The sequence below is a fragment of the Ixodes scapularis genome, unplaced genomic scaffold (genome assembly GCF_016920785.2).
Source record: "Ixodes scapularis isolate PalLabHiFi unplaced genomic scaffold, ASM1692078v2 PGA_scaffold0__279_contigs__length_252992795, whole genome shotgun sequence".
NCBI classification, from domain to species: Eukaryota; Metazoa; Arthropoda; class Arachnida; order Ixodida; family Ixodidae; genus Ixodes; species Ixodes scapularis.
Genome location: NW_024609835.1, coordinates 173514770 through 173658948, shown reverse-complemented (window position 1 = coordinate 173658948; position 144179 = coordinate 173514770). Strand labels below are relative to the sequence as shown.

Genomic DNA, 144179 nt, shown 5'->3' with positions numbered 1-144179 from the left:
TGTTGGTTGGCTGGTTGTGTTCCAGCAGTCCTCGTTCGCATGCTGTAGTTTTATTGGTTTAAATCGAAAATGCCGAACCTAAAAACTGACCTTTTTCGATTAAAACCGAATTTCTGATAATGAATTCGGCGCACTTTTATCGGTTTAAACCAAAAATATCCCAACCCTAGTCATCGGCCAACTGATAATAGGCCGTTTCGTCACAGCGGAACATTCGTCGTAGGGGAATTTGTCACTAGGAAGGTTTGTCACTGTGCGAACCGGATATTCGAATTCGCCCAACTTATATTCACTTGGCTTTGCGTGCAATAAATATTAGTACGTTATATTTCATTTTTATTAAAGAGAGGGAGCATCCAAACAATTGTCATCGTTGCACTAAGAAAACAACATGTTTATTGAGCGAAATAAAAACAAATTAAACAACGATAATCCGAGCTGCAGACCTCAAGGTTTCAAGACGATTGCGACTATCGTACCGGCTCACAATGATCTGAAGACGCCGGTTGCAGTCGTCGTGCTTCTTGGACACCCTCGAAGATGTCGTGCCGCCCTCTGCTTGAGCCAGCTTCATCTCTGTCAAGGACTGCTCTCTGATGATGCAGCCCAGGGAACGTCTAGATATTGGGAGAACTGCAGCCCACGTTGCTCTGGCATATAAAAAAAAGGACACCCACACTCGTGGAGAAAGTTTTTTGAGTGGGGACTGTACTGAAATTTTGAGCCACAAATGCAAAAATGTACCACGGAAAAGTTATCAAAGAATTAGTTCAGTTCTTACCTGCAGTCCCCGGTGCCACGCTTCGATGTTGTTGTTCGTCCTTGGCATTTCTAATAGTGTTTATTCTCTGGCTGACGAAACCAGAGGAGGGAAAGTGGCCGACGACAAGCGGTTTCGACGGGGTCTCCCGATATACACGTCCTCGAAGTAGTTCGCCACGAGTGAGGCATCGGTGGGGATGATGGTAATGCTTCCAATGCTGGAAGCATTATCATCTGAAAATCCACAAGTAATATACTAACCATTTTAGACAAAACCCCCAGCTGCTGGGGAAGGGGAGGACAACAAAGTAACCAATTGACTTAACTGAAGACAACACTAAGGCATACAAATAGAATGCCGCATACCAGAAGGGAAAAGTCTTCATCTGAATGGTAGCGACTCTGGTGACCACTGGAGCACACCTTCCTGTACACTGACTGGGATAAGTGAAAAAGGCGTCCCTGTATCCTAGCGCCGGAAATCACGACGTGTGTCGCGTTGATGGCCGCTATCTCGACGTCCGTGTAAGCCACCTCTAGGCAGTTGGCCCCCATGTGACTCAGCACGACGTCGAAAAACCTTAAAAACAACGACCCTATTTTGAAGTGTTTCGACACATATCCAATAATAGGACCACTGAGCGTTTCGTTTTATATGTTTATCAGAGCTCTAGTGCTTACCTTCTGGAAGTAGCTTCAGATTTATTAGGCAGCAAGCCGTAAACCATTAGCATTACCACGCCATTGATTGTGGCATGCTACGTGTACAGTTGGCAAAACTGTGCCGGGGTGACTTTAAAGGTCCCGTCCGCGAAGCACGCAGTCGCTTGAGCCACACAACTCAAGTTGCGCTCGGTAGCAAAGATTAGGATTCTTTCGCTGTCGCCCTCTCCGCTGTCGTGGAGGAAAAAGGAATCTCCTTTGGCTTTGGTCTGCAAGCACGTAAAACAGTCATTATTATCATAATATGTCGCGCACTACGATTTTGCGCTGCAATACACTTTACCTTGAACTCTGTGGGCATTCGTATGTCGGTTCTGCAAGATGGTACGCTGTACTCGAATTTCGCCCACTGCCTTTGCTTGCGGATTGTGCGCCGAAGCGTTGACGATGCGGGAGTCTGCAATACAGTGTCGTCACTGACACAGGCAGCCGCATCCAGAAGTGTTAGATGCGGTGCTAGACGGCCTTCCACTAGAATAAAGGAGATTAGTGGAGATAGAAATCACAGAGAAGATGCAAGCGAGCTGGTGAACTTAAGATTGTAAAACCCGAGACTTAGGACAAAAAAAGAAAAAAGGGACAACACAGACCCAGGTCTCAATTGAGACCTGTGTCTGTGTTTTCCCCTTTTTTCTCCTTCTTTCAAGAGCAGGAACAGATTTTGGTATATACCAGCCTTTTCCTTCATCTGATGACGAACCCGAAGTACGTTTATCTCCGTCAAATGCATGCGTAAGGTCACTGGAATAAAAGATTACACGAGCCTTGGCGTGATCGGTGACTATTTTAGATCTACAAACTCCTCTTCGGCGGCAGGCCCAATACAACGCAGTTTCGTTATCCTTAATACAAGTGCAGGAATGTCCTTCGCGAAGAAGCATATCGCCCACCTCTCTTAGTAGTAAGTTAACTACCTTTATTTAGAAATCGAGAGTGAGATGGGAAGCAAAATAGATCCGCCTTTTATAATCTGGGAGCAACCGACGTAATAAACCCTGAAGCGGGACACAAAAAAAAAACGAAAAAAAAAAAACGAGTTTAGTCGTTTTTTTTTATTGTAAACTTTATGTTCTCGAAGTTCTTTTGTTAGTAAGGTGACCCAGATAAAACAACATGCAGATTTAAAGGCTGCATGTTGCCTAATCTTGGGGTCATTGGAACAGTAGCCGGGTCAGCAGTGAATCAGTCACTTGGGTCAATAGTGACTCGTGAGGTTGACTACTGTACTAAGTATAGTAATCAACCTCACTGACCTTGTACGCATTTGGTTAGTTGACCCCCTTTCGTAACTTTCCTACGGATACAGAATAGAAAAAAACAGTTTAACGATCTTGGGGTCATTTTGTGACAAACTGCCAACGTGACGAATCATCATATGACGAATGTTCCGCTGTGACGAACGGCCTGTTACCAGTTGCCCTATGACGACTCAGCATGTGACCAATGGGCCGTATCCCGACCGAACACGTGTTCCTCGAGTGCTGGGATGGGATCTTCTTCTGGGACGTGCTCCAACGCACCTTGAAGAAGCGCCTCCCCCTAGACCCGCACGGAATATGTTTTCTTTCGGTTAAACACGAGGAGGGCTTTCCGTTTGACTTAGCCCCGCAGGGGGCACCTGTGAAAGCAGGTGTTTGGAGAGGTCTCCACGAACCCCGAGCCCCGCAGGGGGCAACTGCACCTTAGGTGCTAGGTGCTTGGTCAGTAGCGTCACCACGAACCCCAGCCACGTGGGCCACCACACCCGCACGCAGGGGGCAGCTACTTTAGTAGGTGCTTGGTGAGTGGCGTCACTACGAACCCCGAGCCATGTGGGTTCGCCCACCCACGTTTGGCTGTGCGTGGCTTAACCCGTGTCCGGGGAAAGGGGACCCTGGTGGTTGAGCTGAGCCCGGGGTATGTTTAGACACTTCGGGGCCCCCAGGCTACGTAATACACCGCTTCGGCCTCTGCTTCTCGTAGACGGGTGTCCTGGCTTAATTGGCCCGACTAGAGTGCCTTCATGTGCGCACATGAAGGCTCCCTAGGCCCGACCAGGATGATTCAGTCAGTCGCCTCTTCTACCCTCCTCTTATTTCTTTTACTTTTCCTCTCACCTCTTTCCCTTTTCTTCTACACTCCCTTCCTTTTTCACCTCCTTCGGCGGCGAGGGCCAACCTTGAGTGGAAACAGGTCCTGTCTCTGCAACCACACTAGAGTATAGTGCCCGGGCAGCACTGGTAGAGTAATTTTGTCAGCCAAGCGTTTCTTGCTACGGCACATTACCTACCCCCTTGTTGGGCTCCGTGGTGGGCGGTGCACCCGGGCACTGAACTTTCCTTCCCATGTTATGGGGTCCCGTGTTAAAACCTTCCTCGATCGGCCCCGAAAAGGATCCGCACCGAAGTTCCAACGACAGTCAACACGCCATCTACTCCTGCGAGGTTTCCAAAGTTTTTGGTCCTGCATTCTGAAACTGAAAAACAACTACCAAATTTTTCTCCCTTTCTTGTAGCCAAGGTACTTGAATCTAACATCGGAAAGAAATTAAAGACCAAGAAAATGCCTTCTGGCGACCTGCTTGCTGAAATAGAATCAAGCTGGGTCATTCCACATGAAACGTCCCAGACGTTTTGACTGTTACGTTAGATCACATCACCGACTAAAATAGGCGCGAATGTAAGCCGTGGGACGCGGCCAGCTGAAATGCCCGATCGGAGGTCTGGCGTACTTTTCTCATTTTGTTAGAACACCTGAGCCTGGGTAAGAAAATCTTCAGGAAACCAAAAGTTGAAGACAGGGAAAGAAGTGGTCAGACGGCGTTTCAAACTCAGCTAATGTTTTCTCGCGCGATTGAAACGCCACTTCCGTAAGTTAGTTTCGACGACATCTGACTACGTGACAATCCTTGCTTTTTAACACTCATGCGCTTTTTCTACTTCAACCGTGAACTAGCATAACCCTCCTCTCCCGCAAGTTCTTTTTAATGATGTCGAGTAAGAAAGCATGCGTAAACGAGCCCCGATTTTGATATGAGCTACGCAGGATCGTACTACCGCTTTATTATCAGTCAATATGAAGGTGCTGCCCATTTGCTTTTGTTTCTTTATATAACAGAAAGCTGACCTGTCCTTTTGTTTATTTATATTATAGCGAGCCACCCATACACGCCGCTTCGCGGGAACAGTCTGCGGCGGCTCATCACAGAAAATGTTAATCCGAGCTGTCGATGTAACGATTAAACGGCCTGGCGATGGCACTGTATGTCGACGAAACGTCGTGCCATGAACTCATTGTCTGCGAGATCGCATACCGCGTTCTCGCGGATACCTTGTACGACAAGCAGTGCTCACCCCTTCGCGGGTTAATCGAGACCTTTTTGGTGGGTGGCAAAAGACTGTTAGAGATCGTTATTTCCCGCGGCTTCTACCTGGAAAAAAGAGAGAACACGTTGTACTGGCTTGTAACAATATTGACCGCGCATAAACGATCACCAACGTTTGTCTGTCACAGATCACCACGCTCCATCACTCGCTTAGCAGCGACGGTCCATCGTTGCTTCCACGGTTTGTTTCACGGGAACTGGAACACCTTATGCCCTCTATGGCTAGCGTTAGAACGTACCGCGGAGCTGTAAACCATTTTCACCGCGAATACAGCTTGGCTCTTTTGCAGAAACAACGGTTCGAGAGTAACTGGTTCCAGTACCCTCTCTCTCTTCCTTCTGGCCGAGCAGAGAGGGAAGATGGTTTCGTTGTGTCATAGCCTCCTGGTTGTGTCGACTTCGGAGCGGAAGATTGCGCACGATGGGGACAAAGGCGGGTTTGGGGGAGCCGTATCTAGGTCACAGCGTCTCAATGGGTGAACAGGATGTAGCTGACGTTTTGGGAGTGCAACGGGTGGGAGAGGCCTCGCGCGCGCGTTGTTTTCTCGCCACTTAGCCTCGACCCCAGTCGCGTGTCTAGGTGGCAGCACATATTCGCCAAGAGGTCCATTAGAAGGGCTCTCGATGCAGCTGGACGAACCACGACCGGCACCGGACGAACCGGAAGCGTGACGTCACGCGGTGCCTCACTTCGGATGACGAAACTTCCGGCTCAAACGCCGGTCACCTATAGACCGTTTTATCGTGGGTAGCGCCATTTTGAGAGCGAGAGAGAAAAGGGGAAAGGGGACCGGCGCTTTCCCCCTTTCTGATTGTGTAGAAAGAGTGAAAGTCCCGGATGAGAGTCTTGGCCGGTGTTGGGCGTCTGCAGTGCCTCAACTTCGTTCGCGCTTTCTTCTACGTTTCAAGCTCCCAAACTTAATTAGAGCCACGGTCTTCGATGGCGACAGTCCCCCGGTCATTGGGACACCATTGCTGGGTGATAGGGTGCACGAATAACGACAGGAAGCGTCGAATACTGTCCGAGGACCTATGTAGCTTGCATGGAATCCGGCAAGGCAAGTACGGCTGGAAGGTTTTTAAGCTCCATTGCTTTCCGCATGACTGGAAATGATGAACCATCTATACATTTTTGCTTGCAATGGGCCTATTTCAACGTAGCCGCTTTTAGTCGTGATCAAGAAGCGATACACGAAACGGGAACCTCAATTAACTTTGTAAACGCCCGGAGCTGCTACATATCGTATTGCTGTGCTGTTTTTATCTTCGTGTCCCTGTTCTTATATATCCTTGTGAATGAACGACGAAGACGCTCTAGATGTACCTTTATCGAACCGGAGAAAGCCTCGAAATAGCCACGAATTATATGACTATTTGATGCATTATTTTGAGTACTCACCTCCAATTTCTATCGCTGGAACGTTGGATGCCGCTGTTCCCCCCGTCGCCACACTGGCGGATGCCATGACTCAAACAAAGAAACGTGCACACTGGGCTCAAAAACGCAGATCGCAACACACGAGACGTTCCTGCAGCGACTATCAAGCGCCTCAAAGCGCCTTAGTCAAGGGAAACAACCCACCAGCGGCACTTCAAGGAGCGCTTTTGCCGGCTCTCTGGTATCGCGCAGGAGATCGCGATTAAAAAACAAACAAACAAACAATAGAACTACGTTTCCAACAATTTCCTGCCTCACCCGGCGGCGGAAATGAGCCTTCAGCTAAGTGTTGTAGATGATAAAATCGAGTCAGTCAGCACTGCAAATTATGACTATTAAAATAAATTCAGTTACGAAATTTTACAAGCTGAAACAGCAGTTATCATGAGAAAACTCGCACGCACATTGCGAGCGTACCCCATGTTCATCGGCGGTACAGCGTTCGGTGCGCGCTCCATTCACGAAATGTTCCGAGCGAAGTCGAGAGGATGGCGTTGAGGAAACGACTTTTCGGTTTACGGACGCAATCCACTGCCCCCGGAGACAGGGGTCATGTGGAAAGCGATGGAGCTCAAAGACATTGCAGCCGCTCTCGCCTTGCCGGGTTCCTTGCAAGCTACATATGTCCTCGGACAGTATTCTATGCTTTCTGCTTTTATTCCTGCACCCTATGACCGAGCAATGGTGTCCCAATGACCGGGGAACTGTTGCCATCGAAGCCCGTTACTCTCATTAAGTTTGCGAGTTCAAAACAGAAAAGAAAGCGCGAACGAAGTTGGGGCACAGCAGACACCCAACACCGGCCAAGCCTCTCATCCGGGACTTTCACTCTTTCTACACAATCAGAAAGGGGGAAAGCGCCGGTAGCCCTTTCCCCTTTTCTCTCTCGCCCTCTTTCAGTAAAACGGTCTATTGGCGCCCAGCCCTAGATGAAGCTGCGTTTGGTGAGATGACGTACGACATAACAGCGTTTGACGTAACGGTCCTCGGTGAAACTGTGTTCGATGAAATGGCGTTTGATAAAATATCCGGACGTGGTCATGGGTTTACCTATCACATTGGTTTGATGCGAACGACTAATCGCTTGCTTCTAAAAAATACTGTAGAAGAACGCGTTGAGTTACGTAGTCTTGAGTGGGAGTGTAGGCGCGTGTCCTGTTGACGAGTAAATGCCACTGCAAGGCAGGTCGTATCTCGTGTGGACGAAGTTTCACAGTTTTTCACCTCGCCGATGTTTTGTGGAACAGCGACAACGATGGACCCGTGCCGTGCGACGCGAGAAATTTGGTCTCCCGGTCATGTCTGCCACTCTGTCGGCGCGGCTGACATATCCTACACTGCCGCTTTGCGCTCTGCGTTTGTTTTCGTACCAGTGACGCCTACATGTCTCAGCTCGAACTGAAATTCCATCCCACACTCGCGGGTATGCAGTGCGAATTTCGTTCAAGAAATGCCCTCGAAAGAAATTTTGTCCCCATCGTACGTGTCGATGATCTTTCCGGACCAGTATGGCACGCGGTCTGTACTCCATGGAGAAAGATTCGGACGGTACAAAGATTGACAAATATGAATTTAAGGAAAACTACAATGAAACTTGGAATCACTGGACAATTGATGTTTGAGTATGGAAGTTTATGTGGTGTGCTTTCTTTTTTGATCAGCCTCCTTTTGGATGTGGAAACGCTGACACCCCGAGTCTTGTAGAAAACATTTTTTTTTTCTCGGCTTTAGAGCCATTTATCGCAAAGTTATTCGAACTAGAAGGACCGTCCCCTGGTCCCTTCCGGCCAGGGCTTAAAGTCTGGGGGGTTTCAGGGGGTCTCGACCCTTCCACTTATTTCAACGGATGGTCTGAGACTCTCCTCCTCAGCCCCTGCATTAGTGAAATCAAAATCATACCTTCCAATAAGATAGCTTGTTTTCAGGGACATTTGGGGTTGAGGGTTGCAGGTACAGCGTGGACAAAGTCAGCAGTGGGGTTTATTTTATGTGCATCTATTACATCTCATCAAAAATCCCCCCCCCCCCCCCTTTCCCCTACCTTCTTGTAGGGATCCCGCTTAATTTACGTGGACTTTAAGCACTGTTCCTACCTGTAAAGTGTGCACCTCCCGGCCATGATGAGAGGTATTTTCTTGACAGCCTTTGACGGCCAAACCGGTTCCCATTTAGTTACGCCGCCCAAAAATATCTCCACCTGGTTAAACTATGCCACCTCTTTTAGGTATAACAAGTGTTTTGTCAAGTTACGGTTGTCAAAGTACCTGTTTGCCGAAAATCAGCACCTCGCACAACCAGATTACTACACAACAGCTGACCGCAAAAGCCTTTGACGGTCAAACCGTGTGTTGGCCGGCAACTTGGTTTTCTCGGCTTTGAAGCAACCTTCGGTAAAGTTGGTTCAATTGGAAGTACAGTGCACTAGTCCCTTTTTACCTGTAAAGTCTCCATCTCCTCCGACGCGTGGTATTCTCTTGGCAGCCCTTTCACGGTTAAAACAGTTTCCCATTCAGTTACGCCGCCCAAACCAAATTTCCACCTGGTTTCCCTAGGCCACCTAATTTGGGTATTATAACTGTTGTGTCAAGTTACGGTTATGTCCAAGAACCTGTGTGTCCAAATCCGCACTTCGCACAGCCCGGTTATAACACAACATTTTGGGTCCAATATTGGATATTCCTGACAGCTTTATTCCTTTGAACCATAACTTTCACACCTGCTGTCTTACTAAAACTAGGCCCACTTAGTGCACAAACTTAGTGAACATCTCACTCGCCTCCAAATATCATCGTCCCAGCAGTCCTACGTTTACCTCGACGAGCGAAACAAATTTCCCACTGAGAGCAATTATGGTGGCGGCCATCTTGCTTTTCGGAAAAATGCTCAAACAACTTTTTCGACCGCAACTAAAGAAATTGCCCCTAATAACGACTCAAACTCAATTTATAAGAAACGGAGAGCAGCTAAATGCCCTTCTTAAATCTCCCCCAGCACTCATGCAACGTCACCCTCAACTTATCGGCTCAAAAATCAAAAGTTCCGTCCGTGCGCGCTTCCGGCGCCACAGCTTCGCACGCGAAAAGGCGCCGCAGGCTGCTGAGCGCGCCTCACAGTCGAACGCCAGCTCCTCCACCAGCGGCGCTACGCGCGTTTTTCAAAGCGCCCCCTATAGTTCCCGCACGGAGTGTATAGGGGACGCTGCTAAAATCAAAGGTGTCAGTCGGGAGGGGGATCGGTTCGCCGTGGGCATCACGAAATCGACGTGTTTTGCGACTTATAATACTGTGCAATCGACTTCAGTATTTCATTGGTCCGTTTTTGTTTTTAGATGAACGGGCAGCTAGTCAAACATTGGAAGACATCTTGTAGCTGCAGGATACGCGACCCAAGGATGAAAAATGTCGGCACCGGCACGACCAAAAGGGTGATCGTTCATGGGCACTGTGTTTCGGCAAGTCCAGTCTTAAAGGGCAGCTCCGCCGTCAATTTGAGCGTTTTTATCAGAACATATTTTCGGAAAGGGTACTAAAAATTTAACTTATAGCAGCGGTTAAATCATGAAAAAACTGTTTACATAATTTATAATCGTTAAAATACGCTGAAACCGATACCGAAACTAACTTGCCACTCAACTGGTCCGCCATTTTGACGTGACGTCACATATGGTATAAACACTCGCACGTGTGCAGTTTGAGCCTGGCCAGCCTGGCAGCAGGTCACTGTTTTGTGTTCATACCGCGGATAAAAATGGACTGATCAGGCTCGTCTGAATCGAGCAGCGATGAGGATATGCTGCTAGATGTTGAGGACGATGACGATAACCCGTTCTCATACGATCCGCTGGCATCGCCTCCGAGAAAACCGCCAGCGGCGGCTGCATTCGTGATCCGCCGCCATGTGAACCCAGATGCCGCTTCCGAAGCGGAATGGTAAGGCAGCTTTTTCTTGCTGGCACAAAAAAAAAAAAAAAAAAAAAAAAACTGATCGACGTTAGGCCTTTTAATTGGAGGCACTTTTTGTTATATCTTAGGGTCTGACAATAGACGGTTTTAGTCGACCGTGTTTTCAAGCGACGCTTCCACACACAACACCAATTTCCTCCAGTCGCCATTATACGCGCTCTTACATAACTGTATAAACCGATAACATAAGCAGAAAGCAGACAGTCGCAAACACCAACTAGCTAAAAAGCAAGCACCCTGACCAACATGTGACGTCACGGCAACGTCAGCGCCATCATGGCAGCCTCCGTGTGCCGCTCTTGCTCAGTGTTGCCAGTAGGGCTGCAGCAAGTGATTTGGGTGTGTACATGTAAATTTCAAAATTCATTTTCTTCTAAAAAAATTAATATTTTTCCGAGATATTTTGTACACATGCTCAGGAAGGGCATCCAAATACATGGTGAAATTTTATAGAAATCGGTGACCATCAAAGTTACGGCGGAGATTTCTGAAGGGTTGGGCAGTCGATTTTTGTTATATGACACCTGGGTAGCCAGAACATTTGATGACACCCACCGCTGATGGTCGCGCAACGTAATCATGAAAAAGTGAGCGCCGCCACCACTTTTATACGCCGCTATTCAGCAGTACGTCTCATGGCTACTAAACGAACGCCGCCGCGTTAAAAGCGATTTATGTTATGCCACGATTTGTATTATGTGTTAAGCGTTGATCCCCAACAAGCAGTACAGTACAGTAGACGACAAGCGGTCCGAGACATCGCGCGAGACGGGCGAACGAACCTTGATTAATGTCCCTTTTGGGTATGAGCACCAAAAACGTTCGGAAACAACGAACCAGACAAGCGGTCTAAGATCATTTCAATTTCGTGAATATCATTTAATTCTTTGGTTTACGCGCTACAATGCGATAGACCGAAATTTTCGCTACATTGTCACTCCACAGAAGCTCCGAGAATCCTTCGCGTATATTTTGCTCGAGACCACAAACAGTGCGTGCACTTCGCATGGCCAAATATTGCACTCATGTGCAGTCATTTTACACTGATCCAAATATAAACAGGAATCACTTTCTGAAAAATTCGAGCCGCCAAAGGGTTCGTTACGCTAGGCTCGGAATCGAGCTAACTCAAGATGCAGTCGCGATAGCAATTCGACTACGTAATACGTTTGGGCACTCATCATATGCAATAAAAAAAAAAGTGAAAGCCGTTTACGACTCCCTGTAACGCCGAATTAGAGCGCAGCTCTCGAGGAGGAGTAGGGAAGGGTACTGAGGGGGGGGGGGGGGGGGGGGGGGGGGGGTCACGTGACCTCGGGGGGAGGTGTAACGTGACCCCCCAGAGAAAATTTTCCGCTAGATTTAGCGGGGAAATTTTTCTGCTAGATTTAGCGGGGACATTTTTTTGCTAAATTTAGTGGGGAAATTTTCCGCTAGATTTAGCGGGGAAATTTTTCCGCTAAGTTTAGCGGGCAAATTTACTCGTAATGCACCGCGCGGTTACGCCGACGGCAACGGTGACGCCGCTCAAGCCAAAAACGGGCGCCTTAGAGCTGCGCTCTAAAATAATAAAAAAAGAACAATGTCAGTCGCGAAATGCATTCGAATAAACACACCAGGGTCGCTAAACTCGTCAAGCACAACTTTGTGTCCGAAAGTTGCGGAACGCGCTAATTGGACTCTCGCGACGCTGACGTCGCGCCGAGCGAGGTGTCAATCATTCGAAGCAAAGTTCATCGAGGCGCGCGTGCGGCGCGTGAGGGGCGCTAGGAGCCCGCTGATTGAACGGCTTCGCCGATGACGTAGCGCCCCTTTGTCCCTACATCCCTACGCCGAGCTAAAATTAATGCTTTGCAGATTGTCCCTAGGCGACCTGCTGACGCTCAAAATCCCTCCGAAGTTTGTGGTAAAAAGAAACCTCGTTTGTCAAAGTTGTCGCTGACGTCAAAGTGGCGTTTCCGAACTTCGCGAGAGCCGTGGTTCGAGCTCGAGATCTTCGCTTCGGATTGAGGCGAAGTTAAACTTTGTCAACATGGCGGTGCCGTACGCTGCGGCCGAGCTTATCTTCCGCCACCGTCGGCGTCGCTACCGAGACCCCTGGGGACGCCTTTCAACTCCCCGACGACGACTTTCGGCGACAGTTCCGGCTATCGAAAGCCGTTGTGCGTTGACTCTGCGACGAGCTTCGTTCGCCGCCTCGGACCGTGGAACAACAAGTTCTCTGCGCGCTCCGGTTCTTCGGAACCGGTAGCTTTCAAGGCATGGTGGCGACTGACGAGCACCTTCAGTCTCCCACATGACTGTGAACCGGGCTGTCAGAGTTTTTGCGGCTGCCGTCGCTTTTTTTTTATTTTATTTTTTCTGTAATATCCGAAGAGGTACTAATAAGCTGGTATACAATTCAGAATGTTGGAAAACAAACAAGAACCGGGGTAATTCTTGGGTAGGGTCGAGTCTCCTGGCCGCCGGCAGAATTATTTCCCCGAAATTCTACTGGCAGTCGTCACTCATTGGCGGTCAAATCAGTTCATCGAACGACGTGTCATTGACAGATCGTTTCATCGGCACGCGATGTAATCACATGAAAGAGATTGTCTTCCGTTAGAGGTATATACACATTAAGCATTTTCCCACCTTTAAACATGTAAGTGGGGTGTCCCATAACTAACACCCTAATAAGTGTAGCGATGGACCTTATAAAAAAAATGTAAACCTCACACCGTTAAAAATGTGTGATTTTTTAAACACGTTTCTTAAAACGTATGATAATGCCTACACCTTTTTATAAAGATGTAAAACTACAATACCCCTTCTCGTTAGGCACGTAGCCAAGGGGAGGGGGGGGGGGGGGCATAAGGCCTGGCTTTCCCGCCCCCCCCCCCCCCCCCCCCCCCCGAAATTTTCTATTTTGCTGGGGGCCTCCTCTCCTCCCTCCCCCTCATAGAGCACTTTGTCATCGGCGCCCCCCCCCCCCCTTCCCCCCCCCCGCCCTTAAACGAAAATCTGGCTACGTGCCTGCTTCTTTTCAAGGTGTAATTACCACAGTACATTTCTTTTTTTGGGGTGTACACAGTGGCCCGGGACCCATTAATATGACTGAACAAATAAATTACACAAACGAGTCGCCGAAATAGCACGTTGCTTCTTGGCGAGTGTCGAGGCAATATCGTCCGAAAACCGGCTTCAATATTGGCCGGATGTACGGTTTTGCGCCTCGTCCCTGCATCCGGCAGGTATGAGAGTACCGATGCAAATAAACGATTTATGTCTAATAGCACTGGCACCACTGATTTCTTAGGAGGCTAGATCGTGGATAGAGGGCTGTATTGCTGGGGTCGAGCGGCACCACCGGCAGTCATCGCTTGACACAAGTCAATTTTATTACGTTAGTAAATTGTTCTCTACCATGAAACTTCTATCATGTTTCTGCAAATAACAGTTAATATTGTGGGCAGGAATATTAAACGCGTTAGAATACCAATCTTGTTTAACTAAATGTTGTGTGGTTGAGGGTCCAGGGCTACTTCGTTGGGCGTTAACTGTTATGTGTTTAATGAGACAAGGGCTACCGAGAGTTATTGTGGAGTCATCCGTGATTTCGGAGTCATCAAAGCTCAGCAAACGATAAGTTAGAATGCCTTTACTGGGAATTTTCGCATCGTTTTGACCGCTTGTACATAGTGCTTCATGGTGAAAGCTTTTTCTTTGAACTCCTGTGAGGGCTTCCGTGACAAACTGGAATTCGGAGCGTGCCGTTCAGTCGCTCGACGTGCCATTTATTTAGCAACCGAAGCAAGCGACGTCGGTAAAGTCAATCGTGCTCCGGCCAATTTTTTTTTTTTCAATCGATGTTCAAACGCTTGACGAATGTCTATTTGATCTCCAAGAACCCGACATAATCATCGCAGCACGTCATAAAATGCTCGCCCTCGAGCACCGCGTACAAGCTTCCAATTTTTGCATGTTTCTTCCTTAGACTTGCGTGTATTGCCTCATGGTGTAATAGGCCAAAAGAACAAGGACGAAAACGAAGGGAGAACTAGACAGGACGCGGCATATTGCTTGTCGTCAAGCAATGGCCGTCGGTGAGGCCAGTGACGGGCTCCCCATTCGCGATACAGACTTGCACTGTGAGAGTTCTAATGCATTACACCCGCCGAGTGCTGCACAGAGAACAGGCCCCGAACGAACTTGCCGAATGCACCCAGTGCAGACTGATGCTGTCGCCATAGATGTTGTAGAAAATTACCGACCTCAAACCGAAACTAGCGCCTTTTTGTTCGACGTGATGGGTGGGAATGCGAGAGTGCAGTCGCTGCCATTGTTTAAACGTTGGTTGCTGCAACGTGGAACTTACATTTGCGATGACTTCCACTTAAGCAACTCGGCAGTCAGAGATATCTACAGACGGCGTAAGTTTCCAAAACCAGTTGACTACAAAACAGCATACGCTTGAGGAAATTGATGGCACTGTACGCGCAAGAGCTTGCTTCATTTTAAGCATAATATTATGAGTGAATACCTGAAAGGATACGGCTTAAATCTAGTTCTTTGGAACAGCTAGCAATACGTTTCGTAAGACTTTTTATTTCCCTGGCATTGAGAACGAGAGCTTTCTCAAAACAAAATATGACGGGGCGAGATAGCTGCCGTTCAAATATGACTTTGCTTGAGTCTCGGGCAACGTCTCCATGTTTAGCCTTCCCGGACGCTGAGTGAATCCGTCGCAGGGTTCTGCTGTGGGAGCTTTGTCGAAAAGTGTTGCACTTTTCACCCATACACAAATGATGCTAGATCTCGCTGCCCCTGTGGTTGTCCTAGGCCTTTCATTACACACTGGTAGGTTTCAGCGTCTGTACGGCTACAAAACGACTCAAATTTCGCAAATAAAAGACGGGCCGTCGATTCCTCCCTTCGTGAAATATCAGACGCTTACAATTCAAGCTCGCGTTTGAGATTGTGGCCCGCGGGACGCGATTTCGAGCAGAAAACCAATTTTTTCTTTCAGTTCCGCTGTGCGAATGCCTCATCGTAGCAGACGAACTCTCGTCGTCTGCTCTCGCTCCTCGCCTGGGCGAGGCATGACGGGATTGTCGGCGCTAGAGAGCCCAAAGACTACGTACAGCGAGCGGCGTGAACGCTCGCCTCCCCGCGCTGTCTCGTGCTCTCGTGCACCGCCTAGGGATCGCGGGGGATTTTTCGTCAAAAGTTGCGAAGTTGCGCGCGCGCAGGGAGGAGGAAACTTTGCGGCGTTCTTTTAGTCACTCCCCCCGCTACGTCAAAAAGCGAAGAATGTTTTGCTCCACGAGTTTAGCTACCCAGCTGCAAAGGTAACTGTGCTAAGCTTTCGGACAAAAGCTCCATCGCTTTTGTCCGAAAGCTTCATAGCTTTTGTATATAACTTTGTTATATACAAAAAAATATCATCGTTTAACCTACCTTTGTTGCAAAAATTAATCTTCAGAACCTACACGGGAGCACGTGTTGACCATCCGTCGACTGTGGCAACTTTCGTTTAGTGCTATCTCGGCAAGCGGGGAGCCGACGATGATCACATCGACTTTTACACTTTTACGGCCACATTCACGCCCGAAGGCAGATCCGTGAGAATAATCCATCCACTGTACAGACACAGACAGTGAATAAGACTCGTTTAGTATCAAGTAGGAGCAAAGTTTCTTGGAGGGGAAGCCCATATGCCATTGGGCCGAACAATTCCCATCAAGCGGTGGTTCGGGTGGCGACCGGACGCAGGCCGTGTTTTCTTCGACGTGCTAGCTGTTGCCGCGTGGGGTTTAGCAGTGCATGACGCCGTCCGTTTATCGTATTATCGCCTCGTAATATTAGTTCTGGCGGTGTTTGTGAGCCTCAGTCACCTACCTTGCGAGCCTAGAGAGCAAAACCATGCTTCTCCTTTCTGTTTCTGAGGATGGCCGCGAGGGCGGCGCACCGTAGCTGGAATTATAGTCTGTTACAAGTCAAGAAGGTAGGAGAAGCTCCTCCCATAAGCGGTGATGCGCCCGTTTCAAATCTCTCCGCAGTCGAAAGAAGAGTTCACTGGAAACGCTCCTTGTTCCGCTTCAATGGATTCCCACTTGTCTTTGATCCCACTTTTTAAGAAAGCGACCTTTGTATTCATTGAAGGGGGAAGCGAGCCCCTGAAAGCAGCCTTTGTATCCATCGGGGGGAAGCTAATCCCCGAACGTCGTATTTGTTTCCGTCGGTGGGGGAAAACTCTAATCTCCCTCTCGTGGCTTCCACAATGCTAAGTCAAAGTCGAAAGATAAAACAAATATGTAAAGAAAGGCAAGACCCTCCTCGCGCGTTGGCCGCGACGTCACGGAAACGGCGGGACGCTATTGGATGCGGAGGTGGCGGAGGGATATCTGATTCCCTTTGAGGGGCATTTGCCGCTACCTTCTTAACCTGTAACTGACTATAGCGAATTGAATGCCTGCGCCGCGGTGCCATTTTTGGCTCGTGGCGTACCCCACATCCAGACGCGCACGCCATCGGGGGAATCAAGTTTGGTGTGACACGTTGCGTCATCAAGCTCTAAATATTAGCAACACTGGGAAGGCCCTTTCGCCAGCTTGCTTGCTCGTGGGGTCGTTCACGCATCACTTTGAAGGCGTCTTTGGTCTTTTATTTTTAACACTGCAATCGGATGTCGCAGGAAACGAAACGTCGAGGCACTGCCGCGTACCGGACCGTCGCAACCCCGGAAGCTTAGCAGGCGTGAAGCTCCTCAGGTTCTCCACGAGGCCGTGGAAAAGACAACGCCGTCGGAGATAAATAAATGCCGCAAAACACGTAAAATATGCATTCCGTTTACATTGCATGACTTGAGATGGATTTCTAAATGTACTATTTGACTCGATATTTGAAATTAATACACTCGAAGCCCTGCGTTGTCTTTGGATTCGATGCGATGACTCTAGTCAGATCAGTTCTTTGGCACTCTCACTGCTCTCTGCTCCGCGGACAGATCTTGATAGAACGACGTTTTGTGGACGTTTGAGCGTAGTTACCGGAGTGTTTTCTCCGCTCCGCTGGTGGCAGAGCGGACTATCGTTTGCGCCTTTAGTTTGATCATGTGGCTGCCCAAAATGGTTGCTCTATTTCGACCCGTGTCTATCCGGTTCTAACATCATCCCGCTGCAAGAAAACAGTCTGCTAAAGAAAAAAAAAAAAAAGTGGTTACCCCACGAGAAAAGGTTATTCATGCGGCGTTTATTTGTGTTACAGGCAAAAGTGAGCAGCATATTCAATAAACGAGAACAAGTATCAGCTTCCAACGAGTAACTGCGTACGACACCGTTCAAAACTACAGCCAGCGCGCAAGAAAAACACCTTCCTCGGACACCATAATCGTCTTCAACACGACGACAAAGGACTAAAAGAGAGCTGATTACCAAAATGAGGTCAGCTATTCACGCGGAAAAAGTTCACTTCGAAGGAAAAAAAAAAAAAAAAAAAAGTGAGCGACAGGATTTCCTTTTCTCTCACTCACCCCCTTTTTTTTTTTCGAAGGGTGGTGCTTTTGGTTCCGCTTTTGTAAAGAATAGAGTGCCTACATGTTTCCGCAAGACGTAGGCACCCTAGTAAAGAAGGGAAGCTCCAACGAAGTCTTCGCTTTTATAATTTTGAGGCGCGCGCAAACAACGTAAAAAAAAAAGGAAGAAAACTATCTTTGTCTATTTGCTTTCACTTATATTTGGCCGTAATATCAGGACGTTCAATTTCGTTCTGCTAGTTCCTGTTTTGGGCTGTCTCTATCTATCGAGGAAGGCACCTACTAATGGCGAATTCGGGCGGTCAGTCGCCGGCAACTTATTTTGCCGGAAAACCGGCAATAGTGTTCGCGTGGTCAGTTTCCGGCCGGCGCGCACCGTTCGGGTGGTGGTTCTCCGGCAAGCACCGGCAACTTTCCGGCGCTTTTTTTCGCCCGAGCTCCAAACGGCCGGCCGAGCAGGCGCCAGACTGTATCCGGTGTCGCGAAACACATGTATGACGAAACCTTCCGATCCGACGTGCGGACTGCCGGAATGACCTTGGGGGGGGAGAGGGTTTTCGTAGCATCGGAGAGCGTTGATAACCCTCGCCTCCGACCGTCGTATTGCGCGGTCGGACGTCGGATCGGACGGTTTCGTCGTACATGTGTTTCGCGCCTTACTTCCGAAATGGGACAGAAGGTCAGTGAGAAAAAATAAAGGTAAGAACGAAACTGATCTGAAGTCACTTCTGCAGCCACTACTCGAGTCAATCCAAGGCGTTGGGACATGGGTGGGTGGCGACCTCGCTAGCGCTGTCGCGCGTGCAAGAGGCGAAGTAAAGCCTAGCCCACATGGCGCGTTTTTTAGTGCGTCTAGACGCGCGTCTCGGCTTGGCGCGCGCGCTAAGCAGGACGCGTGCGCCCAGTCAAACCACACGCAGCGCTACCGGCCAGCGCTTCGCGTCTGCGTTTCCGAAGCGTCTGCCCAACGTAGCCAGACGCGCTTAAGCAACAAAATCAAATTTTAAATAGAAATCGCGCGGTAAGTGATGGCTACATGCCGTAATAGGCAGCCGTAATATTTAGTTTTAGTAATAGTAAGCACTCATTTTTATTACAGCAATTGCAATGAAGCTCAATTTAACTAATTTTTATCCTTTTTAGTGCGTACGCTTCATCCACGTTTCGATACGCCATTGGCATCACCATCGCTCGCGCCAAAACATTCACAGCTGGCCGCTGGCCGCTACAGAGGTTACGTTTAGGGGTGTCGCGAACTTTTGTCGAACCAGATTTTTAGGTCGAACTTTCGGGGTTCGACGAACCTTCGAACTTTTCCCCAGATTCGACCGGTTCGACTAAGTGGACATTGTGGCCAGACCTTGATACAAGCATGTCTAGGTTTGGCGAATTTTCTTTTTAATGCAAAGGGTTATTTTATTTTATGAACAGTTGAAAATAAAAGAAACCAATTCTAATCACTGAGCAAGTTAATAACTTAATTTTCTTGTACTGCATTAACTGAAATAACCAATCAGCGCTGCCCTTAATTCTTCTCTTAGCCATCACCATCCAATCCAAAGCCAACTGGCCAGCCGGTCGCGCATGCGCACACGAGTCGAACCTATGTTCGTCGAATTTTTCACTAAAGGTTCGAAAACGTCGGACCTGGTTGAACTCGAACGTCGGCCGGTTCGCGACACCCCTAGTTACATTGTTACGGTGGTTGCCGGTAGGATTAATTTTGTACCTTTGTCTCTCGGTGTCCTTGTATTCTTTACATTTGACCTGCCAGAGTGCAGGACGCTTTTGTACTTCGCTAGGTCCTCTCTGTTCCGCTGAAGCAGCGTCAGCCTCTCCCGCGGAGCAGGGAGGATTCCCTGGACTTGTGTAAGGTATGGTAAACTGATATCAGCGGGCGGAAGGACGTAACTACCCATGTTCGCCCTGCTGCTAGCGTTTGGGGGTGCTTAAAAGCCGTTTTTATTTAAGGCCGCGAGCGTAAAAATTTCGTAAACTCCGCGCGCGCGTGTGTGCGTGTGTGCGTGCGCGCGTGCGCTCTGCCTTGGAATGGCACAGGGCTGTTACCCATTTTTGTATGTGTATCTTCCTGTTTTGAGCGTTTTTATTTATTTTCCTCTCCCGTATTCCTTTCCCTATACTTGGCGGCGTGCTAGCAGGCCCACCTGCGTAAGGGTCTCAACCTTTCTGCCTAGCTTCGCACGCTGCCGAGGGGGTATCGCAATATGTGCAAATAAAAAGTATTATTATTATTATTATTATTAGCGCCTTTGTCGCGAGGTCCGTGGCGAAGATAGTGGAGACAATTCAAACGCTCCTTGCAACTAGTGGACACGGCCGTTCATTGGTTGTTGCCTTCTGGACGCAGCGCGAGACGCGACGCCTGGACGCAAAATATCTGGCTCCTCCAGATACGCCGGAATGCGCCTAAAAACGCTGCGTTTTGTCCCGGCGCCGGAAGTGACGTCAAAGCGCGGGCGCAAACGCGACGCAGACGCGGAGAAAAACGCGCCATGTGGGCTAGCCTTAAACCGCCACCATCTGGCGTTTGGCGTTTGGCGACACAACCACACACGCATGCACATTTATATATTTAACGTGTGATGCATTTTTGAAACAGTCGGCAGTGTAGTACGCGCAAACACAACGCTCAGAGTTGGTAATCACGTAGTCTCGAGAGGGTGCGCGGGCGGCGCTGCCGATTTTAGCCGTCCCAGTGTTGCTTAGTTTGGCCACGATGGCGCTGATGATGAACCGACGGGAGCGCTCTTTGGAGCCCTGCCCAGCTCGCAAACGGCGGTGACGCGCCGCCGTTTGTGAGCATGTTCCTCTTGGTCTGCAGTAGATGTCGGCCGCCGCACGCGACGTTGGGCGCGTTTAGTGGAGACTCCAAGACTTCGACTCCAGTCACTGTCACAGTCTCCACTAAACGGGCGTTTAGAGCACCTTCGGATGCAGTCCGCGCCCTCTGAAATTTCCGGTTGTTTTCTTTTGTCTTGCTTCTCTTGAGGAACATTGCAAGATGGCGGGCACGCCGACAAAGCAGAACACAGAAGACACTAATCTGACGCTGCAGCTGCTCAAGCGTAAGCTTGTGTCGTTGTTTGCTTTTTTATAACGCGTGAAAATGGTATTGAAGGGAATGTAACTTCTCATAAGCACACCGGAATTCAAATGACTGTATGTGGTCAATAAAAGTAACGTTATGAGCTTTATTTTGCCTATTCGTCATTTCGAAAAAAAAAAACAAAAAAAAAACGTGAACAAAGTTGGAATATGAAGTTTTGCACGTAGCGCGCATTCTGCCGGAAACTGTAGCTGTGCTGCTTTTTTAAGCTAAGCGGCTGGAACCATTTAGTGAAACGGCCTCAGCAACAAGGAGCGAACGCAATGTATGATGCATGCAGGAACCGCTGCGTTCTCAAGGTTGCGCTTGCCATAAACTCTCAACACAAATGAGATTGAAAGAACACAAGAAAGATCTTATAGACTGGGTCCGGACATTTCGTCGAACGCCGTTTCATCGAACGTCGTTTCATCGAAGCCATTTCATCAAATACCGTTTCATTGAACGCCGTTTCATCGAACGCCGTTTCATCGAACGCCGTTTCATCGAACGACGTTACAGCCTGCAATATTTTTGCAATTTATTTTAATTTTTATACACAACGTCATCTAATTCTTTTTTTTTTTAAATCACAGTATGCAGTGACAAGATAAATTCCATCGTGAACATATCCTGCTTCGAAAAGAAAGTCTCTATGAAACAATGACCCCTCTCCTTGTCACATGAAACAATTAAAAATCAGACAAAAAAAAAAAAAAAACAGAAAGCAGGGGGTAGTGTTTTATTGTCTGACAGCGTGTACCTGTAACCTTGGGTTATGTGAGGATCCGAAAGGTTCCTGTCTTCCTGGGTGACAGAGTACACCCAGGGCTTTACTATTGTCTGGTGCGGGTTGGCCTTCCTAAGAAAGCGTCCTGAAGATGATTCATAGGCAAAAGGGTCGGTGATAAAGTTGACCGTAAAGGGGAGGTGGTTTCTGTCCTGGTGTAGCCCGAAACCATTTGGCTGACAATTTGTGCAGCTTTTGTCTCTGTAAAGTTTGAAAACTAAAAAAAAAAAATAAAAAAGCAGAAACGTTCAATCTGAGCATAAAGCTGATAATCAGAGTATCGTTATATTTTATTTCGTGTGCTCCCCTGGCAGAGTATCGTTTTATTATAAGCGTGCTGCTCTGGCAGTTAAATGCTTTTCGTGAATAAACCTTCGACTAAGCGTAGGTGTGCAAACGAGCTGGTGTGAATTGCACATTACCAAAACCCCCAGACAGCCGGTAAAAAAAAAAAAACACGACACAGACATTCAAGAGTGTTTTAAGTGGCGGTCCTTTACCTCCAGTGTCATGTTTACTGACATGTACAGGAGTAAACCTTTTCAGTAAGTCGCATACCCATTTGTTTTTATACCAATGGTTTTTATTTCCATTAATTTGACTCCACCCTAAAAACAGTTTCACAAGTGACTACCTTAGTCTTAACAAATGTAAGGTAAAACATCTATAAAGCACTGTTATGCCCCAAAACTTGATACAGAGAAATTCGATGAAACGGCCCTTAGCGATTCGATGAAATGGCGTTCGATGAAATGTCCATTCATTCGATGAAACGGCGTTCGATGAAATGTCCGCTACCCGACACCAGGAAGGGGAAGTAGCAAACATCGTTTCTAAAGCTGTACGTGCTTACGCGGAGCAACTGCAATGAAAAGTTCGGCATAAGGAAGCAGGTGACTAATTTAACGCGTAACACTAGACTCCCAACAGGGTACCACTTCTTCACAAGGCCGGACGATGATAGGAATCACATTTCTTTGCTTCCTCGATGATACATCCATTGTGAAGTTTGTCGGTTAATTAGATACCTTTGCCAGACGAACCAACAGTAGCGAAATGGCTACCAAACAAGCTCGAGGCGCCCGCGATCGGCGTCCGCTCTCGGCGGGACCAGGCGGGACTGCGTCACCCTTCCGGAAGTAAAACTATTTTACTCCGTGAGCACCGAGTATTAGGACCGAGTTCCGGAGTTTGACTTTCAAGTCACGAGCTAAGGAAGTGCTTGTGGCCCGTTGAGTGGAAGGAGTGACTCCAGTCATGACTCCGAGTTGGCGGGGACGCTCCGCCATTTTCGGCTACAGTGTGTCTCAGCATGCACCAGCTTCGGTGTATTTTGTTAATAAAATCCATCAGCCGACGCTTTAGGTGATCCCGATGGAAATCCCGTGATATTTAGTTGGTGGCAAATTTGGCTCCACACTTTATGGCTATCTTATTCCGGCAAAGCTAACATGAATCACAAGTAAAATTATAATAAAAAAAACGCCTCTTCGGGCGCACAGTGCAGAGCACGCACCACATCAGCGTGCGCCTCCGAATCGAGCTGGAACTGAAGAGCGCAGTCGACATTACGAGCCAATAGGACCAACCGAGCAGTGCCAAAAGCGCTACATCACGGAGTGCGTTGTCTTTTTTCCCCCGTGTGCTGCCACCGCCTACAGGCGGAGGGATTCACCGTGAGTCATCACCCTGCGAATTTTGTCTGCGCTATTGTGTTCCTTAAAACTCTAGCCTTTGTCAACGCTCGGACTTATATTGAAATAAAGTACAGTTGTCACCTTTCCAACGCTTATCATTCAGGAAAAAAAGAAAAGCCGACTCATCGGGCTACGAACGCGTGCGCGCCGTCTGGTGTTCCGCGAAAGGTGGCTACAGCGCGAGCTCAGAAAGTGTTCCACTCTCCAGGAGACAAAGATGGCCGGTCACACTGGGGTCGGGCGGGCGTGCCCTGAGCTCGCCTTCAGCCGGCCCGGCATCAGCGCCATTCCGTCCGCGGAGTGGGCGCACTTTCACCTGGCCGAATAAGGACGCTGCAGCGCTCGATTCCCGGCCGGGCCAACCGGGGAGATTCTTCAGGAGGCAAAGCCACAATCGGGCCACCCCTTCTTTCAGCGCTTTCCTTCTGCGAGCCCCACCGCGCGCGGAGCAGAGAGAATCGTGGCCCACTTTCCAAGAGCAGCACTCGCTCGCGAACGGAGTCGCGGAGAAGGGCTGCTAGCTTCTTGCACGGTGTCTCGCTGAACCACGCGGGCCGCTCGCGGCTTTGCTGGCTTCGCGCACCTTCTTCAGCTTCTGCCGCTCCCACAGCGGCGTCGGTGGAAGCAGCCGTCCAAGGCCGTCTCGGATTTCTGCTCGGAGCGTCCGCTGCCAAAGCGGCTCGTCCATGGCCTCTGGGAGCCGGGTGCTGTGCCAGAGGCTCCGACCCCGGAGGTGTCGTTCCGTGGATGCGGTCATGACGGTGTCGCGCGTGAAAGCGTCTTCTTTCGCGTCGTCGTCGTCGTCGTCGTCGGCGGCGGTGCCAGCGCCCAGCGCACTGCGCCTCAACAAGGCCATCCAGGACGCGGAAAAGCTGACCGGCCACAACACGAGCCGGATGTCCGAAAAACTTATGAGGATCGGCGAACTGCACACTTTCCTTAGCACGGTGGGCAAGATGATGGGCAGTCAGCATCCCATTGTGGACTCGGTCAAGTAAGTGTCTTTGCTCGGCCTCTGTCGTTTTCGGAGGCAACGCAATGGCGACTAGGCTTCTGTACTCCGTTTTATATTAAGTCCGGCCAACGCTACGATTCGACGAAGCCAAAGCCAAAAGTTCGTCGCCGCGGCGGTCGTCGTCTTTGTGCGTTTGCTGTATCACCGCGGCTCGACTAATCATGCACAGTGAATACGCCGTGATCCCGCGCTTCTTTCAGTGCCCGATTGCTTTAGCCGGCGGTAGCAAACGCACGAAGACGACAAACACGGACGACGAATGCTGTGACGACGAACGCTGTCACGACGAACGCTGTGACGACGAACGCCGTGTTGGCAAACTTTTGGCGCTGCTTGATTGGTTTCGCCGAATCAGCGTTGGCTTCGGTCGGACTCACTGGAAAACGGAGTACAGGCTGCCATCGGGATGGTCCATCAACACACTTCTGCCCACGAAGAAAGACCGAGTTCTTGTTTATTTGATGGATGTTCCCAAATTAAAACTTCTGAAAGGTCAAAAACAACCAGAGTGTTGTGTCGACCACGGATGTCTACATTTGTTTGGTCCCGGACACGGTCCTGGGGAAACTAGCCCCTTAACAGCCCCGTTGTAAAGAACAAAAAAACGCAGCTTAGGTTTGCATTCAACCCAAGATAGAAAATAGTAGAACGTTTTGGTAGAACGTTCCGATGAATCGGATAACAATGCCCGATATTCCGCCGCAGCCTTTGCGCATGCGTCGTAGCGTTATCGGGGGTATTGGAAGTAGGGAAACGATCTACTAAAACTCTCTAATATAGCACTTCACGCTCGACTCGCGGGTCTCGAGGTTGCACCCAGCAAGTCTCTTCATACGGACGCGATCGAAACGGTCTTCAGTGACTGTTTTATGTATTGAGCCCCTTTTTATTTATGGCGTGCCTCATGGCGCATCTGGAGAAAAATCCGGCTCGGCCAGCTCAAAGCTACATCCGGCGTGGTTCTTTAGCCTCCGTCGAGCGGTCCTGAAGTCAGTGCAGAGAAATATGTGCCCCCCTCCCCTTTACTTTCGGTGAAGAACGTAACTTTCCGAACTGGCGTGGTTGTGAAATCTAGCTGACAAATCAAAACAATGATGTAAGTTGATTGATGCAAAGTTTTTCGGTAAACAATATAATAACAAATAACATGCGAGGCAGAACGTTAGTGCCCTCCAGCTAATCCGCGAGGCCGTGTCGGTAGAAGCAAAGAGGTTTTAATTCGCCTGCTTATCGCAGAGGACACGATCATTCCCAACAACTCTACTCGTTTGCGCGTCTATTAATCTTTGGGTAGCTTTCCTCATTCCCCCGTAACACGGTGTCGGCGGCTTCTTCGCCTTTGAAGTTTGTTTTTGCAGAAAGAAAAAGTCTTGACACAGCAGCCGGAACGGGTCGTGTTCTCCTTTCGAGACCCGCTAACCCGTTCTGCCAAAAAAAAAAAAAAGCGTGTTGGCCGCGCACTTGGGGAAAACAAATACTATTATGACGTAACGAAGATTTTTGTTTAGTTTCGCGTTTCGAAAAAAAAAAAATCGCTTGTAATTTAACCATTTAACTTCCGTCTCATTTACCTTATACCAAAGCATACGTATACCCTCTTCATCAATCGCAGTGATCTTCTTTTTTTTCTCCGTTAACACGTGAATCATAATGCCGACAATTCAAGCATATCATCACATAAGTAGTTGATGAATATTGAACGAGAAAGCGTGTCGTTGAGGAGGAAATATGTTGGGTGTTAGTGCAACAAAACATAAGGTTTTGTGCATCAAACGCTTAATGATTACGCTACCACTTTGTGGTCGAGAAGATGATACGAACAAAAAGTGAATCGGACTGGCTTAAATGCAATATATGAATGAGATTTCTCGATTCGAGGTTGCAAAGATTGTTCTTGCTGCCTCACCTTCAAGAAAAGAAAATTTGTGGGCTGATAGTAAACTCCTTCCAATCTCGGATTCGAGCATATTGGTGAAAGTTGCGTTTTTTGCGGTTAACTTAGTCTTCATAAATACTGGATCATCATAGAAGATTAGCTGGCTCAACGTTTCAAAGAGATATAGTCACTCATAATCTTTTTACGAAAAAGTTTATTCCTGCTTGGCTGCTGCTTAACGTCTCCGAGTTGTAGAATTTGCTCACTCGCTTCGTTCCGGACCCCATCCTAGCAACTCGAGTTGCAGCGTGAAAATCTGGGCAACAAGTCCCGAAACCCCAACATTGCTGTGGAAACTGCCCCACCTTAAAGGGGTAGAGAAACAAAATTCCAGCGCTCATTTTTTAGCTTTAATGTGTTCCATGTTGCAGCACAACCACCAAAATACCAGTTTTTCGTTGAAAGGCACAAGAAAACTAATCTTAAGGCTACTTAAACGAGCTTTCAATGTGCACCTGGTGGATGTATGTGGAGCCTATTTGGGTGGTAATCTACAGTCGGTTACAGGTCAAGAAGGTAGCGGCAAATGCCCCTCAAAGGGAATCAGATATCCATCCGCCACCTCCGCATCCAATAGCGTTCCACCGTTTCCGTGACGTCGCGGCCAACGCGCGAGGAAAGGCTTGCCTTTCTGTACATATTTGCTTTATCTTTCGACTTTTACTTAGCATTGTGGAAGCCACGAGAGGGAGATTAGAGTTCTCCCCCACCGATGGAAACAATTACGACTTTCGGGGATTAGCTTCCCCCCCGATGGAAACAAAGGCTGCTTTCAGGGGCTCGGTTCCCTCTCTGATAAATACAAAGGTCGCTTTCTTAAAAAGTGGGATCGGAGACAAGTTGGAATCCACTGAAGCGGAACAAGGAGGGTTTCCAGTGAAATCTTCTTTCGACTGCGGAGAGATTTGAAACGGGCGCATCACGCTTGTGGGTGGAGCTTCTCCTGCCTTCTTGACTTGTAACCGACTATTAGCCCCGAGAAGTTCGCGTGGCGCCCCCTTAGGGCGAACCGGGGTGACGTCACGGCGAGGAGAGAAGTTTTCCCCGACTCGGCCCGCTCGCCCTGTGGAGGCTGTGACGACGGTAGCTGACGGCGCGCTCGTTTCTATTTAACTTTTTTTTGGCGTGTTTTTCGTTGAAGTGTACATTTTTTTTTTTACGTGCCTTTATTGAGGTATGGCCTGTAGCTACAGGCGAAACTTCAACCAACATTTTAAGCATGGTTGACAGGGCACGCAACGCATGAATCGCAGCTGGTATATGAAAATAAAGAAATATGGCCACAATTGCAGGAGCATCACTATAGATTTACATTTTGCACAATAAATGCTGCTGATGGTCTGAATGAATTGGCAGGTTATGTATATTATATATATATATATATTTTTTTTTTTTTAATCTCTTTTTTAAACAAGATCGCCGAAGCAGAAGAGCTGCATGCTGTTCGAGCAACATGTTGAATACAGCCTGGGCCATGAAGAGAGAATTACAAGTAAGACAGCCCAAGCGCAGGGTCAAAGTAAAAAACAAAAAACAAGGAACATTTATTATATACATTGCTCGCATTTGACCTTTGCTGGATTCGGATAGTATTTCAATGGACTACACGGGTGGTATCTGTGGACTTGTTTATATCAACCCTCAAGTAATGCATAACAAACGTAAGCGAAGGTGTCTAGCTCGTTATTAGCCCCTTAAGCCCTAAAATTGAAATTTTACTTAAATCGAATTGTCCTGAAGCTAAAATACCTGAAGCTTTTCTCCCGCAGACTGTCGCCCTTCACAGGTTCCACATTTTCTGCTGATAGTGCTGCATCTAACACTGGACAGACGTTCGAATGCTTGCTTTTACTCCTGTTTTCCTCTGATGTTAGAGAGTCCAGCTGCAGGGAGTTTGGAGGCTGAGGAAGCTTTTGGGGACCTGCAGCAGTGTTTCTTTTAATTGGAAATGACAATTCAGACCAAACGGTGTATTTTCGGAATACCCAAGGCTGGAATAAAGAACGTCAGGAAAAAGTATAAACATTCCATATTACGGCACTATTGCCGTGCATAGTTTGGCCAATACATATACAGACAATTGGGGGCAATTCGGCCGTTTTCGCTGCTACCATACAAACTAATTTCCAGTAATTGTGCAGCTTCTAAGAAATATGCCTGCATGCATGTGTAAACCATATAATTAATTCACGAAGAAGCTACATTTATTTAAAACAACCCTGTTCCACGAGCACTTTCAAGATCATCAGACGCAGGGCCTTTAAAACATTTGCGAGCCAGCGCATGCAGAGTGGCAGCGCAGAGTCAGGGTCGCGAGCTAATTTGCCGACCACCCAAAGGCCCATAATATAAATGCCACTTCAAATGCCTTGAAAGCGGGATGTAATACACTCGCGCCACCGCTTCACCGACCCCTCGCAAAATTGCCTTGTGTCGTGTGGACGGACGGGGAGGTTCATCGGCGGAATTGCCTCCGCCGACAGCTTTCGGGATTTTTAACCCAATTTTAAAGCTAAACGGGACAAGCAGGCTTATAAAATGTACGGAAGCGCGTCAATATCGGCCTAACTAAACGTCATGTACATCGAGTAAACGAAGTCCAGCTCCTCGAAGGGCTTGCGGCACACCGCCAAACCAGGAAACTGGTGCTGGGAAGCGAGCCGATGCGAGATCGCGGAGCGGAGTACTCCCCCTGACGTCACGGTACACCTCACCCAATCAGGGCGCGGCGACCGCAGCGACGCTTGTGTTCGCTCTCGGGGCTAATAGACCTTTTCCACAAGAGCGCCGCCATCTTGAATTGTCGTCACTTCCAGTATGGGCGAAAACATTACTTTGCCGTTGCCACGCCAATAGAAGACATTTAGGATATAAGCCTAACCGTCACACATTCTCGTTTTGGCTCCACTCTATTTTTTTACTGGTTACAGGTTGAAACGTTTTACTTTTTTTTTGTCGCCCATACTGGAAGTGACGACAATTCAAGATGGCGGCGTCCCTGTGGAAAATGTCTATAGCAACGTTGGAGAACTTGCTAAGTAGTGATGATGTAGCAAGTTCCATCGGAGCAGCGCCGCTCTTTGGCATTTCAACTTTCTCCTTCTTGGCTTTCCTAATCAACTCACAAATCGCGCATTGTACCAAACAGTCCAAGAAGACGGGAATGAGGGACTCCCCTCTTTCTCGGACCCTCGCTTGTGCACCCGGATACAGACATTCTCCCTCCTGTCGTTCGAAACTTGGACAAAAGTTGCTTTCCCTACCCCGTTCAGCCCTAAGCTGACAGTGTTGTGGAGGCTGCGTGCGCATTAAGCCAGCCACGCGCTCGTCACCCCACGGGCACTTCGAAAGGCTCGGTTCTAATGCGTTGACGCTCGAGCTCCCTAGTCGACGCTATTAGCGAGTTTTAGTATTAGCCCCGAGAAGTTCGCGTGGCGCCCCCTTACGGCGAACCGGGGTGACGTCACGGCGAGGAGAGAATTTTTCCCCGGCTCGCCCCGCTCGCCCTGTGGAGGCTGTGACGACGCCAGCTGTCGGCGCGCTCGTTTCTATTTAATTCTTTTTGGCGTGTTTTTCGTAGGAAGTGTAAATTTTTTTTTATGTGCCTTTATTGAGGTATGGTTTGTAGCTACATGCGAAACTTCAACCAACGTTTTAAGCATGGTTGACAGGGCAGGCAACGCATGAATCGCATATGAAAATAAAGAAATATGACCACAATTGCAGGAGCATCACTATAGATTTACATCTCGCACAATAAATGCTGCTGATGGTCTGAATGAATTGGCAGGTTATGTATACTATTTTTTTGTTTTGTATCTTCGTTTTTAAACAAGATCGCCGAAGCAGAAAAGCTGCATGCTGCTCGGGCAACATGCTAAATACAGTCTGGGCCATGGGGAGAGAATCACAAGTAAGACAGCTCAAGTGCAGGGGCAAAGTAAAAAAACAAAACAAGGAACATTATATTATATACATTGCTCGCATTTGACCTTTGCTGGATTCGGATAGTATTTCAACGGACTACATGGGTGATATCTGTAGACTTGTTTATATCAACCCTCAAGTAATGTATAACAAACGTAAGCGAAGGTGTCTAGCTCGTTATTAGTCCGTTAAGCCCTAAAATTGAGATTTTGCTTAAATTGAATTGTCGTGAAGCTAAAAGTTTCTCAAGTAGACTGTCGCCCTTCACAGGTTCCACATTTTGTGCTACTAGTGCTGCAACTACCACTGGACAGACGTTCGAATGATTGCTTTTACTCCTGTTTTCCTCTGTTGTCAGAGAGTCCAGCTGTAGGGAGTTTGGAGGCTGAGGAAGCTTTTGGGGACCTGCAGCAGTGTCTCTTTTAATTGGAAATGACAATTCAGACTAAACGGTGTTTTTTTTCGAATACCCAAGGCTGGAATAAAAATGTCAGGAAAAACTATAAACATTCCGAATTACGGCACTATTGCTGTGCATATTTTGGGCAGTTTAATACATATCATACAGGCAACTGGGGGCCATTCGGCCGTTTTTGGCTGCTACCATACAAACTAATTTCCAGTAATTGTGCATAATTAATATGCCTGCGTACGTGTATAAACTATATACTGTAAACGACTACATTTTCGCGGAGGCCTAATTTTCGCGAATTTCGCGAATGAACTACAAACGCGAGAAATACGTCCCTTGAACAATTCGGCCAATATGTGAACGCCACGGAAGCTACGCTCGATTCGCGAAAATTAGAACCTGCGAATAATTTCAGATTTTTAGCTTTGGCCCGATTCGCGAAAATTTGAGCCCGCGAAAATTAATTCGTTTACAGTGATTAATTTACGAAGAAGCTCCATTTATGTAAAACAACCCTGTTCCATGAGCACTTCAAAGATAATCAGACACAGGGCCTTTAAAATATCTGTGAACCAGCACATGCAGAGTGGCAGCGCAAAGGCGGAGTCCCGAGCGAATTTGCCGACCACCCAAAGGCCCATGATATAAATGCCACTTCAAATGCCTTAAAGCGGGATGTAATATCGTACTAAATTATGAACATGCAAGGAACAGAAATCCAGCGTCTGAAACACTTGCGCCATCGCTTCACCGATCCCTCGCAAAATTGCCTTGTGTCGTGTGGACGGGCGGGGAGGTTCATCGGCGGAATTGCTTCCGCCCATGGCTTTCGGGATTTGTAACCCAATTTTAAAGGTAAAGGGGACAAGCAGGCTTATAAAATGTACGGAAGCACTTCAATATCGGCCTAACTCAACGTCTTGTACACCGGGTAAACGAAGTCCAGCTCCTCGAAGAGCTTGCGGCACACAATGCCAAACCAGGAAACCGGTGCTGGGAAGCGAGCCGATGCGAGATCGCGGAGCGGAGTCCCCTCCCTGACGTCACGGTTCGCCTCACCCAATCAGGGCGTGGCGACCGCAGCGACGCTTGTGTTCGCTCTCGGGGCTAATACCGTGTTTCTTGTCCGCTCAGCCCCTCCGCTACCCGGAACTCTACGGCCAAGGCCATCGGCGCGCAGGCGCAGTGGCGGTTTCTTCGTAGCGGAGGGCTAGCGGAGGGGGAAATACGGTCTACTAAAACTCCCTAATGGCACCACCACAGCGCTGACAACGCCACCAAGGGTAAAGCTCATAACCACGCAAGCCTTGCTAGGTTAAGAATGCGGAAAATCTTTCTGTTTTTTTTGGTTTTTTTTGCGCTTGATATTTTTTGACGCGTCGCTCTCTCCGCTCGCTTCTCTTCGAGCGCTTGTTCAAGTGCACCGTTTGCAACGAAAAATATGGCTAGTCGTTCAAAATACAAACGTGCGATTATCGTTTACAGTCATTATCCGTCATGCTTGACTTATTTCCGAACGAAATTTGAATAATTCAATTTTTTGTTCCTTTAAGCTAACCTCATAACTAAAACACAATTTTTTTAATACGCCAGATCGCATCAAGGCACAGCGAGTTCGTTACAACTCAAGTGTACAAAAATGCTGCTTAAAGGAATGCTGAACCGAAATCTGGATTCCACAGAACACGCGGCAAAAGCGTGCAACGGGATGCTACAAACACCAAAGCATCGCTCATACAGTGATACTTCGAACGGATGACTGTATTTTTCAAGAAAAGGAGGCACATCTGGCAGAAATGTTCACATCATGTTTCTCCGAGAAGGAGAGGGAACGGCCTCGCGTCTTCTTTGCCTCGCCGCCTTTAGGGAGCGAAGCGACGAGGGGAGGAAACTAGGTATCTTCACGGTTACGCGCCTCGTCGGCCGGGTTCAATCTCGAACTCTTTTTCCCAAAATACTGCCGTCCATTCGAGATGTCGCCTTACGAGTAATGTTGCAGGGATTGTAGCGTCCCGCCACATCTCCTGCATTATTTTTTTTTTTAAATCTAAATTTCGGTTGACCATCTCTTTAAGAAGATGAGGTGGTGCCGGAATGCGAAGAATAATGGTGCTACCTGGTGAAAATCTTGAGGGTCTATGCCCTCACGACCACGGTGTCTGAGCGGCACCGCCTCGCCATGGTACAAGGGTGGTAAAAGTTCGTTCGGATTTCTGGCAAACGCCGTGACGTGCGTAACATTAGGGAGTTTTCGTAGATCGTTTCCGCTGTCCCGCAACGCACTCCGCAACCAGCTACGCTAGCCAGCACTCTACAGTCAAAGTTCGGGAGCCTTCATCTGTGCTTTGCTAGGGTGATGCCACCCTTTGTAATACCACTCGCCGACAAACCAGCAGCCATTTTGGTTCTCGGCGATAATCCGTGAAGCTTATAACCCTCCCGGAAACAAGCACCTCCTCTCGCAAGTTCGGAGCAGCGTTGTGGAACCCACGGAGGGAGGATTAGCATTTTTCCCCTCGGATGGGAGGACCGATGGACACAAAGGCCACTTTCCGGCGCACGGGGAAACAATGAGAGAAACAAAATGGCGGTGGAAGAGGGTGTGGGAAAGGGAAACAGGCAGTTGGCATCACTCTATGCGAAGCGCACATGAAGGCACCCTAGTCAAAGCCATTGGCGCGCCGGTGCAGTAGCCGCTTCTTCGTTGCGGAGCAGACTTGTACACGTTACTGAAAAAAAGTAACTGATTACAATTACAATTACTACAGTCAAAAAAGTAACCGATTACCGTTACTGATTACTGCCTCCCAGAAGTAATTGAACAATTACTGCAAAGTAATTGATTACTTTTCAAGTTACTTTCACGTTACTTCTTATTGCGATGACAGAAATACACAAATACACAGTAAAATATTGCGTACACAATTTTGTTCGGTTATTGTTCCCTTTTTTGTTTTCAGACCCGGAGCTTGTCGTGTAGCTGACGCGTCGACCTAAGGAACAAAGCCCACTAAAAAGTCAATAGCGAGTTCCCGCTTCCCGTCGACTTTATCAGCAATCTGCAACGAGATCCGGAACTCCCCAGCCAAGGCTGGTGGCGCGCTTGTAGAAGAGCGTGGCGCAAAAGAAAAAAGGATTTGCCGACTAATCCTAGTTTTTTTTTTTTTTTTTTTTAGATGTTAAAAAAATGTCAATCATTTTTGCTCCATGGCTGAGTGACTATGCTGATTTTTGTGAGAAAAAAGAATTGTGGGATGAAAAATGTAATTGGTAATTGTGTAATTGATTTTGTAATTGATTACAGAAAAAAGTAATTGAATTACTCCGAGCGTTACAGCTTGACAAATGTAATTGAAGCGTTACAAAATTACACTTAACTGTAATTGATTACAAGTAATCAATTACTTGTAACGCGTTACGTACAAGTCTGTTGCGGAGGGAATAGCGGAGGGCATAGCGGAGGGGGAAACGCGGTCTACGAAAACTCCCTATTACTACGGGCTCGAGAAACCGTCCTTCCAGGTTTCAAGGCTGCCTGTCGCGCTCCCGCACCTGCGAGAAGGCACTAAAGCGCAAAACACATGTACGACGAAACCGTCCGATCCGACGTCCGACCACGCAATACAACGGTCGGAGGCGAGGGTTTTCAACGCTCTCCGATGCTACGAAAACCCTCGCCTCCCAAGGTCATTCCAGCAGTCCGCACGTCGGATCGGAAGGTTTCGTCGTGCACGTATTTCGCGCTGTAAGGCGAAAGAGCCCTGCAGGGAGACGCGCGAAGCCCGAGCGAAATTCGACCCTCTCGGCTTTTGACAAAGATGAGAGAGAGTGCAAAAATATTCCAAAAGCCGGGAATCATAATGATAAAAAAAACTGCTCCGACTTTACTCAACAAGATTGACAATTTAAACAAACGTTTCGTCTCCCATGCAGGAAACATCGTCAGTGAAACCTACAAGCAGGAATGAGGGAAAAAACTTCAACAGTCCTATTGGACTGTTGAAGTTCTTTCCCTCACTCCTGCTGTTGAAGTTCTTTCCCTCATTCCTGCTTGTAGGTTTCACTGCAGTTTTTTTTTATCACGATGAGAGAGAGGGAGAGAGAGAAACAAGGGAGGGGTGTCTGAACGAGGTCCTCTTTCTGGCCTTGTTCAGACACCCCTCACTTCATCCACCGTGCTCAAGACCGTGTCAGAATTCCTCTTTATCAGAGCGACACAAAAGTGCCTGGGGGGGGGGGGGGGGGGGGGGGGGGGGGGGGGGGGGGCTGCAGCCCGGTAATAACAGCTTTATTATAATTTGAACAAATAAGACAGCCGAGAAGAAATCAATACGAGTGAACAAATGATCGTACTATCAGGATGATAACCCATCGCCTTCCAAAGCCATGTCTGTAAAAAAAGAAGCCATAAAAATCAAAACACAATCATCCCCCCAAAAAAGAGGTCATCTCAGAATTTTCTTAACGGTCAACTCCGGACAATATTTTTGAATTTGAAATTACGACTGTTTTCAGCTGAGGCATAATTACAAGGTATAATTTGTTTCTTCAATACTTTGCGTAGTTTTATAAATATCAAGGCTCAAAGTTTGGTTTCGGGCGTCCACGTTAAAACCCAAACCATCTGCTAGAGTGATGCCAATACGTCAGTCGTACGGCCGCAACGTGACGTCATCGTGGTGCTGCGTTACGCGGTACAACCAATCAACCGCAGCTCCACCATCAAGTGATGTCATAAGGGTGCTGCGCCAGTGTTCCTTGACTAGAAGCTAACCCGCTTGGGTCGCATCGTTAAAATATGTTTTAGCGAAGTACGCGGCTTCACTTTCACAGAATATTTCGACTGTGATCATATTTCATGTCACTAAAGCGATACCAGTCAATTATTTAGGTTTTGTTTTCGACCGGAGTTGCCCTTTAACCGCAGTTCCATTGACATCGTGAGCGCATCACGAACGTCACATTATGTAAACGCTTAAGAACCAACTTGTGTATTCTCTCATATTCGAAGTTTCAAAAGTAGTAGTTGCTCCCGGCGCCGTCATTCGTACAGCACAAAATGTCGCACAAAAGGTACGAATGCAAAAACACTGTTTGTACACCGAAAAGTTAAAGGGGCACTGACACTCCAAAGGTCGTATTTCTTTTTATTGTTAAAAACGATGCATGTTGTAGTCATAGACACGCAACCAAAAATTAAAAACGCAAAAAAAAAAAAAAAAAATCTTGTGCGCGTGTTTTTTATTTTTTTTATTTATGGCTCTATTCTCTCCCGCTCCTCACCTCCTCGCTTCTTTTTGTTAGTTCGATTTTTCAAATATGAAATCGCTTATAAAATTTAGAAGCTTTGTTAGCGATATTTACTTAATATTTAATAACGGCATTCGTGAAACATGTTTCTTAATGGAACGTCGAACGCCTTACGGCCCTTCTTTTTGAAATTCCGAAAATAGGAGTCCGGAGTGATGTCGCCTACTGGCTTTTATCCTCCCAAACAAAACATGGCGGCTTTCGAAGCATGTTGCACTAAGAATGATCGGAGAGTCGGGGAATCGGACGAAGTTCTTTTTTTAAGGTGTCCGATGACCTCTCAGACTTCGAAAAGGAATTCGTCAAACGGTCGAAATTACTGGGTTTGGTTTGGTGTCTGTGTGCCGTAGTTTTGCTTGTGAGTCCGCCGTGGCAGCCTTGAACGGCGGAAAGATTAAGCGCGATCCAAACCAACGCTTCTTTTTGCGCCTGTAGGTCGTGCGGCTGCGGATGTGACGTATTTTCGTGACGTCGCGCCACTTCTTCGCTCCTTCCGGGCGCGCACAAGAAAGTTGGATAATTTCAACTTCTTCTCAACGCGCACAAAAACGCGCGGTGACGTAGTAGGGCGCTCCTGTGTCCCGGCCAATCGGTGGAGGGCAAGCTAGTTCCGGCTCCGCGTTTCTCGCCGTCTGGCTGCCCTCTCCTCCCTCCCTTTTATTCTCTCCCAACACGACAACGCGATCTCTCTCTCTCTCTTTCTCTCGCCGTCTGGCCGGCCAGTCTGTCGCAGTTGCACTTTGCTTATGCGCGCTCGCCCGAAGTTTCGCCCGTCCAAACCAAAGCGCACGGTTCTGAGGCCAGATTCTCAAAGCGAACTTACGACGAAAAAAATGCGCACGACAAATTTGAGAGAAAATCCGTATTCTCGAAACGAAATTGTCGTAACTTTTGCGCAGGTTACGACAAAATCCTACGACAGCTCCGAAGCTGTCTTACGCACTTTCTACGATCAAATAAACATGGCCGACAACGTCGCTCAGTTGCTCGGTCGCGACGACCCAACGGACATTTATTTTTCTGCCTGCTCTTCTTGCGCGTCCCGACTTCAAGCAGCAAGAAAAAAATGAAGAAGTACTTGAAACCGACCACGACGAACATGAACGCTGGATCCAGACACCCGGAAAAGGCAACAAAGGCGACGATCCCACCGACCAAGCGAGCTCGACAGAATATATGGGCCTAGCAGGCACTCCGACCCGTTCCGGCGCAGCATTGCTCAGACGGTCCTTGGCCAAGACCGTCTGCCCACGACCGGCTGGCTTGCTGAATGGAATATGCCCGCGCGACCCTTGTGGACCCTCCCCGTATGAATAGTTTGATAGCTGAACTAAATTTCAGAAGTCAACCGATTCCCTTATCATCTCGATCACCTTGTTTTCCGAGGCAGCGGTGACGAAAGCTGTCGTCGAAAATTGACTCCTCGATTCTATCTCCTTGTTTTGTGTGATATAGAGCTCAAATAAACGCCGTATGGATTACCTTCGCAACACGGTATGTACACTTTGTTATCAGTATGCCATTTTTAACTGTCGAGCTGTATCAGTTTGTGGGAGCTACGCGATGCCGGTCCAACCTTTCTTTGCCGAGTGTCACGTCAGTATCGAGTTGCAATCGTAGAAGATCGGTCCCGAAGCGCTTACCGAAACGCAGTCTGAATCCAGCACTTCGATCAAACGCACGCGTCCGCTCCGAGTGTGAACAGGTATTTGCGTGACTCTTGCTGACACTCTCGTAGTTCAAACGTATCTTTTTTAACGTCGGCTCACTCCTGCATTTCCGAGCACGCGAGAAACGCCGCGGCGGTTTGTTTCCTTCTACGTCGCTTTGCAAACGACTGGCACGGGGCTTTTACCAACGATGACAGTCGTGTTGACTTCGTAGCGATCGAGTTTGTAGCAGTCAACGAAGCGTTTAGACACGAACCCCAGACAAGCGGTGGTGGAAAGGTCGCCCGCGTTTATGAGAATCAGCTTGAACACTACACATTTACACACAGACAGGACAGGACATACACGGAGCTGTCTATCAACGAGTGGTTAGCCTGTGTTTGTTATTAAAGATCCACGTGCTCCGAACTATGCCTAGCTCTCTAATTGGTTGTTCGTTTTGCAGAAGACGCCGTTGCCATAGCAACAGCACCGGAAGTCATCGTTTCTCCGTAGGAGGTCGTAACTTTCCTCCTCTCACTTAAGAACGCGTTTGTGAATACCGTTTTCGCCTCATCTTACGATGATCGTAACTTTACGAACTTCGTAGCTAAGTTGTCGTAGGTAAGAGGTTCTTTATGAATCTGGCCTCAGACTCAGAAAGCGCGCCCGGAAACAGCAAAAACGCCACGAAATGCGTCACATCCGCAGCCGCACGACCTACAGGCGCAAAAAGAAGCGTTGGTTTGGATCGCGCTTTACGTGACCTCGCTCGGCTCTAAGCTGCAGCATAGCGCCCGCTAATGTACGCAGAGAGAGGGAGGGGAAGCGTCCTCCGAGATAGCACACGGGAAGCTACACAGCACTCCGAATGACGTCACTGGGAGTGCGACCAGGTGTGACCCTGAAGGCTGGGAGTGAGTTGAGGGGTGCCCGAAACACCAATCTTTATCTTTTTTTTACGCAAAAACTAGGACACGTAGGCGAAATCGGTTTTCTGTTCTTTACTTCAGAAGTGTCAGGGGGCAACTTCCAAAAATCTTTGACCGAAGTCCGAAAATCGTTGCACCGCCACTTTAAGTAGATGCAACCCCCTCCTCCCCACCCCCCCCCCCCCCCCTGCTAGATTTTTTTCACCGCAGAAATAATCTACGCATCGCCGTACCCTCATTCTTTTTCCAAAGATGAAGTTAGCGTTACGAAGCAGATGCTAAAATTTCAGAACTATCCGCTATGCCATTCGAAAGGTATGCGATTTTATGATAAATTTCAATTGGAAAGATGGGACCCGCTTTCGCTAAATGATACTATTCTGTTTCATGTATTTCGAGAACTCCATCGGCCGCCAAAAAATTCGAGACAATCACAACTTTTGAATGAAGTAACAGTTAATAGTTCTTAAAGGGGCGGTGCAACGATTTTATGATTAAAAAAATTTGCATCTCGTCCCTTTTACGTTGTTTATCGTGTCCCAGAGGATAGAGAAAACACCTCCTTCATTAAAAATGTCGCGATTCCGCTGCATAATCGCAAAGCAAAAGTCGAGCTTTTTCCCCCACCTGCAGCCCCAAGTGGCAGCCGAAGGAACTACGGCGGAAAGATTACGTGACCTCGCTCGGCTCTAAGCTGCAGCATAGCGCCCGCTAATGTACGCAGAGAGATGGAGGGGAAGCGTCCTCCGAGATAGCTCACGGAAAGCTACATGGCACTCCGAATGACGTCACTGGGAGTGCGATAGGTGTGACCCTGAAGACTGGGAGTGAGTTGAGGGGTGCCCGAAATGCCAATCTTTATCTTTTTTTTACGCAACAACTAAGACACGCAGCCGAAATCGGCTTTCTGTTCTTTACTTCAGAAGTGGCAGGGGGCAACTTCCAGAAGTCTTTGACTGAAGTCCGAAAATCGTTGCACCGGCCCTTTAAATTTTGGCGTCTCGTTCGGGGACGCTAAAGATACATTTGTGCGGAAAATGGGTGATCGGCGACGCGTAGTTTATTTTAAAAATAAAAAAAAAAAAAAACTTTCAGCCCTTTTACTTTGGTGAAGAAGGAAGACCAGCCGAGCGGTACAATGGAAAGTAATGGCCGACTGCAAGTCGGCAAGCCAGAGTGGAAAGGATGCCGCCATCTATAAGTGATGGTGGCAACCAGATACGTGGTTTGCCGCTGTTGCTCATAGATGGCGTTAGGTGTCCAGAGTTCTGTGTCTTCATTTCGTTTCGGGGTACACGATCCTGTGGAAACTAGCCCTTTACAGCTCCGCTGTAAAAAAGGAACCCTGGAAACGTGTTTGGGGGACACCCTGTCATTTAGCAATAATTCAAGCCATTTAGCGAGATGTCCCACGCGCGTTTCTAGTGTGCGTGCTTCATTGCTAGACCTTGTGTTCTTATCAGAGGCCATTGCTAGAAATATTAATATATCAAATGTAGAGGGCATATCTGACCATGAAATAGTTGTTTGTGATTTATCTTTCCGGCAAAATAAGAGCTAGGGGTACTAAAGAGCTGAAACGGTTCCGGGATTTCACTAGGGCGGATGATGTTGGCATCCTCGATATGTTGGAAGAGGCATTTGAAGAATTTTTTTAAGATAAGCATTCAGAACGGTGTATGTGTTGATAAGCTCATGGCTTGTATAAGAATGTTGTTTTATCGTGTATTGACCGATTTGTTCCCGAGCGTTCAAGAAATCAGAAGCTGAGTCCTTAGATTACACGAAATATTTTACATCTGAAACGTAAAATACACCGTATTGAAAGGTACCAACCAATTTTATAATGTACGCTTCCTTCCCTTCGCCATCAGCTACGGATGCTCGTGTACACATCTAGGTATTATTTTTACAACGTCAAAATGGCAAACTTCATCAGGGAAAACCGCAGAAAATTTTACGCACATTTGACTAAAACAAATTTAGCTATCAAGGAGCTTGGCCTCAACGGGAACACGCTCACCGATGAACCGAGTATAGCAAGAAAGATGAATCGTTTTTCTTTCTACTGTCTACACCATGGATAATTCCATAATGCCACCATTTACTTATGACCATCGTAAAACTGGCGACTTAGTAGTGTCAGCAAGTGGTATTTTTGGTAGCCTTCTCCGACTGGACGTTAAAAAGTCATGCGGCCCGGACCGGATTCCTAACGCATTCCTTCACAGGTATGCGGAATGGAGTGCGAAATATCTTTATGAAATATACTTTTGCAGCTTAAAAACTGGCGAAGTGCCAAAAGACTGGAAAGTGGCCAAAGTTGTGCCAATTAATAAAAGTGGATATAAAAAGTGCGTTTCGAGTTATAGACCTGTCTCGCTACTGAGCACATCTAGCAAAGTTCTTGAACATTTTCTCTTTAAACACATGACGGAGGCTTATTGCGGAGAAGGCGCCGTGTAACCGAGCTTTCGGTTGCACGTCAAAAGATCCCCAGGTGGTCGAAATTAATCCTCAGTCCTCCGCTGGGGCGTGCCAGATGCCCGTCGTTGGTTTGGCACGTAAAACCCCCAAATTTGACTTTTTTCTTTAAACACATTGTAACCTTTTTAGAGTCCGCAGAAATTTTGGTAAAAGACGAACATGGGTTCCGACGTGGTTACTCAACAGTTACTGAGCTTTTCCACACATTCCATGAATTTGCTTCTACAGTGTATAACGATGGCCAAGTGGATTCTATCTTAGATTTCGTGAAAGCTTTCGACAGGGTGCCGCATCGGAAACTGCTGTTCAAACTTAAGCAGATACTCGATAACGATTACCTTTTACGTTGGGTTGATTCCTATCTTACGAACCGTCGACAGTACGTGACTGTTGAGAAAGCGGAGTCCCTGGATTTTCCAGTCACGTCAGGAGTACCCCAGGGCTCGGTGCTCGCTCCTTTGTTTTTTAGTGTTCATAAACGATATGCGTGTAGATAAGCCCGGGATTCAGTGCCGTCTTTTCGCCGACGATTGTGTTTTGTTCGCCAAAGTGACATGCACTTTCGATCAATTATATTTGGACAGTAGCCTACAATCTGTGTTTTCCTGGTGTCAAGCATGGCAGATGAATCTGAACGTAAAAAATGCGTGCAAATGACCGTAACACTAAAGAAGTCTCCAATTTTGTTTTGCTTTTCTATCAACTCAGTACCGTTAAAAATGTCACTTCTTATAAATATTTTGGCATTACCATCACATCTACTTTAAGCTGGTCTGTTCACTTAGAGAACATTATTGGAAAAGCGTCTCGTAAACTGTGGAGTCTTCGAAGGACTATGTGACATTGTACCCCGGAAACTAAGTTTGTTGCGTACACTACTTTGATTCGTCCATTATTGGAATACGCGGACATTTTATGGCATCTGTATTCGCAGTCATTGATTGACAAACTTGAGGGAGTGCAAAAAAAGGCACTGCGATTTATTTATAATGCATATGGCATGCATACGTCTGTGTCATCCCTTTATACGTTATCCAAATTAACCCAGTTATCGACCCGCAGAACACTGAAGCGTTTGAATTTTTTGTATAAAATAATACACGACAAGATTGGAATGAAGTTCAAAGACAATCTGGAGTACAATCTCAGTCGAGTCACACGGCAGAAGCATGGCAATCTTCTTTGCGAGTTTCAATATAGAAAATACATTTTTGACCACTCTTTCTTTTCGAGAACTGTCCGAGACTGGAACGGCCTGCCTCACAACGTTATAGGCCGTGCCACCTTCGACTCGTTTGTCAGCACCTTAGATGGAGTTTTAAATCCATTTGACTAATCATTTGCCTAGTGTTACCTCTGTTTATTGGGAAGCTTTTGTACTATGTGCCTTTTACTTTTACTCAACTATGTTTTTTGAAGCCATGTATAACTGTGCTCCTTGGGCCAGTTATACATGTATGTATAACACACAGAGAGCCTTTCGGTCAATGAGAATAGCTGGACCGCACCCAGTGAGTCATCCTAGAAAAATTGGCCTGGATGAAAAAAGAGATACGCGCAAAAACAAATATTTTGTTTCGAATGCGCTGATTGGGCTTTCGAGTTAGATTATTCTTAAAAACCGCTTCCTATCCCCACCAAAAAGAAGGAAAGACCACGATATTTGTTTGTTGGGGCTAGTTAACTAATAATAAATACTGACGGAATCATCACTTCTGGTGAATGACAACAGAAGCATAGGTAATTTCTGAAGCTCATGCGTAGTTTTTTTATTCTAAGCGGGAAATATATTGGAAGACTGGAGGAGATATTTTTGGGAGGGTAGAATATTATAGACCCCAGAATGACGAGACCAGTTTGTGCAAACTTTCAGGTCACCAAGGAAGTGGCCGTCGGCACAGTTTCACATACGTGGTATTGGGGAGGAGATTCAACCGTCTCGCTCCTAGTGGCTAACTTTAGGACGACACTTCTGGGGACAACAACAGAAGTGACGCAGCGGCCAATGGACGTTTCCGAACGCTGCGTCCGCGTTCGGCTAGGGCTCGTGTTCCGCCGGCGTCCAAGGAGGGGTTCTTTTGTAGCCATTACAGCATGCATGAACAACGCAGCATGCACTGTGCATGTCTGTGCAGTACCTGTTCAGCACAAAGGCCGAAGGGATTTAACCTTGCATTATCTGGCGACTGCTTTCGCCAGAGATTTGGCCTGTCGCGTCCCGCCAACGTCACTCCGTTTTTTGGGAACACTCTTTACGTTACGGCGTGCACTGCGCTCTATTGAGGAAGGTGTAAGAAAATCCAGGCATTGTGTTGAGTAAACACCGAGCTCTCTGAAAAAACGAGTGAGACAGAGCTCCCCCTATGAATGGCTTGCAACCACGTCACACGATGACGTTGAATGGCGTCGAATGGCGTCGAATGGCGTCAATAAACATGCTGGTTTTTGAGTGGGCTGCCATTCGCAGCGGGGGCGATGGTAAATTGCGCCGCGTTCGGCTGTAACAATTACTACATATCCCGGCGATCGTTTCATCGGCATGCGTGCCCGGCGCCTGAGTAGCCGTCAAGTTAGAGAAAGTACGAGTTGCAGAGAAGGGATGGATGGATGGATAATAACGGCTGCACCTTTATGACGGTCGGTAGCTTGCGCCCCCTAGCCTAAAAACAACAAAAACCTGATTTAATGAAGCTGCTCAGTAGACAGCCCCTTAAAAGATAGGCAAAAAAGAAAACTAAAAACACAGCTTTCGCTTTTCGCTAGACAAACCCCTAAAAAATAGGGAAAGAAAAAAAAAAAAAAGAAGCATAACCTCCGTTTTTATCTCCCGGCGAGGGGGTCGCCATTTTTAACTCTGGTTGAATCTTGTAGGCGTCACCTCACACCAGACCCACTGGCCGGAGCAACGCGGCGGCAAATTACTGAGTTGGTGGAACTAGAGTGCCTTCATGTGCGCCTCGCATAGAGTGATGCCAACTGCCTGTCTCCCTTTCCCACACCCTCTTCCACCGCCATTTTGTCTCTCTAATTGTTTCTCCGTGCGCCGGAAAGTGGCCTTTGTGTCCATCGGTAATCCCATCCGAGGAGGAAAATGCTAATCCTCCCTCCGTGCGTTCCACAACGCTGCTCCGAACTTGTGAGATAAGGTGCTTGTTTCCGGGAGGGTTATAAGCCCCACGGATTATCGCCGAGGAACAAAATGGCTGCTGGTTTGTCGGCGAGTGGTATTGCAAAGGATGGCATCAGCCTAGCAAAGCGCACATGAAGGCTCCCTAGGTGGAACGCTTTTCGTAGCGGGGTGTGTTCAGATAAGATCGAACACGCGAGTCCTGTTCAGATTTTTTGTTTTTCTTCATATTTTTATACGTTACTCCCCAATATGCGGAGGGAACGAAATCACAAATGTTTTCTAAAAACAAAAAAAAAAAAAAACACAAGGATCTCTAAAAAAAAAAAACAAAAAAAAACATAACTGCCCCAAGACGGCAACGCCGTTTTCGGGCTTTGTCTGTTCTCTCAAGTTTGACTGCATGTAATGGACAAACAAAAAATACCAAAAAACTGAATATTTTTCAGGAAGCAGGGGATTATAGACCGTTTTACTGCAAGAGGGCGAGAGAGAAAAGGGGAAAGGGCTACCGGCGCTTTCCCCCTTTCTGATTGTGTAGAAAGAGTGAAAGTCCCGGATGAGAGGCTTCACCGGTGTTGGGTGTCTGCTTTGCGCGAACTTCGTTCGCGCTTTCTTTTCTGTTTTAAACTCGCAAACTTAATTAAAGCCAGAGGCTTCGATGGCAACAGTCGCCCGGTCATCGGGACACCACTGCTGGGTCATAGGGTGCACGAATAAAAACAGAAAGCATAGAATAATGTCCGAGGACATATGTAGCTTGCAAGGAATCCAGCAAGGCGAGAGCGGCTGCAATGTCTTTGAACTCCATCGCCTTCCACATGACTCCTGTCTCCGGGGGCAGTGGATTGCTTGCGTCCGTAAACCGAAAAGGCGTTTCCTCAACGCCATCCTCTCGACTTCGCTCGGAACATTTCGTGAATGGAGCGCGCACCGAACGCTGTGCCGCCGATGAACATGGGGTACGCTCGCAATGTGCGTGCGAGTTTTCTCATGATAACTGCTGTTTCAGCTTGTAAAATTTCGTAACTGAATTTATCTTAATAGTGATAATTTGTAGTGGTGACTGAATCGATTTTATCATCTACAACACTTAGTTAGAGGCTTTTATTTCCGCCGCCGGGTGAGGCTGGAAATTGTTGAAAACGTAGTTCTATTGATTTTTTTTTTTTTTTTTATTGCGATCTCCTGCGCGATATTAGAGAGCCGGCAAAAGCGCTCCTTCGAGTGCCGCTGGTGGGTTGTCTCCGTTGACTAAGGCGCTTTGAGGCGCTTGATAGTCGCTGCAGGGAACGACTCGCGTGTTGCGATCTGCGTTTTCGAGCCCAGTGCGCACGTTTCTCTGCTTGAGTCATGGCATCCGCCAGTGTGGCGACGGGGGGAACAGCGGCAGCGAACGTGCCAGCGATAGAAATTGGAGGTGAGTACTCAAAATCTTGCATCAAATAGTAAAGTAATTCGTGGCTGCTTCGAGGCTTTCTGCGGTTCGATAAAAGTACATCTACAGCGTCTTCGTCGTTCATTCACAAGGAAATATAAGAACAGGGACACGAAGATAAAAACAGCACAGCAAGACGATATGTAGCAGCTCCGGGCGTTTACAAAGTTAATTGAGGTTCCCGTTTCGTGTATCACTTGCTGATTACAACTAAAAGCGGCTACGTTTAAATAGGCCCATTGCTGGCAAAAATGATAAATGGTTCATCATTTCCAGTCATTCGGAAAGCAATGGAGCTTAAAAACATTCCAGCCGTACTTGCCTTGCCGGATTCCGTGCAAGCTACATAGGTCCTCGGACAGTATTCGATGCTTTCTGTCGTTATTTGTGCACCCTATCACCCAGCAATGGTGTCCCGATGACCGGGGGACTGTCGCCATCAAAGACCATGGCTTTAATTAAGTTTGGGAGTTTGAAACGTAGAAGAAAGCGCGAACGAAGTTGGGGCACTGCAGACGCCCAACACCGGCCAAGCCTCTCATCCGGGACTTCCAGTCTTTCTACACAATCAGAAAGGAGGAAAGCGCCGGTAGCCCTTTCCCCTTTTCTCTCTCGCTCTCAAAATGGCGCTACCCACGATAAAACGGTCTATAGTTACTCATTCTTGAACGTTTACAGTATTCTCAAAAATATATATCGTGCGTGCCAAATTTGGACCCATTTTTGTGACTTGTTATATCGTTATACGTTAAGGATATTAAACTGAAACTTTTTTATATGTCCTTCCTAAACGTATCTCTTATCGAAAAATAAATTGCTGCTCTAGTGTGTGGGATTTTGCTAGCTACCAACTAACACAGGTACCGATAGAGTAACCAAAGGGTTGTCTCAACAACGGCGATATCTCAAAGGAGACGTGAAACCTAGTAGCGCGCGGTCCCCACATCTCCGCGGCAATATAGACGAACGTTTAGGGCTACATTACCGCGGGTCGGTTCGATAAATTACCTCCGTCGGTCCCAATGATCGTCCACCTTGTCTCACTCTCTCGAATATAGCGGAAGAGAAGACGCACGTACCAGAGTAAGGACAGAGTCCAAGAGAATTTATTGGAACACTCTTAAGATGAACTATTATGTCCCCATCCAAAATGCCCCCCGCGCCGGCAAGGTAAGAAAAGGTCCTTACCTGGCCAGACGCGGGGTTCCGGAGAGCCAAGACCGGGGAAGCATCGGAGAAGTCGCCGACACACGTCCTATCTCTTTCGCGGTCACCCGGACGAGTCCCTTTCCCGAAAGCGGGAAAACAAGAGGCCAAACCTCCTCGCCGGTCAGCAGTGATCCGCATCCGAGCTCGGGAACGGAAATCGGTCCCCCCGGGAGAGAGTGAAAAAAGAGCCCCCCAAGCCAGGGCGGCCCTCCGCCTCACGAACAGGTCGGAGCTCACGGCGAAGAAGGCCGAGCGTTCCGACCCGCGGCCGTTATCGCAGCCATCGGGGAAGGGAGACCAGTGGAATCCCCACAAGTGTATAATGAAAAATATATACAGCGCCTCAAACATATTCGAAATTGAAAAGTTCTGCAACTTCAACGTGCAATTAAAAAAAAAAAATCTTCGATCTTTTTTTAAAATTTGGAGGAATCACTCTTCTCTACACCCTCGTAAAAGTCCGTTAAAAACATGTTGCATCATTTTGTTTCCGTCAAGAGTACAGCGCTTTGAAATGTACCTCCCCACGTTGACATGTTCGCTCAAGATCACGGCCGCAGTGTGGTCGCCTTCCATTTTTTATTTTTTTTTTGGTTTAGAACTTTTTTTAATGTCCTGCTTTTTTACTTGTGCCCAACTTTGAATTATCCATGTGGACCGCTTTAAATGCATGTATAAGTGCACGTAGCTCAGGACAGCAGTTCGAAGCATCGAAGATGCGAACCAAGACGAGCCCGCCTTTCGTGCTTAATTGTTGCACATGCCGCTGCACGGTCGCGCGAACTGAAGCACAACCACCCGCTCGAGACTCTACGGTCGACAGAAAAAAGGTACATATATAACCTGCCGTGTGTTACGTGCGTGTTCGTCGTGTATAGCGAACACGACCTTTTGAGCCCAAACAACGGCGGATGCAACCGGAGACGCCGGGTCACGGGACCGCACGGTCGCGCGAGTAAATACCTAGAACGAAACGATATACAGCACCCGGGTTCGCGAAGTAAACCTAAGAACTGAACATAACATCTCGGTGGGATTGAGGATCAGCACTTTTACTACATCTTTAGGCACCTGTTTTAATAAATCGCTGACACCTTGGCTTGACCACTCGTTCCGGCTGTCTCTTGATGCGTCGTTTGTCATTGTTGTAAAATAAATAAAAATGCATTGACCCTCAACATGGTCAAGCAGCGGTTATGAAATAGTGATCGTCGTTGCGCTTTCCGCGGTCCGGAAAACAGTTAGTTCCGAGTTCTGCCCCGTTCTGCGACTTCGCCATACGTGCCACTTCTGAATTCCACGGACGGCTCACACATTGCTCCACTCTTCCTTCTTCCGACTCCGGAACTGTACAAGTTCAGTTTCATCCAAGTAGAGCAGCTTGACCCCTTTGAGATGCTGAGACAGTATTCTTGACATGTCTCGTCCATTTTGGATTGCCATGCTTGCCGGCTGTCGCAGGTTGTGTAGAGTAGCCCGATGCTTCACAAGCCCTCCAACGCCATCGCATGCATTTTGTTCGTGCCCAGTGACGGAAAATAGCCATTTGGCTGCAGGGTACTCTAATTTTCTAAACTCGTGTAGCTGATACTTGTTCTTGAAGTGGCTCACTTCTCCATCGCTTACAAAAGTCACTTGCGAGTGCACGGGAGCGTTGTCATCAAGCCAGTCGGTTATCTTTCCGATTGCGCAGCAGGCGTGGGCGGAGTCGTGGCGCATATCGTCGCTGATGACAGCAAAGCTACGCGTTGATTTTCTTGTTGCAGCAACGCATGTAAAAACCGAAACTAGCTTCTTATGCCAGTGGTAGGCTTGAACCTCATCGGGAAGAACAACGGTCCAATTCTCCGCAAAATCAAAATGCAGCACGAGGCTTCCTTTTCTTTCGCACCGCTTTTCTGTGTATATGGCCTTTCCTTGAATTGACCTGATCTGATTATGAGGAATCCATCTTCCTACCAAAGTCTGAACTTCGTTCATGAATGTCATTGAATCCAAAGATCTTTCTATCAGATTGCCGGACTCCCAGGCTGCTACCAAAATTTCTGCTTCTTCTGGGATTCCAAGCCGCTAGAGCGTAAAATGGCTGTCCTTGGGGCATCGTCCACAATCGCCAAGCCGGCATTCATTGGTCGGCGGGGAGCAAATGTACAATAATTCCAAGTCCGATATGTTCACGTCCCTACCGCTTACGCTTTCAAGAGCCGCAACGCAAAGCTTAATATTTGCGCAATATATGCATACACAAACTTCTCTCTGGGGGGCACACTTGACCCACCAGGGTCGCGAGGAATGAAACTTTGTGAGGCCAATCTTGGTTTCGGGGTGTGCATTTTTAAGCACACGAAATGATTAATGTTTGACATTGTCTGCTTTGAAAAGGTGGGGGACCCGTCTCGCAAAGTTAGAAGCCGTCACGACATTATGCTCTACCGCACCTCCAATATTTGTATTATACCCCCGTCGAAGCCAGCAGCAATATACGTCTACATCGCAGGTTGCCCAACCACAAAAAAAAAAAAAAAAAAAAATACATTTTTTTGTTTAGGATTTAAAGTCAAGTTCAATGCAGAGAAGTTCTGCGTGAATTTAACATGAAGACTCTCTTCAGTTTGTTATTAGTCCCCGTGCTGCCGGCTAGAACCATTTGGCTGAGTTTAAGAAGTTCTCTCTGTCTGTCAAATATGCTTTTATTCAGCCGTTCACTTAATATCTAGTCAACTAAACTCATATTTCAACGCGAAGAATATACTAATATCGCTTAAGTGGGACATAGTACGTAATATAATACATAAGCCGCATATTCCTCAAAATAAATTTTCGATTGCTACTAAAACCTGAATTGAAATAAGAGTTTCAGCTGCTTAGTGGGGCGCCAGCGGGTTAATATGCTCTTGGCTCAAGAAGCGCTTGCTCAATTTTCGTAATTTTCCTGCAGCCTGTGTTGTTGACCGAGCAGACGACTGGAGCTGTTTCTTAAAGGGGTAGTGAAACGAAATTTTAGCGCCGATCTTGTTGCATAAATATGGGCTAGGGACAGGCACCACCTCGGAAATATAAATATTGCGCTGTAAAACACAGGAGAACTAATTTTAAACATAATTAAACGATTTCAAATTCTCATCTGGTGGATGGGAGGAAGCTCTCGTGACATCACTTGTGCCATAATAGCAGCGCCGTTCTGCGGCAATACGGCGTGCCGGCAGAATTCGCCTAGGCGTGAACGCGTTTGCAAAGCCTTGGCGGAGAAAGCCAAAGCGTAGTTGGCCACAGTGAGCTCGTTCTCGTTGCGGCTCTTTGCACGACACGACCCGAGCGTGCTTCTGGCACGGCCGGTATTAGTTGCTGCGAGTCGCGAGCTGCGAGCCGACGTTAAAAAGGATATGTTTGAACTACGAGGGTGTCAGCAAGAGCCACGCAAATACCTGCTCACACTCGGAGCGGACACGCGCGTTTGATCGAAGTGCTGGATTCGCTCTGTTAGACCGCGTTTCGGTAAGCGCTTCTGGACCGATCTTTTACGATTGCAGCTCGATACTGACATGACACTCGACAAAGAAAGGTTAGACCGACATCGCGTAGCTCCCACGAACTGCTATAGCTCGACAGTGACGTAGCGTCGAGTCAGAATAAAAATGGCATACTAATAACAGAGTGTACATACCGAGTTGCGAAGGTAATCCGTATGGCGTTTATTTGAGCTCTATATCATACAAAACAAGGAGATAGAATCAATGAAAGTCCCTTTTCGACGACAGCGTTCGTCACCGCTGTCTCGGAAAACAAGGAGATCGAGATGACAAGGGGAAAATATTGACCTCTGAAATTTAGTTCAGGGATCAAACTACTCATCCGGTAAGGGTCCACAAGGGTCGCGCGGGCATATTCCATTCAGCAGGCCAGCCGGTGATGGACAGGCGGTCTTGGCCAAGGACCGCCGGAGCAACGGTGCGCCGAGTCGATGTTCCTGCTAGGCCTACTATATTCTGCCGAGCTCGCTCGGTCGGCAGAATCGAGGCCGTTGTAGCTCTTCTCGTGTGTTTGTGGATCCTGCGTTCTTGATCGTCGTGGTCTGTTTCAAGTACTCCTTCCTTTTAGAGCGCAGCTCTTAGGGGCCCGTTCCCGGCTTGAGCGGCGTCGGCGTCGGCGTCGGCGTCGGCGTAACCAAGGTCACCCCAAGGTCACGCGGCCCCCAAGGTCATCCCAAGGTCACGTGACCGCCAAGGTCACCCCAAGGTCACGTGACCCCCAGAGGTCACGTGACTCCTCCCCCAGGGTCACGTGACCCCCAAGGTCACGTGACACCCAAAGTCACGTGACCCCGAGGTCACGTGACCCCCCCCCCCGAAGTCACGTGACACCCCCAAGGTCACGTGACCTCCCCGATGACGTCATCATCACTGATGACGTCACCGGCATCCGCATCGTCATCATCACCGATGACGTCATCAGTGACGTCACTGATGACCTCACCGGCATCCGCATCGTCATCGTCATCATCACTGATGACGATGACGATGCGGATGCCGGTGACGTCATCCGCATCCGTGATGATGACGATGACGATGCGGATGCCGGTGACGTCATCAGTGACGTTACTGATGACGTCACCGACATCCGCATCGTCATCGTCATCATCGCTGATGACATCATCGGAGTCCGCATCGTCATCGTCACTGGTGACGTCATCAGTGACGTCACAGATGACATCATCGGCATCGTCACGTGACCCCCCAAGGTCACGTGACCCCCCCAGGTCACTCCACCCCCCCCAGTACCCAACCCTCCTCCTCCTCAAGAGCTGCGCTCCAATTCGGTGTTACAGGGAGTTGTAAACGGCTTTCACTTTTTTCTTGCTGGTTGAAGTCGGGACGCACGAGAAGAGCACGTAGAAAAATAAATGTCCGTTGGTGGCCGATACCAAGTAACTGAGCGACGTTGTCGGCCTTGTTGATTTGATCGTAAAAAGTGCGTAAGACAGCTTCGGAGCTGTCGTAGGATTCTGTCGTAACCTGCGCAAAGGTTACGACAATTTTGTTTCAAGAGTACAGGTTTTCTCTCAAATTTGTCGTACGCACTTTTTTCGTCGCGAGTTCGCTTTGAGAATCCGGCCTCAGAGCTGGTTTTGTCAGTGCTGCCGTGGTTGCCGACTTGCCGTGGTGCAGCGTGCGTGCAGCCCTTGCACATCTCAAACGGCCACGTTGTCACAGGTCGTATATCGTCGACGCGCCACCAAGTGGCAACGCTCGTAACCACAACATTCACGCCGTAGCCTTTCCCGTCTGGCACAAGTGACGTCACGAATGCGCCCAATATCCCAAGACGCATCGCGCTCTCCGATGGCCGATTTTTGAGCGCGCGCCCAATCGGGCCCATTAGGGTGAAAAATATAGCCATCCGTTCAAAATACAAACGCGCGATTATGATTTATGAATATCATTGATCAGATTGAACCTATTTCAGACCATAATAGGTGTATTTCAAGTTTCGCTTCAGCATCCCTTTAAACGTAGATACGCACAAAAGCTCGATTTCACGGACAGATACGTCGCATGGTCTAGGCATGCAAGTTAGCTGAAAATTACTCGCGGTGAAACAATTCTTTAGTCGTCGACGCATTCCTTAGCTGATCTAAGCTGATTCAAGTCTATTACCGTCTCTCCAGAGCCCACAGTTTCGGTTTTGAACGAAATTCCCGAAACAAAATTCTGACATGTAAAGAACAAAAAGCACCGTGAAAACAAAACTATGCTCTGCAAATTTATGTCCACCGGCTACACTTAACCGTCGCAGTTCAAATGCCTATAAAATAGGGTATTAAATAAAAGAAAAACTATTAAATTGAATGCGCCACCCGTTCAGGCGGGCCCGGCCGAGCCGACGCGACCTGTTCCAAGCCGCCATGTTTGTTTGGTGGTGCCGCCCCCTTATAGACCTTTGCAAAAAGCGCTCTGGACGCCGTTATTTTGTGAATCGAGCGACCCCTATCTGCCAGAAATTTCTGGCACCCGCCTGAGCTGTGGAAACCCGGTCAGCGTGACTCCCCACCTGCATTTTGCATTCGGAGTTCGCCGGCTTTTCTTGGAAGTTTTTACTTTATGCGCCTGTTTAAGATGCTTACCCTTTGTATGTTATCTTCCACCGTGAGAACCAGGGAATATCAGTGCTCGTAGCCTGCTCGGCCTTCGCAGGAAACAAACGAAGAGACCGAACGTCAAGCAGCCCGCGACGCAGGCAGTTCGACGTTCTTGGAGGATTATTTCCGTTAAAATAATCTCCAAAAAGCCTTCCCGGCTGTGTTCCGGGTCTTCGCGAAAAATAGCTGATAGGGTCGGGTCCGGGGTGTAGGGACAGAATAGACACGTTCGTTCATTTGCTTTGAAGCTGTGCAAAAAAGCTGCTCTCTTCTACATGTTCCCCAAAACCGGCCGGATTCCGTCCGATTGTATTTGAGACCATTCTCAAATCCAGTTCGGATAACGCGGCACCGTGGGGTACGTACAATATATGTCTTTCGACTGATGAGACTCATTGAATTTCATGTGGGCGGGGAATATCCATGCAGTTCGGATATCCTGTGGGGTCAAATATTTTGACCTATATAGATTGACACGGCTGAGTGTACGGTGCTGTAAAACGGTGAACATAAAATGAAAGAAACATTCCAGTTGCATTTGTTCTGTCGCGCACGGACTCACCAAAACAGCATTCATTTCTTTGTTTTTGTTCCCAGAAATAGAGCACAGCTTTCTTAAATACCTCTATAAATTATGTTTGCCACAGAACACAAAATAAAAAAGAAAACGCGGCAATTCAGCCGCTACCAGCGTCCGGAATCGCGCCTACGCAGGCTGCCACAGGCCACTGACGAGAAACTCCACAGCTCAGCGCAGTCGGGCAACACTAACGTACAGTCGCCGGCCATATGAGCTCCCCCGGCCGAACGCCGAGAGGAGCAGCGAAAATCCCGCATGCGGCGCGTCGAGCGTTGCCGCGTTCTGGGAGCCGGGCTATTGGGACCAAACCATTCCGTTATCAAAGGGGTGGACGCAGGAAGTTTAATAGCATTCCGCGTTTTGGAACGTGAATCTGAAGCATGGCCGATTACCTACAACCGCCTCCGGTTGTAGGTAAACTCAGGCGGTTTATCGAAAATCTTCGCTGCATAATATATCTGACGTGTTATAGGCTAATTTTTTTATTTGCAAAACCGGTTTGTCATTTTAAATATTTCCTACCCGAAAAGTAATCCTACGCCCAAGCTTTCTTACAATCTTTCTTAAACCTAGACTAGACAATGACAAGCGATCTTGAAATCATTTATTGAATTTAGAGGGATATGCTATAGATAACAAAAAGAAAAAGATTTGTGTCGAAGCAGAATAAAGATTCAGGCACTTTTCATAAACGCGTTTTATCAAGGAGACTTTATTGTTCTGCGCTCAGTAGCGCGTTGCTTCGCCAAGGGTAATTATCTACACGATGACTTTGCAGATGGCTTCCTAGTCGGCCACTTCTCGCTTGCCGAGGGATCATTGTTGTCATGCCCAATATCATATCAAACATAGGGTATTTACATTTGCAAGCATCGATCGCACACTGCTGCTTTATATACGCCTAAAGCAAGCTCCAGTTTATCAGCAGTTATACCATCATCTCCGAACACTTGGGCCCAACACCCGCAGACGGCAATTCTAATCGGCCATGTTTTCGTGATTCACACTTCTAAAGCCTGAAATCCCGATAAAAGCTGTGCGTCCACCCCTTTGATAACGGAATGGTTTGGTCCTATAACTCCGTTTCACCTTCCGTCCGAGCACAGCGGACGCTAGGAGCCATCCCAGCCAATGCGGCGTTGAGGGAGTGTCATGCGACCTTGAGGTCCCCGTGTCGCCCCGCCCCACCGGCAGGTCACGCGACTTTCTCCCGGCGCTGGATCGGCTGGGATGGCTCGTGGCGTCCACTGCGCTCGGACTGAAGGTGAAACGGAGTATAATAGCCTAGTTCCCAAAACGCGGCTACGTTCGACGCGCCGCATGCGGGATTTTCGCTGATCCGGTCGGCGTTCGGCCGGGGGAGCTCATATGGCCGGCGACTGTACACTCTCAAAACCAGGGACGCGCGCTGTAAATCGCTCGTTCGAGACTTCCGCTGGAAAGGTCTATAGACCTTTTCTGTGTACTCTCGTCCCCAGCCACCTAAAAGGCGTATCCGGTATGGGCGACGAAAAAATACTAAAACGTTTCAACCTGCAAATAGTAAAAAAATAAAGGGGAGGCAAAACGAGAAAGTGTGACGGTTGCGCTTATATCCTAAATGCCTTCTATTGGCGTGGCAAAGCCTAAACAATGTTTTCGCCCATACTGGAAGTGACGTCAATTCAAGATGGCGGCGCACTTGCAGAAAAGGTCTATAGATCCTTTCAGGCAATATTTCGTGGGCGCCGCCATCTTGACGTCACGTGACCCTGCCGCCATAGCTGCCCTTCAGTTTCTCGCCGGTGCTCCGCGTTGTGTGCTGCACCGGCCATTACCGGAGCTTTGTTTTCGCGTTCTTTTACGGTCCGCGTTGAAATCGTGTTTTTTCTTTAGGTCTTTTCGATATTTCGGGCTTTCATTTAATCATTTGATATCTATATTTCAACATAGCTCTTGTATTTTCTTATTAATGAAATGGAATCGGACAGCGAATGGATCAACGATACAAGATTATGGCTTCAGAGACCATGCAGAGATCTCGCTAATAAAGGGCAGTGAACACCATTGCGACATATGCAAATTTCAACTGACGCAGTAAGGCAACCCAGTCGTGCTTCTTGCTGCATGTGCGCGCTCGTTTCCGTAAAGCCGGACCCGCATGTAAGCGATTTTGCGTGCGACGAGACGAGCGACGGCGACAATGACGAGAGTCAGCGACGAAGATTTCTCACTGCCGCCTGTTGCATCGCTCGGTTTTTTAAGTTTCTAGAAAACGTCGCTCACCGTCTTGGTCGCTTGCTCCCGTCACTTCCATGCGGTTTGCCTCGTCGCGCGACTGTCCGAGCGACAGCGAAGCGGGTCACCGTCGCTTGTCTCGTTGCTCGCCGAATCGCTTGCATGCGGTTTATACTTAATATCGAGGCGCCAATGGTTCAATGCTGTGTGCATGGAACTTAATTGAGTATAAACCGCATGTAAGCGATTTGGTGAGCGACCAGATAAGCGACGGCGACCCGCTTCGCTGTCGCTCGGGCAGTCGCGCGACGAGGCAAACCGCATGGAAGTGACGGGAGCAAGCGACCAAGACGGTGAGCGACGTTTTCTAGAAATCCAAAACCGAGCGATGAGGGGATGATGTGCTGGGGGGAGGCGGGGCAATAACACCACAAAGAAATACAGCAGAGTGACATCTTGTCGGTTTCCGACCAAGAAGTCTCTGCGACGGAAGTGGGTCCGTGCAGTACGATGCGAAAGGTGGCAACCAGGGTTTGTCTCGGGCTAGAAACCAATTCGCACAGTGCTAGCAGACAAAAAAACCTTCCATAACCTTCTTCTTCTGAAGTGGTATCTGGGCCGACACTTCAAAAGGATGTCAAAAGTCTGGACGTCAGGTCCCTTCAACGTAAAATATATATATAAAAAAACTCGGAAAAAAAAGTCGATTTTACGTTGACATGACGTTCGACTTAACGACCCTAAAACGACGAGTGCACGCCTGAATTGGACGGGAAGTCAAGTGATAACATTACATCAACGTTGACATAACGTCCCATTTAACGGCCATAAAACTGCGAGTACACGGCTAAACTGAACGGGATGCCAATTGATAATGTCATGTCAACGTTTCAAAGACATACAAATATCACGTCACGGCATAAAGAAAAAGCCGTAGGACGTCAAATCGACGTAATATTCGTACGCCTGGTTAAATACGGAACGTATACTCGAAGTCTAGAAAACATCTGAAACGTAGTTTACGTCCGCTAGAGACGTTATATTGACATACAAGAAAGGTAAGGCTAGCACAGTCCATCCTAAAGTAGGTCAAAGAACGTCAAGCAAACTTTTTGTCCAAACGTATATTCGAACACTTTTAGGACATCACCCAGTACGCCGACAGGAGACGTTATATGGACGGTGGTAATATTCCCTAATCGCACCTTCCTAGGAACACACCATTCATTAAATAAAAGAGCTTAGTAAGAGTTTCAATGAATCAGTGTTTTATTAGCTTGTAACAAGGATCATAGAATGCCGTCTTGGGGAAGGGGAGGAGAGGGAAGCGCGGGGCCGTCCATGGCTTCTGCATCCTGGAGCAGAAAAGTTTGAACGCAAAAATTATGAAGAATCATAACACTTCAAGATGACGCTAAAGTCGGATGAGCAAGTAAGAGTGCGAGGCTAGTGGAGCTGTGTGCCTACCTCCGTTCGTTCGAGCTTAATTTGTTGATGTGCGAAGTAAAGTTAGCACACAGCGCGGCCACTTGGAAGTCCTTTCGATTCAATGGCGGGCTTTTGGTGGTGACCGCGTCTGGGAAGGAAACGACATTTTGCAGGGCCCACATAGCTGTGTCGGGCACCACACAAGTAATAGCTGCTACATAAGGCATCAAGCACTTACCGTTCTTTATCCACGTGCTGGCACAACATGGATTGACTTGACGCCAGTATTCCAGGGACCAGAAAGTCCTGCGAAACGTCGTACCTACTAAGAAAAAATATTAAGTTTCGTGCGAATATATTAGGAGGCATGTAAAAACATGCAGGTGTAGAAGTATATAAATCTGCTTTATATCTTGGGGGATGGTAACTAAATCTATATATATGTTCACGCAATACAGTTTTGTGTTTCCCGATGAAATAGGTCACGACGCGCAATATTTCGACAGAGCTTTTCCGTAAACCAAGAACGATAACGCCGCTAAAAATGTTTACTGTGTTTTCTTTTATTATTCGTTTAAACCTTGTAGATCGACATACCGCAATGCAAGGCTTTCTGTTTTCATTGAAAGCATAACTCCTGACATCTCAAATCACCATAAACCAAACAGGGCGGAAATTTTAAAAAAGCACGAATAGAATTTTAGGCGCGGAATGAAGTTTACATTTTAGTAGCCTTTGATAATCCGTATTCGCGAAATGTCATAAAAATCGAAGGAGAGGGGGTCGTAGGTAGTATCCCGTAAATGTCACTGTGTTTTTTCTACATGCGCTTCGGAATAATTACAATCGATCTAGTGCTTTAATGCGGGAAACCATTGCAAAACTGGGCTTTTAAACATTTGTAGACCAAGAATGTTAGAAATTGCGCAAAATGCATTTATTTTCAATGAGGTCGTTTCAAAGGGTAAACTTTAAATGGGCGCTGCAAACCCAAAGATCGTATTTTTGGCGCTATCTAAAACGATGCAAGTTGTAATCATAAACACGCAAAAAGCAAAAAAAAAAAAAAAAAAAAAAAAAAAAACACCACAACGTTAAATTAAATTTTCCCCACACGCGTCTTTTTATTTTCGAGGCTCTTCTCTCCTGCTCCTTACCTCCTCGCTTCTTTTCATTTGTGACGTAACCATTTTTGAAATATGGAAGCGTTGTAGGCGACATTTATATAATATTTAATAACGGTATTCGTAAAGCATTTTTTTTTTTATCGCAATTGCCAACGCACTACTGCCTTTCTTTTTGAAATACCGAAAATCGGAGTCCGGAATGATGCGGCCTCAGAACTTTTTATCCACCCTCGGATAACATGCGGCGCTCAACATATGTAGCACTAAAAATGATCGGTGAGTCGGGAAATCGGGCGAAGCTCTCTTTTCTGAGGTGCCCGACGACCTCTCAGACTTCGACAATAAAATCGTCATACGGTCAAGGCAACTGGGTTTGGTGTCTATGTACCGTATCTTTGGTTGTGACTCCGCCGGGGTAGCCTTTCACGCAGAACCGATGCGACGTGGCGCCTCACGTCACTCACAAAAGTCCACTGCGAGTTCTTTTTGACCTCACACCGTTTAAAAACATTTGAGACCGCTAAAAGGGCCCTAAAAAACTTCGAACTCGAAGGTGAAGCGTCGTACGCTCACAGCGATAGACGACACACATGGAGAAGAGCAGTAGATCGCTGGACGCGGGCGAACACGGCACGTCGGGTCCCGACTTTTCGGAGGCGTGACAGAAACTCGAGTTGCAGGACGACTCAATTTTTGACGTGACTGCACTGACGCGTAAAGCGCGGGAACTTCAAATTCGGCTTTTGGAAATTATTTTTTACAGCGAAGCTGTTTACGGCTAGGGTTCCGTGGATTTTTCGTGTGCAATCACTGAACACTTTACGCTCGCACCGCCGCTCGCGTACGCCTTTCCCGTACAAAAGATTCGAAGCAAATGTCGAAAATAAAGTGTTGACGAACGGGCGTGCAAGATGCCATTTGTTTTAGAATTTTGCTTTAAAACAGTAACTGCTGCAGACGCCGGCACATGCGACACGTGGAACACCGTTCCCTGCATTCTCCTTGATGCTTGGGTAATTTAGCAATAGGTCTATTCAGTAGATTATTTACCATTAGGCTCCATTTTCAACATCAGTAAACCTTCAGTAGATAATAAAGGTCTCTCAAAGGTACATGTGCCGCTTTGCGACCCGTGTCAGCCATGTCTAAGCTCGCACCGCCCTCTCTTTGTCGTCTTTCCAAGCGCTTGCGTGCCTAGTTTTCTTTCCTTTCGCTCTCCCGGGGTGACGGTCCTGTCGGATGTGTCCACTTTCCGCCGGGTGACTGCCTCGTCCCGCGTGTCTAGTTTTCTTCCAGCTCCTTGGGGCGGGTTTGAGTCGCGTGCTAAACAGCTTAGCGGATCAACCACCTTCAAAGAGTGGAATGGCTCATGATTTTTTTTACTTCACAAATACTGAGTTTTCAAGTTTTACATTTTGAAGGTAATGTCCAGGCATTGTTTTCAGTTATTTCGGATAATAAAAAAAAAAAATCGATTTTGACCTTTTGATGTACAATTTTAACCTAAAGTAAACTATAGCGGTAAGATTTCTAACTCCACACAAGTGTAGAAGGTTACATGGGTCCCGTCCACTTCAATGCTGTGCGAGTGTCGTTTACTCCAGCACATACTATTGTGAACTATCAACGGAGGTCACTCTGGCCGTAGGATATCAGCGAACCTATTTGCCTCAAGCAGCTGAAGTAAGAATCTGTGAGTGCGTGCCTTTAAACTGTTCTCAACTACACATCGAGGTCGATTCATAATCAAAATTCCATATTGCGCTGTTATCGCATATTGAAAAGAAAAGAAAATTTTCTATTAAAATTATTTTGCATGGAAATGAACGAAACCGATTAATTGGCGATATACTAATTGAAATAACGGTGACAATTAATCCGGTTAAAAATTTTAATCGACTTCCAGTCCTATATTTTTGGTGGTGGAGTGGACTATCAGAAACGGAAGCTTTCGCTGAAGAAAGAAAAATGAAAGCAAACGAAAAATGAAAGCACCACTTTAATTGCTAAGTCTGAGTTTCGATCAGTGTTGTACCGGCTCGAAAAAACACTCTGCTTGTTTTCACCTCAAGGAAATAAGAAAGCATTGCGCATTGTTCATACGCCGAGGGTCGTAGTTCTTACAAGATGTGGTTGTCGAAAGGAGAAGCGCGATGCTTTTGGCGTTTGAAACGAGTACGTCTTAAAAGGACACTGACAGGGTATTTATGCTCACCGAGGTTTTTAGTTGTACGTGACATATGAGAGCTCAACTACCCAGAACAGAATTTGCGGCTCGAAATTCGGTTTCTTTCCGCCCGAAAACCGCCGATCAAGAACTGGCCGGTTCGAGTCTCGCTCACTCTCTTTTTCGCGGTCACGGGCCGTTTTCTAAGGTATCGATGCGACCACCAAATTTAATCAAAGTCGTGGTCACTGAAGGCACACACTCAATATTAAAAATAGAAAAAAAATATGAAACTAATTTTTTGTGACTTCTAAAAACCTGTAAATACGTTGATTGATAAAAAAGTTCCACGGAAAACCGGAAGCATTCTGTGCGTTCGTCGTTTCGCGTATCGTGGGACTCGCGGGGACGGCGATGGCAGCGGACGACGGGCATGGGACCTCTATTTCAGAACTGTCGTTCGCGGTACCGGTGAATTCTGTCAAAAGAATTGGTATTCATCCTGTACGACACGCCCGGCCACCAAGCCGATTTGCACGAAGACGTCGCCGAGCCGTCGCTCCCTTCTCGTGGCTGAAGACATCGCTCGCGCAAACGTCAAGCACGACGTGTCTACATCGAGTTGAATATGCACGCGTACGATTTCTTTACTAGGTGCGAATGTCCCCAAAGCGTGGCGCTTCCCGACTTCGACCCGGGAGTGCTTTTGCTAGAGAAAAATCGACAGCAAACTTTCCAACTTACAGTTTACCGGCTAAATTATTACTAAGGAAAGAAATCCACCCCAAAAGAGATGCCCCAGTAGCTCAGTGGGAAAGACGTCCGGATCAGACGCGGTAGGACTGGGTTCGATCCCCCGTAAAATTTTTTTTTTTTCAAACATTTTACGATGTTTACATATCTTTTTCTTTTTACAATCATCACTGAAGAAACAAACTAAAAAAATAACAAAAAAATGTTGTGGACGATACTTCGCTGAATTAGATGGTAAGGGATTTCCGTTTTGACACCTGCGAACTCAATGTAATCACTTTCCACAAAATGCAAGGAACATATAAATCAGGTAGCGTCCGCTTTCCGAGGTGCCCGTATATGTTCTACAGGAATTTCAGCCAGCCATTGGTCCCGATCCCGTTGATCTTTCGGAAACTCTGCCGCACAATGCCACTTTTTTTCGGATGCAGGACATGTGAGCCAGCTGTTCACGCAACATCTTGGGTGTGTTCTTTTCGGAGCCGATCATGGAAATTCACCACGGGCACTCACTACTCATCTCCAACTCCTCAATGTACAAAACAACTCATCTTGGAGTACAGAACAGCGAGCGGAACAAACATAACTGCAAAAGAATCGCACGGCGAGCAGTTCCCACACGCCGCATCGCACGCCGCATGTCGTGTCGTCTGCTACCGGAGAGAAGAAAAAAAAAAAACAAAAAAACGCACGGTCGGGTGTAGCCACGTGACTTCCGCCACCCACTTTCTTCTCTCCACTTCTCCGACCTCCGTCGGGTTTCGGTTTCGGCTTCGAGCAGTCGCGTCTTTTGGCTTTATTAAAAAAATACGCTACTCTGTTGCAAAATATTAATTGGGTAGTCCTCCGACACCACAATGAAGCGCCTGGCAAAAAATAAAAAAGAAAATTTTTGGGGGGTGTCAGTGTCCCTTTAATAAGATAGCATATATCTAATCTATAATAATACGCCTTAATTCTCCACATAAAGGGAAAAGTGAGGAATGCCCCGCGAGGGGGTGGGCTGTGATTACTACGGTTCTTGATGTGAAAACGACTTTAAATTCTGTTTTTAGATATACAGAAAAAATGACACTCTCGAAAAAGATCGTCTTCCTTTGTGTAATCACTACATATTCATTGTTATGAATATAAATTCCGCCTTGGTGGCTCGAAGGCAGCGCGTTGGCCTACGAACCCCCGTTGGCGGGTTCGAATCCGGGTAGAGGTGAGCGCAATTCGACGGAGGCTGACTACGGCGAAGACACCGCGTAACCGAGATTTCGCTTGCCCGTCAAGACATCCCATGGTGGTCGGAACTAATCTGAGGTCCTTCGCTGGGACGCGCAATGCGCCCTTTGTTGGTCTGGCACGTAAAGCCCCCAAACTTATACTGTTGTGGATGTAACTTTGACAACGTTTATGGCCACGGTCCCAAGGAACTGGGAGGGAGCAGCTGCAAGATAATGACCCCCGACCGCCATCCAACCCGCGTTCCCGGAACTGCCCGTTTGCAGCTCATCTGGGTCAACTACGACCCTAGCCCGGTCCTTCGTGCCGTTGCCAAGGGGAAGTGCCCATCGCGCTCCTCTACAAAGGGACGAGGAAACGCAAATAGCCAGCAGTTGTAGTGATAGGCAAAGTAGTGGCCTTCCGCGTGGCGGTGCGGTGCGCCCCCGGAGGCGGCCGAGACGCCACGCGAAGGATCTGACGTTCTACGAGAATAGACCGCACGGCTGCGCGAGCGGGAAGTGAGATCGAATCTTACCTCCCCTCGTTACACGCTGTTCAAGTGCGGCTGGAGCGGGTTTTGAGCTGGTACTTGTAGAAAATCCGTGCTCTTTGCTTTATTTCAGGTTGTTTCCAAGCGCGCATATGGACATTTTCTCAGTGTAACTGAACAACTAAATCTTTTTTTTTTTTTTCTTCAAATTGATAGTTTTACGAGCGACACTTTGCAGAGATTTCGAGCTCGTGAGCTGTGGTCCCCGCAATGGAAAACCCTTCTTTTCTCCCCGATTGGCACGAGGAGAGGAAAGTCGGGTTTTCCCGTCGGCCGTGTGGCGCGTAGAGAGAAGATAAAGGAGCCCAGACATCCCGCCAGCAACGACGCGGCGAAGGAAGAGACTTCCTCTCGTCTGCTTAAAATACTTGTTTTCAAACGTTACTCGAGTTACACGGGATTCCACTTTGGCAGTATCCAGTTGCTACACGTAGTGTTGTCTGGTGTTAGAGACTTCCCCCGCACTTACCCGCTTACTTCACGGATAAACGAGCACTCGTGGCGGTCGTCAGTGGCATCCACGATGCCAACCACGACAACGTCGCACCCCCGTCCTCAGGTTCCTGACGTCACCATTTTACTCGCATTGCACGACCGTGCTACAGCTATTTTGTTTCGCTTCTTCGCACACTGTAAGCGAAAAGGGCGATTTTTTTTCCTTCGATAAGGTTTTTCAATGTGCATCTTTGTGTTTGGAGTGAGTCTCCACGCGAGCTTTTATTCTTTGCCATGAAGGTGCTTTTTACTTGACTGGTGCGTACGCTTACAACGTACAGTTTTATTTTAGTCATCTCCTGTTTAATCCGTACAAATCGTGGAATTTACAACCGGGATTTAAGAAGCAAAACGAATATTAAAAAAAAAATTAACAATCAACAAAGCACAACTCTAGAAAAAGCGGTGCATGAATGCAGAAAACACAAGGAAGCATATGCAATTAGGCAGCATTGAAAGCAAAAAATAAAATAAAAATTGATTGCCATACAGTAATACAACCTTGGATCAAAAAGTGCATGGAGCAATAAACTAAAAAATTGCAGTGCAAGAAAAAAATAATTTAAATTGTATTAATTTATTTATTCATTTATTTCGCCTTAAAGGCCCAGTTAGGGATTACATAAGGGGGCAATTTAGTACCAAAAAAAAAAAAACGCACTAATGGAGAAGACTACAGAGAAAGAAAAAAAAAGTGTAGTAAAAGCTATATAAAATATTAAAAAAAAGCAAAATATCACTTACATTAGGTGGATTGGAAGAGCATTTAAAAACGCAGTAGAGCCGTTAATGGCAACTATAAATGATGGCAACTGGTTCCATTCGGAAATGGGGAGAGGAAGAAAGGATTCATTAAAAGCATTGGTCTTACCGAAAATTTCTTTGATAGAACAGGAGTTATTGAGGCGAGGTGCTATTCGTTCTGGGGAAGATAGCAGTGAGTCCTTGAGGTCTGAGCAGTGATAATGTTTGTGGAGGAGGCAGGGTCGGGATAGTTTTACGTTTCACTCTACTATGTACCACAACGAACGCAGCGAGCCACCGAAGCCAACCCATCGATCGCAGCGTGTCACTTAACCTTCCTTCCGTTTCCGCGTAGCGACACGCAGCACCTCAGAACTCTGGGAACACTGGACGGACGAAGATGGCTCATGGAGTCGGTTGCGGTACTGAGTAAGGAGAAGCGAAGCTGCACATCTACGCGACCCCGAAGGAAGCTCACAAAGAGGGTCCTTTTACCACTATCGTCGGCTCTCGCTGCTTGATTCTTGTAAACAACATTATTAACGCGTTTTTTTTTTTATACATAAATATTGATTAAATAATTGCAGTTCAGCAATCAAAAAGGGGATGAACGCGAGAACGTGCGCAATTTCCTTCATCTCAGACACGAAAAGCTATGCCACCATCCGAAACATGTTCCTGTCTAAGATTAGATTTATAATATAAAGAACACCACTAGCAAGCATAAATGAATGATCAGAAGCAGTTGGTTTGTTTTTATCTGGTAATGAAAAAGATATCAGAATTCTACGCATGTCAGAGGTTAATTTAGGCTAAGACACAATTTTGACAAAATGCCTACCACTCGCAAAAAAAAAAAAGGAAGAAAGAAAAAGAACTGGTCGTGTTAGCAAGTTAGGGGTTATTAGTGGACTTTTAATAACGGGCACACCACGGAATGTAGCTCTGCTGGCACAATTAATATCCTGTATTGTGTGGAAGCATATTAGACACCTGCAAATAGCATTGCGGCAGTTAAGCTCAAATAACTTTCAGTTGCAGTGGTGTATATATATATATATATAATTTTAATGCCACTACGTTATTCTGTGTCTAAGTTGAAAACAGAAAAACTGACTGCAGCAGCACTGAACGCACCAGAAGGAAATGAAACAGTTAATATTTTCTGTTTAATGCTTCCTGTCGCTGACTACTTTTACCAACATGCTCCTACAGAGATTTAGAACTCCATGTTTTTGTTTTTTCGATCATTGTTTGTGAGTTGCAATTTTTTTTTATTGTCTTTTGTTTAATCTTATCGAAGACCGCCGTACTTGTTGTACCAATCCACAAATTGCCTCGGCTGCAAAAAAAGAAAAGAAAAAAAATTTGATTGCGCAGTATTATTTCGGAGAATACGAAGTTAGCTCAGGAGCAGACACAGAAGGCGCAACTCCGTTAACGCTTGGGGTCCCTCGTGAATCGGATGAGCGGGAAGCGGTAGCAATTCAGTAACACTTAATTTAATCGTCACAGTTCCGAAGGTCACGCCTGACCGTGCGGCATCGAGCAGGTCGGCTGGCGCGAGGAGTGCTGCGAGCGGCGCTCTCCGCTCGCCGGGGGAGTCAACGACCCCCTCGCTCGTGTCGGCGCACGAGAGTAAAAGTGGGCCAGCGAGTCCAGATCGGGAAGTGTCTCGGCGTCGGAGACGTTTGACCTTGATCAGAACCGCCCAGCCAACGGCCACGCACGGCAGGGAAGCCACCGCCTGCTCTCGGAAGTACCGATCTCTCGTGGCGGCCGTTTTGAGGGGGAGGCTTGAAACCCTTATTGTTGTTGTATATTTTTTTTTAAGTTGAACAAAAAGTGATTATACTAGTATGTCTCTACCACTTCCAGGTACATGTGTAGAAGACGATCGCTCAGCTGTTCCACTGGCAGACTGAGAATGCTGGGGTGCCTCTTTGAATGTCTGGCCTATATGCTCGCGCTCGCCGCCTTCCGCCGTGCTTTTTAGGCGCGTGCGCGCGTTCGAGGTGCACGAGATGTAGAAGCATCGTTGAAGGTAGCTGGCAATGAAGGATGGACAACTCAAACCCCTCCCAGTAAGTAATAATATTGAAAGAGAAAAAAAAAAAAGTTAATGCTTTTGTTGCAAGTATTGATTTCTGGCGGCTCGGGACCAGTCAAGCTGTTTCAGCAGTTTTTTCCCAAGCCCCCACCAACAGTGTACCTCATTGTTGGAAATAAAACTATTATTATTATTACTTGTTCTCAAACTTGGCAATTTTATCTTGGAGCAATATATTACGCAATATATAAATAAAAAAAAAGAGGTAGACTTATTGAAACTGTGGCATTTCAAGGGGCACTTGAATCGAACAGTGTGCGAGGATTGAGCTCTAAGCGCGCAAAAGTGACAGTATGAAGTGAGTCCAGCCACTCAAAAAATGGGGCAGAAATTTTACGCGAGAGAAACGAACACCTCAGTGTCATCGCAGACTCGGACGCAATGGGCAGAAGAGGGACTCTTAGGGAATAGTGTAAGCCGGGGCGGGGGGGGGGGGGGGGGGGGGGGGTGAGGGGGGTTTATTGCTTACACAGTGTGCAAAAGTCAGTCGGCATGTACAGATTCGTGAGTCAGAGCGAATTCCGTGCTTCGAATGCCATATGGCAATGAGTTCAAGGAGAAAACGTGGCACGCGGCATTCAAACCAGGGATATAGTGTTGACTCGTGTCTTTCTTTTGTATGCTGTATGGACAGTGTGACCCCAGCTTTATAGAGAGAGGCCCCCAAACGACCGAGAGATCATCACCACCGTCCATTATATTAGTTCACTCCTGAATAAAGCTGCGGTCACGCTGATCATAAATCATACACAAAGGGCACGGCGTTCCCTGCAGGCACGATGACGGAATCATGTGGGCATTGAACATGTCTGCAGACAGTTCTTGGATGGCCAATGGGCCGTCGTACAAGGGAAAAACATGTCTCGGGCAGTAGAGAGTTTTAGAGAACTGTTTTTGCACATCCGATACGGTACGACGGGCCTTCCGGTTCGAACTGCGCATGCGCTATCGCAGAAGACTCGCACATGCGCAGTGCGTACCGGAGGGTCCATCGTACCGAATCGGATGTGCAAAAAACGGTGCCCTAAAACTCTCTAGTATCTGCAGACTGTCTCTGGTGTGATGTCTACTAGCACTGTGCCGAGGCCTAAAAGAGCGGTGCAACATTTTTTTTGTGCATTCGGTAAATATCACCTCGAATCATTCCTTGATATCCACAATCTAGGAAACATGCGTTAGATTTTTTTTTTTTACACAATAGCAGTCGCAGAAAAGAAAAAGAAGAAAGAAACAAGCAGCGTTTGCTTCCCCAGCCCCCAGCAGCAACGTTACCTCGCAGCCGCCCGGACAAGTAACCACATGATTTAGTATCGCTAGTGCGCCGCCATTGTAGATCACCTTTTCTGCAAGGGCGCAGTCATCTTGAACTTCGTCACTTCTCGTATGCGTTAAAATATTGTTCTGATATCTCCACGCGGCTGCAAGGTGTTCACAAAAAAGGCGTGACTGTCAAACATTCTCGTTTTGCCTCACCTATATTTTCTCGCCTAATCCAGGTTCGAATGTTTTATTATTTTTTCGTCTCGCATACAAGATACGGAGCATACGTGCTTGAGAACGAAAGGAAAGGAAAAATTCTTAACTTCTCAAAATCTGTCCTTAAAAAAATAAATACAATTACACGACTACGCAGACATTAGCGTTTTGCACAACCACAGGAATCGTCCCGTGGTGGCGATTGTCGAAGGCTGCTTATAAATTGGAGGCAGCATTGCGTGGGCGCTCGATTTGGACTCGGGACAATCAATGGCTCGACGAACATTCGCGGAGTGGCTTGTGCCCTGTAGCTACAATCACGGGAATACCTGAATCCATAAGAATAGTTTTAGAATAGGGGAGCCTAATGCTTTCGGTCCCTTAAGCAGCTTTCTGCGTCGTATTGCGCAGGCGCAGATGTTTCCGCATTCGCGTTTGCATTCGGAAAGCTTGGGACGCCCCGAGCTGTTAGGTGTTCCCAATGAATTAGGGTCTCTTATGTTAAAACTTGAACTCAGCGAGTGCCCTGCGCTTGGCTGCACTGGTGGCATACACTGGGCTCCATATCACGTGGCCGCTTGTTCTGCCTCACAGTCGAGGGAATAAACGCTGCTCATTTTCCTTATATTTTTTCTGCGTCTACCATTAGGTGGACGCAGAACATCTACCACTGCCTCTACCAATGGATAATCCGTGCATTCGTAGGTTACAAATATGAGGATTAATACTAAGCGGAATTTTGTACAAATACAAAACTTGTTGCACCGCCCCTTTAAGAAAACTGGAACAACCGACATCTGTTTCAATCTTGGCGTCGGCATTGTGCTGCTTGATCCGCAGTCTGTCGGAACTGTACCAATCAAACGTGTTTCCGGGCTGTGGCACATCTTACTTATCAGAGACTTTAGGTAATCATACCTAAGCAGACGACCTATCTTACCAAGGTAGCAAGGAAGTCGTGACCGAAGGGCCGAGTTTCCCATGAAATGTTAGGACGGTTTTGTTTAACAAAGTGCTAAGTGTTCACAAAAAAATTTATTTTCTTACCGCAAGTCTAAACAGCGCACCGCCCAACGCTCATTCTTCGCTCAAATGTACAGCTAGGAGTTGGGACCAGATGTTAGATTCATAGCTTACCATTATCAGACTAACTGAAATGTTATAACCGTTTTTGAAAACTTTAAACGTAGTAATGGTGGCCTAATAAGAACGATAACACCTGACGATATACAGCGTCTGCTACCGGATACGGGTCCTAGTTTCTCAATAAAAATGTTCGCAAATCGCTTGTAAGGTTTTAGTCAAATAACGGATAGTTCTGATACTTCGACATTCGGTCCCAACCTCCAGCTTTACAATTGGGCTGCGAGTTGGAGACTAAACGTTCTGTAGCGGAACTTTTTTTTTTATTTTACGTGAAAATTTTGGATTTTTTTTTGACAAATACCCGGTTCTGTGATAAAAGTTCCTCCAGATTATTTTATATATATATATATATATATATATATATATATATATATATATATATATATATATTGTCAAAACTGTTTACAGCGACTTTATCGCCAAAAGCCAAGATTTTCCAGCCAACGGATGGGTTCAGACGCCTTTTCTGATGTCCGACGCAGGCAGCTCCTGTTTCAACAGAGCGCCAACATCCAGACGCGGGGTCTGCTGGTGTCTCTGCTCATCAAGGCCTGCGGCGTCTCCGCCGACAGCGCGGAGCTCCGCGACGTGGTCCTGAAGCGTCAGAAGCTGGTCGTGAACGCCACCGAGGAGTTCCACGCGGCGCAGACCATCCACGCGTCGGCCGCCAACCTGGCGGACCAGGCGCGACTGGACCCGCTGGTCCTGGATGACATCCAGACGGGCAACAAGATGACCGTCCTCGCAGGAGACTTCTTCTTCTCCAAGGCCTTTCAGACGACGACGGACATTGGTATCCCCTTGGTACGATGTTTGGAACCGTTCCCGTGTTATAGGATTGGCGACCTTGAGGTGAGGAAACGGTAGATGAGTGTGAGGTAGCCGACGTGGTCCCAATGGAGGGTGTACTCCTTTTACACGGCAAAGGATTAGATATAATGTCGCATAAATGTGATTGCTCTGAAATTACGTCACGTATCCAAGTGGAGAATATTGTCACGAATGACAAGTGATGAGGCGATAATAACTGGAGAAACTCAAGTTTAATGGGGCGAACTTGTGCCCAAAAATAAAAAAAAGGAACAGAATAAAGCAGAGCGTCGCGGGCGTCGAAGTCGGCGTGACAGCTGAATCGAACGCTGGGGCGAAAACTGACTCTGGTTTGCTATGCGAAGCCCCTATATACACGCGTGAGCTTCTGGAATAATCGGCGCAGAAAGTTCGACGCGTAGAACTTTCGCACCTCGAACAAGCACCAGGATTCTCGAATTTGCGAGAACACTAAAATGCAGGGATCAGCAAAAGACACGTCGCTCCAAGAAATCGAACCCTGCCTATTGGCGAGCTGCGCGCGCGGCAATAAAAGCTAAAATACTATCGATCCTTTTTTTTCTTCTTTTGCGTTTGCGGTTTCCGCAAGCTTTATTATCTTTCAATTTATTATATAGCCCAAAGTATGACATCTCTAATTCGCATTCCATTCTAAGATCGTAGTACAGCTCTCTCAAAAACTGCCAGGTTCGCCAAATAAGCATATGACTGCTTGATCTCATACAGTCCACGAAACTATTGCATACGAGATGTAATAAAGAAAAAACTTCCGGGACAGATTTTGTAGCGTCAAAAGGGAGAGCAGCACAGTGATGCACGCGCAGCAGTCGAAACGAAAATTGGAGCGTGTGTATGCTTATAGACCCCTTTCAAAATTCGGTGCCGATTATTGGAAGGTCGGAGCCACTGCACAATGACGGAACAACTGACATTGTGGAACAAGCAAGTCATTCCACAAGATAGCGAACGTCGAAGGGCGGCCAACGCTAGGAGCCTACGAGCCAATTAAACAGCGTCGAAAATGCAACGTCACTGCGCTCATCACCTTTTCTGGTGGGGGTGTGTTCTCCCGCCAAACGCATAAAGTGTACCGTGACGTTGCGGTTTCAGTCCGCCATTGTGTAGGAATTCTACAGCTGCCAACAGAGGGCAGTATTTCGAAAGGGGTCTATAGAGCCTAGAACTTAATCTGCCTCAACGGGTGACTTGTCTCCCAGCTGTAGATAAGAAATTTAGCCAGTGCAGTACAACCACTAGCCTCGGGTCTTTAAGGTGCACCACGCAGTACACGACCGCACGCGGGTACGATGTTCATCCAGATCGAAACGGGCAGAGGTGGGGAAGGAGTCCAGCTGGATCCCTAGGTTCTGCAGCACGAGCTTTTGCTCCACGTTCTCCGACCCGGGGCCCTAATCTGGACACTTGGCGGAAAAGTCGGCGAGAAATTCGGCGGCTATGATTGGCCGGCGCCAAGGTCGAGTGTGGCATTGGCCAATCGCGGCCGCCAGATTTCCCGCCGTCGTTTTCGCCAAGCGTCCAGCTTAGTGCCCCTGGTGTCCACTAGCCCACTCTGTCACCGATCCCCCCCCCTCCCGCAGCAGTCGAAGGAAGGGACCTTCGTGTCTCATTATACCAAAGGGCGTCGCCCTGTAAACATTTGGAGCAGCGCTACACGAATTTTGTGACCACGTGCATGGGCACAATGGCGATTTCAGCATAGACTGCAAACCAGAGTGAGAGCGAACATGAATTCTGCGTTAAACGTGGCAGATATAAAGCAGAGCCTTTTTAAATGATTCAACAGGCTTCTGTCAAAAAGTAGCGAATTTCGCGATGTATTAGTGGCACTCGCGCATCATGAACGGCAGGACATCGGTGGTGACGAAGAGCGGTAAGGCGACCTTATCGGACCTCTCCTTGACTTCAGTAACGTTTTGCCATTTTTGAGGCGCGAGTGCGACTCAAAGCACCTCGCACACTTCACGGCTTTTTTACATAAGCCTTCCAAATATTTTTCGAAATCCCTGGTTTAGATTTGCCGAGTTTGACGTAAGATTGATGTTCGCTCTCGCTATGGTTTGCAATCTATGGAGAGATCGCCATGATGCTCGTGCATATGGTCACACAAGTTCGTCTACAAGCGCAGCTCCAAATGTTCACAAACCGACGCCCTTTGGTATAACCTCTAGGTGTAACGAGTCACGAAGGTTCCTTCTTTCGACTGCTGCGCGCGCATCACTGTGCTGCTCTCTTTTAACAGCACAAAATCAGTCCCGGAACTTTTTCTTATCACACCTGCTATATGCGAATAGTTGTTAGAAGCGAATATTACCCCGCCATTATATCCTTCATTGCGCGAAGAAAAACCATTAGAACCACTTCTCTTAAAGGGGTACAAAAACTAAATTCTGGAGCTCATTTCTTTGCTTCAACATGACATAGGTAGCAGTAGAGCCTCAGAAACATCAATATTTTGTTGGAAACGCGAGAAAACATATTTTAAAGTGAATGAAATGACATACAAAATTCACCTGGTTGTGGGTTATGAAGCTTCAAAGGAATGTCGCGACGGCACTGGCCTTCGACGGCAGTGCCACTACTGTAAAACCCTTTATTTTCGCGGCCCCTATTATTCGCGAACCGGTGACAGACGACATAATCGCGGCAACAAAATTTCGCGAGTTTCAGATGATTGCATTAAAACTCTTATAAAATTTTCGCGCGCCCTTAAACTTCGCGAATTTTTCAATTCACGAAAATAAGACTCGGAAGCATTAAAGGTTTTAATATATGGGAAGTAAGCTCACTAGTACAGACTACCTAAACCAGAACGTAATATCGAAGGTTTGGTGAAGAAAACCAAAGCACAATTGGCCACCTTGAAATCACTCCACCAGACAATCGCTTTCACTCATTCTTTGACGTCAGGGTCTCATGAACGATCTTTTTCAACATGGTGCGCGCTGCTTTCAACGTCGTTCTCGCCGAGGGAGACCGACCCGTGGAAGTAACCCAGGTTTACGTCGCAGAGTTGTGACGGTGTTCGTCTTTGTGCGCGGTATAGTTTGTGCAACGACGAGAGAACTCGTTCGCCGTCGACGAGGTAAGTGCCCAGCTTGGACGATCACGTAAGCCTCGTTCGACGAGACCGAGAAAACGGTGCCGGTGTATCCTCTTCATTCGTTTAATGTTCGCCATTGAGACAAGTCGTGTTGCAAAATCGCGGCGATGTGAGTGTTTTTTCGTGGTAGTTTTTGTGTGACGATATGAGAATCGTACAGTTGTTTTCTCTGTGTTTTGTGCCTTCGCTTAGAAAATGACGTCCCGTCGAGACCAGCGCAAGTCTCTTCTGCGCCGGAATCGCGTCGCTTCGTTTAGTTTTCGCCCTTGTGTGTGACAAGGAATGTCGCAAAACCCTCATGGTGTACTTGTTTCTTCGCAGTGGGGTGACAATGTCGCGGTCACACCACAATCGATGCGATACGCTGCGTAAAATGCTCGAGTGATGCCACCGCCGTGCTGCCTCATCAGACTCGACCGGCTTCCCTGCTCGCTTTAATGATTAAATGCCCACTGTTATGGCGCCTTGAAAGCGATACTCACTTATCCATGAATCTGGTACGCTCGCCCAGTCTGGTCGTGTGATCAGTCGGTGGTAAATCAGATAGGCAGCAAGTGCCTCGTCCTGCGACTGTCGCACATGATCCTGCCATCACCTTCGACAACACGAGGTAGGAAAGCTACCAACATCTCCACAACCTAGTTTAGTTCAAAAAGCAGCGAGCTCGCGCCCCAAACCGACGTTGCCGATGTCGCCATACCGGCCAAGTCGCGCAGCTGACAACGTGGTGTCATAGCACGCACGACTCCGCCAGCTCCGCAATCTCACGGGGATATCTTACAGCACTCGGGCACTATGACAAAGCAAGGTAGTAGCGCTTTGACGCCACCAAGTGTCAGTGCCCATAACTACGGTATGCCCTTCCCCAGGGAGGCCGATGACGTCACGGGCAAGTCGCGACGCGACGGGTATCTCGAGACGAAGCGTGCTCTTCAATGGCTGATCTTGAAGTGCTCGCCAGCATCAAACATTTCAAGGGGTAGGGAAACGAAATTCCAGCGCTCATTTTCTCGCTTGTATGTGTTGAATGTTCCACCCAAACCTCAAAAACACCAGTCTTCCGTTGAAAAGCATAAGGAAACTAATTTTAAAGCTAAATAAATGATCTTCCAATGTGCACCTGGTGGATGCATGCGGAGCCTATTTGGGAAATAGTCTAGCAACGTTGTGGAATCTGCTACGTAGTCGTGACGTAGCAGATTCCTTCGGAGCAGCGCCGCTTTTTGGCATTTCAACTTTTCTCGGACCCTCGTTCTTGCAACCGGACACAGCCATTTTCCCCCTAAAAGATTAGCCCGTCGCTCAAAACTCGAACAAAAGTTGCTTCCCCACCCCGTTCAGCCCTAAGCTGACAGTGTTGTGGAAGCTACGTGCTCCTTTGGCCAGCAACACGCTCGTCACCCCACGGGTACTTCGAACGGCTCGGTTGTAACGCGCTGACGCTATTCAGAAGTTTTCGTAGCTCGTTTTCGCCGTCCCGCAAGGCCCTCCGCAACCCGCTACGATAGCGGGAACTCCCCAGTTAAGGCTACCGGCGCGCAGGCGCAGTAGCAACTTCTTCGTTGCGGGACGCTTAGCGGAGGGAGCAGCGCGGTCTACGAAAACTCCCGTGACAATAGGGAGTTTTCGTAGATCGTTTTCGCCGTCCCGCGAGGCTTTCCGCAACCCGCTACGATAGCGGGAACTCCACAGTCAAGGCTATAGGCGCGCAGGCGCAGTAGCAACTTCTTCGTTGCGGAACGCTTAGCGGAAGGGGCAACGCGGTCTACGAAAACTCCCTAATACCACAACGCTGACAACGCCACCAAGGTCAAAGATCATAACCATGCCAGCCTTGCTGCGTCACGAATGCGGGAAATCTTTTCTTTCTGTTTTTGTTTGCGTTGGATATCCCATGACGCATCGCGCTCTCAGTTCGCTTCTCTTCGAGCGCTTGCTCTAGTGCACCGTTTGGAACGAGAAATATAGTTAGTCATTCAAAATACAAACGTGCGATTATCATTTACGGTTATTGTACGTCATGCTCTAAAAAAAAGAAACCGCAACTGCTCGAAACCGAAACCGAAACTGGACTGCGGATGAAGAAGAAATATAGAGGAGAAAAATTGCGGAAGTCACGGGGCCGTGCTACTTCTTTTTCCCAACGAACCCACCAGAAAACAAACATGGCGGCTGAGTCCAGCTCGCGTCGCCTCGGCCAGGCCGCCCGAACTGGTGGCGCATTCAATTTAACAGATTTTCTTTTGCTTAATGCCCAATTTTATAGGTATTTGAACTGCGACGGTTAAAGGGATTGTCCGGTCGAAACCGGAAGTACTTAAGTTCTTGGGCTCGTTACGTCGAGGGAGCCTTCCTATAGACAAACGTCATTTTTATTTTGATATATGATCTCCCGTTATTAATTAAACCTTTCATGAGCTTACGTACGAAACTGCACCCCGAATTTCGCCAGTGTTAATGGCTGACATCCGGAGGTGCTGCGTGACGTCACAAAACGCAAATGTTTGTCGGGTGGTCGGGATAACAAGCTTTGGTCGATGGACGTCTTGTATTTTGTTTCGAATTATATAGTCTCCTAGGCAGTACACTACTGAAATACGGTTCTTTTAATGCGGTTCCCACGCACGGGGGATCGGTGGCCGAGTGGTTTAGCGCACACCAGCTCGGAGCACGTGGAGCGAAAGCTCGCGCTGCAGAGCCCAGGGATCCTGGGTTCGAGCCCCACCCCTGCCCGTTTCGATCTGGATGAGCATCGTACCGGCGTGCGGTCGTGTATCACTACTGCGTGGTGCACGTTAAAGACCCCAGGCTAGCGGTTGCACCGCACTGGCTAAATTTCTCATCTACAGCTGGGAGACTCGTCGCCCCTGCGAGGCAGACCAAGTTCTAGGCTGTATAAACACACACACAACCCAATTCCCAAGCACGTGCAAAAAAAAAGTCACGCCTTTTAGCAGGGTATTACTCGCAGACAGCCATCAGCTTCGAGCAAGCGTATGTTGTTTAGCGCAAACACAAGTGCGACGGACGCCGATTGAACAAGGGGCGCTTGCAAAGAAAAGGATGCAGCTTTCGCCTCTGAAGCGGCCCCTAGGTACACGAAGCGGCATCTGGGTACACATTTCGGCGGATCCACTAGATCGGTGATAAGACTGCGGGTCATTCCCTCAGAGGCGATGTCCGCGGGTCGAAGGCAAACGACGAACCGTTCAAATGCATGGCGTCACTTGACTTGGACGAGCTTGGTGAATCGTAGTCACGCTCCATTTTCCCACGCGGGTCAAACAGATGTCGGGCTGCACGCGTGCTAAATACAACTTCTGGTATCATTTCGAGATGGCCTAGCTGTTGGTTTCGGTTTTGCTGGATAATCAAGGTTTGTTCGATTCGGCCAGGAAGTACTGAACTATAGTCGGTTACAAGTCAAGAAGGTAGCGGCGAATGCCCCTCAAAGGGAATCTTTGCATTTCGACGATAGATTCGCGGCATCAGGATGATTTTCCGTCGGAAGTCACTGGCGGCAGTGCGCGGTCGGTATACCGGTCACCTCGAAGACAAAAGTCTGACGATAGCGTCTTGGACAAGACAGTTATCGACCGGAAATTTGGCGTCAAGTTGAAGCGAGAATTGGCAAAAATGCCGATTCTCGGCGTTTTTGCCAGGCCCGTTTGTGGGCGTCCACAGATACCAGCGGACAAAGCATGCAGTATTATGCTCAGCTAAAGGGACATGCGAGCGCCAACGCACTGAATCCCAGACCTCTGCAATGTATCGGAGTCGTCAATATGCATCCAAGAGCAACTGAAGGCGGGGACTATCAAGAGGGCAACACCTTTCCCGTATCTGTAAGTAAGAATATCAACACTGTGGATCTCCACATAGCATCAAAAAGAAAGCATCAAAAAGAAACAATTTACGTGAGCCAATATTTCAACACTCACCACAGGTAGCCAAACCTACGCGAGCAGGTGCCTAAAACGCTTTAAGAATAGCATAATCAAGCAAATTTCTACCCTCGGATATGATCTCCATTCCGCGTCCACCGCGGGTACGTTATTATTATAAATGAGAGGAAATGCAACCTACGTATCGGCGTTATTGTTAAACATCGCAGACATTTGAGCAAGAGCTGCGAAAAATGGCATCGCGAGCAGAGACGGACGAGGAGTGTCGTCTGCTATCGCCGTCTGCTCTTGTCGTCTGCTTCTGCACGGACGCTGAACTGAGTCCGGAGCCGTTGCAAGATTTTGAGGAACTGGGTCTGAACCCGTTCAGAACTGGGATGAATCGAACGCGCCAGTGCAGCGGTCGTGCAACTTCCGTTGAATCGAATGCACCAGTTCCTGCACTGCTGAACTAGTTCAACCAGTTCAGGCGAATCGAACAGACCTAAATTGACTGATCCGATTTGGGCGAAGAGTGGGTGGACGTAGTTTAATATCGTTGGCACAGCATCGCATCTCAGCTTAAAAGCCTTCTGTCCGCTTAGAACTCAGCTCGTAGCTCTCTTCTCTGAGATGATTGCTGTATAAGTGGGATCTCGATCTTGACGGGAACCCAGTCCCTACGCACGACGACGATCCATTTCGCGCGTCACTGCACGTCTCGCGGAAAAGTGTGGAACGTCATGTCTTGGCTCGCATGTGCTGCCCGGTGGTTGTGGCACCCAACCGCGCAACAAAAATCTCACCCAACCACGAAACAAGTTGAGCACAACAAAAAAAACGAAGCACGCTGAAGCGTTCACTCGCAGGCAAACGACGAGACAAAATGCTCGCTTTGTGTTTTGTGAGGTCAGAGCTTTAATGTGACCAACGAAAGCAGCGTTTACGCTAGAATGCGATTGGACCAGTGTAAATTCAATTGCTCACGCAGAGGGGCATATAAAATTCACATATTGCACGTACGATGCGTCTCGAGGCAATAACAATGATATTCAATTGTTTTCTCGAATACAAAATTTGACCGGACAATCCCTTTAAGTCTAGACGGTGCACACAAACTTGCAAAGCATAGTTTTGGTTTCCCCGCGTTTTTTTTTGTTCTTTTCATGTCAAACTTTCGTTTCGGAGATTTCGTTCAAAAACGAAACTATGGGCTCCGGAGAAACGGCAATAGACTCTAATCAGTTTTGATCAGCTAAGGAAAGCGGCGATGACCACAGAATTGTTCCACCGAGAGTAATTTTTAGCTAACTCGCATGCCTCGGCCACGCGACTTATCTGTCCGCGAAATCGAGCTTTTGTGCGAACAGCTCCAGTCGTCTGCTCGGTCAACAACACAGGCTGCAGGAAAATTACGAAAATTAAGCAAGCGCTTCTTGAGCCAAGGAGCATGTTAACCCGCTGGCGCCGCACTAAGCAGCTGATGCTCGTATTTTTATGCAGGTTTTAGTAGCAATCGAGAAGTCATTTTGACGAGCGGGTTATGTATTATATTACGTACAATTGGGGGGGGGGGGGGGGGTATTAATATATTCTTCGGGTTATATAAAGCGATATTAATATATTCTTCGGGTTGAAATATGAGCTTAGTTGACTAGCTGTCAAAAAATTTCTAGAAGTGGGGGGAGGTGGGTGGGGCATTGAAAATCGAGGAGTCGTTGCGAATTAAGGAGGTGCCTTCAGAGAGACAAGGGGGGGGGGGGGGGTGGTGCAGCCACCCTAGGTGGTGTGCGGGGAAATCACTACAGTGCAGGAAGCAGTCTAAGACATATACTTCCAAGCATTCGTTTCGCGTTGTTGCGTGGGTACTGGATCTAACTTTCAAAGCATTGATTTGACACCATGAAACTGCTTGCTGCACTGAAGCTGAAACTGAAGCTGCAGTGGGAACAAAATCTACAGTCCAAGAAGTGAACCCATGTCGCAGTATAGAGGTTTTTTGTGCGACACTGGGGACAATTACAAGCGAGTAGACACCGTGTCTACTCGCTCGTAATTGTCCCCAGTGTCGCGCAAAAAACCTCTATACTGCATCATGAACCAACTAGGCCAACAAGTTTTAATTGAACCCATGTCGTCTACTGGCGTCACTTCTTCGTTGTTGCCAGTAGAGACTTTCAGTTTGAAAAACACGGTGAGGACCGAAATGTTAAATTCATTAACTTCGCAAAAAAAAAAAAAAAGAAACACACAATATTTTCAGCTAATATTTGGGATACTATTTCAGCGATGATTGTTGGTGTGTTTAGCCAATTTTCAGGTAAATCAGGTACCATGAAGGAACCGCCGGAGTACCCCTTTAAGAGTGTTGAAGCTAGATCTGGACACTGCACCATTCGATTTGAACTACTGTTCGCATACCCTGATTACTTTCAACCTTGAATAGCTTCAGGAGTATAAACTTAAGTCCTCAGAAATCTTTGGTGCGACATGTTGGTGTCACTTGGTCACCGTTTTCAGCAAACCTTCATCGTCTATATCAAGCTGATGAGATAAAAAATGGCAGTGTATGATGACTATTGGCTAAAATGCTTTCTTCACTATGCGTTAGCGACCTGGTTACGGTATAATTGCAGCGGCATTGCAGGAACACTATGCTGAATCTGCCCATCACAAGTGTTTTGAAAGAACATTTTATTTTTAGTGTTTGGTTAAGCCCTGCGTTATAGAATATAACCGTCTTCTTTTGATTTTTGAGAGGCACTGACGAGACTGACAGAGAGGGTTGGCACATAATGCTTATCTGACGAGGAGTGCTTTGTTTAGATGCTGCACGTGTTCGGCAAGGCGGTGGAGGACTACGTCCGGTCGCACTTTGAGGGCGACCTGAGCCAGGCGAGCGAAGTGGACGCGATCTGGTGGGAGGCCAAGACGCACCTGAAGACGTGCAGCCTCCTGGCGTCGGGCTATCGCGCCGCCGCCATGGTGGCCGGCTTCGACCAGGAGCGCCAGGACCACGTCTACGAGCTGGGCAAGCACATCGCGCTCGCCTTCCAGGTGAGAACCGCACGTACTCACAAGTCGAGCTCGGGAAAAAAGCCATATTAATAAACAACTACCCAGTACTTTTTATTTATATTTGTTTCGCAAAGGAAATGTTTCTTTTCTGTTTGTTTAAGTACATTGTTTTGCTACCTGATCTGCTGCGTCAGTAGGCGTAGTTGGTGGCGGAACAGAAAAGCATTGACGGGTATTCTCTTTTAAAGGGGAGCTCGGCGGTCTTGAGGACTACGCTAACTAAGCACATTTTTGCAAAATCCTTTTAGGTTTACTCTTCCTGGCATTTTATTCATTACCTATATATTCGAAATAGCTATTGAGAAAACGGCGAGAAGTTATGCCAAAACCAAAATTCAAATTTTTCCGGCGCTCTCCCGCGGAGAGAGGTAACATATAGCACACTTTGCAAGTCGAGCAGACAGTCTACTAATGAAACACACTGTTTTCCGCATTATCTTTTGTTTTGCTGGCGTGAGCTTCCCAGCATTCATTTTTACCATGAGACTTCTTGTTAGTCATCGGGAACAAGCTGCACTGCTCCCATAATACATATGACGTCACACGCTTATTTCCATCTGTAAAGCGTCTTAGACCAGATTGCAAAATTCAATTATTCGCGAAAACAAACTATTTTCACTTGCAACGTGGGTTTCTATCTAAAATGTGTTTAAGCTATTTGAGGGCGAATCACCGACTATAAAAATTTCGCCGGAGCTGCCCTTTCACGCACAGTCGTGGTTTTTCTACATGAAAGGCAGTCACTATTCATTGGATCAGTATCTTTCTGACGATAATTGGAGTAGTTTCTTAGAGGATCGGTGCGTCGATTCATTTACGGATAAACCTTCTATTGCGATGGAAAGCATAAAATCGTTTATACCAAAAACGGTATCTCGTAAAAGTAACTAATCTTATGTTTCTCAAAGACAGAATTGCTTAAAGCGTAAGCTGCATTATTATCGACTGTGGTGAAAAACCGGACAACATGACCGGTACGGAACTTTTAGTCGATGTCGAGCGTCTGCCAAGCGACCTTATGAGCATGATAGGAAAGAACACGATAAGTTTATGAAAAAATTGTTAAACACACAGCCTCAGTGCGTTTGAAAGTTTGTAAAGAAAAAAAAAACATGGAAAATAATACTACCATTATCCTGCTGGACACAATGGCAATTTGTTTTCGGACCCCGTAGATATTTTTCCGAGTCATTTCAGTCCGTGTATCGGAGCAAATGATAACTTGTTGGTGAGCTCGGATATTAATAGCAGGGATTTTAGACAAATCGTTCCAATTAATTAAATTGAAATGATGAAGGGAATTACGAAATTGAAACCGAAGCTGCATCGGGAGTGGACGAAATTCATAGTTTTATAGTCAAAGGTTGCGCTCCACTGCTTTGCCAAGTGCTGCTTCACATATTTAGCTTTCCACTTTAATCTGGAATTTTGCGTTCTGCAATGTAAACGCTCTGTCGTAATTCAGAAGTTTATATGTAAGTTCACGAGGATCTGGAAAGGGCACTACTAAGGAGGCGTCACGCTGTTTGTTGAAACTGATAATGAATGAATGAATGAATGAATGAATGAATGAATGAATGAATGAATGAATGAATGAATGAATGAATGAATGGCAGTTGAGCTCGCCCTCGCATGTACTACGATACTTTGATGGTCAAAATTGAAGGGAACGACGGTTTCTGCCACTCACGCCCAGTATCTTGCTCGAGTTATGTGGTCAGTTATGTAACATCCACGCATTTGACATCTGTTAACACTAAAGCCGCAGTCTCAGTGTTTATACATCATCCAGATAGCAGGGTGCTCACTGCGCACATGAGAGAAGTATCTTCAGGCATGCATCAAGCATCTTCGAAGCATGTTTGCTTATGTTTGCTTCAAACATATTTGCAGGTTGGTTTTGCATAACCAATCTGACAGGAATGTCACACAAGACAGACACATGCCTTAGACAGTGTCTATAGATTGTCTTGTGTATGACGGTATTAGCAGTGTGACCAGGGCTTAAAAACGTCTTCGATAAAAAGTTTCTTTTTCGAAAATTATTATTAAAGAAAGCGAGCACCCTTGAAGCGTAAGGCCGCAAACAGGTATGAAGCTACCAGAAGTAAGCGGTTTGTCCCAGAAGTTAGCGTTTGACAGTCTTACAGACCTTCAGAGTATTAGCCCGAGCACTGCCCAAGGCGCTAGACTTTTCTTCTTCATTTTAACTCCAGAGGCCACGCTTGTTGCGTAAAAATAGCGCATGCAGTCCCGAAAAGTTTTCTAGAAAGCCGCGTTCATAATTAGTATTTATCGAGCTTTTTTAGGCTATTTACGATGTAGCCCTCCAGCACTCGTAGAACTTGTAACCAGGGTGAAAAAAAAAAAAAAAAAGCGCGAATATAAGATTTGATTGATTTAAATCGGACTTTATTATTTAAACAAAATTAATTTGAGTAAAATCATCGTAGCGAGAAAATAATGACTATTTATCACTACGTGTATCTTTAAACATGGTAGAAACATGGCAGATTGGTTGACCTATCCGTCTGATCACTGATCTGTGTATCTAAAGTACAGTTTAAATGAACCCGGCGTAATCGCGGAATGCTTTAATGATTACTTCTCGACTGTTTTTACCATTGACAACGGTGATTCCCCCTGTATGACAGATGCTGTCAGCTTTGACCCCCTGCCAGATATTAACATTTCGTACGAAGGCGTCTTATCTTATCTTCTAAACCTTGATACTAAGAAGGGTCCTGGGGTCGACGGCATTCCCAATGCTTTTTTTGTCCGCTATGCTGAGTGGTGTGCAAAGTTTTTACACGAACTTTTTGTAGAATCATTGTCCTCAGGAAAGTTGCCACATGACTGGAAGTCAGCCAAGGTCATTCCCATTCATAAAGATGGACCTCGCCAACTAGTTAGCAATTACAGGCCAATTTCTATTTTATGTTCGTGTTCGAAGCTTATGGAACACATTATCTTTAAACACATCATAAGCCACTTGGAGTTCAACCGGTTTTTTAGTCCCAACCAACATGGCTTTCGTAAAGGTCTGTCCACCACGACCCAGCTTATTGAAACGATTCATGAATTTAGTGCCTCTCTTAACCATACCGGGCAAATTGATGTAATATTTCTTGATCTATCTAAAGCATTTGACAAGGTGTCTCACATTAAGTTGCTTGTAAAACTGCAGTCCATCTTAAGTAATGATAATATAATTAACTGGTTACGAGGCTACCTAGAATCACGATCCCAGTTTGTTGAAATTAGCGGTTCTCGATCTTCATATGCTTCGGTAATATCAGGCGTTCCGCAAGGGTCCGTCCTTGGACCTCTCTTATTCCTGATTTTCATTAATGACATTACTCGTAACATCCCTGTGAAATTACGCTTGTTTGCTGATGACGCCATATTGTACACAGAAGTCCGTGATGTAAATGACCAAGTTCAACTTAATACTTGCCTTTGCAAAATTCAGGCATGGTGCTCGACCTGGCAAATGTCACTAAACCCCATAAAAAGTGTCTACATGCACATCACTCGCAAACGCAACCTCCTAACTTATCAGTACGCATTGCAGAGTCATATCCTTTCAGAAGTCTCGTCCTATAAGTACCTTGGAGTTCTAATTAGTAACGATTTATGTTGGAATGCTCATGTTAACTACATAGTGCGTAAGGCGCTGTCGAAACTGTGGTACTTGCGTCGAAATTTCAAACAAGCTAGTGTGGATATTAAACTGACCGCTTACAAGACATTTATTCGTTCTACTCTCGAATATGCTGCAATCGTATGGGATCCCTACACTGCACAAAATATTTCCTTACTTGAAAGTGTACAGAAAAGAGCACTCCGTTTTATTTTTAACAAATATGGTCGTCTTGACTCAGTCTCAGCCCTTTATGACCTTGCAGGCTTGCCTACATTGCAGCATAGACGTAAGGTGGACAGATTGAAGTTTATGTTCAGTCTAAGTTCCGGTCATGTAAACCTGGATAAAACTTTGTACATAACACCACTTGGGGTTCCTAGATATCCTTCCAGAAATCGAAATATCAGAGCCTTCGCCGAGTTTAGCTGCAGAATAGATGCTTTTAAGTACTCATTTTTTCCGCGAACGGTGAATGAGTGGAACAAGTTACCCGAGGAAATTGTTAATTCTTGCAGCTCGCCAGAATTTGTTAAACGCTTAAACAACTACCTTTAATTTTATTTTTCCGCTGCTCAGTGTGTGTTATGTTTAGGAGCTGTGATTGTGATATGTAGGCCCTATTCTTTTGTTTCTTTCTTGTGTACCTTGTTGCTCTATTATGATTGGCGTGGTTGATCTTTGTATTTATGCATTGAGCTGTATCTACATGAGAGCCCATTGTTCATTTTTTTTAGGCACTGTCGGCTGTTGGACTGTTGTTTTCTGTATATTTGAAGTGTTTCACTCCTACCATGTCTCCAAATTGGAGTATGTAGTATTTATAAATAAATAAATAAATAAACAACCTTTTTATAATGCAACCCCCATCATACTAGACGAAAAACTGCTTGTTTTTTTTTTTAAATAAGCTACAAAACTTTATTTGCTTCTTATTTCGCTTTCTGAATTGTTTGCACAGGACGTTAAGTAACTGACGAACAAAGTGCAAGGTACAAGGAAAGCTCAATGCTCCGATTTTTTCCGAAGAGCACTGCATTTTGCTCTTGTTCAGCCTGATATAAATTTTGCTTACTTGATTAAACTCTTTGTAGTAGTAATGAGTGGTAAGGCTGACCCGGACATTCACTGCGGTGGACGATGTCGATTTATATCGGCACATCTTACAAGGAGATGACCGTCCCGCGATTAACCCTAAGAAACTATCGCCCAGCCATTCACATATGTTTCCGTTTTTTTTTTTTTTTTAATCTTTTACCTTGAATTACTTTGAAATGTGTTCCCTGAAACGAAGTCTTCCTCGTACTACCTCTTGAGAGGTGTTCCCGTCCCATCTTAAAGGGATACTTCAACGAAATTTGAAATATTCCCGTCGTGTTCAAAAATAGGTCGAATATGATCCACAATATCCGTAAATGACAATCGCACGTTTGTATTTTGAGCCTGGGTAGCTGTATTTTTCGTTAGAAACGGCCCACTCTTGCAAGCGCTCGGAGAAGGCCCAGCTTAGAGCACGTGACATCCAGCGCAATCGTGACGTAGGTCGTCTCAAGACGAGCAAAGCTACGGCGAGGCTGACGTCCAGAGGATGGCCTAGTCGTTCCAGCCACCGAAGCGGCTGCTTTTGTACGAATTTTGAGTGACGGGTTAATCTTCTATAATCTTTTAGGGGGACAATAGCGACTTCTGCGACACACAAAAGGGATTCTCGGGAAGAGGGGAGTTCCTCCTTTCCCCCTTCTCTCGTCGTGGCCGGAGACGAGACAACCTCCGTCACTAGCTGTCAAGGTTCCTAGACGAGCATTACAAACGATGCGTTAGCGACACCCACCAGGTGCTCTTTGCTAATCGTTTAATTCGTTTTAAAATCCCTTTTTGAGACTTTTTTTAACAAGACATTGGTATGTTCCATGTGATACTGCTCTTTTGAACACATATAGACCAAAAAATGAACGCCGAAATTTCGTTGTAGTATCCCTTTAAAGGGCAACTCCACTCAAAAAGTCGACCCTATCGAAATGACTGATATCGCTTTAGGAGGGCAAAATGCGATCATACCCAAAATATTACGTCAAACCGACGCCGCGTTATCGATTAAAACCAATATTAAAAATGTTCTCCCGGCTCGGTTAGCGGCCCGAAAGCGGGTGAGGAACGCTGGCACCGGGTGAGCTAGTGAAGCAACACTGGGCAATGACGTAGTTCTAGTCCTACGCTCTCGTGCGGACGCCGCGAGCGCTTCGTTTCCCGTGGCATTCTGCGATTCTGCTGACGGCACGAGGTGTTTACCACATTATTTTGTGTTTCCCTGTTTTTATTAGCCTCCAGGCAGTTCCTTTAACTCCAGCATTGCTTCCGCGACAGCGCGGAGGAGAGCGAAGCGGTGCCGCTCGCTCACGCGCGCGTCGTGGAGCCGGAGAGACTCGCCGTACTCGCGTTGGGCAATGTCGAGCAGGATTTGTAGTGGCCTGGGTTGCACCAAAAACCCGGTGCGCAACCCGGAGCTGCGGTTCCACCAGTTCCCAAGAGACCGCAAGAGACGCAAGGTGTGGGTCGGTGCCGTTCGCCGGATAGACTTCGGAAGACCGTTGACTCTGAGCTCCAACGCGAAGCTCTGCTCCCAGCACTTTACGTCAGACACCTACACACGGGATCTGCGGCTGCTGACTGTTGCGGGTTTCTCCACGAAACATGCGTCTTTGAAGAACGATGCGGTGCCGTCGCTGTTCGCGTACCGTCCGCCGGCTGCTCCAACACGATCGGCCGGAGGCAGCAGGTCGCGGCTGATTTAACTAGCGTGCACATAAAGGCGCCTTAGCTTAGCAACTTAGACCACTTGTGGATAGATCTGTACATCTATTTCCCGTTATTTCGTTTTCTCTCGGACCGCGAGCAAAAAACAAATACAGTCACGCTGCGCCGGACCCGACCGCGTCATATTTATAGCAGTCGGATTCGCTTTTCGGCCGGCAAATTTATAAATACACACTAAAACTTACTACATTTGGTGCATATTAACAAAGTGAAGCGGTAAAAAAAGAAAATGTGCATCTAACCTTCTGTTTTGAAACTCCACGTGCGATTGAGCCGACCTTGTCGGCGCGTCGGCTGAGAAGCGCGGGACCAGAACTATAGTCAGTTACAGGTCAAGAAGGTAGCGGCAAATGCCCCTCAAAGGGAATCAGATATCCCTCCGCCACCTCCGCATCCAATAGCGTCCCACCGTTTCCTTGACGTCGCGGCCAACGCGCGAGGAGGGTCTTGCCTTTCTGTACATATTTGCTTTATTTTTCGACTTTGACTTAGCATTGTGGAAGCCACGAAAGGGAGATTAGAGTTCTCCCCCACCGACGGAAACAAATACGACTTTCGGGGATTAGCTTCCCCCCCCGATGGATACAAAGGCTGCTTTCAGGGGCTCGGTTCCCTCTCCGATGAATACAAAGGTCGCTTTCTTAAAAAGTGGGATCGGAGACAAGTGGGAATCCATTGAAGCGGAACAAGGAGCGTTTCCAGTGAACTCTTCTTTCGACTGCGGAGAGATTTGAAACGGGCGCATCACGCTTGTGGGAGGAGCTTCTCCTACCTTCTTGACTTGTAACCGACTATAGGTCATGCCGATGACGCGCCACTAGTATCAGTAGCGAGTTTTAGTAGCCCGTGTTTCCCGCTCCGCTAAGCCCCTCCGCTACCCGGAACTCTACAGCCAAGGCCATCGGCGCGCAGGCGCAGTGGCGGTTTCTTCGTAGCGGAGGGCTAGCGGAGCGGGAAACACGGTTTACTAAAACTCCCTAGTGTTACCAAGCTGCTTCAACCGGTAGTTTCGGTTTCGCCGTGCCGCGGGAACGATACTTGGATTCGCGATATCTACAAAACTATACACACTACCGAAAAACAAATTATATCTCGTGATTCAGGGCCGCCGGCTTCGACTAAACAGATCATAACCCAAAAATTGTAAGAATGGAGTGGAGTTGCCCTTTAATATCCAGAAGAAACCTTGAACGTTTAAAATAAAACAAAAACTCGCACCTTTTTTTGGCGGAGCAAAGCGCCGGCTCAGAGAGAAGACGTTTTTCTACCTCAGATTTTGTTTTCTTTTTCATCGAGTGGAAAAGCGCATTTTGCATTTGCATTATTTCAACATTTTCGTGCGTGGCTCTGTCGCCCCGTCTTCATCCTTTCCAGCCTCATCGAACACTGCCGCCTCTTCAGCCAAGCGACAGAGCCACCTCGCGGAAACATGCAACGCGTAGGCACCAGCGTAACACCTAGCGCTCGTCCTGTTCGCCTTCCTTTTTTTGTTCTCGTCTTTGTTAGAGCCTTTAAATTTTATAAGTCATGAACCAACTCGCCCGCTTCGCCACTTTAGCACCTAAGGCTCTGTTATACTCCGGCGTAGAGTGAAGTAAACGCAGTGAAGTGCAGAACACGCACGTTTCCTTGTCCAGCGAGCTGGAACTCGATATCTGCGTCCAATCCGTATTTGTGCGCCTTGCACTACGCCTCTTTTGCTACGCTCAGGTCGAACTACAATAGAGCCTTAACGGTGAACTGTTTAACGCTGAACGAGAGCCTCTGCCGTTGGTTACGCAGCAGTCGCGCCGATTGCTTTCGTTGCGAAAGCGAGTCGCTGCCGGTAGACACTGTGTGACCCGTGCCACAGACGATGTTTCTGCTGGTTGACTTTCCCTTTCCCAGGTGCCGTGAGCCCGTGATCCACGGTCGAGTTTTTTGTTCTGCGTTGCACGGAGGAAATTAAATATAAAAGCGGAACGCCTTCCTAGACGACCCTGTTTTGTTTTTGTACACCCCTTTCTTCTTCTTGTTTGACACTAACTGTTTTTTCTACTTTATTAAGCTCCAAATTGTTTAGCCTTCTCCTCCCCTCCCTATTATTGTAATGGACCCATCTGTTCGCCAATATCCTACTCTCCGGTCATCTGAGAAAATGGAGCAATAGAGTTCTTGACAGAAAGAGGAATGTAATAAATATATATGGTTGTCATTGTGCGTATTCATCAATGTCTTCATAGTTCAATTAAAAATAAAGCACGAAAGTATCTTGAAAGTAACTAAGTTACCATGACGAAGTAACTGTAGCTGTAACATGTTACTTTCATTTTTACGTAACTGTAACTGTAACTTGTGTACATGTTTGCCAAACTAGCTGTAACCTCAACTAATTACTTTTTTAAAAGTAACTTTCCCAAGAGTGCCAATTTACATGTGGCTGTGCCGCATCTTTTATTCTTTCAGACCTACCACGAGACGAAGCAGTTCCTCAGCACGTCTTATTCGTCCGGACTGAACTATGACCTCACAAGTCTCCCAATGGTCCTGCACATGGAAACTCACCCCAACTTGCTGCAGTCGGCGAAAGAGGGCAGGCTCCAGGAGCTCCAGTTTGCCCAGGTCAGTTTCTCTCTGGACTACATCAGTGAGAATCGGCATTCTTTGATGTTGTCTATGCTCATGCATCGTGGCAGCAGAGTCGGCTGTCTACTCTTTTTGGCGGATTTATTGTTCAAAATGTCTCTCCTCGCCGGCACCGAGTTGAAGGCGCGGAGACAACATATCATGAAAAAGGTGTAGCTTTTTTGGATATGGTGCATTTTCAACAATTCGGACTGACGGCGATTTTTTAATTTTTATTTGCGACGCAGATAGTTTTGCGGAGAATCTGCCCAATCTAAATATCGAACAAAAGCTCTTACCACTTGTACAAGTATCCTTACCGGCATTTTAAATTTTGTTACTTTTTAAACAGGCCTATTGTTGTCTAGGCCTTTTTTAAACCACTGATATAAGTAATGACTGTATGCATGCGGCAAAAGTATATAAATGTTCGCTAATGTTTTATCTTCGCCGTATCTGACATCCTTTTGCTTAAAAAGTTCCGCAGTCATAGTGGCGGATACTGGATAGCGAAGAACCGCCATTGCAATCTGCATTTTAGACTTCATTTCAGCGTTTTGTTGGGCCGGTCCAGCCGAAAACAACGTCTTTGCTGAGACGGTGACCGGCTGCTGGAAATCGGCTGGGGTTTCTCCCTGCCATGATGGGGTCGTTTATTGCTCAATGTTGCTTCTGCTTAATATGCCAAAGCTACTTTCATAGTTTACGATCATGTTCCGTTACTAATTCGAAGGCACTATGGCCACACTCTTCTATACCTCCTGGTTTGACTGGACTATGTTGGTTTCAATGAAGATACTCCTTTTTTGTTCCTTTCTGAAATCAAGCTTAATTTCTTTCCGGTAAAGAGATCGACGTGCTTGTTAGAAAAAGCTTATCTCCTTTTATGTCATTTTTTTATGCTGGAAGAATAATGGACTAAATATTGACACGTTCAAGAACGGAACTTAATTTAGATCAGTGAATAAATAAGCGAATACTGAAGACTCCATCGAAACTGCAACTACACTAATGAAAGTGATGCCTCAACATACTACTTAAGGCATCTTTTTTTTTTCTCGAACACATGACATCAAGCTGTCGCCATAAATATTTATAAAAACAAACAAGCAACAACACTTCATAAGTATTTTGTGTGGTAGCCGTGTGCTGCACCGCAGATTTCTGCGCGTTAACATTAAAGGGGCGGAGCAACCAGTTTCGGAATCTGCTAAATTAATTGCGGGATTTGTTCTATGCCAGCTATAGAGGCTTTACACACGCGCCAGATTACAGCCGCCATTACTGAGATTCGTTTGTCTTAATGAGAAGTCGAGCCAATGAGGCGAGCGTTGTCAAACCTCTACAAAGGCCATTGCTAGGGAGAAGGACAAAATCGAATCTAAGACAATTAAAAAGTTTACTCCAACTTAACACAACCTAAATAGTATTTTTCTGCGCTAAAAAAAAAAAAAAAGAGCGTTGCGTTAATGGTAAACTGTAGAACTCCTTTAGTCGGTGACAGTAGGTCCTCCGCCTCGAGCGCGAGCTTTCTGACTTTAATACGCACGCGCAACCACAGCCCGGCGGAAAACTATGAGCTCTTGCAGGAGGCGGTGCATGTTCATAACTCCTCACCGACTGTAGAACGCTCGAACTGTTTTTCTTGCTACTGTCCACCGCCACGTGACGTGCACCCAGGTCCCATCAAGCCCTTTGAATGGGAGACCCTCGAGGTTGTACGTGAAAATACAGTTTCGATTTGTATAGCTCGGGAACGCGACAGAACAGCACACCACTAAACAGCACGTGACAAAACAGCACGTGACAAAACGGCACGTGACAAAACCGCGCGGTCAAAAAGCACGCGACAAAACAGCACGCGTCAAAACAGCACGCGTCAAAACAGCACGCGTCAAAACAGCACGCGTCAAAACAGCACGCGTCAAAACAGCACGCGTCAAAACAGCACGCGTCAAAACAGCACGCGTCAAAACGGCACGCGACAAAACGGCACGGCGACAAAACGGCACGGCGACAAAACGGCACGGCGACAAAACGGCACGGCGACAAAACGGCACGGCGACAAAACGGCACGGCGACAAAACGGCACGGCGACAAAACGGCACGGCGACAAAACGGCACGGCGACAAAACGGCACACATAAAAATAGCACGCGACAAAACATTACAGCGTCAAAACGGCACAGCGACAAAAGAGCACGTGCCAAAATAGCGCGGCGTCAAAACAGCACAGCGACAAAACAGCATGCATGTAGCAACTTCGAGTGCGCTCTTCACCTCTCTCTGCGTGAATAATTTCGAACCTCCTTGACCCTTTCAGTTTTCGGCGCTAGGTTATAAAGTATGTGGGCGTACTTGAAGAGATTGGGTAGTTAGAGGTGATATCTTCACGTCGATGTTGGCCACGTTGTCTGGTCTTTTTTGTAGGACCAGCGAAAGCGGAAAAGTTATTGGGAAAAAGACATCCCTCAGTTCAAGTTATGAACCGTCTGGTTTGCGGTGGTCCGGTAAGGTTCCGTAGTACTCGTCGTTTCGTAATTACCACCCAAGCGTAAAACGCACCCCCCCCCCCCCCAAAAAAAAAAAAAAAAAAAAAGAAAAGAGGAATGCGGGAGATGCGCCGATTACAGATGCATTGATAGAACAACCGGTAAGATACGGTGACTTTAATGTCGAGCGTATTCAAGGTGTACCACGGTTCATTCGCCGTGAATAAAATGTCCAGAAAACACGCGGCTGCAGCTTGCAGGCGAGAAGTCGTATTCAATTAAATTCACAGATGATTTCCGACGAAGGCCTCGATCGAGCGGAAACCGGTGAAGCAGAAACATGCCACAGCCTCAAAGCTGGTGCCGTACAGCATGGGCTGAGCACACTGTTGCCGCACACGCTTTCTGTTTTTTTTTTGTTTTTTTTAGCAACTAACGACAACACTATCCCGTCCAATTATTTGGTTTTTTTTTTGTTTTTTTTTGTGGACGACATTGCCAGCGAATTTGCGCGTCAAAATTAGCAGAAATGCTCGCGAATACGCAACAGCGGGGGCTTCGGTACTGCCCACGGAGCCCCCCTGTGCTCATCGAGTATACTCCCCACTCCGTACTTGCTCCCAAGAAAACGGATTTGACAAATTGGCCCTCGACGAGTTGGCTTTCGACCGAATTGGCTTAAACCTTCCATTTCTTTACAGCGCCTACTCTGAGACATACACTTTTTTAACTACATGCGCTATATTTAGTGTGCAGCGTTTTCGGCTTAAACCGAATAAAAGCGGTAAAAGTACGCCAAATTAATTTTTGCAAATTCGGTTTTAACTGAAAAAGGTCAGTATTTTCGAGTGAGTTCGGAGAGGCAAGAAGGGGGGGTATGACTCATTACTGACCGTATGCCACTTCCTTTCGCAGTTTTCAGCTTTTCTCCGAGATCGGTTCGACGTTCAACAAAAGCTCCGGGGGCCCAGGGGTCTTCAGGATGAAATCTGGGTTTTTCAGCTGATATGAATTTGTGTGACAAATTCTTTGTTCAAAGAAGATAGTTTATTCGTGAACTGAACAATGAAAATCATTGACGTCCGTAAATGCCGCATATTTTTACCACCCCTAGCTTCCGTCTACTAGGGGAGGGCATATATACTGTTGTTTTATTGCCGTTTCTGTGGTAGGCGCATATTTACCACCCCTCGCAGTGGTAAAATGGGGAAAAACGCATTAAGTACAATGGTTGCAAATTTCTGAATTTCGATATGTGCCTCTCCGACCGAAGTGGTAGTGAAGCTCATGTTCGCCCAGTGTACGTACAAATACGAGCACACGACGATGTCAGATCACGATAGGGTCCCAGTGCGCCTGGCAGAACAGGTCACGTCGGCTGCCGCAGACAGCAACAAATAAGAAAATCAATACCTGGTTGACTCACAATACATTTTAAACAAACGCTTTTAAATACTGCATTTTCGTCAATAAACCGAAAAGAACCGAGAAGTTTATGAGTCTACAAATATTCACCGCAATAAACCGAACACTTCTGTTTGGAATAAAAACCGAAAAAGATACGCCGAATTTTAAAATAATAAAAATTTGAAAACGCCAAATCCTAGCTATATTGTGAATGTCCTGTTTTGACATAGTGCTGTTTTAACGCCGTTCTCTTCTGTCGCTGTGCCCTCTTGACGCTGTGCTGTTTTGACGCTGTGCTGTTTTGACGCTGTGCTGTTTTGACACCGTGCTGTTTTGGCACCGTGCTGTTTTGGCACGTGCTCTTCTGTCGCTGTGCTCCTCTGCCGCTGTGCCCTTTTGACGCTGTGCCCTTTTGACGCTGTGCTGTTTTGACGCTTGCTATTTTGACGCGTGCTGTTTTGTCGTCGTCCTGTTTTGACGTGGTGCTGTGTTGACGCGGTGCTGTTTTGACGCGTGCTGTTGTGATCGTGCTGTTTTGTCGCGTGCTGTTTTGTCATGGTACCGTATAGCACACATGACGTGTGCCTAAGGTCGCGTACTCCTGGAAATTCGAAGTAATTAAGAAAACTGCAATTTAGGCCTTGCCGTTGTCTTCTCTTCAAGATTAGCACGTTCAAACGGGAAGTGATACCTGTCTCTTGAAAATCAAAACTTAGTTAAAAGAAAAGCAATAAAAAAATAATAAAAAAAGACATGATTCAGTTTTGAGATATCCCTCCATCAGTGGTCACAAACAAAAATTTTTGTTTTATTCTCATACTTTCCAAAAACAGTCAGTTTCTCATTTATGGTAAGGTTTTGATATGGGCTGGTAGGTAGTAGTTGTACATAATGGGGATAAACAGCTAAAAAAAAGGCGGACGGTGATTAAGAGACACGCATGACAGGACAAGATTTGTTATGTCGTGTATGTTTCTTAATCGCTGTCTCCATTTTCTGAGCGGTTTATACCCATTATGTACTTTACTTATCAATCTTCCCTTTCTTCCTTGACCGCCAAGGTGCACTCCGAGATCATGACTGGCGACTCCCTGGAAAGGGTGCAAGTCATGCTGGGCTACTACATCCAGGAAGCCCAACTGCTGACCGAAAAACTCGGACCCTCCGAAGCCGCCACCTCATTGATCGGCATCGTGAACAGCTTGCGTGATCTATGAGCGCAAATAGTTCCAGCTCGCGGTTTGGTCGTTGCTTCCTGAAACCGAATGCTTTAATGTGTACAGTTAATTATTGTTCCTAATTGTCAAAGATTGTTACACTCTAAGAAATCCCTGTGTGTCTATTTACCCGCAAGACACTCAAAGAGCCAATCTCTACGTTCTACGAAATCAGCTCAGCAAGTGAGGAGGCGGAACATCCGTTTAGGCCTAAAAATGAAGTCTGCACTGTGGCCTTATGCAATGCAAAGCGTCATGCTTGCACTGCGTAATGCCACAGCGTAGACTTAATTTTTGAAGTCTAAACAGATGTTCCGCCTCATCATTCACTGAGATGATTTCGTGAATCACAGAGATTGGCTCTTCGAGTGTTTTCCAGGTAAGTAGACGTGCAGGCATTTCTTAGTGTACAAACGTTGCAGGGTTACGATGCACTCAGAGCAGGGAAATGGCACAGGCAAGGTTAAATGCCATGGGAAGTCTAGCTCGCGCTTACAACCGCACTGCGTGAAGAAGGTTGATATTGCATAACGTTGCTGTGATGACTTCGACCTTGCCATAGGTCCTGGAGTTGTGTGAGTATATGTACATATCACTTGCTGAGAGGTGCCTTTGGCGCGACGAGTTTACATTTATTTTTATATCAAATATGGTGAGCAGTCATGTGCTGCAACCATGTTTCTTTTTAAACACGCTTTTTATAATTGCCTTCTTTAATAGTAAATTTTAGTGCGATGTTTTACGTACTTTGCGCATCATGAACAAGGATTATACAATTTTGTTCAATTTGGTCATACAAGAAAAATAAAAAAAACCCACAGAAAATGTTTGTAGACTTGTTTGGTGTATCCGGTCGACAGGAAATGAGAAGTCTATGACGATGACTACATCCGATTGTAAATCATATTGTCCCTCCTTTCGGTTAGACAACGTAGTTGTACCAAATATCATCTAAAATATCCGAAGAAATTTTGATAAAAGCTGATTTGCCTTAAACCTGGTTTAATAGACCGATCTCACCAAACGTTCGGCGCATGCGCGGGGCAGCCATAACTTTAGTTCACAGGAGGCATTCGGCAGTGCACGAGAGTGTTCGTACCAACGTTGTTCGTACCCTGCACGCGCAGAGCTCCACCGAGGTTGTCGCACGCGCAGATAGACTAAAGCTCTATCGATGCATCGCGGCATCGGTGGCGTAGTTAGACTGGCTGGTGAGATCGGTCTATACACCGATAAAATTAGCTGAACTAGATATTCTAATAATAACTTAATATACACATATGTCGCCAAGTTATTAAATTTTAAAGTTTTAAACATCACAGTTTTTTTAACGAACTGAAAGGCCCTATTGCAGCAATGAAAAAAGTCATGACACATGTTGCAATAGATTTGTTTCAAAATTTGAAGCGCCCCATCACGGCGAAATACCACGCAATGCACTCTGAGAACTAGTTGGCCGCTCAGTTTCGGTTTCGATTGAGCAGCTTCAGCATTGACCGAGTCCGCTGCTTGCGTTTTTAATTACCCGGTCTTCCAGGAACGTACAATATCAAAGCACTCTTGAGCGATATATAATGAAGATTGGAACACTTTTCTTGGTTCCCAACATGCCGAATTTTGTGCGTGCGTATGCAAACATAGCAAGACGTGGCTTAGTGAAGTTACTCCGCGATTTTATCTTTTAGCTCAATTTTTACATTCCTTGTTATACCAGTAAACGACAATTGAAATTATGTCACTTTAAGCCCTACACGTATTTTGTTTGCCAAACGTTCACTTGTTACTTCACTGAGCGAAAAACAAGCCGCATGCACACAGGATACTCACAGATGACCGCAACGTTGGCGCATGAACTTTTAAGGAGATCCAATACAATCGCCCTCGTTACTGCACAGAATTTACTATGAAATCTTTCTCATGACATTGATATATATCCCACTCAAATTTTATACTGATAAACGATATTATAGAAGTTTTCGCCTATGCTGAGAACGGCTAGCTACGACGGACGCCTTCACAAAGCGTCCCGTACTCCTTGCTAATGAGAGAAATACGGACCTTCAGCAGCCAAGTCCTACGCAGTTAGCAGCCCGACTTTTTGAGAAAGAGCGAGACCTGCATGAAAGGACGTGCCTTAGCGTGGATGAAGGGTGCAGCCTCCTTGAAGTTTGCCTCAGAAGCCACCTACTTCAGCTTTCAAGAAAACTTCTTCAGCCAGGCCAGCGAACCCCAAGGGTTCCGTCTTGATCCCTACAGCTAATCTGACAATAGATGCCATTAAACAAAGGGCACTACAGTCATTCGCTGCAAGCCCCAAAGTGTTCGTGCGCTACGTGGATGATTTCTTCTGTATCATCAAAACGTCAGAGGTTAGCAACTTTCTGAAACATCTAAACTCCGTCGAACCGTCCATTCAGTTCACAGCAGAACGCAAAAAGACCACAACTTGCCATTCCTTGATTTGCTTTTCAAGCGACAAGGAGATCTGACGTTTGCGCTATACAGAAAACCAATCTACAATGGACGTTACCTAGCTGATTATCCTGACCAATGCTAAGAACATCTGCTCCTCAGAGACGGACAAAAGAAAAAAAAAACAAAAAAAAACAAGAAGGAGTCATTGCCGACCTAAAAAAGAACGGCTACACACGCGGCTTCATCGATCGTGTGGCCCGCCGTCGAAATCATGGTCTCCAAAACTTGCAGCCTTAAAATAGTACGCAATCTCGCCGGAAAACCCACATGTGCATTCCTTACATAAAGGGGACAAGGGAAGCGTTGGCGCATACATTGGCGAAAGAAGGTATTTAGGTGGCCTACACGCCGGTATTAACGCTTGGGCGCCCGATAACACGATCCAAAAACCGCCCTCCTAAAGAAAAAGCACAAGAGGTTGTACACCAAATTCAGTGACCTGAAGGCTTACATCGGCGATACAAAAGAGCCTCCATCAAAGAATTCTGTAACACAAGAATGATGTGCGAAAATTTGACCTCGAGCGGAGTGCTGTTGCAGAGCACTGACAACGACTACCGTAACGATTTTGACAACACCATAATAATGAGCGCTGAAACCAACATCCGCAACGACTTCTCATAGAATCCTGGCATATTCAGACTACACCAGTAGATATGAATAGGTCGACAGGCACTTTACCATCGGCGTATGTCAACTGGCTAGAGCGATTGAAGAAAAAGTGAGTGAAACAAACGACACTACCGTAGTTGAAGAAAAAAAAAAAAAAGCTGCTGCTCATCACGTGAAATGTTCGAGTCAGGGGGGACATCAGTCTCCCCTGATAAAAAAACCGAATCGGTTTTGAAACGTCCGGCTCCTAACTGTTTAGGGCTTGGTAAATGAAGGTCCGTATTTCTCATTTTTGATCCAACCAAACTGAGTTAGGTCAAACAAGTTTACGTTTGCTCCTCGCTATGCCTTTTTGAACGAGCCTTACCGATGCCGAATAAATAAAATGCTTAAATGAACCAGTTGCTACATCACGGGAAATAAGCGCTGAAGGAACACAGACCAAGAGTAGAATAACGACACAGGGCGCGCTCTGAACTGAATTTATTAGCAAAAAACGGAAAAACGTATATACCAACTTGAGCACACCATCAGACATTACACGTCTCGTTAGTCCCAGCCCAGCCCACGTCGTAAATATTCAAAATCATCCGTAGATAGAGACAGAGAAGTATCGCTAATGCAGTTTTCACCCCTACTCTTAATCTCAAATGCCTCATGAAGCTCTCTTGACACTTTGTTTTTGTACTTTGGCAAAATTCTAGTGCTGTCAAATGACGGGGCGCAAGAGCATCTACTGCAATGTACAGCCAAATGCTCTGACGTTGCGGTTCTAGTTGAAGCGGCGTGCTCGCGGGCCCGATCATTGATACATCTCCTAGTTTGTCCTATATAGCTTAAACCACGCGTCATTGAGATCTCGTAAACGACGCCGGTTGTGCATTCAGTGTGTCTATTCTTATGCTTGGTATTGCACGGGTCTGTTATCGGTTGGGGGTCATTGATTCTCCTGCATGATCGCGACATTTTGTTAGGCGCTGAAGACAAGACCAAGACATCGTAACGCCCGGCCACCTTTTTAAGATTATATGAGATACCGTGCATATATGGGATCACCACAGGCCGAATGTTACTCTTTTGGCGTGATGGTTTCTGTGTCCCCTTGAACGTCTTTATAAGCTCCAAGCCACTTCGACCAATGAGCTCGTTTGGAAACCCCCTTTTCGCAGACAGTCTGCTTGTCTAACAAAACTATCCTGGGCGCTATGCAGGCAAGACTTTCCGAGAGACCCCTCCGGACACGAGCTCGCGATGCCTCTCTTCACGAGCTTAGAGTGGCACGAATCAAAGTGAAGGATCCCCTTCTTAGACCTAGGGGAGTACTCCCAGCAAATATGCTCACCAAGAAAGCTGAGCTTGAATTACATAAACCCGTCTTTAGGTGTCTTCTGAGTAAATGACAATCCGTGGCAGCAAGAATTAAATACCTTTAGCCTCTAGAATTTCGGCAAAGTACAAAAACAAAGTGTCACGCGAGCTTCATGACGAATTTGAGATCAGGAGTGGACGTGAAATATGCATTAGCGATGCTTCTCTGACTCTATCCACAGATGAGTTTGAATATTTAAAAACGTGGGCCTGGCGGGGACTTACGCGACGTGTTATGTATGATGCATGGTGTGCTCCCGTTGGTATATAAGTTTGTTCGTTCTTTCCTAATAAATTCAGTTAAGAGTGCGCCCTGTTTCGTTGCTATTCTACTCTTGGTCCGTGTTCCTTCGGCGCTTATTTCCCACGACGCCCAAAGTATATGTATGAACGGTGGATGTGAAATTAACTTGGCATACTGAGTCAGAAAGAAAGCAAACATATATCGAATCTTATGACCGTTAGCAACCGTCAAATGCGCTTGGAATCCTTTAGTTCGTTTGGCACACCGGATACGGGTTCACGGCCGTATTTGTGCCGTTAGGGGAATGGTGCGACATTCTTATCGCAAGTACTCAACTGTTGCTTTCTTAAAGACAATTTGTATATGCGAATGTGCTTATATAATTGTTGGATAACTTTATGCGCACGCGCAATATTGAATTCGTAGAATGCAAGCCGGTGGGGCTTCGTATCATGCAGTGGTGCGGGTCGGTACATCTGTTAGAGATAGGAAGTGTGATCGATTTATGATTTTAAATGGTGTCTCATAGTTTGAACTCGCGTACTCTGGTGTATCAAAAAAAAAAGAGTAATTGCAAAGAGGTAATATCGTCAATGGACGCACCAAACAGGTAACAAACTTGCTGACCAGCAACACTAATGCAATGGTGAGAGCTCAGTGTGTGCTTCTTGATTGTTACAGCGTGGTGACTCCTATATAAGCAACATCCTCGAGCTTCGCAGCGTGAAGATTCCCAGCACTGGCTCGCCCACATACCTCGGAATGCCAACAGGAAGGCTCTAGTACAAAAATACAACAAGATGCGTCACGACAATCTTTACGTATGATTCGTGTTTTTGCTGAAGCTTCAAGGTCGGACCATTTAGGTTAGTTTAGAGACAAAAAAAAAAAAAAAATAAAGCGCTCGAGACAAAGAAAGGTGAGATAACGGCTCTTTCTGGGCCACGCTCTGTGCAAGACCTCTTATCGACGCGTCGATGGAATTCGAAATCATGCAACTCTTCTCCCTGGCCAACTGTTCCTAGAATACAACGAACGTTGTGTTGCATGCAGTGATTTATGGAAGTAGTATATTGAGAGAGAGAGAGAGAGAGAGAAAACTTTAATAAACAATTAGTTTGGCTCTTCCGAGGCGAGAGGAGCTCTCATTCCAGGGCACCTGTAGCTGTCGCTGCGGCACGGGCCCGCGAGACCAGATTACGCTGGTCGTCCGGATCCCAGCTGGACAGCGCAGCTTCCCACTGCTCGGCGTTTGGGTTTGGAACTGGGGGGGCAGCCTGAATCCTAGGGCATGCCCACGTGATGTGATATAGTGAAGCCTTTTCGGTGCACAGGGGACATTTGTTTGTGGGGTATACTGTAGAGTATATTGAGCAGTATAGCTTTTTCACGAAGGGTTGCAATACAACAAGTTTAGTGGTGTGAAATGACTGCTATAAAAACTCAATCGGCCTGAACAAAAAAAAAAAAAAAAAAAGAAAGAAAATATCCGTCATAATTTGTTTTTTTTTTACTGCTCGCTTGACCCGTAATTTTTACAGGTGTCACGCCACTAAAGAGCTCGGGAAAATTTGAATGGTTTTTGGGGAATTCTATTCAGTTACCGTTTTCTCTTTGAATTTAGAAATAGTCAATATTCCGTTGAGAAAATGTAGTTAGTTTGGGTAGGTTAGCAAACCACCGGCACTCTCCTCTAACTGGCATTCATAATTGGAATACATCAAAATATGCAAAGCGTTTTCTTAAAAGAAAGGAACTTGGCAACAAAAGCGGGGGTCTCCTTGTCCAAACAATAAAAGGTTCAACGAAAGGTATGGAACGACCACACTGACAAAGCTAATATTCTACCGCAATCACTTCAGAAAAAAAAATCTCACAGAAGCCCTTGCCTTTTTTGCTATTTGATAGTAAAAATCTAGCACATATCTACACTCACTGCCACCTCAAGAACCGAACTAAAACGAGTACGGCTGCTGCCGGAGCGTTTTCAGTTTCCTTCAATGAAACGGCTCCGTTACAAAGCTGCACCACTCTCTGTCGGACGGTAGTCGGCTCAATTTAATACTGAACCAAATCCGGGCTTACATTACCGCGCACTCTATAGTCAGTGGCAGGTTAAAGGCCGTCGACCAGACTCAAGATTCTGCAAGGCAGAGGATCGTCTTCACCATGGGGGAGGAGGTAACAGTGGACAGGGTAGAAGGGGGGAGAAGAGGAAGCGAGGGAAAAGTGGAAAGCGCGAACTGGTCGCCGGTCTTTAAAAAAAAAAAAAGCAAAAAAAGCAGCAAATGCCCCACGAAGAGACAGCTACGCGAGCCAATTGGGTCCAAGCATTTTCGTGACGTCACGATTATGCAAATCATTCTCGTTGTTCTTCGAACGAATATTTTCAACATGGCAGAGTCGAACTAGCAACCAGACACCAAACTCCTCGCAGCGAGTATCCTGCTCTTTGCTAAGGTATTTTACGTACTCAAGATTACACCGCAAAATGTTAACGGCAGTGGCTTTCGTCCGCAGTAGTTTTTGTGCGACGACGTGAGCGTCCAGCGATGATATCGCCATCGAAAAGTTCGAGGCGGGCGCAAGGCTTAGCACCGCTGGGACTCAGCGCCCGACGTCGTCTGCTTTTCTTTTTTCTTTTCCCTCTTCGTTGGGTTTCTGGAGCTCCCGCAGCCACATGTTGCTTCTAGAGATGCTGCCGGTATCGCCGCTTTTGTTCGCTGTGGACACAGTGAGGCGAGGTGAAAATGCTGCGGTCATGGATTACTGATCAGAGCAATGTGTACGATTCGAGAGGTGGGTATGAGTGAACTGCCAGGGCAGCCAGCAGCACGGTCAGCACCGAGTTGCTTCACCGGACGTCGACTGCACCTTTGGTGTCGCTACAGTGGATTGATAAATGAGGGCTGCCTACTGGAACGAGGTCTTCCCAGCAGTAATATTAATTCATGTGTGAATCGTGGCACAAGTGCAAAGTTTTTGTCGCGATCCGTCACATGGTAAGCAATACCGTCTAATGCATCTTCGGTCGAAATAACAAGCTGTTACAAGTAGGAATGATAGTGATATGTATGGTACACAAACTTTCGCAATGTCGTTTTGGACCTGAAGGAGTTGATGTTTTCTAGTACTTATCCGAGGAGGTTATAAAATAGTAGGAGCACCAATAAAACGGGGGACATAAAAAGGAGGTATACAAAAAGAGTGCAAACTTTTACTTTCACAATTTCTCGAATCTTGGGCCGTGAGACGGGGGTCTTTACAGTTCTCTCAACCATGCTTGTTCTCATTGTGCTTGCCAGTCGCGTGAACGACTATAGCAGTCCTGTTTATGCTACAGAACAGCACCGTTTTGGGTTCAATAAATTAGGCGGGCAAGCTGATTGTTTTTCGGCATTCTTAAACTTGAGATGGACGCAACAGAAAAGGGGTGAAACAGAGCTCTGGATTTGAGTATTGTTCCAGTCACGTTATGTTTGTCCCCCTTTATGTTGACCCGGTCGCGTGTTTCAGAATGTCGAACTGTTTCGGAGCACTGGGGATGCAATGCATACACAACACCTACTGTTAGAAGACGGCAAAATGGACGGAGACAATGAGGTGCTCATAAATGCTTTTATTAACTGAAAAATGGTAGAGTTTTTTAGCCACTCCATTCCACTAACCCAGCTCAGCCCTAAACGCTTGCGCAACTAAAACCACGAAGTGGCCGCTCTCCAATTCCGGCTGGTAGAACACTTTGGCCTTTGTCAGGGTGTACTGGAGTCCGGACCAACACGGTGGCCAGAACGTGGACACTGAACTGGATTGGCTGCCAAACTGATTCCACGTGCAAGAAAACTGCTGTTATTAGCAGTAAGCTCAATGCCTGGAATTCGCTGTGGGGTTGTACCAAAGACAGTCGCAGGAGCACCATCAGTCTTAACACCGTGCAGGCGCAATTATGGAGCTCTTCAATGACCCGGATATTGTCACGAATGACAAATGATGAGGCATCGAATAAATGAAGAAACTAAACGTTTAATGGGGCAAACTTATGCCCCCCCCCCCCCCCCCCCCCAAAAAAAAAAAAAAAAAAAATAGGGAAAGGCTAGCGTCGCAGGCGTCGATGTCGGCGAGACAGCAGGATCGAGGGCTTGGGCGAGACTGACTCTGCTCGCCAAGCGGAGTCCCTTATGTACACTCGTGGGTTTCTGGATCATTCGGCGTAGAACTTTCGGTGCGTAGAACATTCGGGACTCGATCAGACGAGAACGTTCTCGAACTTACGAGAAGGCCAAGTTGAAAGAATTAATAAAGAACATTCCACTGACTGCAATCGAACCTAGACGAACCGAGTGCTTACCGCGACAGTCAAGCGCGGTAACCATAAGCGCGGTAACCACGCACGTGGCCGCTTTCCCACGCTCGTGGAAATATTCCTACCCGTGTTGTGGCGCAAGTTCGCGAATGGAAATGACACCGGACTTGACATGGCCTTTCCAGCCTTCGAGAGGAATGCTGAGCGAACGCCAACACTACAGGAAGTGGCCACCTACTTATCTGGATCTGGATAATCGAAGACGCAGCGTTTTTAGTTCCTGTCAAACGTTTGTCATTATCTATGAAAATACAATACGTTCCCTGTTACCTGTGAGCTAAAGCTAAAAATAGAAAATTACTGTTCTGCAAGCCATTTTGAGTGTTAACATAGCAGCTTGGGCTAGTTGGTTATCCATTTTTTAGTACTTCACAGCGCATAAAGGTCTCACAAAAGCAGGCACTCTCTCAATTATAGACACAAAAACATACACACAGCGTTGTGCGTACGTTTTTTGCGTCTGTAATTTAGGGAGTGCCTGTTTTTGTGAGACCATCATGCGCTGTGAAGTACTAAAATATTTTGAGTGAACCATTTGATAAAACGCCATTCGATGAAACAGCGTTCAATAAAATGTCCGGTCCCCCCTCCCCCTGCAACATTCAAGGTCTGGCCTCTCCCAATAAAATGAAAATGGAAACTGAATGCCGCTGGGCAGGGTCACCGTGATTGTAGGCTGGCCGCAACCACTGATTCTAACGAGGTGAAGGCAACTGAAACAGTGTGTTGTCGCACCTCGTTGCTGACATAGCAGCCTTAAGGTGTGTGAATGGCGGTCTGAATCCTGGTTATGGTCCCAAAAAGTACGCTAGAAGTTAGGTACGCCCTTCCAGTATGCTTTACCTCAGCCTGTGCTTGTAGCCAGAGTGGTAGAGCGTGTCTGGATAGCAGTAACAATCCTGTCTACGCTTCGAAACAGAGAATCGCCAGCGACATCTCGTTGTCCATCGTGCTGCCGCTACAGTATGTGTCTGTCGCGTGAATGGCCCGAAGTCCTCTTTATGCTCCGAGGCAACAATACCAAGTGAAATGTTATGCTTTGTCGGATCGTATACATTTTTTGTCTGAACATATTTTCGACCTCACCATTTGATGCTCTGCTCCTAGGGTGTTCTGCAGGAAAGTAGATGAACAACTGATTGATTGACTCCTCCATTTTGAAAAGGATGGCGCTATGGCCTCAGTGGGTGAAGGGGAGTAAATGAAGGGACGTGTTCACATGCAACGGTCGATGGCAGTCAAGTGCACAAACTCCCATGGGGAGGAGAGCGTCTCTGTAGTACGCGCACCGTTCTTCTGGGTGACCTAGTCCTGAAAATTGCGGACGGGTGGATCGAGGTGCTCGATCCTGTTGGCTTGCAATCTGAGATGTGCTTGATCGTTGGACTGATGTCAACAGAGCATTTACAGATGTGCCGTGACTGTTTTTCATCCGCCGACGCCTATTCGGGCAAAGGGCCTCTCTGCCGCTTTTGATTGCACCATCTGGCAAGTACCTCCTCCGTAAATGTAGCTCCAGTGCGGGCTTTGGGTATCCGCACTTTGCCGCTTTGGATGACGGTGCGAGGTTGTGAAGTATTAGCACTCTTGCACTGTCGCTTGAGGCACCCTCTGTAGTTTCGCTGTCACGGGAACCGCATCTCTCCACACTGTATACTACAGTATGGAGAGATGCGTGTCCGCCCGGCTTTTCTGCCTGTCGGGAGCTGCAACCAGAAGGGTATACTGGTCGGATCCCTTAGGGTTCGGTTCGCGCCGCCGAATGATCACATGGCTCGAGTCCGCCCATGACTGGTCCAGGATAGTGTCCCTCTGACTCTCGTGTAGCCCGTGGCGCGACGGGTAGGTGATGTCGTTTGTCAAAGTCGAGTGCGCCGTCTCGGCTGCATCAGCCGTTCGCCGTGGAGTACCCCCGTTCATGTGGTGCACGTTGAAATCACCTGCCAGGAGCCACTGAAACCCGACGACGAACAATATTTTTATTTGTTTCCTTATTGTGCTAGACGAAGCTCTCGTCTTTATAACAAAACTTCGCACCACTTGAAGTGAACATCCACAGCTACGAGGAACACTACTCGCGCTTTGGCATGACCCCGACAGCATGTCTTCTTACTCGAATATGAAAGGTTTTCATTTGCTTTCAGTCCGATTTAATGCATAGATGTTAAGACAGAAGCAAGCTAAATTGGCACTTGACTCGCCTGATGTCTGTGCTGTAGAGATGGGCAATTTAACCAGTGCAGTTCGAATGGCAACGTTTTTCGGGTGAGTCGAACTCTATACGGGTGATTCGTGGCGCAGTGGAAAACAAACAACGCACTTCGAAACCCGAAAAACCTTGAACAATGCTTTGAAGTAACTAAGCACAGAACCACGCCAACGAAATGAGACACAGGAGGTCAGGCATGTACAAGGAAAAGTATCCGATTTTGCAACATATGAGTGGTTCTTAAAAGGACTGTTTTGTGTTGTGGAATTGACTCTCCTTGGCATCGGCATCATGGATCGTTGAGAGGCTCCACACCAGACAGATCCCTCCCGGAAGAAGTGTCGTCTTCATTCAGTGCGATGACTGTGGGCTCGACGTGGTCACTTCTGGCACCGCCTCGTTTGAAGTTTTCCTCCACTTCAACAACATGCTTCACAGCGTTGTGCCAGTTCTCAGCCGTGACATTTTCAGCTTGTTCGTTGAAGAGCCTCTCTACGTCACCGATTTTGAATGCTATGCTCCCGGCTGCGACACCGTTCTTCATTTGTGCCCAAATGAGCTCAATCGGTTTGAATTCACAGTGACAGGGTGGAAGTCTGGCCACGGTGCAACCGGCCCTCGCTGCAATATTGTCCAGAAGGTACTTTACATGGTGTGGCTTGACCGACACCACATTGTCGACGAGCTGGTTCTACATCATCTTGGGGTCCCACGCAATTCCCTTCGGCGTGATCCACTCCCGGATGACCTCCTTGCGGGAATTCGTCGTCGGCACTGCATCTGACCGCCGACAATGGTTTGAAGCATTGTCCATTACCACGACACTCCCCGTCCGTAGTTATTGAAGAACACCGTCGAACCACTTTTCGAACCGGGAGCCATTCATTTCCTCGTGGTAGTCACCGGTTTTCTTGTCGGTGAAAACGTCCAGGCACCCAGCGACGAAGCCTTCCTCGCTGCCGATGTGCGTGATGAGAACGCGTTGGCCCTTCCCCGATGACTGCTTCAGACCGTCGTGAGACCTCGCATACAGGCGTTGTCGGACGACGTCACGGTGCTGACCTCCCACGCGATCGAGAGTGTGCCCTGCCGTCACCCACGTCTCGTACCGGTAGAAAATCTTGCAACCTCGTCTGCTGCCACGCAACAATGTCGTCTCTTTCGATCATGTGAAAGTTTCGACCCCTTTTTTCTCGCCTGAAGCCGATGTCACAGAGAAGACGACGCACAGTCCACTTCTTCAGCGAATTGAGATCAGAGCTTTCGCTCAACTCGGCCGTTATCTTTTCGACCGTGGGCCACTCGTTCCGGCGAAAGAAACAATGTACGCAATATATCAACGTACATAGCACGAAGTCACCGTACTTGACGATACGCCGCTTCTTGCCTGCACTTGCTGGGCGCTTCCAGGCGGGTGTCGCATCATTTCCCCCCATCATTTGCCTTTGCCATCTTTCTGATCTCGAGGACGCTCGATTCGCTGACAGTAAGCAGTCTGCTGACAGCCTTGAAGACCTCACTCACGTTGAGATCGGGCTCCGTGTGTCGCATCCAAACATAAGAGTTCGGAATCAGATGCCGTCGACCGCTGTCCAAGATACAACCGCTCTTATTCTTCTTTTATGAACCCTTTAGTGTAGCCGATATGGACGTACCAAGCTCTTTCGACAAAGAAAAATCCGAATAATCGCGTTCCGCAACTTCCTCGTTGGGATCCATGGCGGAAGACAACGACGGCGACGGACATCGACTGCTACTGTGAGTCACCGATTCGTCCAGTTCGGAAAAGCAACGGGTTTTTCTGTTCAATAAACCAAATAAACATACACAATTCTTGTACAATGCCAATCACACGAAAAAGAAACACAAATGTCTTATTAATTACAGAAACTACAATAGTCTTTCCTCATTTTTGTTTTTCCCAAAAAAGGCTGCTTTTTTTTTTGTTCATCAGCTGGAAGCGCTGGAAGACAGGACTTCTATACAACACTTTGAACAAGAAGCCAGTTTGAAGACTGCTCATTAGACATGACTTCTTTTCATTAATGATGAACGCCTCTGTAGAAAATAAAGAGTTCTAACTCTTTTAGGTGTACTTAAGGAATCAAATAAATAATGTAGTAGCCTAAAAGACGTTTTCTGGGGAAGGGAAAAGCGGCGTTGCTAGAGGGCTATCTTCTCGACGGTGGAGGCAATTCAAGAGGGCGCATTACGCTTGTGGGTGGAGCCGAAATATTTTTGTTAACCTGTCACTGACTATAGCGAAAAAAGAAATGGAAAGATTGCACCACTAAATCAAGTAAATATTTTATTTCTGATTCACAATCTTACCCTTGCAAAAGGCTATTTATTATGCAGACTTCTTTGTGCATCTAATGTGATGTATTTTGCTAACGACTGCTGGATCTGCACTCACCCGTCGGCGTAAATATGCATAAATGTTTTTTTGTAAAATGCTTGCAGCTGGTGAAACCTTCTAGATAAAATCTAGTGTTTTAGTTTACTGGTGTTGACAGCAAAAACAATTATGGCAGAGTGCAGTGAATCTCGTAAGTTTATTAAATTTGTGGAGATATTTTGAATTGTTTATAGCCGCTTGTGCGGTAAGGGCGGCGGAGAAAAGCTCACCGGAGAAAAGCTCACCAGAGAAAATCTCAACTTAGAAAAGCTCACCCGAGAAAAGTTCACCGGAGTAAAGCTCACCGGCGAAACACTCACCGTAAAACCGGCAGATGCAAGAAAAGCACACTGGCCCTTGAGCCGATGCGGAGAAAAGCACACCGAAATATTTTAAGAGCGCAGCTCTTAGGCTCCTCAGCACTTACGTCACGGCGCAGTGGTGGCGCGTCGGGCGCACTTCCGGTCTGGGGCTGTGGGGAAAAGTCACCATGCACGACGTGAATCCCTGTGTTGTTTTGGAAGAAATCGGAAAAAACCTGCCTTCTCGTCAAAACGCCGCAACTGGGGCTGTACCAAAAGAGTGGGGAAAGTTGGAAGGTCAATTTTTATGTGTTTTCTGCCCGCTCGGTTTGTCCGAGAACGTTGATAAGTGCCATGAAATATTAAAACCAGACGACGTCGGAACACGATTGCTTGTGCGGGAAGCACTTAGGGTTGAAATCACGGATGCTTGCGGTCGTCAGATTTATTTGTTTTGTTCCAACATGAACGCGGAAAAACCGCCAAGTTGTACGGACCACTTGCGAACTACGTTCAGTGCGTCTTCAAGTACAAACGACTGCCTGACCGTTCGAACTGTCGTCTGCTTTTTCAAATGATAGTGGCCCGTAGACCAAACGTTAACGTGCATGGCAATTGCGATAAGAAGTGCAGGCCTCAAAAGACTCTTAAGTTTGGAGGTGGGTTGTGGTAAGTAGGCTCGGCGTAAATTGTAGATACAAGGAGATGTTGATCATTGTTACCATTAACCATCACCGACTTAATTGTTATGCCTGGTACACTTGGTCCGATTCTGCTTGCGATTTTCTGTATCGACGTTGACCACCTCAGCTGCGGTCCACGCTTTTGCACCTCGAGCGACGTCACGGCTGAAAATAGCGAGCAGAATCTCATCATATGAATCACGCTTTAGCGCCCATTCTGCGGCACATACGCGAAATGAATGGCTGCATGCAACATTATTCAGGCGACGTTATGCGGTGAACGAGCCTCGTTAATTTTGCTGATGCTGCTAAAGAAGTCAGACATTACCAGCAAGAACTAGGAAGACGTGGAATCAACAATTTCAACGGAAAAAAAGGGCACGCGGACCAACGAGATAGAGGAACTAAAAGCGATAAACTGGTATCCCGTCAACTCAAGCTCGTTGTATCCCGTTAACCAGAAAAAAGTCACCCCTCTTGGCTGCCGCCATGTTGTGCAATTGTGAACACTACACAAGTGACCGTACAAATTCCTGGGACTTTTACGCAAAACTGGGTCGGTGTTTGTATTGCAATCGCTGTAAAAACCATGATAAACTATTTTTCAATACTGTTAGCCCCAGATATCAGTGTCTAGCTCCGATAAAAACCCAAAATACAGCACCGCGGCTGAGGGCGTCTAGCGGAGGCTGCCCGAGTTTTTTCGCAAAAGCACATTTCGGACTTATAACAAATGAAACCTAACTTATATCGTTGGTACTGTTATTAAAAATCAATAGACACTTTTTTGTGCGCGGTACATCATTAAAATCTAGACGTGTGCCAAATGTGCCACATGGCGGCGGCTAATTGGGGGTCACTTTCAGCTGCCAGTTTATCGCTCTAAGCCCCTCTACATCGTTGGCGGGGACTCACACCAACGCCGACAACATCGCCTTCCGATGGTTTGTTCATGGGCGACGGTGCTCTTCTTGTCCACACTCCACCGCGCACGCGCGGCGCCGGTGGCGTCCGCATATGGGGCGCTCCGGTTTGTTTGTAAACATGAGATGGCCTATAACAGCGTCGACGTCGTCGTAACCGCGCGCGTTGCATTTTGGGATGTCACAGGCCTATGCACCAACTCAATTGCCCGCTAAATTTAGTGAAGAAACTGAATTGGCGGGTAGGTCTGTAACGTCCTATAATGCAACACTGCGCATTCAGTTTCCCCGCTAAATTTAGCGGTGCAACTGACGTCACATGACCTCAACACCCACTCAGTTTCCGCGCTAAATTTAGCATGGAATTTAAGTGGCGTTGATGTTACGTGACGTTAGTTTTCCTCTAAATCTAGTGGAGAAATTGAATTTGCTCAAAGGTGACGTGACACAGTCATATGACATCATTTTCCCTGATACATTTAGCAGGGACACTAAATTTGTGTCGAGGTCACGTGGCGTCAATGTTTCAGCTAAATTTAGTGGAAAAAGTGTGGGAGGAGGGAGAGATGGAGGAGGAGGGGAGCCCTATTGAAAAATCCACCAGACCGGTTTGGTGTGTCCTAGTGTTTTCTGATGTGAACATCAGACCTGCCTGGTTTGTTCTGGTGCACACATCAAACCAACCTAACGTGTTCTAGTGTGCCCACCTGAACACGTTAGGCTGGTTTGGTGTGCCCATCACACGATCCTAGTGTGGTCCGATGTGCACATTAAAGCACACTAGGCTGGTCTGATGCGCACACTACAGCACACTAGAATGGCATGATGTACACATTACACCACAACAGACCAGTCTAATATGCACACCACGGCACACTACTCTGGCCTGACACGCACACCAATGTGCCTCTGGTGTGCATACTTTACGAATATACGTCTGAAGTTGAATGAAAACATGTTTTCTTGTAAAATGAAATAAGATGTATAGAGCTCAAAAACCAAATTTGATTTTATAAGGTCCTTAATTCAAGGGGCGATGCAACCATTCAGTTCGAATAATGTGTACTTTGCGCAAGCATGCTGACACAGTGTAACAAAAGTTTACCCATGCGCTCCAGCCTGACGCACAAAATAGAGGTTTGTCTCGTCAACAATCATTGTCAGCAGCCATCAATGAAAACTTGAAAATATTTCAGTGGGCTTTTGACATCATCAGAGGTTTTAAACAAGGGTTCCGCATGCTCCACAGAAGACCGGTCTTCCTTTCGCCAGTGGAAAACTTGCGGCGGTGACTTTTGTTTATTTTTCGACGTTGACAGAACTGAAAAAGCCGGCGTTCCGCTTTCAGTTTCGTTATTGCTTGGAAGTTCTGTTGTTAGGCCCTTCGTTGGCAAGTTCTCCTCGTCACCGTCACTCACTTCACTATCTGTATATCCCGCATCGGGCACAGTTCCACTTTCCGGAATAAAAACCACACAGGGACGATCGCGGCTTCGTGTCCGGTAGAAAGATCCTGATAGAATACCCATCGGGCAGCAGTAGAATACGAAACCTAAAAGAAAAGAACACCGGGTCAAATTCTATCAGTAAATGGGTCAACATAAGAATGAACTAAACCACGCCAAACAGGAAGCTTTCCTCCGACAATTACAGCTGATTCCTCGTGCATAGGTATGTAAAATTCAGAGTGAACGCCCGCCCCTAAACTATCGCCCAATCTATTTACCTGGCTAAGCATTTAGGGGCTTAAAACTACCGAAACACTGCCAAATCTAAGCACGGAAAAGAACACCACTCAAGTCACAGAGCTACTATGCGACTCCTCTCTTACACGACACGCATATCTACTATGTACTCCCCCCCCCCCCCTTAGCTTTTATACGTTTCAGAGTAAAATGCGCCTGCGCTATGGAACCCAAAACTTCTAAAAAGGCAAAATTAACATTATTCAAAGCAAAGTACTGCTTACCTTTGTAACAGCAGGTCGAAGTGCGTAGCACGGCGTGGACGACACCTAATTTGGATACCTGGCGAAAAGTCGGCGAGAAATCTGGCGGCCGTAATTGGCCGACACCGCACTTGACCTTGGCGCTGGCAAATCAGAGCCACCAAATTTCTCGCCTACTTTTTCGCCAAGTGTCCAGATTAGGATTCCTGGGCGCCGCCATGCACATCGGAGCTGACGGAGCGACGGAGTATCAGGAGAACCTCTCGCGGCGAATATTCAAGACCGCGAAACCGAAACCAGAAAATGTATTTCCTAAGATACGTTAGACATTTCGCCTGAGTATTCCTTTGGGTACCAAAAAATCTATTATTATATTGATAGATATATATACCTACACTGTACCTTTAAGGGTAAAAAAAAATAAGAACGAAAGGAAAATTTTTTGTTGCCAGAAGTGGTGGGAATCGTCGGCGGTGTCTGTGTACACTAGGCTATTTGGCCCGCCAGCTCATGAAGGATGCAGTGTTGCCAGATTGGGATATATGTAGCCAAATTTGGCTGCATTTTTTTTAGTTGGCGTCAAAATTTTGTGGTTGGCTATGTGGCTACTTATGGGCTATTCCTAAGGGCTCGGCGAACTCTTGTCGAACCTCAGGTTTGACGTCGAAATTTGAGGTTCGGCTAGTTAATTTTTGAACTTCTAATCAGTTTCAGAAAAAAATGTTTCTCTTTCGGCTAGTCAAGTGGAGAGAGAGTAAGGAGAAAGGCTTCAAACTTCTACAAACTTTGGGGTTTGGCGCTTGAACTCTGCAAGCAATGCTTGAAGAGTTCAAACGGTCCCCGCAGCGCAGTTAAATCAAACAAACAGGCCCGGTAGCACGTCTTTTAACCGGACGTAGATGGAACTTTTCGGTGCCCATTGTGAAAATGCTTAGGCATCGCCCACCGAAAGAAAAGACAACACAATCAAAAATAGTGTGAACCGGAACGGGGGACGCTCATATTCCATACAAAGAAAAATAGACAGGTGAGTCACTGGTAAGAACCTTAGATATTGGGGGTTCTGGTTTGAAACTTCCAGTGTTCTGACTCTTCTACTTCTGTATTCTGTTCTTTTACTCCATGATCACATCTCCTGGGCTTCACAATACGGGTGCCTCTGTGTGTTTTGTACTTCTGAAGATCTACGAAGGATGGGTCATTGTTGTACAAATTTTCATCCTTCCGAATATTTTTTTTTAAATAATCATCCTGTGAAATAATGTACACAAAAAGTGTCGCATCTGTGAGTTGAAGAGGAGAATGTAACGTGTTTGGTAAATGTATGAAAAATTGTCAATAAAAGGTTTTAAAATCATTGTTTTAGTTTTGGTTATATTTGGGCTATACCTCCCAGCCGTTTGGCGGTATTTTGGTGGGACCATCTCGCAACACTGGAAGGGTGGAGAAAAAACGGTTATGGGAGAAAGTCACGAGAAAAGTAAGGATATATCTTTGTTTCTTTTTGTGCTTGCTGCATTGCGTTTCCGAGATTTCAAATTATTAAATCTGCTGAGACACACACACACACACACACACACACACACATATATATATATATATATATACATATATATATATATATATATATATATATATATATATTGATCTTCAGTGAACGACTCGAGCCTGAATGTATAGCTTTACAGAAGAAAAATGTCCGGGCGGCTATCAGTTCGAAGGTCTTTGTTATGCAGCATAGCCAGCCGGCAAGAATAATCTAGAGTTGTCATTTGGACACCAGTCTGAGTTGTCTTGACCACTTGTGGGGCCGCTCTATAGGGTGGTTCAAGTTACCAGGCTCGATCTAAAATGGACCTTAAAAACCGAATATTGCACGTAGCTATCTAAACTTTTCGTCGAAAGTGTATTTCACATGTCGGTTTTTTCTTGTAAAATCACAAAGCGTAGTTCTCTTAATGTAAAAAATAGGGCCAAGAAACTTGCCACGGTCTACGGCGGGCGGCGACCCAGACGACCAGGTCAAGTAGCGGGGTGTGTTTGGCGCTTGTATTGATAGATGGCGTCGGGAGCAGCGTCTCAAGGTGCAGCCGACCAGCGAAAGAAAGCAGACGACACACAGACAAAATCCGTTGGCACCAAAAGCGCCGCCATTATGCAGACGCGTTTTTTTACTTTAAGTTTTGCTTTTATTGTTCGCATTTATTTTGTACCCGAAGGTGCCATTTTAAAAATATTATATTCATTTTAATAAACCACGGTGGTTAGCGAGCCGTCGCGATAAGGAGGTAATGCCATCTATCAATACGAACGCCAAGCACACCCCGCTACTGGACCCCTGTCGTCTGCGTTGCTGCCCGCCGTAGCCCTGGCAAGTTTCTTGGCCTGTTTTACAAAAAGAGAGCTACGCTTTGTAATTTTACAAGAAAAAACCGACCTGTGATATACACCTTTGACGAAAATTTTAGATTGCTACGTGCAGTCGTCGATTTTTACGGTCCATTTTAGATCGAGCCTGGTGACTTGAACCACCCTATTTAATAATCGCCGCCCGATCGGCAAGTGCTTCGCTCGTATACCAGGGAGTGGCACAACACAACAAGAAAATAACTAATCGGTTTGCTATACTGCCGAGTAGGGATACCGCGAACTTTTTTGAATCGAAGTTTCGATGATCGAATCAATCGTTGCGAAAAGTTCGAAAGATTTCGAATTTTTTGGGCATGTGCATGCTCGCTGCTAGCTATTACTTCAACAAAGAAATGGAATTGAATGTTTTGACTCTTTTTTTACTCAAAGTTATGCTACTGTATTTTAGTATGGGGTACCACCAAGCTCACAAACTCCAATAAGATTCTTAAATTACAAAAGAAAATTTTGCGGCTATTTGAATGTTACACGGGAAATATGCAAGACCTTCCAACTGAGCCACTTTTTAAAAAACACGGTATACTCAAGGCTAAACAAATTTATGATTTCAAGTATATGCAACATATCAAAACTGAGAAACTTTACGATAAAACTGCCAGTGATGTAGTGCAAAGATACACCTTTCGGCACTCTTTAGGACGACCTTCACAGATTCGAACAAATTACGGAAAGCCAACTAAAGATTATCAGGTGAACAAATTATTAAATTTAATTGGGGCCTTCGTGGATTTTAATAACTCCTTTTCTAAATTAAAAAAAAGAGCTGAGGACACTCTTGGTGGGCAGCGACACTGTTTTATAGCCATTTGTATACATGTGCAAATAGATGGTTTTTATCTCTGAAGTAGTGAAAAAGTTTTTTTCATAATCTGTATTACTAGTTGCGATCCTCTCTTGATGATGTATTATAAATCCATTACATTATTTGAATTGCTGATTGTTCTACAGCTGCATGAGTGTACCGTATGTACGAACTGCAAAGGGGACAGAGACCTTCGTCAGGCATTTCCTGCCTTTAGTCTCTGTTCCCCTTTCGGTTGATCCGAAAGAAATAAAAACTTAAATTCAATTCAATTCAACATAGCTCCTTAGCATTGGGCTAGATTTACGTTGTAAAAGAATATTGTGCATTATTTATACTGCATTGCATGTCATTTTGGATATGTTGCGTGGCTATCTTTTTCTTTATTAAAGCTACAGTATGTCCTAAGCGTACAAGCAAATCAAGACTTCGATGTTACACGTCTCCCTAACCTTCAATTTGCTCTCCTAGGTGCTGCTGTGGCTGCTCCACCTGGTGAGGCCGTGGCCTCCTCTTGGCCACCTCTCTTTGCTGTCTGGGATGGTGAGGTACGTACCTGGGCATACAAGGCATTTTGTCTATCGTTTTCACTTTATTGACTTATTCAGGAGGACAGACTCGGCAGAGAAAACAAGGACACAAACAGGCTGGCACACAAAGAGGCAAACACAGGTACTGACTTAAACGTGCACTAAAGAAGTTTCTGAGATCGTCTGTTCTTGGTGATAACTAATTCAACGGGCTCTAAGGATCCTAAATATCCAAAACATTATGCTCGTTCGATTCCTATTTTCCTACTAAAATACAAAAATAATAGAAATAAAAGATAGTTCACGTCCTGCCAGAGGACGAGAAGGTGAACTATCTTCGAAAAAGTGTACATGCGGATGAGAGTGACAGCAGTACTATCTGACAGCCATGTCGCCCAAATTACAGTTTAGCAGTGCCAGTAATACCTATCCAGGGGTTAGAAAGCTAGCCCGCTTCGGTAGTAAGGACTAGCAAAGAAGACGGGGGTGAGACATAATGATGCGTATTTCTGCACACAGAAAAGGAAGGTAGTGAGCTATGGTGATGGCACACTCATTCGTGTTTTCTTTGTCATGTCTTGTCATGGAGTAGAGCCAAAGTTGTTTTTTTTTACATCGCTCGGCTGCCCGAGACTGCGCATATTTGTACAAAACATGGGAGTGCATAACAGTGTACTTCCTTCGTACTTTGCGTGGTTGAATTTAAAAATTGTCAAATGTATGGCTCATTAAATGGTACCTAAAGTATCATATATGTGACAAGCTTTCGTGGAACAATTTTTTAAATATTATTATTAGTATTTGATGTGTACAGCAATAAGAGACCTCTTTTCTTAATGCATATTCCAAAGTTGAAATTCCTTCTCTTAAAGGGACGCTCGGGAGCTTTCTAAGATGGCCTATTTATGGCTGTAACACATTCTATGCGCTCTAAGCATCCCGAAAATTTAACTTTACAATTATGTGCAGCTTATTTTACTAATACAAATGTGATAAAAAATAGTTAATCTCAGACCTATAAATGGTGCCAGTGAACGCGGCCGAATGTCGGCGAACAACGATCGGGGCTCATCAGAGAATCAGAAGCGATGGCTTCAGGTGCGAACCAGCAGCCGACCAGTCCTGCTCGTCTGAGCGGGAAGTTCTCGCTTGCAATTGACTGACGAGTGCCTTTTGCCGTTCTACCCTATTCGCCTTGATTCGGTTCAACCACATTCGCTATCTTTGATCATATTTTTAATAGTTAAATAAGCCGCACATGATTGTAAGTTTTTGACTTTTGGTATGCTTAGAGCACCTAGGTTGAGTTAGGAACATAAATAGGGCCATCCTGGAATGCTAGGGCGTGCCCTTTTAATTTATTTACTTTTTTTATTTATATATATGAACAATTAAGCATTTCAGTAAAACAAAGCAAGGACATGATTGCAGACGCAAGTGGGGAGTTCATTTGTGTTGCCTGTATTTCTCAACTTTTTGTGCATTTGCTTGACAATGTTACTCACTGCAGATTCATATTGGACCTCTCACCAAAATGCGAGAGGCAGCATTTACACACGCCGTGGGAAAGGCTGCCACCCTTGGCCGCTTTCTCAGAATGGTCAGCTGATCACTATGGGAGCCTGCGGAGCTCTTCGACAGAAGTGTGTCAGGGCAAGCCTGCAGGGTCTACTCTAGGATGGTGTGGTGGGAAATAAGCCCCTAACACACGAAAAAAATTGACGCTCTGACAGGTGGGTATTTCTGTGGCTGTGCTGTGCTTAGCTCTGAACCTAATGTGTGTATAGTGTGAGTTATAATTTACTACGATTTAAGATATTTTTATGAACCTGTTATTGATTTTGCCTTGTGCAGCACACACGTGCATTCAGAGGCACTATGAGGTCAGACAAGGTGAATGCAGGCAAACCAGGAGAAATGCTGCGTGGGGTGCAGCGCTTTCTTTGCAGACTGGGAGCGTGGCCGCGATGTTCGATCTACATTCAAACCCAATAATATCAAACCCGGTTAATTCAAACTGTTTGTAGACTGGTAGCTGCAATAAAAATGCATAGCGAAAAATGAAACCAAATCGAACGAAATCGCAGCGTTTCCCCATAGATCCATCTGCCAAGAGCGCTGTTTTAGGCATGTACAAGTTACTCAAAAAAAGTAATTAAGTTAAGTTACTGAGTATTGACGTCAAAAGTAATTTGAGTAGAGTAGAAATTACTCAAATAGAAAGTAATTAACAAAATTGCTAATTACCGTAAAAAAGTAGCGAATTAGTTTTGAAGTTACTTTTATATATTTTTTATGGTAAAAAGAAAGTGCAGAAGTTTTTATTGATTAGCGAAGTTGTGCTAGCCAAATGTGAATCGGGTTTTTTTTTTACAGAAATGCTATAACAGCGGGTTCTGCTTCTGCACGCCTAATTGTTTTTGCACTTTCTTGTTTGTTTAGTCAATGATGTACTGCGAATGTGTAATTTCTACTTTGAGGTTTAGCATATTCTCAGCTTGATTTTCTTTTTACGTTGTTTACTTGTTTACAGTGTTGCGTAAAGCACATCTAAAAAGTATTTGAAGTGAAGTACAGAGTAAATGAGAGGTTATGTACTTCAAGTAAAGTAGTAAGTACACCCGGTGCAATGCACTTGAAGTAACGCATATAAATACAATATGTTTCAAGGTAAAGTGTAAGCACTTTTAACACAATCTTTCATGATGCCCTTTCATTCCCTATACACCAACTCAACTCTCCTACGTCACGCCGCGGTGGTGGCGCGCCGGACGCACTTCCGGTCTGGGGCGGTGGGCAGAAGTCGCCGTGCCAGACATGCATTCCTGTGTTCCTTTGGAAGAAACGAGACAAAAAACCTGCCTTCTCGTCAAAATGCTGCGATGGGGGCTTTACAAAGAGAGTCTACACTCTAAAAAAAAGGGTATCACCTTACACCCTTTTGTCCCATATAATACACCCCAAAACTTCATTTCGACGTACAGCGCCCTATAGTCGAACAGACGGGCCCAAATTTTGCGAGGGGCTTGATAACGGTGCGATATAACTTATTAAATCGCTAAACTACGTATCAAAAACCAAAGAAAGAAAACATGGAGTTTTTGCAGTAGGGCCAAGAAAAATCCGATAATCTTTTTTGTAGTCAATAATACCTACATTAGCTACCTTAATCAGTTGTACCACACGGCTATCAAGCCCCTGGTAAAATTTGGGGCCGTTTGTTCGATTATAGGGCGCTGTACGTCGAATTGAAATTTTGGGGTGTATTATATGGGACAAAGGGTGTAATAATACACCCTTTTTTCTGAGAGTGTAGGAAGGTTTGAAGATCAGTTTTGATGTGTTTTTGCACCCTCCGTTCGTCCGAGAACGTGGATAGCAGCCGTCGAAAGGGCAAACCTGACGCTGTCGAACTACAATTGCGTGTGCGGGCCATGATTTGTAGTCGCCAGATGTATTTGCTTTGTTCCAACATGACCGAGAAAAAACCCCCAAGTTGTCCGGACCACCCACGGATTCAGTGCGTCTTCAAATTCACACGGCCGCCTGATCGTTTGAACTTTCGTCTGCTCTTTCAAAGTTGTCTGCTTTTTGTCGTCTGCTCGTTCAAACAAAAGCGGCCCGTAGACCAAACTTTGACCCGGTGATTGCAATAAGAAGTAATTGCAGGCCTCAAAAGACTTAAGTAGGCTCGGTGTAAGCAGTAGATACAATATGTTGATCATTGGTACCGGTGGCCATCACCTACTTGTTACGCTTTGTCTGTTCCCGCTTCCGATTTTCAGTATTGACGTCGATCATTGCCGCTACCTTCTACACTTTTGCAGCACGAGCGTCGTCGCGACCGAAAATATCTAGAAGAGTCTCATCATGGTTTTGTACGTTTATTGTGCGGCGGTCATGCAAATACATCGCCGCACGTCAAATTATTTATGCAAAGTTTAGCGGCGTAACGAGCCTTGATGATTTCGCTCAGGCGATTAAAGTGGTAAGACATTGCGATGAGGACGTAGAATCGACAGCTCCACCGCGAAAAAGAGTATGCAGACTCACACAGACGCCGACAACGTGACATTCGATGGTTTGTTGACGCGGGACGCGGTGCTTCTTGCCCGTACTCCATTGCGCGTGCGTTCGAACTGTCGTCTGCTCTTTCAAACTTGGCTGCTTTTTGTCGTCAGTTCGTTCAAACGACAGCGGCTCGTAAACCAAACGTTGACCCGGTAATTGCGATAAGAATTAAGTGCAGGCCTCAAAACACTTTTGAAGGTTGGTTGGGGTAAGTCGGCTAAGTGTAAACAGATAAAAGAAGTTGTTGATCATTGTTACCAGTGGCCATCACCGACTTGTTATGCCCGATTCTACTTGAGGTTTTCAGTATCGATGTCCACCATCTCAGCTACGGTCCACGCTTTTGCAGTCCAAGCGACGTCGCAACTGAAAATAGCGAGCAGAATCTCGACGTGGGAGTCAGGCTTTAGCGCCCATTCTGCGGCGTCCACGTGAAATGAATCGCCGCACGTCACATTATTCACGCAAAGTTTTGCCTCAATAGTTTTGCTGAAGCCGCTCAAGTAGTCAGACATTGTTAGGAGGACGTAGAATCAACAATTCCAACGCGAAAAAGAGCACGGGGACTCCCACCGACGCCGACAACAACGCAATTCAATGGTTTGTTTATGGGCGACGGCGGGCTTCTTGCCCACCATCCACGGCGCATGCGCGGCGCCGGTGACGTCCGCTAGGGGCGCTCCAATTTGTTTGTAAACATGAGTTGGTGTATACAATGTTCTTTTTAACTGAATGCCTTGCTCCAGGGGCAATCGGAGGTGCATCCATTTTTTACGGAAATGGCAGCAAATATTGTGTAAGGTCAAGTCGCCACAGAGTAGTTTATTTGATCTTGCTGACGAGCTATTTGGCACAATCAACGTATAAGGCACTTACTTCTGTCGGTCTTACAGCCGCCATTACTTCACTCAGAGAAATGACCAGATGACGTCTCGAAAGAGCCCGTTTGCATACGACGATACGCCATTTTTCTTTTTCGACTTCGGAGAATATACATTAAAGTCGGGAGTTTTACTTTCCTCGGAAAGTGCAAGTACATGTTCAGAGAATTTACTTGAAGTAAAGTACAAGTTTTTTAAACAGTAGTACTTTAAGTATCATGTGCATAGAGTACTTCCCAAGACTGTTTATCTATATTTTTATAAAAAAAAAAAAAAAAAAGTTTGGGGAATTATTAAGGTCTCTCAAACGACCTTCGAGTCTTTGAAGATCTGCGTACTCTGAGTTTTGGGAGGAAAGGCAACGCAAAAAGGTAATCTTGGCGTTTCCTTTCAGCACGGGATTCTTCGAGTACAGCACAAACTACGGAAGCACCAGATGAGTTTCAGAGCAGGTGCTGCATTTTGTTGTTTCCTTTGAGTGAGGATGCAGTGTGCACCTCCTGTAGTGGGCGAGAGTTTCTACCTTGAGGAGAAGCGAGGACCAGTCCCCTCTTCAAATGGGTTTCGAAATCCCTGGAACAGTTGTGATGTGCTTCTGGGGACACTGAACCAGTACGTGCAAAAGTTTTGTGTTGGTTCGGTGAATAAAAGCGTGGCCGCACCTCTCTCAATAGTGACAAGTGCACTGGTAGACTTTCAACAGCTGTGGCCGAAGAACGCTGCTGCTGTGGAGATGACTGATGGTGATATCGAAGGTTCGCCGAAGATTTGTTCCCCGAGCGTTTCGGCGATTCTTCACAAGCACCTTCGTCTGACAAGTTTAATATCTTTGTTTGCCACAGATTTTGAAAACCAGGAAGGGTGGAATGGTGCCAAGGAATGTCATACCGATTCCAAAGTGACAACCCTAAGATTAAATATCTGATATTGTAAAGAGCGACAGAACGTGGACTACCGATTGTGCTCTCGAAACCAAGCACCAGCCATCCATTTGGATATTGTCTTAAGAAACTCCACCCCTGAGGCTCAAAATGCCAAAAAGGGTTGAAAAGAAAATGGTGACAAATTTGTTTACAAGGAATGGGCAAGTGGCCACAGTGGCGCTGGAAAACCTAAGACAGCACAATAATACACCACAGTTTGCCTGCCAGAAGTTTGCAAGTGGAGAGACAACCAAAAACGTACTTGAGGTGATGAGGAAGAAAATTCAGAATAAAAAAACAGAGATTAACCTGGTTTGTTCGTCCCGGTTGGCTACTCTGCCTAGGGGGAGAAGAAGATTATAGAGATTAAAGGAGAGAATTAAAAGAAAGAAAAGATAACAGTTTTGTGATTCAACATCGAAGCAAGGGTGAAAACACAAGCCCGCCGGTGTACGGTCCCCAGATCAGGAATAATAAAGGGACGAACTATCAAACACGTGTCTCAACCAATTTATGCCCAGCAACAAACAAGGTGGAAGGGGCTGTCAAGACAATACATAGAATGCTCGAACGAAGTTATGGTTCCGATCAGTTTCATGACCCTCCGCGGGTACATCGACCGCACAGTAACCACACATATGGTTCACTAAAACGCAGAAACCTGAAATAGAATAGCGCAAGCAAACAGCATACGTCAACTTCCTGCGAAACAAAAAATGAGCTATGAGAGTGTTGGCGTCTTCATTCACAACCCCTTTCACAGTAGAGAGCACCGCCATAGCGATGTTGCTGATGCGCGGAGCCAAACGACCAAGACGACAGATGATCATCGGTTCACACTAGGACACACGGTGCCATCGGCTACGGTCCGCGTCTTGGGTCACGACCACTTTCACAACCGGCAGTACTGGGTACGATAAGTACTTAGCCTACATAAGAAAAACGAAATTTTGGAAAAGTGGCGATTTAGTTTTCAGTATAGCCTCCTTTTGGTTCGATACACTTAACCCAGCGATGATCCAACTTCTCTATCCCATCTGAAAAAAAACTTTTCTAGAGGTTCTGCAAAGTAATCTTCCGTGGCGGCGATGACCTCCTCATTCGACTAAAATTTCTACCCGGCGAGTGACTTTTTCAAGTTTGGAAACAAAAAGAAGTCGCACGGGGCCAAATCTGGAGAGTACGGTGGATAGGGCAGCAGTTCGTAGCTCAATAGGTGACCGGCGTTTGAGCCGGAAGTTTCGTCATCCGAAGCGAGGCACCACGTGACTTCACGCTTCCGGTTCGTCCGGCGCCGGTCGCGGTTCGTCCAGCTGCATCAAGAGCCCTTCTAGGCGTGGTGGCCGTGCTGTATTCGCGGTGAAAATGGCTTACAGTTCCGCGGTACGTTGTTCTAACGCAAGCCATAGAGGGCATACGATGTTCCAGTTCCCGTGAAACAAAGCATGGAAGCAACGATGGGCCGTCGCTGTTAAGCGAGGGAAAAAGCGAGATGACCTGTGACAGACAAACGTCGGTGACCGTTTATGCGCGGCCAATATTGTTACAGGCCAGTACAACGTGTTCTCTCTTTCTTCGGGTAGGGCCCGCGGGAAATAACGATCTCTAACAGTCTTTTGGCACCTACCAAAAGCGCCTCGATTATTCCACGAAGGGGTGAGCACTGCTTGTCGTACAAGGCATCTGCGAGAACGCGGGGTGTGATCTCGCAGGCAATCAGTTCATGGCACGACGTTTCGTCAACATACAGTGCCATTGCCAGGCCGTTTAATCGTTACATCGACAGCTCGGATTAACATTTTCTGTGATGAGCCGCCGCAGACTGTTCCCGGGAAGCGCCGTGGATGGGTGGCTTGCTCTAATATAAATAAACAAAAGGACAGGTCAGCTTTTTGTAATATAAAGAAACAAAAGCAAATGGCCAGCACCTTCATACTGACGGATAATAAAGCAGTAGCACGACCCTGCGTAGCTCATATCAAAATCGGTGCTCGTTTGTGTATGCTTTCTTTCTCGACATCATAAAAAAAAAAACGTGCGGGAAGGGGGAAGGGGGGCGGAGGGTTATTGTAGTTCACGGGGGACAACTTAGTTGAAGTACCAAAAACGCGTGAATGTTAAAAAGCAAGGATTGTCACGTAGTCAGATGTTGACGAAACTAACTTTCGCACGGAAGTGGCGTTTTAATCGCGCGAGAAAACATACTAGCTGAGTTTGAAACGCCGTCTGACCGACTTATTTCCCCGTCTTAAACTTTTGATTGCCTGAAGATTTTCTTACCCAGGCTTAGGTGTTCTAACAAAGTGAGAAAAGTAGACCTCCGACCGGGCATTTCAGCTGGCCGTGTCTTACGGCTTACATTCGCGCCTATTTCAGTCGGTGATGTGATCTAACGCAACCACCAAAAATAAGCAGAACCCAAATGAAAAACGCTGGCTCAAAAGGATAACGAAACAACCAACCTGAGTTTTCATGCGAAGATCCGGAAAGCGCGGTGCGAGTGCAGCTTGCCGCACTCGCTCTGCGCTTTCGTGGCCGTTCTCGATGCTTCTGCGTACCGATTAGTACTTAACATATCCGTAGAAGTAACTTGAGACGTTCAGAAGTGTGTAAGTCACCCAGCAGCAGCGGAGGGTGGCCCGGATTGATCGGGTTTCAACACCCGCACACGCTTCCGTAGCCGCCATGGGGCTGCGTCGGCTGCTAGCTACGAACCGGAAGTGAATATTACCCAGAGTTCTTTGAGGCTGCTGCCAAACGCCGGTCACCTATTCAAACAATTTGGCCGTGGCGAGGGCGGAAGTGTGAACCGGTGCCAACGTTACTAAAACACTCAGTTGGGAAACTCCCATAGAGACAGCCCTAAAAATATGGTCCCAATCTGTTTCCGAGCACCGAGCTAATGACGAACACAACGCCACCATTTCTCCCGCAGCGGCCACTCGAGAAACTGCACGTGACTTCTAATTTTGGCTTTGTCAGGGGTGAACCCCCGTCTCCCTGGCGGACGCGCCGCGTGGAACAACTGCAGTTAAAATGCACCTAGGTCGGGACGCGCTACCTGAAAGGCCCGCTGAGGCATGGTTTTATAGAAACAATATTAATTGTTCCGCAAAACCTTGCGAACTAAAGATGATAAAAACATCACGCGCCCATCATTTGGTACTAAACTCCAATAAATTTCATACAAAAAGAGTCTTTTTCGTTTGTTTTTACGCAAAAAACAGGCTTTCAAAAAGATCGAGGTGACCATAGTACAGACAAACGAAAAAGAGTGGCGCTGTTGTCGCATTTAGCTCGGTCTCGGTGGACGCCAGCGGCCCAGGTTTCGACGGCGAGTTTCCCAACTGAGTGTTTTAGTAACGTTGACCGGTGCGTTGTCATGGTGGAAGAGCACTTTTTTCTTCGGCGAATGGGGCCGTGTTTTCTGCAATTCGGTGTCGAATCGGCCCAATAATTCGGCATAGTACTGCCCTGTGGCCGTTTTGTCCTTCTCCAGGCTGTCGATTTAGAACAGAGCATGTGAATCACAGAAAACGGTGGCCATAACCTTTCTGGCCGATAGGACAGTCTTCGCCTTCTTTGGAGCACGTTTGCGGGTGAAATCCACTGTTTAAACTGTTCCTTGGTTTCTGGTGTGTACCAGTGAATCCATGTTTCATCGACGGTCACGAAACGACGCAGAAACTCTTTCGGAGTGCGCTTAAACAGCGTCAAACACTGCTCTGAAGCGGTTTCACGGTTGCGCCTGTTGTCCGGAGTGAACAAACGCGGCACTCATCGCGCCGACAGCTTTCTCATGCCCAAAATTTCATGCGGGATATAACTCACGCGGTCCTTTGAAATGCCTACTGTCTCAGCTATCTCGCGCATCTTCAATCGGTGGTCTGCCAATATGGAATCGTGGATTTTTGTCACATCCTCTGTGGTAGCCGTTTTGGGGCACCTGGGCGTTACTCATCAAAAACCGACGTGCGACCACGTTGAAACTCGTTAAACCAATTTTTGACGGTCGCCATCGAAGGAGAAGAGTCACAATACACAGCATCCAGCCGCTCTTTGATTTCACTGCGCGATTTCCCTTCCAAAAACAAGAATCCAATCACCCACCGATATTGCTCTTTTTCAATTTTTCTAAAATTCGCGGACACGCCCGCTTCCACATGCGGTCAAAACAAAACTAAGGGCCGGTTGCACTACAGTAACTGTATAGGCTCTGCTTGCAGAGCCAGAGTATCGCGTTCCTTTTCCTTTCGCCGCCGTCTCCGTATTGGCGGAGGAGTGGTCACGTGGGCAGAACTGGATCCGACCTCCGTGCGGGAAAGCGGCCTTCCAGAGCGCCGAGTTTCGGGGTAACAAATTTTCCGCTTTGAGTTCGCTAAACATAGATCCTTGAATAAAATCGAACGAACGGAAAGCTTCCTAAGTCGTTGAACATTACGTGCGTCAACTGGGTACAATAAAATCCTGTTTTTTTTTTTTTTTATAACGCGAGCGATGTTTTAGGGCATTCGTTTCCAAGGTATGTGAAGCAGACGACACGGGTGACGATCGCGTAGCTCGCGTCTGCGGCTCTCGCGGAGTGATACGCGATACGGGCGATACGCGACCGGCGCATCCGGCCATCTTGGTGAGTCGGCGAGCTGTCGTCTGAAATCGAGGGGACGACGTTTTCGTCAGCCGCTGCGTCGTTTACCGCAATGAATTTTGCATGCGCGTAGAAAGAGCCCCGTGGAAATGACAGGCTGTAGTGTTACGAAGTGTACAAATCGGGCGGACAGCGGCAAGAGCTTGTACCGGATTCCGACGGCGAGACACGATGTGAGACGCCGTCTCGTCTGGCTTTTTCGTATGGGAAGGAGATCGCCAACTCCCAAGAATGCAAGAATTTGCGAGGTAGGTCTGAATTTTCTTTTGATTTCGGTGGAAAGCATATTTCCCCCCCGAGGACGCCCGTGCGTGGCGTTCGGTTTTTAAAGTGACGTACTGGCGCATTCGCGCGTGTGGTGCTCCTTGCTGGGATGCTTGCTCGCGCTTGCGTAGTCACAAAGATTATTTCTATAATCATTTCTATATTTGTGGGCACGCAAGGCGCGAGCAAGCATGCCAGCTTGGCGAGTCGGCGAGCTCTCGTCCGTAAAGCGATGGGTCGGCGCTCCAAAACGACTCCAAATCCACCACCTGTTTAGACAGCCATCGAAGTGTTGCGACTTGTCCCTCCGCGTTAGATGGTGAATTTAGCAAGAACCTCATCTTTTACTGTTGCATTATGCAGTAGAAAGATGAAAGCGTGCGTGGACTGGGGGCGAATATGATGCTCTCTATTTGAAATGAAGAGTGCATGCATACTTGCTTGAACTATGAAGCACAGCGAAACAGCTCACTAGGGCAGGGAACAATATATCGTTCTGTAGCATACATAAATGCAGAAACTCAAGTAAAATAAAAAACTGCTGACAGAATTACTGTGTTATCCTGTCTACGGTAGGGGGTCACGAAATTAATTGACATAATTAGGAGCGTGCATTGCATTTTAACCGAACTGATGCATGTGAAGGAGCAACTAATGTACCTATGCACCTATGACTTGTGTTATTTCAGGATCACTTTGAATCGAAGGAGTTTGAGACTTATCGAGTCAATGGCAGACGTAAACTGAAACCCAATGCAGTTCCATCTCTTCTACTCGGCCCAAATTGTCATCCTGCCACAGAGGAACAATGTAAGTTGCAAGTGCAGCTCTAAAGTTGAATTGCCTTCTTTTAAAGGACTGCATGAGTATTCACGACACAATATTTTTCTCCTTTACAGCTGCAGACCTTGCTTCTCCAGTCGGTGTTGCTTCAGGCATTGTGTCGCAGTCCACAGTGCCCCAACCAGGCAAGTTGAAAGAATAGTGCACTGCTTGGCACAGTAAACGTGAACACGGCATCGGCTCTCTTGGAGTGGCGAAGAACTGCTCCTCGCCTTATTAAAATTTTTTATAACGTCAATGCTAGACTTGAGTTGCCTTCTTTTAAGGTACTGCATGAGTATTCACGGCAGAATATATATTGTTTTCCTTTACAGGTGCAGGCATTGCTTCTCAAGTTGATGTTCATTCAGGCATCGTGTCGGAGTCCGTAGTGCCCCAACCAGGCAAGTTGATAGTATAGTGCACTAGTTGACACAACAAACCTGAACACGACATCGGCTCCCTGGGAGTGACGAAGAACTGTTCTCCGCCTCACCAGAAATTTTGATTACGGCAACGCTAAAGTTAAATTGCCTTCTTTTAAAGGGGCCATGAAACGCTTTTCCAACTTTTTCCTGTTTTGCTTTCCTCCTCAACTCATAAATCGCGCATTCCACGAAACAGTTCAAGAAGACGAAAAGAGGGGAGGCCCCTCTTGCTCGGAATCTTGTTTATGTACCCCGGACAGAGCCATTGTCCCCCTAGAAGATTAGCCCGTCGCTCAAAATTCAGACAAAAGTTGCTTTCCCCAACCCGTTCACCCGGAGCTGACAGTGCTGTGGAAGCTACGTGCTCGTTGGGCCAGCCACACTTGCCACATGATCTAGCTCCTCCACGCATACCACCGCACAGAGATTTAGGTCAGGTGATAAAGGGAGGCGGCTGATTGGTTCGGCAAGCGCGTAGCTTCCACCACAATGTCAGCTTAGGGGTGAAGGGACTAAGTGAGGTCCGGTTTTGTGTGACGTCAGTTTGGATCCGATGATGCGCTTTTGGGACCGCGGATGTATCACAGTGAAAAGGCAGAGAGCTTACGAAGGGGAGGAGGTACGAAATAGTCCGCTGTGTTTTCAAATTTGCGCACTGAAAGTCAGGCTTTTGTCTTTCTACATTTTTTCTTTTGGCCCACTGAACGATGTGCTATTAGTAATATCCCAATAGAAAATGATTTATCTCAACCCAAAATCCGTTTCATGGGCCCTTTAAAGGGCAACTCCGCTCAATTTCGAAGATTTCGGGATAATGATTGATTTCGAATTAAAAAGCCCTAGTAAAACACACTACGTCGTTTGCTTCGCAAAAAATGGGATATCTACCGTATTTACTCGCATATTGGTCGATACGTCGTATAGGTCGACCCCCTAACTTCGGGACCCCCGAAAAAAAAAAAAAAGTTGAAAAATATAATACCGGGATTCGCGTATTGGTCGACCCCCCAGTTTTGATGAGGCGATTTTTGAAAAACAGGTCGACCTATACGCGAGTAAATACGGTATTTTTAAATATGATTTTAAACATGAGCGGAAATCGAAACCGAAACTTTGGCTCCGCCCGGCAACATTGGCCTCGGGTCGCCAAGTACATGGCCATCACGTGGTACGAGATGTCACGTGATCCTCGGCCCAACGACGGGCGGGATTGGGGCGGGCGTGTGGCAGGCGCGAGTGTCGTCTGCACCGCACTCTTCGCCACGTTTTGGTGTCTACGGCGTTCGACGACGTCTGCACAACTGCGGCATAAGTGTGCGCGCACGTGGTGTCCGTAGTGTGGACGAAATTCCGAGAGACACTAATCACAATCGGTGAGACGACCGCGGTGGTAGTGACGCGGAAGACGGCGGGACTACGGCGGGACCACGGCGGGCGGCCGAACGGCTCCCAAGAAACGCGCTGCGCAGGCGCGTTACGCCAATCACGTGGACACTGCTAAGCGCCGAGAGGCAACGTTGCTGACGTCATGCGCTATGCTCGCCCGGAGAAGTGAAAACAAGCAAAAGGGGGCCATGTAGATGGCGTTTAGCCCAATGTTGGCTCCGCCCATGACGTAGCCTTGACTGCGCTGTTGGTTGTGCCTGAATTCGCCCGCTCAAGTCAGCCGATTTCGGCAATTTGGCGAGTTGCAAAGTTTGCCGGACCGTTTAAGAAACATTTAGACAGAACTGCGTCGTAAGATTCCACGTGTGGTCTTCCTATGCGATACTGAAGAGGACTGCATTGTTTTTTCGAAACCAAAAATGAAGTGGAGTTTCCCTTTAAGGTTCTGCATGAGTATTCACGACAGAATATTTTTTTTTCCCTTTACAGCTGCAGGCATTGCTTCTCAAGTCGATGTTCATTCAGCCAGCGTGTCGGGGTCCGTAGAGCCCCAACCAGGCAAGTTGAAAGTATAGTGCACTTCTTGACGCAACAAACCTGAACACGACATCGGCTCTCTGGCAGCGACGAAGAACTGCTCTCTGCCTCTCTAGAATTTTTTATTATGGCAACGCAGTTCTATCATCAAAAAAGGAATAACCGACAACAGCTCATTTGTGATAACATTGTCATGCAGTGTGAATATTATGTGAATATATGAATGATCATATTTGTTCAGAAGCCACCGTTAAAGCAATTAATTAACCTCACTGCTAGAAGTCACGTGATTGTTCAATAATTATGGATTTCTAAAATCTTTATTTTTTTACATAAAGACTGACAAAGCAGGTATTAAGGAAGTGTCTCTACTTATTGTGCATTGTTGTATGTCACCCGCAGTACACGTAAGCTGAGAAACATGACTAACAGGGACATAATCTCATGGAAGTGGTCAACTCCTTCCCATTTTCGTCGCCACCACCTAGGCCAATCATCTGTTTAAAAAAATGATTGTGCTGATCTCTCATTTTCGATGCCATTACCAAACTTTTATTTTTGCCTGATGTTTAGGCCTTTGATGGATTCATTTACTATTTAAAAAAACACTGACACCCCCCCTTTTTTTTTGCCAGGCAATTTATCATGGTGTCGGAAGACTGCCCAATTAATATTTTCCTACAGCGTCACATATATTTTAATAAGGTAAAAATACGCAACTCCTCAAATCGAACCAAAACTGGACTGGGGAGGAAGAAGAAATATAGAGGAGGAGAGAGTTATCGGAAGTCTCATGACTGCATGCAACTTTCTTTTTTTCAGTGAACATATTTGCAGCCTTTTAGAAGCTAAAAATAAATATAATATTTCTTTTCTAGTTTTATTATTGAAGGAGTGCCTTCAGTGACCCACAACTTTGATTATACTTAATGGTTGTGTCTAAACCATAGAAAACTGCATGTGACCACGGAGAAGAGATTGAGCGCGTCTCAAACCAATTGGTTCTCAGTTGTCGATTTTCGGGCAGAAAGAAAACATTTCGAGCTGCGAATTGTTTTCTGGGTAGTTGGGCTCTCGTATGTCATTTACAAATAAATTCCTTGGCGAGCATAAATAACCTGTCAGTGTCCCTTTAACAGATTTTCAGTATACAACGGCACAAATGTCCACGTGCTAATTAATTGTTTCAGGTATACATACCGTTCACCTTTTTGTTGGCTTACTTTTCTATTCACTTATGTGTTCTCAATTTATTCTTTCCCTGTTGCAGATAGTGTTGTAGAATCTTGTGATGCACGCCAAACAGAAAATGCTTCAGAATGTTCTGATGGACGTCAAGCAGGAACTTCTGGGACACATGAGGGTGGCTCGAATCGAGAGAAGAAGCTCGAGCTGATGTTGAACCTTGAACAGAAGAAACGCCGAAAAATGGAAAAAGAAAGATACAAGCTCCGGGAGTCTATAAGTCGTATCTTCGCTCCTGATCAGATTAGAGCGTTGGAGAAAGGAACAATGAGGGGAAGCTCCTGGTCCGACGCAACTCTTCAGAAGGCTTTAGCTGCGAAAGTGGTTTGTGGAAGCAAAGGCTATGAGCACATCAAAGAAAACTTGGTCCCTTTGCCTGCTCCTAGAACACTACAGCAACAAATGGAACACATCAAATTATTTCCAGGTAAGCTTAAAAAAAAAAAGTTTATACCAAATTGTATGTGGGTCTATTTGCAGGTGTACTTGATGAAGTCTTCGCCGCCCTCAAGCAAAAAGTGGAGTCCGTGCGCCCCGAAGAACGGCAAGCTTGTCTACTCATGGACGAGATGCAGATTGCACCCGGCCTCGACTACGATGCTTCCATCGCATCCATAATAGGTAAGCTGTCGTACGTAGATGTGCTCTGAGGAGGACCATAGTGAAACGCAAAAAGATGTGTAAATGTGTGACAAAGATAAACCAAATTATGTCTTAATGCAAATTAACAGCTCACGAGGTACGACATTGTGTCTTGCCATGACATTAGACGTTGTGAGGTACCGAAACGCTGATGGCACAAAAAATGAAATTATAAAAGGCATAAACAAAATACTTGCTTATCCAATTTTTATTGCCACTTAAAGTTAGAGCACAGCGACCTAGGCTTCGGGGCTGAAGGATACATACTTTCACAACTTGCTTAATTGAAGTTATTATCTGGGTAGCCTTTTATTAATAAATATAACAGTTAAATCTAACTGCCCTTGGTTCAAGCATGTCTTCCGCTATACATCTTATTATTTTATGCGTCTTTGAAATAGTAATCAAATTTTAAACCAAGCTGGAACAACTTCACAAATGAGCAGCCTCTTTTGTTGCCAAAATTGGCAATAGCTAGGGCTCTGGTGTCATATAACGCAAAGAAAGCATCCTTTGGCTTTTACTTTCCCGTGGGAGTGGTCTTCGTTGCTGTGCTTCACCTGCTAGACCTCTTTTATGAATGAGAGGTGACTTTGGTCAGGTGGTGGCCAACTTCTACACTTTTCTGCGGGAACTACAGTGGGTTGTCGAGGTGCTTTGGGAGTCCTGGGTTTGCATGAAGGGACCCTGCCTGTGCAGTGAGCACTTTCGAGAAAAGAGCTACAATATGCGATCAAGGCTTGCGAGAGATTACAGTTTTGTAAACCTTTCGAAAACTTGAAGTGTTGTTGACGGCGAGCCACCCCGCAATGCTTTCTGACTACCACTTAACCACTAAGTTTCGGTTTTAATTGGGGCGTTAGTTTCATGGTATCACGTCACGACCGAGTGCAGTGCTTGCGGTTTCCTTATTGTGACTTCCCACAAATGTACGACATTGTAGGTGTTGCCACGCGAAAAGGGAAGAAGGCTGGAGTGCCTTTTTTCAGCTTCCATGTATGTCAAATTTTGTGCATAAGCAAGTATGATGACTTGCTCACCTTGCCAGTCAAACCTTGTCTTTTTAGGCTCAATTTTACAAATCCTGCCAGTAGTGGTGCCGCATAATCGAAATTTGGTCAATTCAAGCCCGAAAAGTGTTTGGACTTCCAGCAGTTCACTTTTTGCAACGTCACGGCAAGCCAAAAATGAGCCACACCTGTATGCACCCATCGATCTAAACCTGTAGTCAACTTATTGTGGCAATTTAGAAATGAAGTGCACATATGCGTATTCTTGATCGGCACTCCATGTGTGCGAGTGCTTCAGCGCCCACGGCTTTGACTTCATAGCTATAGAATTTGTTCTGATTGTTGCCTGGCTACGTAAAAGTTTTCGGGGAGCAGCTCCTTCGAGGCCTCGGAGTGTTGAGAATTTTGGAGAGTTACTGAAACAGTTTACAAGTTATGCCAAAACTTAACTAAGTTACAGTGACTCAAATCTTATTGTAACTTAAAAAGTATTTAGTTACAGAAAATGCAACTAATTACAGTAAGGTTGGTACTTGTAATTAGTTACTTCTCAGCTCTTCTTTTGGTTTATCGTTGGACAATCCCTTTAAATGTGCCTTGATTAGTGATGTCATGTTATTTTTTTTTTCAGGCCGCCCAAAGGTTGGACATCAAATCCAGCGGCAGAGGAGCCTTTGTCTACCCATGCACTAGTGTTCATGCTGGGTGGGTTAACTACCCGCTGGAAGCAAGCGGTTGCATACCACTTCTCTTATAAGTTCCCCATGTATGGATTCTGCTCGTCATCCTGAAGCTATAGTAAAAGCTCAAAGGTTGTTTTCTCTATGACCTCTTAAAAGTACTGCATTTCAGAAGCATAACCGAGAGTGGGAACATCATACTCTCTTTCTCTCAGTGCTTAAAGCCACAGTGTCACAAACTCCCTGCCGATTTTGACAGATTATCTGAGACTTCCACCATAGCTCCAGCATTGGTGAATTTACAACTGCTTGTTGCTTGTTTAGATTTGTTCAGGCCAACTATATGAGCACATTTCTTTTCAGCACTTGACCATACCGTATAACCTCTTTCCGCCAAATCACTTTTCCCCTATGTAATGTCCAAAAAAGCCCTTATATGTATGTCGTCTTAGAAAGGAAGCTTATAGCAGGTTAGCTCAGGTGAATCATAATGATGCTCAAGTAGTTTTGATACAAGAGCAACATTGACTGCAAGGACAGTCTCACATGCGTGCAGCATGGGACCTTTGGGCAATGCTAATTTCAAAGTGGCCATTAATGCTCAATATTTCAGTGAAAAAAAAATTAGACGTAAAGTTTAGCATATTTTTATTTCATGAATGTGAATGTGAAAATCATCTGCACCTAAAATGATACCAAACGTGGAAAAAAATCAAAACCATATTCTGGGCGTGACATCAATGGCAGTGCTTTCAGTGGCAAAGCTCGAGCATCCAGCTGGGTGCTTGAGCTTCTAATAAGCTCGAAAGAATGCGGGGCATTCTTTAATCTTTCTCGCGCAGCGTGCGGCCTCCACAGCCGAGCATGCGGACATTCGTGGTTTCGGAAAGCAAACAGGGCACACGCCATACGCACGCACTTTGAAGATGGTGCCTGCCTGTTTGCTGTATGTTAACATACATCAAACATTGCCTGCTGTTCGTTTCGTCTGCTTTTGTCCTTGACAGGCTATATTCTTTGCATACCGAATGAGTGTAATAACAACATCATGTACATTAGGATGCTTCTATTTCCTATTATACAGAATACAAAACTGGTTGTTAAGTTTGTAGAGAGTTACTTATTTATTTATTCTTATTTTCAGTGACCCACCAACAGCTTAACGCCTCCTTAGTGGTGCACTTATTCCTTCAGAAATGCAATGTTAAACAGGATAAAAGCGAAACGTTAGGAAAAAACAATAGCCTCAACACACTGTTGAAATTTACGCTTTTCATCAAAAATATCAAGGCTACACAGTAGCAATTGATATGAAGGGTAACAGGCGATTGTCGACTACGCCGTACAGCAGCATCATGCAGTGGTGGTAGCAGCAGCTTACTTTTCGTATCGCATGCCTTGCTGTGCTTAGTCAACACCAGCGAGATAGCAAGGCCTGCTGAATTTTCGATGTCACCTATGGTCGTCAGACATGTGGCACAGATTTGATATGAGTGCTGCGTCAGTCTTCGGCTAGGACTCCTGTTCTCGATGATTGAACATGAGCCCCAGCGGGATGCTGATGCAGCACTTATACCGAATTAGTGCCCCATGTTTGACCACTTTGATGACAGGAAATTTCTAACTATATCCTTGTTATCTCGGTGGTGTTGGCTTAGTTCGCAAAGCATTCTAAAAGGACAGTATGCCACCATGGCTGCCAGTGCATGAGGCTGCAAGTGTGGAGTGGTCGATGATCGCCTCTTCCCTTTCATTCACGATTGTACATCACCCTACATTACGTTGCAGCATTTTGTTCTCAGCCGTCCGGCGATGAGGGATGCATATTTTTTATTCGCCAGTCGCAAGCATTTGCTGTCCACTTCATAGCTTAGGCAGTTTTCATTTCTTAAATCAACATTGAGAGGCAAATGGGCTGACCTGCGACACAAACCTTGATATTTTCAAAAATGATGATGTACAACCATAAACTGATGCCACATGAAGAACACTATGCTTTTTTTTTTGTATTTTCACCAATTGTTGGTACATATGGCCTTTTTTTTGTAAGATATTTAGTGAATAATAAAAATACTTTTTTCATGTTTCAGCCACATCATTTTATGCCACTACTGTGCGCGACGTCTTGTTTGACATCATCAGACGAAGTGAAAAGATTGGAATCGAAGTGGATGCCATCGTCACCGACATGGGGCCGGGAAATCAAGCCATATGGAAGTTGTGTGGCATAATGGCTACGAAGCATGGAAGATCAAACGTCTCATGCCCTCATCCATGCGACAAGGGACGACGCCTGTACTTCCTGGCCGACGTTCCTCACCTGTTGAAAAACCTGCGGGGTCACCTGGTTCGTGGGCAGGAAATTTTCCTGGACAATGCCACTGTTCGAAACCACAACCTACCAACAGCCAAGGTTAGTGTGGTTGGTAAAACCTTCTCTTTGGGTACCTAGTCTACTCAAAATCTCTATTTTCAATAGGAAAAATAAGTTTAACAATAACTTATGGGGAATTCCACTGGTCGTTTTTGGGGCGACGACCAAACTCGGCGGCGGAGCACGCGAATCTTGCGAGGAGCTCCACCTCTGAATTCACTAGCTGAAGACGACCTCTTTTCCGGGAGCGGCCTACCCTCGCACTCCCGGATGAGAGACCGGGAAGCACGGCCGTAGCAGATGGCCGATCTTGGCTGCAATCACATTTATTATTATGCCTTCCAAAGGCGCGTTGTCCTTTTGTGGAACAACAACAACAAATCAACATGCAATAGCTTCCATTTTGTATGGACCCAAGCTTTATTTACTTTTATTTTCCAAAAGGTGGGGCTCACAGGGCTAAATGCGAGTAAAGCGATACGCCGTCCAAGAACACTTCACAAACTGACCGGGAGCATAAATCTCTCCACTGGGATTATTTTCTCTCTTGATCATAGAAGCAGAGCCCATCTTAGCCGCGACAAATCAACACGAGATCCGATTATCAGCCCACATAGACGAAGTCAGCGTTTCAGCATACCAGCCCTAACAAGCACGCCTCACTCGGGCAACGAAATTGTTCGAACATTGGTATGCTTTGTGTGCAGCTTCAAGACAGTACATACCAGTCACAGCTTGAACTTGAGCACACATACAGAGAAAGATAAATACATGTAGAAAGGCGCGATCTCCGATGCGGCGAGACCGCGAACACGAGAAAATACCACCGTCGACAATGTCAACAAACACAAACCCATGTGCATTTTTTGCTATCTAGAGGACGACGTTACGGCGTTGCGGAACGGGTAGATAGGTGTTCTCTTCTAGGATGTGCAGATTGCTCATTGCGACACACAGCTGGAGTGCTGTAGCCATGAATAGCAACTCTACACACGAGACGAAAATTCACCGACTAGGCCAACGTCCCATCACTGGCAGCCATATCCTCAGTACAGGGAAAAATCATGACTGGTATACAATGCAAAATAGGAAGTCTCCCCAAAACGACCAGCGGAATTCCTCCGAACCACCCCCCAACCAGCTTGAATCCTCCGATTTCTGTCGAGTGAGTTTTGCTTGCTAAAAATTCAAATCTGGAGTCAGAACGACCAGTGGAAGACATCTGAATTTATCCCAATCGCCCAGTGGTAGACATGCGGTCCGAAAAAGACAATCCCGACGCGTACTGTTGGCGGCGTGTACGGACTATTGGGGAGGAGGACAGACCGTGACGCCCCAAGCGGTTAACCTAACAACTACACGGATGGGGACAACAAATACAATGACGCAGCGTTCGGCCGGCATAACCGAACGCGGCGTCAGCGTTCGGCTGGAGTTCGTGTTCTCCGGCGAGGGGGAGGAGGGGCTGTTTTGTTTCCACTACGGCCTGCATGAACAATGCAGCATGCACGATTCCAGCTCAGCACAAAAGCCAAAGGGGGTTCAAGCTCGCATTCTCTGAGGATAGATCCGGCACTTAACGTCGCTTCGTCGATTGTTAGTATTTTTTACATTAAACTGCGCCCCGCGCTCTATTGTAGAAGATGACATGGCCATGCCCATAAGGCCTGTCGGCATGTGCACAGGCCTTGTGTTGAGTAAACACCAAGCGTGGGGAAAACAAACGGGTCAGAGCGCCCCCTATAGTTCGATCTCCAGCCCAATAGGGGGTACTTCTCTAGCTATCATCGTCATCGTTTGTGACGTCATGAGTAAGACAGACTCAGACAGACCGTGCAGATCTTGAATCCCTCGGCTCGTCAGCTTGCCTCATGCGCTGTTTGGGTAACGCGCGGCAAAGCCTGTTTCATGCGTCATGTTTATTTGTTGACGTGATATATGTAGGAGGACATTTTACCAAAGCTTGAAACCGTGGCACGCTCTGTCATGCTAACGAACAGCTTTGGCACTGACGTGTCAAAGCGCTAGGTTGGTGGTGTGCTGTTCTCAATATATTCAGCGCTTTACCCACTACAACGTATACCACGGCGAATAGGAGGTATTTTTTTTATGATTCGGACAAAATAAAGCTGGGAAAGAAATGTCTCATCAAAATGAAAATAGGAAAGCAAAATTCGAGAACCTCTCGCATGTGTAGTAAACACTTCACTAAAAGGGACTCTGTGTATCCTGTTGGTTCCGATGTGTTCTAGCTGTGAGTGCAGGCCTCTTATTAGTTCCAAGTTGATCCCTTTTTTTTTATTTGTAGACCAATAAACAAACATTTCCTCAAAATAACTACCAGGAAGAAGTGGTGGCTGGCTTCCAGAGTCGTTTCAATTAAATCCCTGCTTATTCACCCGGTCGACGTGAAACATGCTAGACTCCCCTGCGATCGAAGTCTTAAATCTAATAAGTTGGTGACACTTCAGCGTCCCAAAAAATAAGGTATACACCTGCTATGAATTACTACCATTCGCTGAGAAGAGAAGCCCATCACCCAAAAGCGTGATGGGCTTCTCAGTGAGCGATTTTAAATTTGTAAACAATTCTGAGTAAATATTGGATAGGATGAATTAATCAATTGCCTTGATTTGCCAGGCCATGTCTGACAATATCAGAATTTATAAAAATTTCTTCTTTTCTTTCGAACGGAAGTCGCGATGTGACGAACTTCCTTGCCACATATTCAATGCGGGGGCAGCTAAGCGTCAGTTCCTGACGAGCATTTGCTTGTCGGCCACTGTTGAGTCACACTTAGTTAGAAGCGTCCATATCGGCAAGCTCAGTGTAGCTCAAGCATGTGTGTGGCGCTTTGCAACACAACTGTGCGTGCGTTCACAGCTGATAAGACAGCACGTCATTTACTGTGGTGAATGCAAAACCTTTTTTCCACATTAGCCTCCACAACTTCAAGAATTAGAGAGGCTTAGAATAGCGCTGAGTTGTGCCGCGCAAGCTGCACTGTGCATCTACAGGCTTCTTTGAACATTTTAAAGTTTTTTGTCCTTCTTTAATATAAAAAGCAACTTTGAGGCGTTATTATTCATTAGAAAGATTACTCACAAAAATGTAATACATGTCTCTTTATTAAATAAACCGTTTTTAATCGGCATATATGCAAACTAACATAGCCATTCCGTGCTTTGACATAGCGCGTCGTGTCCTCACATCCTCCTAGCTCCATCATATAAGAGGTTCCCCGCGAGGTGGTGCCACCAAAACATCTCGTCGCCAATAACGACTGGTTGAATTTCCCATTAGTCTCACTCGACGTTTCATGTTGCGGCCTATTTTCATTTCCAGGTATCATTGGAGCATGTCAAGAAGATGTGCGAGCTTGACGAGCAGCACAAGCTGAAGTTGCTGCCGGGCCTGAAGCTGAAGGACCTAAACCCAAATCATTTTGAAAAAATGGATGTGGCTTCGGCAGTTGCGCTGTTAAACCATAGCGTCGGGGCAGCCATAAGGTATCTAGTCAGCCTGCAGAAGCTCCTCAAAGAGGCGCTCACCACAGCATGGTTTTTTAAGCAAGTGTTTAGATGGTTCACTCTGATGACATCTCCAGCAATGAAAACTGCACTGAGCGACTTCTGTCCAGAGAAAGCCCACGAGGCAAAGGTTTTTATGGAAAACTTCAAGGAAATGTTTTCCTTGCTAGTAATTTTAGACAACCTCTCCAAGGTCGCAAGGAAGCCAGTTCAAACTGGAGTGCTCATATCCACAGAGGCAGCTTTGCACCTGCGCAACCAACCACTTCCTTAATGAGAAAGGCTTCAAGTATGTCTTCTTGAGTAGATTCAGCCAAGATGCACTTGAAAACCTGTTTAGTACGATCCATCGAAAGACCCCAATTCCTCGTGCACGAGAGTTCAGGTCGGCGTTCCGGATAATTGTGCTAGCACAGTTTTCCCAACCCAGTCGTCGAGGGTCGTATGCCGTGGACGACTCCGTCCACCTTACAGACTTTCTGTGCAAACGCACGGACCTTGCTGAGGATCATGGAGAGATCCTGATTCATTACGACGAGGAGGAGGAGTTCGAGCTCTGTACGGAGGAAAAGGAAAGCCTGATTTACCTCTCAGGTTATGTTTCCAGGAGCGTAACCCGAAAATACAAGTTGTGCCGCACATGTAGAGATTCTTTGGTGGACCGTCGGAGCCAAGCCCCTCCACTCATCGCTCTCAAATCTTATGTGAAGGCAGACAAGACACCCTTGTTCATTCCGTCAGAAAGCGTAGTGCAGTTGCTGCAAAGCGCCGAACACTGCTTCCGATCACACGAAGAGAGGCTACTGAAAAGTATGTGCCAAATCAGTGACCTGGGACTATTAATTGCAGGGAAAGCACCGTCATTCTCTGCATTTCCTATTTGCCATAATGTGGCTGAGCGGCTGGTAGCGCAGTTTTTTATGTGTCGTCTGCGGTTTGCTCTCAAGCAAGAGAATGCAAAGCTGCTGGCAAAGGTTAAGCAGTCGGGGAAATGTGGTTCACGAAGTGCTGGCATGCGTGTCTTGACCAAGCAAGTAGTCTAGATACCGCATTTTCTGGACTAGGCCAAGGAGTGTAGTATGTTTTCTGGAATATAGTACAAATATGTTTGAAAAGCCATAGTAGTCATAATGAAACAAGTTTACTTTAGAATACCGTGCAACCGCCCATTCCAGATTAAGCACTCATTCCCAAATCTCTAAGATCTGAAAAAATATGCACAGTACATTTATGTCTAAAATTGATGACCGGAAAAGCGCCCATCCCCCATTTTTTAGCGATTATGTCCAAAGTTTGAGTGGGCGCTTGCCCAATATTTTACGGTACTTTGGCTTAACACAACACAAAAATAACAACAACACACATATTTCGCCACCTATCCGGGTGGCATCATCAGTATGCACTGATGACGCCACCAGGATAGGTGGCGAAACGTCTGTGTTGTTGTTATTTTTTTTGTTGTGTTAAGCCAGAGAAGCCTCATTTCGTTATGGATTATAATAGTCCACTGACTACATTTAAAAACCGGCTTTCTGACAATGTCCAGTTTCTGCAGCTCTACATTTCCATCGATCTGGTAATGCCAAGGGTATTTTGTGTTCTTCAAAACTGCGTTGCCAAATAGTTGCTTTTTGTGCCCATCTTGTCTTCACATTTCCAAAGTGCTGTGTTGTCATCGTTTTGAAATGGCTAGTTTTGGTGTTATGGATATTTTTTTTAATCATTGTGTGCCCTTTTACAATACCCCAAATGATTGCTGTGGGCAGTTGTGCAAATAAACATGTTCAAGAGACTGGTGCTGCTGTGCTTGTTCACAATTCCTTTAAGGGACCATGTCGGTGGTAGTAAAATAGTTTAATAGGTACAGCAAAATGTTCAAAATAGAAGAGAAAGCGAGATGTAGGTTGTCACACACTGAAAGTAGACAGAGGTCTACGCCCGGTTTTCAGTGTGTAATATACTGGTCAATAGGCAGTCAATCTGCATCATTCTGGTACCTGCAACGAATTGAATTGCACTTTCAAAGACTCATCCGCATTGAAAATGGAACGTCAGTGGACTTTTTCTATATAAGGCAGTTTGCACCTTGTGGCATCTCCCAAACTTTGGAGCGCCATTTAACAATTGTTCGCAATTCAAGCGAATTCAAAATTTAGCTCAACTTGAAAACATGCAAAAATTCCGGTCTCCAAGAGCTCTTAATTCGGACGTCTCAGATTCGCAAAATGGCAAAAACTTGGGATAAAAAAACAAAAAAAAACGTGCACTATTTTAGCATGAAAGTGCCGTTACTCGACATTCCTTAGATTCGGATATGATTGGGACGCATGAAGGTAAAGCACTGCCCAGTCTAAAATAAAACCAAATAAACTGTGCTAAAAAAAAATAAAATTATAATAATAATAAAGAAGCTATTTGTTGAGCAGCGGCACCCGCCCTTCGAATAAACACAAGGGGAAAATAAGCAGGCCTGCGTTTTCCTGCGTCTTCCGATCGCTCGAGGGGAAAGGTCCTCCAAAACTTGGGCAGACAGCCGGGCGCCTCCCGGCAACAGCGACTCGACGACTTCGCTTCACACGCGACCCGCAGAGGGAAACGGAAACGACGGGAGAACGATGACGGCGCATGCGCGGCTCGTCGCCGCACGCCGCACTATTTTCCTTAAGCAGCGCGCCGCAGCACGCCAGAGCACGCCGCCTCGCGTCTGCGCTTTCGTGTCCCCTGCAAAAACCAACCGTGGCTTCCCGCAGTGCTTGGCTCCAGAATGGCACCATTGCGCAGACTTGTACGTAATCCGTTACAAGTAACGCAATTACTTGTAATCCCTTACATTTATCAGTAATTTTGTAACGGAATAATTACATATTTTCTAGAGTAATTTCAAAGTAATTCCCTTACACTTTTGACGTAACGGATTCCTTGTAATCCGTTACATTTTTTTGTCAGAACCAACCACCCCCCCCCCGCCCCCATTCCAAATTAAGATTTTTTTTTGTAAAGTCGAACGCAGTGACACTGTCACGCGAATCGACTAGCGTAAAGGGAGGCTTGGCACTCTTCAGTTCTTCAACGCCTTTTTTTGCAACACCAAGCCCCTGAATCTATCCTTTTTTTAGACCCTAACATCAATGTAAAAAAAAATCCAAATAAACAATTCACGAAAACAAAAAAGGGGGGGGGGGGGGGGCAAGTTATTTCCGCTTTTTTTTTAGTCCCTTTGTCTTTTCTTTGCGATCGAAGACGGGGAGAGGAGGACACCAAGTGATTGTGCTCCTCTTCGAGAAGCTCGAGGCAGTAAGTGCACTGAAAAGAATTAACAATGTCCTTCTCGGATATAGTGACTACGACCATTTTCATAATGTCACAACAGGAGACAACGCTCCGTCTACCCTACCCTTTTTGTGAGTCAGCTTTTTGCGAGCATTTAGAATGTGCTAACAGTGTTCCTTTCTTCTTCTTCCTGTTTTGCCCTAGCAGGACGCATCTTATCTCAAGCAGATATTTTTACAAATAGAACATAATGGTGGCTGACGTAGACTTGATATTCTGGGCTTGAGGAGAGGGTGAAATTCGTGAGTGGGGCCATAGCGCGGCTTACTCAGTACTCTACCCTTTGCTGCCCGTGGCATCAGCGGACGTCTATCTGGAGAACACCGGAGTAAACTGCAGTCGGTCCGTGCTCCGTGCGTTTTTGGACGGCACCAAGAAAAGTACACACGGCAAACGTGCGTTTACATTTCCTTGTTTTAACCGACGTTCTAGTTAATTGTTGTTATGAGTGTCCTTCTTTTTCTTTTATAACTCATATTTATATACTGGAAACTTTTTTTTATTCACCAACGTCTCAAGTGAGGCTCGAACTGTTCAGAACCAAAGGAAGAAGAATATCGAGCCAAACCTTATTTATTATTTAATTATCACCTTACTGTTACAACTATGTTTTGCTATTGATGACTTCTACAGCTTTGCGATTTAGAGAATGGAGAATTTTAGTAGATCGGTCCGATGACTCCGATAACGATATCCGATCCTTCGCCGCCGTCTTTGCGTATGCATCATATCGTTATCGGGTACCGTTATCGCGGGTATGGGAGGTATCGGAAGGATCTACTAAATCTCTCAAATAGAAGGCAACGGCTGCAACGACGAAGCTTTGCTCTACATTCGCGAGGAAAATAGTACTTCCCTTGCTTCGCTGAAAAAGCTCAATGCAGAGCATGAAGCATTCGTAAGGAACAATATGACACTCCCATCCAGTCCCTCAGTTCAAATGGTGTTCAGCGTAGCAGTCGACATATTGAGTAAGAAATAACGCAAAATGTCTGACGAGACATATAAGAGCCAGCTGTTGCTCAAAATATTCACGGTCATTAAAAGGAACAGGCGGCAAGAATAAGAACTTGAATAACCCTCTCCCCTTTGTTTCTTACTTGATAACAATAATGTTAAAAGTAACGCCACGAAAGTAACGGATTACTTTTTCAAGTAACGGTCAGTTACTTTCATGGCAAAGTAATTGTAATTGTAATAAATTACAATTTAGCCTTGAGTAATTGTAATTGTAATTCCTTACTATTTTTCAGTAACGTGTACAAGTCTGCCATTGCGGTACTCTGCTCCGCAAGCGGAGCATATACAGTTACTCTAGGTTCCACCAACGCCGCTTAGCGCAAAGCGGAGCTTAGCCGGGAACCTAAGTTAAGTTTTGGTTTCGTTCGGTTGCACCAAAATCGCTTATCGCTAAACCTAGCACTAAACTACGCTTATCGTAAGCGCCCACCATCGGGCGCTTTGCTTTTGGTTGTTTCTTAATCCTGGATTTAAAACATGGCGGCTGGTTTGTGGCGGTCGACGCGGAGGACGAACTTGGTTGTACAAACTGTTTTAGGCTACAACAGCGTGAGAGATTCGACAGAATGACCCCGATAATGCAGAATATTGTCGCGTGAAGTGTTTATCGATCCCTGTTTTCAAGTTGGCTCTCCGCTTTCAGTGCGTGTTAGCCCTAACCGAGATACCTACGGAGTGGTACGGAGCTGTGGGGCTCACGTCTTCCCGTTGGTTATTCTGTCAACGAGCTTATTCGTATGTACTTACTCTACTATTTTCGCAAAACTGTAACGTATTGTTATTTACCACCTTGTTTATTTCTACTTGCAACGCATATCCTTCAATTTAATCAGCGCGTTGAATAGTGGCAGTACATGATCTCGGCAATCAGCTGACTGTCGACACTTCTGCCGTTTGCATCAGATTGCGGCGCTCTTAAATTATAAAACAGCGAAAAGTCAATTTCTTTCGTTTTCTGAGTTTCGAGACAATCTTCGGTGAATTTTTCTTGTCTCGCGAGTAGAATCTTGGCTTCAGAAAACTGTATCGTTCCATAACCGTAACGTTTCTGGTGATCGTGTTTTTTAGGA

The 144179-nt window shown here is 46.4% G+C and overlaps 3 protein-coding genes and 1 pseudogene across 3 annotated transcripts; 3 read left to right on the top strand and 1 right to left on the bottom strand.

The window, feature by feature from the left end:
• Positions 1-24113: 24113 nt before the first annotated feature.
• Positions 24114-94031, top strand: LOC120838399 (all trans-polyprenyl-diphosphate synthase PDSS2-like). The gene is made up of 5 exons (XM_040500248.1): positions 24114-24352; positions 69424-69745; positions 79604-79834; positions 88758-88913; positions 93876-94031. The coding sequence occupies exons 1-5, from the start codon at positions 24114-24116 to the stop codon at positions 94029-94031; spliced, it is 1104 nt and encodes a 367-aa protein (XP_040356182.1).
• Positions 94032-124722: 30691 nt separating this feature from the next.
• LOC121837713 lies at positions 124723-125906 on the bottom strand (annotated as a pseudogene).
• Positions 125907-125930: 24 nt separating this feature from the next.
• Positions 125931-132923, top strand: LOC115314913 (peroxynitrite isomerase THAP4). Its single transcript, XM_029974016.4, has 8 exons — positions 125931-126089; positions 126795-126915; positions 127005-127073; positions 127263-127331; positions 129231-129303; positions 130553-130950; positions 131004-131144; positions 132807-132923. The coding sequence occupies exons 1-8, from the start codon at positions 125931-125933 to the stop codon at positions 132866-132868; spliced, it is 1092 nt and encodes a 363-aa protein (XP_029829876.3). The 3' UTR covers positions 132869-132923.
• Positions 132924-134951: 2028 nt separating this feature from the next.
• LOC121835887 lies at positions 134952-140085 on the top strand. Its single transcript, XM_042290434.1, has 2 exons — positions 134952-135268; positions 138575-140085. Exons 1-2 carry the CDS (start codon positions 135044-135046, stop codon positions 139031-139033), a joined length of 684 nt encoding a protein of 227 aa, XP_042146368.1. The 5' UTR covers positions 134952-135043; the 3' UTR covers positions 139034-140085.
• The last annotated feature ends 4094 nt before the right edge of the window (positions 140086-144179 follow it).

Bases quoted from the DNA above. Each gene is read 5' to 3' on its own strand.
- LOC120838399 (XM_040500248.1), top strand. From the start codon at position 24,114: ATGACGGTGTCGCGCGTGAAAGCGTCTTCTTTCGCGTCGTCGTCGTCG. The intron at 24,353-69,423 runs GTAAGTGTCTTT...TGTCCGACGCAG, and splicing joins CCCATTGTGGACTCGGTCAA to GCAGCTCCTGTTTCAACAGA. The intron at 69,746-79,603 runs GTACGATGTTTG...TGCTTTGTTTAG, and splicing joins CGGACATTGGTATCCCCTTG to ATGCTGCACGTGTTCGGCAA.
- LOC115314913 (XM_029974016.4), top strand. From the start codon at position 125,931: ATGACAGGCTGTAGTGTTACGAAGTGTACAAATCGGGCGGACAGCGGC. The intron at 126,090-126,794 runs GTAGGTCTGAAT...GTGTTATTTCAG, and splicing joins AGAATGCAAGAATTTGCGAG to GATCACTTTGAATCGAAGGA. The intron at 131,145-132,806 runs GTAAGCTGTCGT...TTTTTTTTTCAG, and splicing joins TTCCATCGCATCCATAATAG to GCCGCCCAAAGGTTGGACAT.
- LOC121835887 (XM_042290434.1), top strand. From the start codon at position 135,044: ATGGGGCCGGGAAATCAAGCCATATGGAAGTTGTGTGGCATAATGGCT. The intron at 135,269-138,574 runs GTTAGTGTGGTT...TTTCATTTCCAG, and splicing joins ACAACCTACCAACAGCCAAG to GTATCATTGGAGCATGTCAA.